Source organism: Pristis pectinata, chromosome 8 (genome assembly GCF_009764475.1).
Source record: "Pristis pectinata isolate sPriPec2 chromosome 8, sPriPec2.1.pri, whole genome shotgun sequence".
NCBI classification, from domain to species: domain Eukaryota; kingdom Metazoa; phylum Chordata; class Chondrichthyes; order Rhinopristiformes; family Pristidae; genus Pristis; species Pristis pectinata.
The window spans coordinates 28,978,285-29,122,463 of NC_067412.1; the positions used below are offsets into that span (position 1 = coordinate 28,978,285).

Genomic DNA, 144,179 nt, shown 5'->3' on the forward strand with positions numbered 1-144,179 from the left:
TGGCGGAGCAGACTCGATGGGCCGAATGGCCTAATTCTGCTCCCATGTCTTATGGTCTTATTTGTCTATCAGTTTACCTCACTGAGAAAAGCTGGTAAGTGCCAGCAATAACTAATGTAATGAAACTGCCTACGATGTGTTGGATGACACAGCCCTGTATTACTTGTAAACAGCATCAAGAAATTGTCAGGAGATTGTGACTAAGATGAGTGTTCTTTCTAAACACACAATGTGTTTCATTTCCCAGAATTAATTACAATAGAATAGGACTTGTGTGTAAAGAGAACAAATGAGAGCCACTGAACTGTTCGATAATAACAACACTCGTGGTTTTCCCAATGCAATGAATGGTTGCCTACTCCAGGTGAACACATCATTACATCATCTCCCCTCCAGGTGCCTAATTCAGTAAAAACACTTTTTTTAGAAAAAGAAATAAATGTTGTATTTGAATTACAAATATAATTGTAGAGAAAATTGTTTAAACCATCTTTATTACCCCTATGCGTCTCAAGATTTTCTGCAAGTAGTGCTCAGGAAATCAATCTTTAATTCATGTGGTCTTCAGGACAATCCTAGAGGATTGGTAAACATTAATGTTCATTAAATTTATTCATATTGTCTTTGCTGCTTTACAATTTTAAAATCATCTTGTCCCTTTCCCCTGCAAACAGTGGTTCAGTTGCAATGGCAAGGTTATTTTGTAATTAGTTAATTCATTTCCCCTCTTAATTCACAGATGTGCTGCTGATTGCATTGTCCCACTTGTCCACCACTAATTGACCCACTGGTGGCTGCTCACTCTGACCTGCGCTGAGTCAGTTGGCCTTGCAACTGATCTTTCACCTGGATTTGCAGCTCCTACTTCTGGCTGCTTCCTGTCCCGAATGATGCCTGGTTCCTGGGTTGAGTACTCAGTACCTAGCAACAGCCATTATCCAGTTCTTGTTGCACTGTTGCCATTTTGCCCACTTGCTCAATATTCATTGATTCTCCCAATTGCTTTTTGACTGAGTAGGCAATTGGATTGGCACCAATGCTCTAACATCCGGCAGGACATTGATCTGGAAAGTCAGTTGAAACTCGTCTCTCTCTCTCTCCAGATGCCACCATTTTATATTTCAGATTTGCAGAATTCCTAATATTTTACTTTCCTTGCATTGCATTTTCTGCTTGTAGTATACATAATATTGACTATGAAGAATTATTGCTTCAAGGCTTTCATTACCTCAAATGATCGTCACGTGGTTGTCTCCAGGCTGTAACAATGTTGATAGAAAGTTCCAGAACAGCCCATGGAAAGCATTTGAATAAACAACACACTCCTTGTATCTCATTTCTCAGTCTGTGTACTTGTGTTGCAGGTTAAGCCAGTGACCACACGTACACTCACGTATGGTCTCCTGTCTTCATTACTGCACATAATCCAATGTTAATGTATAGTTCATAGATAGAGAAAATTTGGTTCCTAAAATATCAAAGTAATAGTGATGAAGATTTATTGGAGGATTTACTGTTAAATTTGAAACTGGATTACTAAAATATCTTTATCAATTGATGTCTGTTTGAGCACTCTTCTGACTAGTTAGCCATTAGAAAAAAAAACACATTTATAGAGCACCCTCGGCAAAGTAAAACATTCCAAGGCAATACCTGGCAGTACTTGACACTGAACTAGATATTAGCCCAGGTAACAAGTCACGTTGTCATATGCTTTATGGAGTGTTTTGTAAAATGGGTGATAAAATTTAAGGAATAAATTCCAATGCTTTGGAATTTATCAATTGAAAGCACAGCCATCGATGGTGGATCGAGGGGAATCTGGGATACATTAGAGGCTAGAATTGGAGAAATGGAAAACTTTTTAAAAAAGGTAATAAGGCTAGAAAAGGCTACAGACATGGAATAGGGTTAGTCAATGGAGGGCATTGAACAGAGAATGAGACTGTTTTAAATCTGAGGCAATACTTGATTGGGAGACAATGGAGGTCAGCAAGCACAGAGATGATGGGTTAACAGGGTGTCGGTTTGAGAACTGGCAGCAGAGTTTGGGAATGAGTTGAAGTTTTGGAAAAGTGGATAATGGAGAAGTAGTTAGGAGAGAACTGAAATAGTTTAAGTTTCTTATCTCAGTAGATATGAAACAAAGAGGGTTTCAGAGGGCTAAGACAGATGGAGGTAGATGATATTACAGTGGTAGAAGGAGGCAATTTTTTTTGTGATGTTTGCATCATGGAATTTGAATATTCAAGGAGAGTGAAATGTTATGCTGAGGTTGCAACACTTGGTTTGGCCTGAGAAAGTTACCAAAGGTACAAGAATCTGTGAAGTTTATCGCTGGGCCAAAGGCAAAGGTGTAATTTTTAAAATATATATAAAATATACTCTTCTCTACCAACTCAGCGAATAGGAATGTTGGAAAAGCTGTTTGACAAATGTTTGTCAAGAAAGGTGGTGAGGTTGAGTGGATGGTCTTGGCAATCAGACACTAGTTTTAGATGATATTCCGGAAAGGTATTATGTAATGAGAAACAGGACAGGCCTAAGGACAGATCTTTGAAGAACAGCAGAGTTGAAGATGTGGGAGCAGGAGAAGCCAGTGTTAGGTATTTTTGTTGTGGCCACACCAACAGAAATTGCAAATCCCAGTGAGATTTTGCATTCAGAAATATGAGCAATGCTGGCAAGACCATATTCATTATCCATCTATAGTTGACTAGAGAAAATAGGGTCGTCATCTTCCTGATCTGCTGTAACTTGATGCTGCTTCCCTGATGTGATGTTTTAAGCCCAGAGCAAAAAAAATGAGCTGCACGGGTAGGATATGTGATCCTGTTGGGATGGTTTGTGACTGGGAAATGATTGTCAACACATTAGATGAATTCCTGGTGTTCTTATAAAATGCATAGCATAGTTCACTAATAAGATGAAAATTGTTAGCATTTACTATAAAATACTCATGTTTCCTGTTGACTTTTCCTTAAATCCAATGTATCTTTGAATCAGTAATTGGAATATTCTGATTTCATGTAAAGAACATCATTCACATAATGAATAACACAAAGCATTTTATTTACTCAATTTAATTTTTCTTTGTAACTTCACGAAATTAATATTATGGTTCCAAGAAAGCAATCAGAAGCAGAAACAATCAGCAGGTATATTATCAACTGAGAAGCTCTTACTGTAGATTCCACACAAGGATGCTAATCAGAAGGGAACAACAGAATCGTTCTCTTAAACCTGGTTCTGAACAGATCTATGGAATAATTATAAAGTGATGCAGAGAAGTCAACGTGTGCTGGTTTTATTACTGACTGCATGATCTTTGAGGGGGCAAAATCTGGGTTATGAATAAAAATGAGTTCTGGAAGAGCAAACTGTAATAATTACAAGTTTTTTCAGAGAACCATTCAGCCAAGCAGCAGCTAATTTTGGATAAAGTCCTGCTTCAATACATTATTATTTTGTTTACCCTTAGATTCTAAATCGTACCATTTGAAAGGAACTGAAATATTTTTATTCTACCACAAAGGTTTCTTGCATTTTTATCTGCCCCTACAGCCCTTGACTTTATGTAAACAATTTCCCAAATACATTCCATTATACAATTAAAGATTCCAAGAAGGAAGTCAAGACTAAATGTGATCTGTAATATTATCAGAAACTCTTGCATAAGTAAGATGGATACAGTAGAACAGTTCTAGCTTTACAATGAAAGGGAGGAAAGCAAATGTTCACACATCATTTAACTTTGTCACCCTTCCATTTGTTTCTCCCTATAGATGCCATTTAATGGCTTTAGTTCTAATAGTAAGTTTCTTGTAGTTAATTTTAGTCCTGAATTAATAAGCAAAAATCAACATTATAATATTTAAATTAAAATTTTACTTTTACCATACACTTTTTTACACTCTAATGTAACAGCAGGACAAAGTGCTTTTGTATTTAGGGATTTTTGCACCTACAAAAATTGTAAATAAATAACAGAAGGTTAATGAAATGGCTGCTACAAAGCAGGAATGGAATTGTATTCTCAAAGTGATTGCATGCAGCTTTAGCCAGAATCTGATTTCATTTTTATTTAAACTTGGTGATCTTTACTACCATTATCTTTCTCTAGAAGGACCTGGGAGGCCACAGCCACTTTCATATTAAGCTGCAGGGTTACATTCTTTCTGTCTTTGGCAATAGGATTTCATTGCAAATGTTTGCTATTCATGCCTCGGTACAATAGGACAGATGGGTTTCACTGTGAAATATTTCTGGGACTTCTGGTTGGATATGAAATCACTTAAATTGCTTGGCTTCCAGGAAATGGCTGCAGACAAGTAAATTTACAAGCAGACAAGAATGAAGGGAGAAATGGAGGAAAACAAATCACTGTATGACTAAAGTTAAATATATTGACAATTTTCATTGATCTGAAACACATGACAATTAGATATATTGTACATATTCCAACTGCAAAGCAAATTAAATTTATTTAGAAGATTCACTGCTAAACACACTTTGCTCCTTATTGTAACTCCAGGTGCAGTAGATAATCTATTGAAAGCAGTGCTGTGGCCATATCCTGCAATTAATCCACTGGTACTTTAAAATGATCTTTTTCTTTTCTGATTGCATCCATTGTAGAAATTGCATCTTTCTGTCCAGCATGGTCCTGAACACTCTTTTCCCTGTTTTTTTAAAAAAAGTTACTGTTTACTGCATGTCCCTGTGCTTAAATGTCAATACTAACAATTTCCTTGAATTTTAGCAAGAAGAAAAACATCATGGAAGATGTTGCGTTTTATAGAAGGGGTACTCTTTGTTGGGATGGTGATAGCCTGCAAGAATGGAGAACTGAAGGCAAGTGATGAACACGTGCGATTAGATTGCAAACTATATCAACTCTGTTAACAACTGATCAGTATTATGTTCTGGATACGGAAGACAAAACCTTGTAACTGTGCTCTGTCCAAAAGAGAAACTAGCCACAGATTTTACAGTTATGGTGAAACCCATCAGTGATTCACACTCCTCCACAGGTTGCAGCAGCTAGAACAGGAGGGGAATGCATTTGATCTCCCTTTGGTTGGTACCACAAAGCCTGGGATTCTCATCAGGAAGAGGAGGTGGCAGATTAGCACACAATAGCAGAGTCCAGCCTGGTCTGATAAGCAGGGACCACAGAAACTAGGGGTGACGCAGAGCTGTGCAAACTATGCAAGTCAGGCTGGAGCAAAGGACTGGTGGTAGAGGGGGATGGGGCTCCCTTGCCTGGGGAAAGAGTGAACAGCTGGTGGCAGGAGAGTCAGTGGGGAAGAGTGGGGAAGAAGACAGTGGGAGGAGAGGTAGAGGAGCAAAATGAAACAGCAGACGGGAGAGCAGGGCGGTAGGAAAGAGAAGGAATGCAGCGCGTTGGAGAAGGGGAGGGGGCTGAGAGGAACAGAAGGGAAGACTGAGGGGAAAATGGGAAAGGGTAGGAGGAGGGATCCAAGGGACAGGGTTAGGGGAAGATGTGATGGGCAGAATTGTATTGTAAAATACAATTTCCATTTCATGAATTTTTGCTTCATATTATGCTTTTCTGACACCTCGTTACTTTAATGACAGATTCCACCATTTTGCCTATCACTGATGTCAGGATAATTAGCAAGTTCCCTTTTTTCTCTTTCATTTCTTGAACAATAGAATTAATTTCCAATCTCTGTAGACAGTTCTAAGATTTAGAGAATTTTGGAAGGTCAAATCCAATGCTTTAACTACAGACTAAGTCCTAAAATGTAGGCATGGGGTCCAGACTTTCAGTCATAGTGACTTCTCTTGTACCACTTCTTTACCAATATTAATTTCTTTAAGTTCTTTGAACTCACTATACCCTTGGCTTCCTACTATTTCTAGATGATTACAGATTTAAGTAATGTTCACTGGAGTTCTTTCAGGATCTACTCACTTGAGATGTACCTTCTACTTCAGCTCTCTGTTGATACTTAACTCCATCTACAAGTTTGCAGATGTTACCACCGTTGCAGGCCGTATCTCAAACAGTGATGAGTCAGAGTACAGGAAGGAGACAGAGAACTTAGTGGAATGGTGTCATGAAAACAATCTTTCCCTCAATGTCAACAAAACAAAAGAGCTGGTCATTGAATTCAGGAGAGGGAGCGGTGTACATGCACCTGTCTACATCAATGGTGCTGAGGTCAAGAGGGTTGACAGCTTCAAGTTCCTGGGAGTGAACATCACCAACAGCCTGTCCTGGTCAAGTCACGTAGATGCCACGGCCAAGAAAGCTCACCAGCACCTCTACTTCCTTGGGAGGCTAAAGAAATGTGGTTTGTCCCCTTTGACTCTCACCAACTTTTACCAATGCACCATAGAAAAGCATCCTATCTGGATGTATCACGGCTTGGTACGGCAACTGCTCTGCCCAGGACCACAAGAAACTGCAGAGAGTTGTGGACACAGCCCAGCAATCACGGACACCAGCCTCCCCTCCTTGGACTCTGTCTTTACCTCTCGTTGTCTTGGCGAAGCAGCCAGCATAATCAAAGACCCCACCCACCCGGGACATTCTCTCCTCTCTCCTCTTCCATCGGGTAGAAGATACAGGAGCCTAAGGGCACATAACACCAGATTTAAGGACAGCTTCTACCCCACTGTGATAAGACTATTGAACGGTTCCCTTATACAATGAATGGACTATGACCTCATGATCTACCTTGTTGTAACCTTGCACCTTAATGCACTGCACTTTCTCTGTAGCTGCGAAACTTTATTCTGTACTGTAATTGTTTTTACCTTTACTACCTCAATGCACTCTGTACTAACTCAATGTAAATACACTGTGTAATGAATTGACCTGTACGATCGGTTTGCAAGACAAGTTTTTCACTGTACCTCGGTACAAGTGACAATAATAAACCAATATCAATATCTAACAAAAAGGAATTTGTGTTCACTTATGCCAAGGTCACCCACTCCATTAAAACAAGCTTTTTAATAATTTATTGTGACTAATAAAAAGACTGACTCTTCTTTTCCTAACTTGACGATAATTATATTCTGAGGAAAGTGATGCAAGGGTATTCGAGACTCTTAATGTGGATTTCACCGTACCTGACTCTCATGAAAGGGTTATAACTGAATTCTTCTCCAATGGTGGATGGGATGGTAGGATTTCCAAGATTATAGTGTTCCTAAAATAGATTAGAGAAACTGATCAAAGTTTAAGGTTCAAATTTACCAAACATCGGGTACAAGTTATCTTTGCATTATAACCATTAATACATTACAGAATACACTGATTTTTTGTTTTGAAACATATGGATACAGCTTCAGGAGAAATCTGAAGTCTTGCCTTAACAGAATTGGTTCTGAAGATCCACAGAAGGCAAGGATGAAACAAATGTCCTCCAAACTACTTAAACCAAGCATGTTTGCTTGTCATTTGCTTATGGTCAGATGCAAATTCACCAAGCCTCTGTTTTTAACTATTTTCCCAAAGTATGATTCACACCTGCTGGACTTCACAAATTGGGAGCAGATTTAACAACTCAGGAACTGTACCTGCCTGCACGCTGCACTGTCTGAGGTGCGATCTTTCAGATGAGAAACATGGCCTCGTCTTCTTGTTTAGACGGATTTGACTACTTTAACAGATCATTTCAGAGAGGTAAGTAATTGTCATATCGCCTGGCCTTTTCAGGCCTCAGCCACCTTTTTTTAAAAAAAAAAGCAAGTGATTACGGTGTTTCTATTTATGGGAAGCAGTGTGTACTGAGGGAGGAGGAAACTGTTGTGTTTCTTACTTTGAAAATATTCCAGTGTCTGAAAAGATATGAGACTCCTGAAATTGCAAAAGATGCTAGATGAATGTAAGTCCTTTTAGTTTTGGTGATCATCACAAATTAGGTCATTAAGCACATTCTTTCCTTACTGGCTGACCTGCTGCAATGTCTTGCATTCAATCCGTGATAATGACCTATACTGGTTCACACACCAGATAGGGACTGACATCACCAACTCTACCCAATTTGTCCTTATCAAAATTTTCCTGATTATCTTGCTTTTTTTGATTGCAACAGATGAGACACATTTCCAACTTCTTTCTATCCTGTGGATAGTTGTTAACTACTGTTTTCTCTAGCAATGGATGGCAAGAAAAATAACTGCTGTATTACTAAGGTGTGTATAAAGTTAAATCATTTACATTTTGTGCATATGTTTTCGAATGAAACTTGCTCCTTTCATAACCACACTGTAACCAACACATCAATAAAATGAATATTTTTAGAAAATTGTGCTTTGATCATCACTAATGTAGATTCAAAAAGTAGCTGAGTCACAGGGAGATGTTATTGTGAAACGTTAGGCCTTGTATGCTTCACAGCCCTGTTGTGTTTAATTGACATTGCAGAAAATCCATGCAAATATGTGTAGCATTGAGCTCAATAAATGTCAAGAGTTTGAAACTGTATTTCATTATAATTAAGCCACCAGTGGACTTGGCAAAGTCATAAGATGAAGCAAATAACTCAACTGCTAGAATTGCAGACCTTATTTTAAGTAACAAACCTACCTTAGCCCAGGCTAATTTTCGTTTGATCACTTCATTGTTTGGTTCAACATGCCGTGCAAATTTAAGATTGTTGATTGTATACTCATGCCCACAGAATACCCTCTGAAAATAAAATACACTCACTTCAATACCACAGGCATTAGCAGCTCTTTCCAATACAAAAATCACCAAATTCATTAATGACAACTACAGCAAGCCATGAGGAAGGAATTGGCATGTTATTGCACTTCATTAACTTTTTTTTTTAAAAAATTACATTTTCCCATTTGTGGTGATCAATTAAGGGCACCAATATTACCTCGACATTATTCTTGACAATTCTGTGTCTTTGAATTTGGTAATGTTATAGCATTCGAGTTAGAAGTAAGATACTCAAGCCCAATACCAGAGTTTTGGGCTGACTCTTCGCTGTAGAACTGAGGCAGCTTCCAAGTTCAGATGAGACATTAAAATGAGGGTTGGCTGAATTTCTCAATGGAACAAGGTGATACGGATGATCACATGCTACCATTCAAAAAACAGCAGGTGAGGTCTCACACTGGCCAATATTCCTTCCTCACTCAGCTATTTCCTACAATAAACATTAACTAGGTCATTTCCCATTTGTGAGACCCAACTAAACAGCAATGATTCCATCTGAAAATTAATTGGTTGTGAAATGATCTGGGACATCCCAAAGAAGTGATGAGGTGCTAGATAAATACAATTTTGTTTCTGAAAGCACCATCTGTACCATTTCTCTTTGGCATAGATGTTATAATGTACCACAAAATACATGTTAAAGCAGCGCCACTTCAGGGCTGGTGCCAGATTCTCATGAGGCCTCCTTCTATTCTACATGCAGCACCTTGTGCATTATGTGGTAGAACGGGCCTTGTACACCAATATATGCACAAAGACCTGATGTCCACAATCTCCTGTTATTGTAGAACATGGAGAAAGTCAGCTGGGGAGCAGATTGGGGATGGGAAAGTTGTGTTACTGGGGACAGAGGATTAGGGTGGATTAACCAGGAAGGTGGTGGGGTGCATTCAACTATGGAAATGATTTGAAGGTTGGGGGGGGGGGGGGGTGAGCAAAAAAATCTGTTTGGAGAGATGATCTGAGAAGTTGGAGATGAGTGGGGTTGGTCAGCAATGGTGATCAACCAGGATCACAAATAGTGGAAGTTTTGTTTTGAGGGAGGGAAGGAAGGAAGGAAGGAAGGGGGCAGGTGGGGTGACAGGTGGCCTGAGAACATCAACAACCACATTAGAAGTCGGGGAGGTGGAATGAATGTGATTACTAACAAAGAAAGCACTTGCCTGGAAGGAGGTAGATGCCACCAATCCCTGGGCAACAGCTCAGCTGAAATCTAGCCATTGAGGCAATGCTGAAGTAGGCTTCATCTTTCAGTTGAGACCTACTTCAGTTTGCAAGGCTTTTGCCACTCGAGAGCTTTATGGGCATAGAATAATTTCTTGTAAGTGAAGTCAAAATTAGTGTTGTTTGCATTTAGCCATCTTTTCCTAAAAAAAATCCCTTGCATAGTGCCAAACACATAGCAATCTGCAGGTGAATATCCAGGGCAATATTTCTTAAATCACATGAAACTGTTAAAGGAATGGGTAAAAAGGGTCAATATAAACTGCCTTGTTACTTCTAACAGATGCTTACAACCAAAAAAACCAAGTTTTATTCTACTATTTGGATGTAAAAATTCATAAATTCATTTTGACTCTCTTTATTTCAGTTCATTTCTGTAATTGCATATTTTAATCCTGCAGCTGTAAGGGTAAGTGATTTAATTTTTATGGGCTCTGTTTCAATATTGGAGCTTTATGAAATTTAAAAATTACAGACCCCAACTTCCTTGCATTGTTTTGAAAACAGATCTTCAAACCTTGCAAAACTCTGGAAATCTGCAAGGAATATTTCATTCTCACAAAATTTAAAAAAACATGCTGTGCTTCCTAAGAAAACCTCATTTATTGGAACTCAGAACCAATGGCTAATTTAATGACATATGGCTCACAGTATAGCTTGTGTGACCAGGCAAATATTCCAAGGTCATACATAGTACAGTGTTCCCTACCTGGGGAGAATGTCTCAACTTGCTCAATATTAACACCAACAAGGACATAAAGGGGGAAGGTGGGGAGCACAACTGAAAAGAAATATTTTGGAAATTTTGAAGGAAAGTGAGACAATGTGATTTAGGGAAAGTTGTCCAGATATCCAGTTCAGTTTCTCAAAGTTTAGTTATTGATACTGCATAAGGAACAACAAAGAATAAAACTTAATCTTAGTCAAATACAGACGAGGCAAAACTGTGAAGGATTCCAAAAAAAAAGGAACAAGGCATTGGAAGCTCAGCAGTTCAAGATGCCCAGAGTGCTCAATCTACTGAGCAGGTGGATGGCTGCAGGATGGAGAAGGGGAAAGGAGGAGCTGGGTTGCAGGGTGGCAGTGAATGATCTGAAGGAGGATATTTAAAATCAGTCCTAGTTATGATGGGGGCATGATGAGGGTTTCAGAACCGAAGAGAGAGGGGAATTTTGTACACTGACGTTTTCCAGCTGCAAAATACTAGCCGTGGATACTGCCTATGGGAGCTAACTGTAATGCTGAGTTTACAGAATATCTAACCCAGCCTGAAAGCACAACTGGGGATATTTATGGAAGTAGTGCCAAATGTTCACAGGTGCACAGTATCGATATTGAGCTGGAGAACATCAAATTCCTGGTGTCAGAGACACCAAGGTAGGAGTTCCAATAGGCAGAGGGAATAGACAGGCATGTTGACCAAAGAATACTCCTGCAGACCTAAAGTCCATCTTAACCCTCAAAGTGACCACATGGTGAGTGCCTGAAATGATGGAACTGAATCAAAGTGAGCAGCTAAAGTTTCCCAAAGCAGTTGGGGCAGTGGCTTGAATATATGGGCAGAAAGAACTCAGAACTAAAAAAAATTACATATTAGTGAGAGTATTTTTTGCTTAAATATAACAATAGAAAAAAGAGATGGCACAAAATTATGCAAAAATTGTAAAGTTAGAGTCTAAAACTGACTGCTGAAGGAAAGAAAGTGTCCAAAATAACACCTTAGTATTTCAAATCGTTTTTGAAAATTAAAATACTCACAGTTTCAAGTGGCAGGCTGCCCAGAATGTCGATCAGAGCTCGATACATCTCCTCACCAGATCCTTCAAAGAACTTACCACAACCAGCAACAAAGAGTGTATCACCTGTGGGTAAAACCAAGACCAACCTATGAATGTGCATATTAAACAGCGGGCTTTAAAATAGATTTTATAAACCTAGAGAGTGACTGAAGGAGAAGTAAAACAGGCCTATAAAATCACTCTAAGTTTCAAAAGGACAATACAAGAGAAACCAAGATACTCAATAAGAAAAATCAACAGGGGACATAAAAAAGTCAAAAGATTTAAACAGTGAGCAATGAAGTTTATATCATATAGTTCAACTTGGATTAAAATTTCCATATAACTAGGGTTTAAATTAGTCAAGAATTATTTTAATACTGATTGTGCTTTAACTTGCATTTAAATTAATGAATATTGATAAAGGGAACACTTGCTGCAATCATGGCATAAATCTCCTTGCCAGTGTGTGATTTGCGTTTTAAGTACATTTTCATAGATTACCCTTTCAGTCTCTGTGGAGGCCACCATGTTGCTCAGTGGATTGCAGTTTATAGCTACTCCACTGGCAGATTAAAGGTTCCAGTCATGCGTGTACAGGAGAATAAGGAATACCTGTAGGACTTGAAGCAGTCCCATCTGTAGAATGAAGGCCAAGCCTGGATAAGCAGTGTAGAAACCAATAAGTTGAAGCCAAATATCCTGTAATTTTTTAGAATACTCATTTTTGTTCATTAAAACTAGCAAGCAGCAAGATTTCCTGGATGCAGCAAAATAAAACTGGTCTGTTTCCATCATTTAAGATGTCCTAGCCTGGAAACTCTATCATCAAGTGCAACATTTTTGTGTGTTACTTGACAGAATTTTACTTAAAATCAAATCACTAAATACAAACTGGAACTGTGTGCACATGTAAAACACCTTCCAGCAATTGCAGTTTCCTCCTCTACATTGCCAGTGCTTCCAATCAATCTCCTAATCTGCTGGTACTATCTCCAACCCTTTGAAGATCTCCATTTCCCTCCCCTAACAAAACAGCCTGTCTTCGACCTGTTCTACCCAGACACTTCTAAGACAGCCTGTCTTCAAGATCTGAGATGTCCTCTATTTTTCAGTAAACGGGGTTTCCCTTCCACCACTATCAATGCAGCCCTCACCCGCATCTCCTCCATTTCCTGTACATCTGCCCTCACCCATTCCCCCACCCAGCATAACAAGGATAGGGCTCCCCTCGTCCTCACCTACCACCCCACGAGCCTCTGCATCCAACACATCATTCTCCACAACCTCTGCCATCTCCAATGGGATTCCACCACCAGGCACTTGCCCCCTGCCCCGCTCTCAGTGACTCCCTTGTCCCTCCCCATCGATCACCATCCAGGCACTTCCCCTTGCAAGTGTGCAAAATGTTACCTACACCTCCTCCCTCACCACCATTCAGGGCCATGGACAGTCCTTCCAGGTGAGGCAGCGCTTCACCTGTGAATCCAAGGGTGTCATTAATTGCATCTGGTGCTCCTGGTGTGGCCTCCTCTACATCGGTGAAGCCCAATGCAGATTGGGTGACTGCTTTGTCGACCACCTTCGCTCCATCCACTGTAACAGTCAGGATCTGCTGGTGGCAGCTACTTTAATTCCACTTCCCAGTCCCATACTGACATGTCTATCCATGGCCTCCTCTACTGCCACTTTGAGGGCAGATGCAGGTTGGAGGAGCAACACCTCATATTCCATCTTGGTAGTCTCCAACCTGATGGCATCAACATCGATTTCTTGAACCTCCAGTAACCCCTCCCGTTTTTCCTCTTTACTCCCCCCTTTGTTTTCCCTCATTCCTGCGGCCATCTCACCCCTTCTCTTTCCCCTCCCTATGGTTCCCCACCAGTTGAATGCAACCTACCCCCACCAAAAGCAGCCCCACTAGATCAAACAGAGGTTGCTTTAAATGGCAGGGCACTGCAATAGGAAGGCTGTGCTACAATCACACGTCTGAGCCTATCACACAGTTTGTGAGTGATTACTCACAAAGCACAGGTTCTGCTATTTTAACCAGTATGATGCATTGCATGTTTGATTGACTCTTGATCTCAACAAAATCTGCCATAGGTCCCAAATGCAACATTTATTTAGTTAGTGTTTGACAATGGCTGCTCCCTGGTTTAGGGATAAGCCCATTACAATGCATGCTGAGAGGTAGTTAAAGCTATCAATGCCAGAAGCAGCACCAAGATATGGACATGAAAAGGAGAGTGAAGTTTAATCAACTCACTCGGAGGGGGAGTATATATTTGAGCCTTTCCAGTTTTAAACTGGTTGCGAGGCTCTATGACAAAGAGGGAGTTAGAGTATGTCAGGCAGGAGAGTTGACAGCATGATCAGAGTCTTAACTTCATTGGCTAAAGCTCCAAGCTTGTTCAAATAATATTGTGCGAGGATACAAGTCTTATGCACAAGGCTTGAATCAACAGTCAAAAGCTCACAATTCTTTTTTTCCACAAATATCCACAATATCTTGGTTCCCAAAGAAAAATCAGTAAAGTTGCACGATCTTCACAGAGAAAGTCTATATTTGCAGACAAATACTCAGCCACTTTCTATAAATAAAGCCATAACTATAGGGCAATGGTGGGATCATCTCTGGACTATTCTGTACGGTGTTGGCCTTCTGATTTAAGGAAGTATGTTAATGCTTTGGTAGCAGTTCACAGAAGGCTTACAAGATCCACATGAAATGGGTGGATTTTTTGTGAGGAATGGTTAGAGAGGCTAGGCTTTAGCTACTGGAATTTAGATCAGTGAGAGGGGACTTGATGGAAACATACAAGATCCTGAGGGGTTCTGACAGGGTGGATATGGAGAGGCTATTTCCTCTTGTAGAAGAATCTGGAACGAAGGGGCTTTGAAATTCTCTTCCACAAAAGGTGGTGGAAAAAGTTATTGAATATTTTTAAGGCAAAAGGTAGATAAATACTTGACTAAGCAGGGCTGAAAGGTTACCTCACATTGAGGGAAATGTGGAGATGAGGCCATCTTCAAACCTTATTAAATGGCAGATCAGGCTTGACGGGCTATTCCTGCTTCTAATTTGCATGTGTGCCACCAAAATTAAAAAGATTATCTGACTTTTAATCACAGTTAATGTAGGAGCTTGCTGTGCATTTAATAGCTGTTATGTTTCCTGTGGTACAACAGTGTATACTGGCTGTAAGTGCCAATCTTTCTTTTACCACAAGCACCTTCTGCCTGCAAAGAAAATATTGCTGCTAATGATGGAACACATCATTCACATTTTATACATCTCTGCAGGAGAAGGTGGTATTTAACAGAAGACTACTGATCAAGGACATTGAACTCTACACTTTTCATCTTTTAAATAAGTAATTAAGACTCATGATAAATATCCCCAAAATCCCTGATACCCTCCAATTCTTGTATTAAGTGCTTGCTTATAAAATGCTGAAAGGACATAACTAAACCATGGAAATTTTGTCATGCAGTGCCAAGAATCAGATACTGAATAACATCCCGAGTCTCTAATGTGCTGAGTAAGATGTGCTTGCTCAATAGGTCAAATATGTGCTGCTAGCTGTATTGGTAAAGCATTAGTGTGCAATGGCTATGTCTATGCAGAGATAGGTAACACTTTTTCCACCTGCCGCCTTTCCCCCTCAAGCCTGGCAAGTGTTGAGGCACACAATTTACCTTGTCGTAGCCCTTGCACTTTATCTACATGAGGCACTGCCTCAAGAAGGCAACATCTAACATCAAAGATCCCCACCATCTGGGCCATGCCACCTTCTTGCAGCTACCATCGGGCAGGAGGTACAGAAGCCTTAAGTCCCACACCACTGGGTTCAAGAACAGCTCCTTCCCTTCAACTATTCTGTTCTTGAACCAACCGGCACAACCCTAATCACTACAGTATAGCAACACTATGGCCACTTTGCACTAAAATGGACTTTTTTTTGTTCTAATTGTTTTCTTCCTTGTAAAAATTGTATATAATTTACATTTTTCTTGTGAATGCTGCTTATCTGATGCTATGTGCTTGTGATGCTGCTGCGAGTAAGTTTTTCATTGCATCTGTGTATACATATACTTGTGCATATGACAATAACTTCGACTTTGTCTACCTGCATTGCACTCTCTGTAACTGCGTCATTATATTCTGCATTCTGTTTTCTTTCTATTACTGTATTACTACCATTGAGGAGGTGGTACAGGAGCCTGAAGACCCACACCTACTGTTTTAGGAACAACTTCTTCCCTCTGCCATCAGAGTTCTGAATAGTCCATGAACACTACCTTGTTATTCCTCTTTTGCATTATATATTTATTTTTGTAACTTATAGTAATTTTTATCTCTTGCACTGTACTGCCGCTGCAAAACAACAAATTTCACCATATATGTCAGTAATAAACCTGCTTCTGATCTCGACGTGCTTATGTATGGCACAATTTTTCTGCCTGGCACCCAAAACAAAAAGCTTTTCACTGTATCTCGGTACATGTGACAATAATAAACCAATATCAATACCAAATGGGCTGCACCCAGGACAACCTGTTCTAGATGTGGCAAAACCAGTGGTCTGCTGTAGCCAGAATATCCGAATCGGGACCGGGAGGAAGCAGCCAGCTGACAGCCATTGTGTTCAATCTCGTCAACTGTCATCAACACTGCCCACCTCCGCCCACACAACTAATGACATTTCTCAATTCACTGCTGCTATTTGCAATTGCTACTTCTGACCACAACCTCTCCATGCTGAATAGTGACACAAATTCTTACTCACCTTGAGCGCTGTTCCTAATCCCTTTTGCTGATCAATACCACCAGTTCCTCATCGATCCCAATCCTTGCCATTTAACTACCCACCAACCTCCAGCCACCTTTATCTCCCCATCTCAAATGCAAATTCCCATTTCTACTTGTCCCTCTTTCACATTTACCCAACCTGATACTGGGGAGGTCTTGATTTCCATTTCACCACTTTGTTATACATTGCTCCCACCAGCTCTATATAAATGAGGCCCCAGACGCAATAGGCAGGGCGTCCCTGAACTTACTAACCAGGGACTGAATTTATTCCCAGTGCCGCATCATGTCCAAAAACCAGTGCATCAACACTTCCATGTCTATGTGTCTACCTTTTGAAAATTCAAATGCTCAATTAATCTAGATTAGCAGTTTATAATTTCTCTGCACCTTTTAAGACACAACAGGAAAACAATTAAACTGAAAAACATTTTCACTCAGATCTAATCTAGTACATAAAAAAATAAAGATTTTAAAGAAAATTCTTAGGTCTGATGGCAAAAACACTGATTTAGATGTCAGCTGTTGCTGGGTTGGTAGTTCTCACTGCCGAGTTAGAGACCCAAGGTCAAAAGCTACCTTCCAGTGTAGGACAGAGTGAGTGCTGCACTGCTTGGCAATGGATAGGATGCTAAATCTCAGGCAGGCTTAAAAGATCCCATGGCCCTCTTCTAAAGAAGAGCAGGGGAGTTATTTCCTATTTGATGATGAATGGTGAACACCATGTGAATGGTGCCAGATAATTAAATAGTTAACTCAAGGAGGCATTTCCAAGAACATTTACATCCTCAATGATTAGATATCTTTATTAGTCACATGTACATCAAAACACACAGTGAAAAGCACCTTTGTGTAGTGTTCTGGGGGCAGCCCACAAGCGTTGCCACGCTTCTGGTGCCAACATAGCATGCCCACAACTTCCTAACCCGTACGTCTTTGGAACGTGGGAGGAAACCAGAGCACCCGGAGGAAATCCACGCAGACATGGGGAGAACGTACAAACACCTTACAGACAGTGGCTGGAATTGACCTGGGCTCCAGCAGGTGAATGTCAAAGACAGAGCAGGAGCATCTGCAACCATCTTCTGCAAAGAGTGTTAAGTGGATGATCCATCTTGCTTCCTCCTGGGGAATGCACTAATCGAAAACAAAAAGTCTTCAGCTAATTCACTTCCCTCAAAGAAAAAGCTGGAAACACTGGATATGATAAAAGGTAATATAACTAGACATCGGATACAGTACTGAAAATAACTAGCTGTTTTTTTAGCCAAACTGTTACAGTACTAGCATCTACCTGAAGATGTGGAAAACTGACAGCATGTCTGGCCCACAAAAGGTGAAACAAACCCAATCCAGCTAATTACCTCCCAGTCTACTCTCAATTAACAAAGCAATGGATTTAACAGTGCTTTATGGGGCACTTACACTCCAATAACCTGCACACAATGCTCAGTCTGGATTTCACCTGGACTGCTTGGCTCCAGATCTCACTACAGCCTTAGTCCACAGAGCTGATGATGAGAGAGTGACTGTTTGCCCTTGATGTCAAGATAGTATTTGACAGTGCTGTGTCAAGGTGCACTGGTAAAACTGAAACCAAAGAATATCGAGGAAAAATCCAAAGACGCAGTCATACTTTGCACGAAGGAAGTTGGTGGTGATTGCTGAAGATCAATCATCCCAGTCCCGGGATACAACGATCGGAATTCCTTATGGCCAACCATCTTCAGCTGCTTCATAGATGATCTCCCTTCCATCATAGGGTGGTAGTGACGTAGCTAGTAGACCTGCTATCCCACAGCTCCAGCAACCCAGATTTAATCCTGACTCCAGTGCTGACTGTGTGGAATCTTTATATTCTTCCTGTGACTCTGTGGGTTTCCTCCCACATTCCAAAGACATGCAGGCTTGTAGTTTAATTACCCCCTAATATGTAGGTGGCTGGTGGAATCTCAGGGGAGGAGTTGGGGAGGGAAGGAACTGATGGAAATGTGAGAACAACATGAAATTTGCCTAAATGGGTGCTTGATGGTCTGCACAGACTCGTCCACTGAAGGGCCTGTTTTGGTGTTGTATGACCAAGTGTGGATGGTCACAGATGATTGCAGTGTTCAATTTCATTCATAACTCCTCAGCAAATGAAGCAGACCAAGCCTACATGCAGAATGACCCACACAACATTCAGTCATGGGCTGATAAATGGCAGGTAATATTTGAGACACGCAAGTGCTACATAGCGACTAGCTCCAACAAGACAGAATCTAACCACCTACTCTTCATAGTCAGTGGCATTACTATCGCTGAGTTCCCATCAATATCCTGGGGACACCACTGGGGAGAACCTCAACAGACTAGCCACATGAACACTGACTGGCGACTGACATTCTGCCTCAGCAGCTTTTCCACCACTTAAGAGTCAGGAGTGTCATTGAGTACTCTCCATTTGCCTGGAGGAGTGAAGATTCAACAATGCTCTAGAAGCTCAACACCTTCCAGGACAAAGCAACCTGCTTGATTGTAACCCCAGCTGCCACCCTAAACATTCACTCCCTTCACCAGCAACACACTGTAGCTACAGAGTGTCTCATCTATAATATGTACCTCAGTTACTCATACAGACCACTCCAACAACAGCTTTCAAATCCGTGCTCTAACATTTAGAATAGCAAGTACATAGGGATGCCATCACTTGCAGGTTCACCTCCAAGACACATACCATCCTTGGAAATACATCACCATTCCTTCATCACCACCATATATAAAACCTAGAACTCCTTCCTCAGCAAAACAGTGGGACCACCTTCACCAGAATGACTGCAGCAGTACAAGAAGGTTTCTCACAATGTTGAGGGCTGGTAGTCACAGATAATAAATGTTGGCATTGCCTACATTTCCTAAATGTATAAATTAAATCTGGCCAATACTTACCTCTTAATCAACGTCACTAAAAGCAATTATCTGATCATCATCACATTGCACTTCCAATGGAAGCTTGGTGTGAGCTAACTGGCTGTTGTATTTCCTACATTATGGCAGTATCATGACTAAACTATTTTCATCAGCTGTAAAATGCTTTTGGATTTTGTGAAGATTCTATATGAATGTAAGTCTTTATTTTCTTAAACTTAGCACTGGCAAATGTAGATCATTTTTACATTAGAATCAAAGCATTTCCATTGAGCATTCAGTTCAGATCAGAACTATCTATACATTGAAGGATAACTTAATTACACTGGCAAGGGAGGTTACAGCTACACTCACCAGTGAATACAGCTGGTGCTTCAGTACTATTTTCTTTTGTCACAAAGTAGCAGATATGTCCTGATGTATGACAAGGTGTAAACAGGCATTCCACATTCAAAGAACCAACCTGAATGGTTAAGCACATCAAGTCTTGAGTTAATTTAAACTTTAAACATGTTGTTAATCAGTCTTAGAATCATTGTATTGATTATTAGAAAAAATGCTGGTATCCCCTTTCAAAACAAAGTTTTTTTAATCATTTGATAATCAAACTATGCATCAGCTTTATATATAGGTTTAACACCGAAAGAAAAACCTAACATTACACAAACAAAATTGTTATTGAAGGCACCAGTAAGGGAGGATAGGATGCAAAAAAAAAGACACATTGGATGGTACATTTTTAAGGCCTATGGGCACCTGTCACTCACCCACCAGATTTGAAGAGTTTTTGGCAAGGCTGCTGGATGTACCAACACATGGACAGGGGAGGGAGGGGAGAGGGAAAGATGACGCAACTGACTGCAATCACATCTCCAGGTAACCAGATTGTCATGAAGCAGTCTACAGGCCAGACCCGGTAAAGCTTGGAATTGTGGCTATTTATCAGCAGCCCCTCCAGGAAAATGAAAGATAATGAAAATTTTTTTTTTTTTGAGGAAAGAAACAACTTTTTCCACAAAATGCAAGAAAATGGATAGTGCAATTTCAAAATTATTTGAGTCTTCTTCATAACTGCTACTGAAACTAATTCACATAAAACAAACAAGTTCAGGATATTCTTTCAATGACATTGCGGTTTTGGCTGGAGAAGAAAGTAATGGGAGTAATCATTATGGGTGCAGGTGAATCTTCCAGCACACCTTCATAGATTTTGTTGACTACCTGGAACTTTTTCTTATGCGTGACTTTGCACGTGAGAGCTCCAATGCGGTCATCACCACCAAAGACACGGAGGCCAGGTACCTTCTTTGCCAGATCCTCATTCCCTCCAGCATGGTCCCTGAAAACAAAATACAGGACATCAGCAAAACCAGACATAAATAATATAGGAAAATAAGCTTAGCTATCTGTGCAAAGTATGGGGGAAATGGGTTACGGCATCAGACTGATGTAAAGATGAGACAGTACTGGGCAAATGTAAAGAAGACATCTCACAAGATTATTCCAACACTGCGCCATCCTGGTATTAGGTTTCATTTATGCTCTATTGCTGTAAGAAATTCAAATGCTTAAATGGGAGCCCATTGTGGATTTAAAATAACTGGATATACAACAATTCTCTCTTGATTTCTTAGCAATTTTTGTTTAAAACAAATTTCAGTTCACTTCATGTGATATCAAGAATCGGCCAAGAGTCTTCACACTGAGGACACCCTCCATCGCTTTACGTGGCACTACAATTGTGTTAAATGGCATAGATTCAGAACAGATCTTTCAACTCAAAACTGGGCACCCCTGAGTCACTATGAACCATTAGTAGTGGTAGAAATATAGTCCACCACTATCTGTAACCTATTGGATCAGGATATCCCTCACTCTACCACTACAACAAGTCAGAGAATCAATCCTGCTTCAACAAGGAATTAAGAAGGGCAGGGCAGAGGCAACACCAGGCACACCTGAAAACAAGGTGCCAACTTAGTGAAGTTGGAGCGAAGTGGCACAGCATTAGTGCTGCTGCTGCACAGCTTCAGTGGCCCAGGTTCAACCTTGAGCTTGGCCGCTATCTGTGCAGAGCTTGCATGTTTGTATTTGACAATGTGGGTTTCTCCAGGTACTGTCATTTTCTCCCATATTTCAAAACATGGGCTGGCAGGTTAATTGGCCAGTGTAAATGATCATAGTGCGGGTGGGTAGGGAATTGATGGGCATGCGAAAGAATAACTTACAGGGAAATAAGTGGGGGGGGGGAATGGAACTGATTGGAATGCTCTGAGAGCTGGCATAGACTCAGTGGGCCAAATGGCCTCTTCTATGTCGTAAGGAAATCTCAGAAATGGACAGAGATAAGTGATACCACAGCTAACTGCTCAGATCAAAGCTCTGCAGATTTCACACATTTAATCATGAATGGTGCTGGGTAATCAAATTGCCAATGAGAAGAACATTTCAAGAACAACCACGTCCCCAGTGATGGCAAGGCCCAGCATGCGAGTGCTAAAGATAAGGCCTAATCATTTGCAATCACGTTCAGTTAGAAGTGTTAGTCCATCTGAGATCACCACTATCAAAGAAGCCAGTCTTTAGTCAATACAATTTACTTCAACTGATAAACAAACTTATGACAGCATTGGATACAGCAAAGGATATGGGACCAGACAAAATCCTGCATATTGTACCGAAGACTTGCTTTCTAGAAATAATCATGCCCCTAGTCAAGTTATTCCAGTACAGATATGACACTGGCATCTACCTGATAATGTGTAAAGTTCTCTAGGTATGTATGGCTCTGAAAAAGCAGTACAAATCCACTCCAGCTAATTACTGCCTCAGTAGTCTATTCCCATTCTCCAATAAAGTGACAGAAGGTGTTACCGACAGCACTCTCAAGCAATTCTCACTCTCTAGTAACCTACTCACTGATGCCCAGTTTCAGTTTCAAGAGAACCATTTAGCTCTAGATCTCATTTCAGGCTGGTTCTAAACATAGACCAAAGAGATGAATGGATAAAAGAGGTGGGAGGGTCTGTAACTCCATGGTACTATGGAGCTCTGGCAAAAGTGAGGGCTTGAAGAGACTGGGACTGTAGGGCCTCAGTTATGAGAAGAGACTAGATAGACTAGGACTGTTTTCCCTGAAGCAAAGGAGGCTGAGGGGTGATCTTATAGAGGTTTATTAAATCATGAGGGGCAAAATATAGGGCAGATAGTCACAGCCTTTTTCCCAGGGTAGAGGACTCTAAAACTAGAGGACATAGGTTTGTAAGAGGGGAAAGATTTAAAGGGGACCTGAAAGGCAAGTTTTTCCACACAGAGGGTGCTGAGTACATGGAACAAGCTGCCTGAGAAAGTGGTAGAGACGGCAAGTTTACAATATTTAAAATACATTTGGACAGGTAGGTGGATAGGAATGGTTTAGAGGGATATGGGCCAAGTGCAGGCAAGTGGGACTAGCTTGGGTAGGCATCTTGGTCGGCATGGATGAGTTGGGCTGAAGGGCCTGTTTTGATGGCTGTAGAACTCTATGACTCTATGAGGGTCATATCTCACACAAAGGAAGCTGGTTGTGGTCGTCAGAGGTCAACATCCCAGTCCCAGGACATCACTGCAGGAGTTCCTCAGGGTAAAATCCAAGGCCCAACCATCTTCATACTGTGACCAAAACACGTTACTTCCACCTCAGCAACATTACTTTCCGTTACTCTTTCTGCACTTCCAGTGCTTATTCTGCTCTAATATTTCTCATGTTGGGATGGGGGAATAATAGAGCAGAATAAGTGCAAAAGTTTGTTTCAAAGAACATGCTTACCAGTGGTGGTGTGTGGTAAGGACAGTGGTCAGCTTTACTCCATGTTTTTTAACTGCCTCAACTACCTAAAAGAAGAAAACAAGATAATTTGTGAGAGACTGAACTTCATTTGTAATTTTTGCAGCATTTGTTCTCAAAAATAAACTTCAGCAATATTGTATGATTTACAGAGGAAACCGAAACTTTAATCGTTAGTGATGTCAGGCAGAAATTAAGAGAATTAGCGGTACTTAAACAGGACTTTAAAAATTAACTAGAATATTCATTTTTCTTCAAATTCTTTTATTAGTTTCCTTGTATTTGTAGATGTGTTTTGGTCAGCATGTTGTGTAAGCTGTCTATGCATGATGTACAGTAGGCAGCTTACCATTTCCTCAAAGGAATACACTCCAGTGACTTTGGAAATGGTTGCCTCTGTCAAAGCTTAATCACAATCGACACTGAAAGAGTTTAAGCAGTTTGAAACTGATAATTAGTCGATCTTCAATAGTGTCCTGTAGGAACACTCACATTGCTGTATTGCCTTTCACTTCTTCTCATATCTCAATGCTCTTTATAGTTGAAATACTTTTGAACTGCTGTTGCATTGAAGGAATTATAGCAGCCAATTTGTGCAGAGCAAGTTCCCATAAATAATAATATGAAAAATGTCCACATTATCTGCTTTAGTTTATTGATTAATCTCTACATGAAGTTGTGTGGTTACAGGAACACTACCTGAAACTAGGGCAGCTGAACATTTGTTCATCATTTACCATGTAGTTTACCATTTACAGATCAGAGCAGAAATGCGCGAAACCTGTAGCCAGCACTTCAGTCCACATAACACACTAGAACACATAGACCACTCTGTATGTGTGCAATGACATCAAACAGAGTACAAATGCCTAAAAACAAATGCTGTGCAGATGAAAGTAGGTTTAACCTGGAGGAAAGCAAAATGCACCTATTTCCATCTCCATGAATATTCAGCAAGAAGTTCAATCCCTGACTTTTGCTCCACACACGTAGTACCCAGGGTCAGGATCAAACCCCTGGGGCTATGCAGCAACAGCACTAACTGATAGGCCACCCATTAATTTCCCCAAAATGGAATCAACAATAGTGCAGCACCTAATTTTTGACTCCAGGTGAATTTCAACCTTAGTGGTCTGAAAGACAACAGTTCACGTTAATTCATAGAACAAACAGCTTATACTGATTTTTTCCCCCCGGAAACACTACTTAAAGGGCCAAGCTCATTCTTTGCCGTCTACACCCTCCTCACACTACAGGCTGAGCCTTTCTTGCATCTTCCACAATTCTTCTCCAATCAAACCCGACTTCCACTGGGTTTTTGTCTACAGCTAACATTCCTCTCGTTAGACAGCATGGAGATGAACTGGAGGTGTGGGACAATGCAGAAAAAGGCAGAGATAAGGATGACTGCCCAAGACCTTACCTATTCAGGTTTACAAGTACACATGGTCATATCTAGACTTCTTTGAACAGCAATGTCTATGCCAGCTACATTTCACCAAAGCAACCCTTATATAACCTCCCGTAATCTCATATATGCACAAACTGTTCTCAGAGTCAAAGTCAAGCTTCCTAGTCCCTGAATCATTCCAGGCCACTGCTGCTGGCCTTCACCACATCTCAGAGTTTGCAGCTAACTGCTGCGTTATGGAGGTCACCCAATTTTAGTGACACCCATACTCAAGGGGAGAGGATTTAATCAACTTCCAATCCAGCCATAGGATCAGCCAGAGAAATCTCAGGGATTTACATTACAGACTTCCCCATGGTGCAGGAATTCATAAGCAACTCCTTATAAAGCCTTCCCTGGCAATCTGCTGCTAATAGCTCCGAATGGGTGGGGTGTGGCGTGTGTGAGCATGGAGAACACTTAAGCCTGCCTAGGTCTTCTCCACCACCATCACTTAGCCTGCCAATGGATTTGGAGCATTTCACAGACAGTGTTTCAATGTGCCTAGTGTCAGATAGTTCATATCTCTGTAGAGTACAGGCAGAAAGGAGCAAAAACCACTGACTGGTACTAGGTTTGATCTTTGAACACTCTTTTCCTCAGCTGGCCAAAGGCCCTTGGTGCAGCTTGATGCTAGTTGCCCCTTTGTGTAGGTTAATGTCAATTCACCATTGCCTCTGGGGCTAATCAGGGTCTCATTGTAGACCTTTATTGTCAGGGGATGGTGATGTGCCATGGGAACAAGTTAGTAAGAGACTTTTTTTTAAAAAAAGAAAGGATGTTTCATATAAGATTCACTTTCTTGTACATTTCAGTGAAAGCGTTAATGCTTATTTGAGCTTAGCCTCTGAGTGTGCACATAAGAAAGCATGATCTATATACTGCAGTCCAACGATTGAGATTGGAATGATCTTGGTTCTGGATGGGTGGTGACAGGGGGGTGAACAATGTCCCACTTTTCATGTAGATTTACTTCACTACAGGGGAAATCTTGCTGGAGTGACGGTTCAGTACTTCAACAGCATTATAATCAAATAAAGAAAGGATGCCAACAACAAACTGGTGGTTCTTAACCCATTTGCTTTCTGGGCCATGATAGCAGTTCCCACACAACTTACTTTCTGGGGTAGCCATTTTATATGCTTTGTATCAATTGACAGACATGCAATACAAATCCATTGCAACTCTCACTTCTATATTGTCAGATGTTTACTAATCACATTTTAAATGAGCACAGTATATTAATTGTTAAAATAAGTTTGGGTTGAAACTCACAGCAGTGGGATATCTGGAAATCCCATCTGTTCATAGGGATCCTGCTCTACAGCTAACAAACTGCAGGCAGCAATCTTCCATTCTTTTATAAAACTGAATGTCACATAGACCATTGCCGAGTGCTGATTGAGCTGTTGGTTGAGAATTACTGACCTAACTGGTTAAAATATTTTTTTTCCTACTTACCTTCTGTGGCTCCACTGGATCAACTATTGCTGCTTCTCTGGTTTCATTATCAATGAGGAGATACATATAGTTATCTGCCAGTGCTGGCAACAGCTCAACCTTCATCTTGGCCTTGATGACAGCCTCAGATTTTCTAATGGTGCCTCCAGAGTAAAAACAAAATGAACCTGCATATGGATAAGGTAATAAACAAAGATGAAACTGTACACATCACTCCTGAATATTATGCATTAACATTGACGATTTCTAACAATTGTCAATGTATTTTGTTTTGTGTTGGCCTCTAATTGTAAGCTGAGAGCAAATTGAATTGAATTGAATCAGAAATAATGATATTTTCTCAGGTGTTTAATTCCTAGGCATCATTTTCCATTGTCCCCTTCTGAATGCTTAATTTTGCCAGGGCAATTTTCACTGGTGCCAGTAGCCCACTCATCTCACATCTCAGTGCTGTCCTTTTTCAGTATTCACAAAATGAACAGAACTTTCTGTAGGGACATAGAATTTAATGTCAGATCAGAAAATGACTATGCCCAGTGACCTCAGTCAGATGCAATCAAATAAAGAACCACTGACATTTTTAATTTGCACTGGGCATTTTTTTTTAAAAGAAGGAGTTACAAATGTCAACGAATAAACTATGAAATAATAGGTTGGAGATTTAATAGACCATGTTGTACATTACAACACAAAAACCTTATTTATTTACAAACAACACTTTAATGTTTAATAGTGGAGTGCTTTGTGGTATTGTTCACATAAACCAGATTGTGCTCTTTTATGATGTAGAGGAGATAGTGATTCAAGCAGTAATACTAGAGAAACAAAGGACTGCAGGTGCTGGAATCTAGATGAAAAATACTGTGATGTCAGAGGAACTCAGCAGGCCAGGCAGCATCTGTGGAGAAAAGCAGGCGGTCAACGTTTTGGGTCAGGACTTGCTGTTTTTCTCCATGGATGCTGCCTGGCCTGCTGATTTCCTCCAGCATCATAGTGTTTTTCATCATAGTGATTCAAGCAGGTTTCCAGAAACTGGAAATTGTCAAACACTAGAACATTGTGTTATACCATTTATGGACATCATTTTTGTTAAACCAGAAATATCATCTTGTTAAGAACATTTTCATTGCTCCATAATTTTCCAAAACTTCTCCTCTTTGTTTACACATTATTCATTCACAACCAAGTAATAAATAAACGTCTCACTGCTGCCACCAGGGTTTTCCTAAGAGCTGTCCCTCCAGTCTACCCCGTCTCCGATTCTAAAGCATATATTTCCCCGTAGGCAGCTGAATTAAGAACAAGAGCTTTAATTTGAACATATTTTCAGGAAATATTGTTAATTTAAAAAAAATACTATCGTTTGAATACGACCCAGTGCACGAAACTCAACTGGGCCTGAAATACTGTACTTATCCGCAGTCATTACTTGTAAACATTCAATACAGATAATAAATTCCCACAAACTCTGACGTCGCTACTTTAACTGACAGGCCCACAACAAATATATTTGCCACTGAGGAGATGACAACTACCAAAATATGCATTTGTTTTTTTAAATCAAATTCAAACTGCTAAAACGGCATCCACATGGATTAAGAAAAGTTTAAAAGCACTTCATGGAGTATATTAAAAAGATACCAATGTATCAAACTACGCTACAGATAAAAATGCGAGCTATAATATTGTTTGTCACAGATCTTTTGGAATATGGTGACAAAATCTGAGGTAATGGAAATACGAACGTTTGCATGAGAACACCTGAAGGTTGCAGCTGTTACAGAGTTAAACACCACTCGGCATCCACAGTAGTTGCAAGGACAAATGCATGCTGATAATGCAGTGTGATTCACGTGGAAGGCTGTAGCACATCCACACCGTGGACAAGGCGAATGAACTGAGGTCCTACCGAGTTTCCAGGCAGCAGCTCCCAGCACAGTGACGCTACAGATTCGGTGCAGTAAAACAACCATAATCAGAGTTACATAACTGAAGGACTGGGAAGGGAGAGTGCATCAACATCTGAGCAGAGCAGCCTTTAACCTCCAACCCTGAGCTGCTCCCCGATTGGGTATTCGTAACCAATTGCAATCTTTCCCTGTTAACTCTAGCTGCTGTATGTCGGAAATGTTAAGATATAAATATTTTTGTAATAAAATAAAGTAAGTGCAATGTGTTTACAAACAGATGAGGATTTTGGGAAAATGCATACGACTGCAAAGAAGTTCAGTGTGCCAGCAGGAAATTAACCCCTTCGTGAACGGGGCCCAGGCTTCACTGCCGGCTTCCGCCATTCCTGAGCGACGGCGGGATGGCTTTCAGGAACTTGAACCGCTTCTGGGAATGGGGGAGAAAGATCATCTGTGTGGGGAGGAATTACGCCGACCACGCCAAGGAGCTGAATAACCCGGTGCCCAGCGGCGAGCCACTGCTCTTCCTCAAGCCGCCCAGCGCCTATGTGAGGGAGGGCTCGCCACTACGCCTTCCCTACTATTGCCGTAACCTCCACCACGAAGTGGAGCTGGGGGTGGTGCTGGCCAAGGGGGGCAGTGACATCCAGCAAGCAGATGCCATGGACTATGTGGGAGGCTACGCTCTGTGCCTGGACATGACGGCCAGGGACGTCCAGGACGAGTGTAAGAGGAAGGGCAACCCCTGGACACTGGCCAAAGCCTTCGACTGTTCCTGTCCCGTCAGCGATTTCATCCCCAAGGACAAAGTCCCCGAGCCACACCGCCTGACACTCTGGCTAAAGGTTAATGGCCAGCTGAGGCAGCAAGGGGACACTTCACAGATGATTTTCCCCATCCCCTTTCTTATTCACTACATCAGCGGGATTATTAGCTTGGAAAGGGGCGATCTGATTCTCACCGGCACACCTGCAGGAGTCTCTGCCGTGCAAGAACACGATGAGCTGCAAGCTGGGATTGACGACCTCGTCACCATGAAGTTCAAAGTGGAAAGGCGTTAATTTTACATCAGATCCAGTTAGGCGAACGTGACATGAGCGGGCTAAAACACTTTCTGCTGACTAATTGCTTCTGTACAATATTACAGCATGCAAAGGCGTCTGCCACTTGCTGAATAAAGTACATTTGGGCACAATGACGTCTCTCGATTCAATGGCAGCTACCTGACCCCACACTGAGCGCAAACTTTCCACTCTAACCAACGGCATCAGATAGAACCGAAGAGCAACTAGTGACTGAACCAAACAATCCTACTATTTGAAATTTTCAAAAATTAAAATAAATGGTCCAGTGTCAGTATCTTAATACTAACCTGGCACAAGTTCACGTCTACCAAACTCGTTAATCATTTACTAATTTTGGCCTAGAAATTCTATGCACTAGGTAGTCCAATGTCTATTTTGGGCGCTGCAGCAAAGATTTTGCACAATGTGCTGCCCAGGCTAAGTGTGGGGCCTATAGGGGCAAGAGAACTGGCAGCTATGGACTGAGGAGTGGGGTCAGTTTTACAGTAAGGTGTCTTGGGGAGATGACATGGAGGATCTACAACCAAGATCGTGCCCGAGACAGGGTTTGCTGATGTTTACCATCAGATAAATTGCCAGGGGACAGTGGTATGTGCAGAGGTCAGAATGTCCAATATCAGTCTTGGCTGATTAGAGAGTTGAAAGGAAGACTAGAGGATCAAAAATGATATTGGAGATGGTGTAGTGGGCTGATGGGAAGCATCACCTGGAAGATCAAAAATGTGGGATTGCCCTAGTTGGGTCTCAATCCAGACAACATTGTAAAGACCAATTGTCCTGGTAGTGTTCAACTGTGGTTACTTCAAGGACAATGATCTAATTACCCCCCACAATGCTCCACAAGCAGTGTTGGACAGGGAGTGACAGCACACTGTGCACAAATGATACAGAAATTGTGTTGGGTGTGTAAGGGAAGTGCCCAGTGAAATTTCTAGAAATATGAGGAAAAAAAATTCAGAAGCATTGTGATGGAGGAAAAGATCAGTACATTGTGTCCGAACCCTTAGGCCACCAAAGGTGATAATTGTAAAGTACTTAATTTGCTGTAGGAGAAGACCAGGTTCACAAAAGGAGTTATATTAAAACAAGTCTTTCTTTTTCATTTTTATAGGATGCGGGTGTTGCTGGCAAGGCCAGTGTTTACTAGGTATGGCTAGTAAACACTGTCCTTTCCAGCAACACCCATTTGACCAAGGGCATATCTAATTGCCCTTGAGAAAATAACTGCTGCAATCCTTCTGGTGAAGGTACTGCCACACTGTTGGATAGGGAGTTCCAGGATTTTGACCAAATGACAATGGAGAAATTCTGCTATATTTTTCAAGTGAAGATGGTGAAGGGAAACATGCAGGTGATGGTGTTCCTGTGCACCTGCTGTATTCATCCTTCTTGATGGTAGAGTTTACAGGTTTGGGAATGTGCTGTCAGATTAATTTAGGCATTTTTTGAATGGTTAACACTTCAACCAAAGTGCAACAGTGGTGAAGGGAGTAAATGTGTGTCAATCAAGTGAGGTAATGTTATTTGTTTGAAAACTAAGTGTGATTTTCAACCTATGTCTTTATCCTGGATGGTATTGAGCCTTCTTAGTCTTGTTGGTGCTAGACTTATCCAGTCAAGTGGAGATTATTCCATCACACTACTGACTTGTGGCTTGCAGATAGTGGAAAGCTTTTGAGAGGAAGTAAGCTACCAGTGCCTCTGTTACAGTTATATCTCTGGTCAATGGTGACTGTGCGCTCCCACCTGTCCCCTCCCCCCCCACCCCCGCTAGGATGTTTATAGTTGGGAATGGTAATAGTAATGGCATTGAAAGACATGGCCACACTATGAAAGACATAGGTTGAAAATCACATTTAGTTTTCAAACAAATGACATTACTGAATGCCAAATTGATACTAAGATGACATGTAATAAACAAGGGTATATTCGTGACAAGAGCAACACAGATGCAATAACAGTGGGATCACATAGTTACATGCACCCATCACCAATGGAAATATACAGAGAAGCAGGATTATGTCAACTTGTGCTCGATAATGATTTAATGCTAATGTCCCCAAATGGTAGTTCTATGCTTTAGTGAATACTCTCTCGAAACCTATAAAATCCTAGGAATGTTAACAAAGTGGATGTCGAGATGAGATGGGAGAATTGTCAATTTAAAAGGTGTTATCATGCTGGGAGATCACAGACGCACACGTCCCTCATGGATGACTCTTGAAATAAGTCCCTCTAACTCCTGAATAAGGTCCACAAAGTATCCTGTAGCATGTAATATACCAAAGTATTAAAAGGCCCTATTCCATTTGAACTGGAAATATATTACATTGTTTGTCAATGGATGACTGACCATAATTCTTTATTATATACACTGGACATACTGTCTGTATACTTGGAAGATTTAGGCTGACGGCATCTGTTATGTCACCCCATGGGAATCAGAATGATAATATCTGGAACAGTAATCACACACTCATTTCTCTGATTTACAACTAACGTCAGATACACCACTGAGACATATTCAATGAATTGTTTGGCAATATCACACACAGAACACAGGAATCCACCATCGTGTAATTTATCAGCATATTATGACTGTTTTAACCACATTGAATAGAATGAATCCCACTTTATTACTAATTAGAGACTAAATCAAAGGCTTGGCTAAATTGGCATTTCAGAATGTTATTTCAGTTGAAATTTCTCCATTTTTTTAGATGAAGAGATAAAAGCAGTTAAATATACAAAGCCTTCACTGTTAAAAGTCTTAATGTTATTCTGCGTGATATTTATAACTGTTTTCATAAATTGAAAATGACCTTTGATGAAAATGTGAAATGGTGTGAGAGACATCAATTTTTCTAACACTGAATAAGGTGGTAACTATTGAGAAGAATAGTCAACATAGTAACAGAATATAAATAAATATAAACCATGGCATTATCCATTAATGAAACTAATACATTTTTCTTCTTTTTAAAATAAATTTAATTCCACCCAAAAAAGAGACAACATTGGCAAAGCAAGATGCATCGCTTTTCCAAGATTACATAAAACATCTATGTAAACAGTACATTACACAAATGTTAAGGAATCAACTTTTGCAAAAACAGTATGTAGTAACTTAAACAGGTATCACAATTTAGAGAATTACCTGTGACCTTGAGATTAACAACCATTCATGAGAATTTGATACTTTGACAATATTAAAATTATGTCTTGAAATTAAACTGCAGTTTTAACCCTTGAATCAACATCTTAATTCACTAATTCTAGTGTATATACTAGTGGCTGATATTAGCCATAATTAACACTTACAAAGCTATGCTCAGAATACTCCCCTAAGCGAAAATTGTATTGCTTATTTCTGATACTTGAATAGATGGTCAAAGAGCCAATAGGTAGGTGAGGAGTTATTATTTTATGCTGCAAATTTATAAAAGCTAACAAGCACTTAAAGGGTGGTAGAAGTATAATGAACAATAAATAAAGAAAATTGAGTAAATACTTGAAAAGTTTGGAGGGCCAGGGGATAGAAGCGTGAGTCTAACTGGCAGACACAGTGGGAAAAAAAAGCATCTCTGTGCTGGTATGATTCAAGTTAATTATCAGTGGGGTTCCATTTCAGCCTTGATACCAATTATAAACTTTCTAGTGGCGTGGCAGGGAGCGAGATTGTAACTAAATCAGAACACACACATTTATTTGCCTTCTTGTTTCAGTTTTAACACTCTGTTGTTATAATTATATTTCATTATGTCCACTTTTATAATGGAAACGCCTATGTATTCTATCACACTGTATTCTCAGGTCAATGGCGTACTGCAAACTTTACCGCTGGGTTTTAGGATGTATTACAATGTGATACTGAAACTGATTCCATTATAAATATAGGAATTTAACATTAAATATCTAGCAGCAAATATGTGTAACAAAAGACTTTTAATATATTTCAGAAGAAATTTGTAATATTGTGTTCCTGAAATTTTTTCAAAGCTATTTGCAAAATAAATGTCTACATTGGAAATAAAATTTACCTTTATCATCATTGTTGACAAACTGTCAAGGATAATGAAAATTTAAAATAAACCATTATATTGGGGTTTATTAGTGTTATTATAATTGAGAGATACAGCCTTAGCTGTTAATACAAATGTGAAATGGAAACTATCAGATACTAACTGCATGCCACACTGTTCAGAGACAAAAGAAGTCTACACTATTCCTTGGAGATTAATGTTTAACAGGAGAGAAGCTGGGAGCTTGGGTTTGAATTCAGCTAGAGATCCATTGCATTATAAAACCCATGCAAAATAACGTAAAACACAACCTCTTTGAAACAATTTTACACCTCTTACCTTCAGAGTTTTGGCTACCAAATTTACAAGTCGACTTCAAAGTTACATTTCTATTTTCTTTTTAAGATGTTTAAGAATGGTTCACATTAATGAAAATAACATGGTAACAAGTGCATTGTTTGAAAATAACAGAATATTCAAATGTTTGAAGCAAGTAACATTACTGAAACATGTCTCAATAAGTGCTCATACCCACACACATGGCACCATTAAAATGGAATAACAGGCAAATTTTGCAACAGAAATTTCACCTACCTTGTATTATACCATCACAGACTGCTTAAATATAAACTGACAAATTCCATGTTGTAAATGTAATTCTTTAAGATGTTAAGCAATTATTGTGACATCACAAGAGTTTAATTATTATGAATGTTTTAAAATAACTGTCATCAATATCTAAACAATAACTTTTAAAAGATGTTCCAATTCTGTGCTATATCTAATGAGAAATTTTGTATTAATAGTGATAAATTACAATAAGTTTTTACAATATATATCTTTAATTATACTGTATGAGCATTAAAAGTGCAGAAAAATTGGATAATTCAAGGAGGACCAACTAGGAGATCTAAGAATTAACTAAAAACTCCATTTAACTCTTACAAAACTCTTACTTTAACTCTCTCTACATTAGAAAGACCAGAGCAAGTGTAGTTTAACAAAATGATGAGAGCCTTGTGGAAAAAAATGAACATAAAGCATGACTGTAGGTTTCAGCATCATATGTAATTCCCTTGCCAGACATGAACAGTAAACCTATTTGACAGACTTCTGTACACATTTTTGAAATTTAAATTTTGATAATTTCCATCAAAATCAAAATAATAATAAGCATTATACCTAAATATTAATATATATAAACTGGCAGCAGAATTTTTACTTAAGGTTTTGGAGACCAGCTTTGCTAGGAGGCAAATATTTGAACTCAATTTCATCTCTATAATAGCCATTTCAGAAAATTGCTATGCTGGACAAAGTCTGACTAGCCTCTTCAGGATCAGCTATTTTGCAGGAAAGCAAACTTGTTCTTATTCCATTTCTTGCATTACCTGATGGAATCAACTGTATAGAATGACAGAAAAGAGTTTGTATTTTTATATTGATACAGAAAACTACTTATAAGGGAAAATATTTAAAGTCTAGTGGTTGTTCAACTCTCAATGCCAGAAAGAATAAAATAAATAACAGAACTGAACTCAGAAGTTAAAGATATAATTAATTTGTAAAATATGCAGTGTACATTGTTTGTCACTATAAAACTTTCATTGTGAACTGCTCCAAACAATTAGAAAGTGTTAAGATAAAATCACAGAAGCTGCATTTTTCAGATGGTGGTTCTATCTAGAACCAAGGTGTTGTGCAGGATCTTTGAGCAGCAAAATGCAACTCCAATCTAAGGCAAGAGGCTTCAAGAAGAAGAGGATCTAGCCTGGACTACAGGGACAGAATGCAGAGGACTAATTCTATTTATGTTAAAAGAAGAGACAACTGAAGTGATATATCCATACACTAACTTCAAAGGTACCCAAACTGTGACCTTTAAGGATTCAGCTCTATATAAAACATTGCTGTGGTCACCTTCATAGCCATAAAAATCTCATGCCTTGGCAAAACTGATTACACAATCTGGTCACAGGGTTCTCTCAAACTGCATACATCATGTTGGAATGATAAACTATCATTTTTTACAGTAATTGAATTTCTTTGCCCAAAACAAAAAAAATTAAATTAAAAAAAATTAGAGGACGAAAATCCTAACTAGTCACAATATGGTTACAGATTCCTACCACTTGCCAAAGTGCTACTGTGGATCAACTTTCCCAGCTCTGTTGCCATGTTTTTTTATTGGTTTATTGGATGATTTTTGTCTTTTTCCATTGCACGTTTTTAAAAGTAGTTGCAAGGGGCCAAATGGGCTAATACTACTTCTGATGTTAAATAAACATCTGAAGTAATAGCAGGAGCAGGCCATTTGGCCACTTGCACCTACTCCACCATTTAATTAAATCCTGGCTGCTCCTTTAGTTCAGTGCCACTCTCCTGTACTAACTCCATATTCCTTGATTCCCTTAATCCAAAAAACTATTAACCTTATTCTTGAATATATTCAAACACTGAACTTCCATAGCCCTCTAAGACAGAAAATTTCAAAGATTTGCTATCCTCTGATTGAAGAAATTTCTTCTTATCTTAGTTTTGAGCTGTTACCAATATTAAAATCCACATTTTTGCTCCTTCATAATCTATTAAATCCACCTGCATTTTATGGATCCATCTACTCTGCTGACAATACTTCTTTCTTTGAGTGATTGGTAAATTTGGATATGCAACTTTCTGGAAGTCTACTTTAATAACATCCTCAGACATTTACTGATATACCACATCAATCAAGTTCACCAGACATAATTTCTCCTTTGCAAATCCATACTGTCTCTCAGATCAGCTGAAAATATTCAAGGTATTTAGTGATTTCATTTTTTATTAAAGACATTAGTAATTTCACTGTGACAGATGCCTGGCTGACCAACTTATTTCATAGTGTAAGAGGTAATATTGGCTTGCCAACAGGGGCAGCATAGAGGCACAGCTTGTAGAGGCGCCATCTCACAGGTGCAGCAACCCAGTTCAATTTTGACCTCTTATGCCATCTGTGTGGAGTTTGCATGTTCTCCCCGTGACACTGTAGGTTTTCTCTTGGTGCTCCAGTTTCCTCCCACATCTCAAGGATGTGTGCGTTGGTAGGTTAATTGGCTGCTGTAAATTGTGCCTAGTGTGCAGGTGAGTGGTAGAATCTGGAGATAGGGAGTTGATGGGAATATAAGAAGAATAAAATGGAATTAGTATAGGATTAGTGTAAATGGATGCTTGATGATATGTGAGGATTTGGGGACCAATGAGCTTGTTTGCTTTTTGTATGACTGTATGAAAGCAGCCATGATGAGGTTTTTTTCTGGTTGCAAAGCAGATGTAATGATGGTGATCAGCACTGAGGCCTCAACTTTTTACAATTAATATAAACGACTTGTATGAAGGCAGCAAAGACATGGCTGCAAAATTTTCTGATGATACAAAGGTGGGAAGCGAAGTAAGTTGTGAAGAGGACATAAGAGGTTACAAAGGAATACAGGTAGATTACATGAGTGGGCAAATGAGTATAAAGAGGGAAATGTGAATTTGCCCATTTTGGCAGGAAAAATAAAGAAAAAGCATATTATCTAAATGTGAGAGATTGCAGAATTCTGATAGGCAGAGGGAATTGAGAGTCCCAGTGCATGATTTGCAAAAGGCTAGTTGATTGCTATGGGAACTGAATACAAAACTATGGAGGTTATGCTTCAGTTAAATTGGACATTGCTGAGACCAAACCTTGAGTACAGTGTACAGCTTTGGTCTCCTTATTTATGGAATGATACTAATACTTTGGAAGCAGCTTAGAGGTTTACTAGATTAATACAGGCAGTCCCCAGGTTACCTAAGTATTCTGTTCCTGAGAATTGTCCGTAAGTCGATTTCTCTCTAAGTCAGAAATGTCCGTTTTCTATAGTAACTCATTTTGTATCACTCTATGTACACTTGCCATAATGTTTTCATTTCATTGAATAATCACTCCAACATTACTCATAATTAAATTAATGTAATATATACTGTATGCAATCATTAATGAATACAATGAAACCTTTTATTATTATTATTACCAGCTTAAAAAGTATTTAAAAATGTATGGGAGAATTTGTGTAAAGTTGGATTTCTGTAAGTCAGGTCACTCATAACCTAGGGAGCTTATGATATGAGGGAGTTGCTTTATGAGCAATGGTTGGACAAGCTAGGCCTGTATTCACTGGAGTTTAGAAGAGAAGGGACTTGATTGAGACAAATAAAATCCTGACAGGGTGGATGTGGAGAGGAGAATCGAGAACTAAAGGACACTATTTAAAAAAACATTTAAAAAAGGTGAGGTGATTTTTTTTCTCCCATAGGATTGTAAGTCTTTTGAAACCTTTTTCTCAACAAGCAATGGAAGTAGAGTCTTTGAATATATTTAGGGCAGAGGTACATAGATACTTAATAAGCAAGGAAGTGAAAGATTACCTTGGAGAGATATGAATGGAGAGTTGAGGTTATAATCAGATCAGCCATGATCTTATTAAATGGCAGAGCAGGCTTGAGGGGTCAAGTGGTCTACTCCTGCTCCTAATCCATATGTTCACACATTTGTTTGTATAATTTCCCCTTGTTTCCTCTTGCATCTTTATGAAACATTGGAGTGACATATATAATTTTCCAATCTAAAGGAATGGATTCTGAACTGAGAGAATTTTAGAAGGTCAGTAATACAGCAACTTCCAATTATCACCTTTTTTAAACACCTGAACTATCTAAAACTAGGGATTTTTCACCTTTTAGTGCCTCTATTTTCTCCGATGCTGCTAATTAAATGCTAGTTTTGGTGAGTCTCTATTCCTAATTCAACACTAAGAGACAGGTTTTCACACAGTTGGTGGTGGTTAAATGGAATGAGCTGCCAGAGTAAATGGTAAATGCAGGCACAATTACAACGGTTAAAAGACATTTGGACAGGTACATGGATAAGAAAAGTTCAGAGGGATATGCACCAAATGCAGGCAAATGGGACTACCTCAGTAAGACACCTTGGTTGGCATGGACGAGTTGGGCTGAAGGGTCTGTTTCCCTGCTGTATAATTCTATGACTCTATGATTTTAACAGTTTTTAATTGTCTCTGATATTCAGGTAAATTAAAAAACCCCCAAAGGTAAATATTAAAAAAGTTAATTAACATTATATAAGCACTTAGAAATAATTAAAAATATTACACAAAGTATAATGATTAAAGAAAAAAAATGTCCCCTTTGCCTCCTAATCTGCAGGTTTAGAATCCCCTTTGAAATCTTTAGGGTCTCAGATCCTGCACGAAGTCTGACTGACACAGAATCTGAGAAGCAATTCTCCAATGTAATTTTCTGGAATCCCAGCAAGACTGGACAAGTGTTGTACTCTACTGATAGTCCAAGACTTCCGTTGGAATGGTTGAACCGAGCAATTCCTTTTGGAATCGTTGGCCATAGCCAACAAGATTTAGCCCAACAGGATGAGAAGTAGATTCAGTAAACTATAAATAGTCTTAAAAGATTAGTTTCAAAAGTACATAATTAGGATACATAAAATTCAAACCTTTAGATAGATTTTACACCTCTCCAAAAGGAAGTTCCATTTTAATGATGTTTTCTGCTCTTCTGTTAAGCTGCAAAACTCATCTGTCTAGGAATCATAGCATAAGATACGTCAGTTTTGAAATCCAAAATTGCCAGGGAATTAATAAATTATTTTTTCTCATATTGGTTTACCAAGTGACAGAATTTGAACAGTGTCTTTATCTCCAGTCATCCCATTTAACATTCACTCTTTGTTATCATTTGTTGCTGCTCCAAACTTAAAAAAAATCTTAAATTCACACAAATTTCTGCTAATTAAACAGGAAAACTTAAATATAGTTAAGTGCAAAGAAAATGTCTCAGCTGGAAATAGAACTAGGAGTCCAGAACAACTGAATGAAGTCCTTTATGTTCATACTATACCTCAAAGGCTTGTTTTCAAACCTTCTTTGGAATGCACCTACAGTTATCATACTCATCTTAACTGTTTCTTCAAGCTACACTTGCGTTTGACAAATTCCAGGCTTTTCTTTTATGGTACTTCTAGTGACATAGCAGAATGAAACTCAAGTGCAAAGACCACATCTTGATTCTTTGCAAATTTAATTAAGATGCTGCCAAAAGAGAGCATGAAGAGTTCCACAAGTAGTATGACAATTTTCCTTTGGCATCTTCTGCACATTTTAACAAATCAGAGTGTTAAGTTCCATGCAATGGGTCTGTAACCTTTTTCTCTTCAGCTTAACATCTGGATCTAGTTAATAACCTGTTCCCTTAATAATCTAAGTTCAGAGAGGAATATTTTCTGCCTCTAAGGATAAAACCATTCTTTTCCTATTAATAAATGGTGCATGATGATATAGCTGTCAAAACTAGCAGTAGGGAGGGGTCTAAAAATGAACCACTTAACTTGCTTTTTAGGCACCATGGGGACGGGGTGAAAGTAAACCAATACAGGCTGGTAGAGTAAAAAATTGGCCAATGCAGTTAATATCAATGACTTAAATCAGAAATGATGGTGATGCCAGTAAGAAATTTAAAGACTGAAAAGCTGATTTGAGTCCAATGATGCCATTCTGAACTTCATTATCCAGCATTCCAACAACCTGTCTTAACCTTGCACAGCTAAACAAGTTAAAAGAATTAAAAAGCACCACCATTCTCCCTCACCATCATTATTTAGAGGGATGATGAACTACTTATAGCTTAGTTGTTATATTATTTCTTCTGGTAGCTGGTCAAACTGTACCTGTTCTTGCAACTTTACTAAGTTTGAGTGAATTTTCAAACTGTTACTTCATGATTATTTCACAGAAGTGTTCGTGACTGAATTATGCCAATGGATGCAGGAAGAACAGCAAACTCAATGAAGAAAATGGACAACAGAGTCTATGGCTATTAAGATGACTGTGGTTCTTAAATGTGAGGCATGTTACTCCTTTAAGGAAACTACCAGAGATAAGGCAACTTCTTGCAGAAAAGGATATCACTGAGGCTTTCTAAGTATGAGAAAATATTTTCATCTTATTCTCCCTTTCCAGAGGCAAGCAAGCTGAGCAAGTATGAGGTCCTCCATGGATCAAAGACTTTCCGATGGTGCAGGATAACACTGGGTTCACACATGTTGCCATGCATACACCTTGTGAGCACAGCCATTTTCATGAACCAGAGGGATTACATTTACTCAAATGCAGCTAGTATATGGAAATTGGCAGTGTATTATGCAGCTAAATGCATGCTTTGATGACTGTAGATGACCTTTTTTGATTTGGAAACCATGGGCACTGACTGGGTGATAATGATAACTTACTCATAATGTAGAACTTGAGCACAGTCCAAAATCCATGGAATGCATCCACAGTAAGTCTACAATGAAAGCCATGTCAGTACAGAGACAATTATAAAACATATCTAGCAAAGCCCCTCAAAGTTCAGTTGAGTTGGTATTAAGGCTTATAATCACATGGCCCTTTTTGCACAACCTGGCACTACCCATCAGACAAGAAACTGAGAAGCATGTGGTGGAAGAGGATAGGAAGGAACTGGAAAGTATGAGTAGCTACAAAGTAGTCAGCTTATTTCTGGAATAAAGGGCATCAGGCTCTGTGCAAACCATTGTTCTGCATTGGTGGTAGGCTCCTCCAGACTAGTTGACATTATGTGTGCTTTCTGAATAGTTTTCCAGTGCATCTAGCATTTAGTTATGTACTTCCATCAGCATTCTTTCACAGCCTGGCCCAATGAAAATCCTCACATTCTTCTGGAGTGTAACTAGGATGTGACTTCACCATTTAGTGAGCTTTCACCTCCCCTTATGCAGGATCTGTCTGTGAGCTGATGGCTGAGAGTGTAAGACCGAGTGATGTTTTCTCATTAGTTGTGGTTATGGGGCTTGCAACAATGCTATATATGATTAAGGGTGAGTAAAGCAGAAGTTCAATTTATCAGAACTCTTCAATTCTGGAGTTGAAGAGTGCTGATAAATTGTCTAAATGTTGTTCAATGCTAGTGGCTACACCACAGCAGATTGTGGAAATGTGAGCTGGAGAGAGGTATGTGAGATTGTGATGATTCCTATCAATAAAGCAATGAAACATATAAACTAAGCCCCATCTAAATTCTTAATTTTTTGTCATCGATTTGATACTTGAGGTAGATAGGTCTGCAGTACTGCAGAGATTCAGTCGTTGCTTGCTTCTCTGTGTTGGAATGGTATAAATGCAAGTATATTTTTGCAGCACATTTATTCTATATTACTGGCATTGAACAGAGAGGAAAGAAGTTGGTCTGAACAGGTCCTTACAATCATTCCCAGCAATGAGGCAGACTTTCAGAGATAGATTAAAACAGGAGCTGTTGTTGACATGTGATATTGACTGCACAAAAGCCACTGCTGAAACAGAATCAGTTCTCAACATAGTCTGGACAATACCCACAGTGAAAAATGGTGATTGTAGAAGAGCAAATGCTCTCAACACATCTCTCTGCTCAATGAGGAGATCAAGCTGTTCCCACATGGTGTATATTGTTCCTCTTGAGCTTCAAGTTGATCCTGTGTGGCAGAAACAAGACCTCTGGCTGGATCATGATGAGACTAAATAAAAGCAGTGGGATTTTGTCTGGTATAGGTCTGTGCCAATGCGTCATGGTCTTCTGACTCTTCCATGCTCCTTTTCATCCCCTGCATTCAGTGAGATATAGCTGACAGCTCACTGTATATAAGCATCTTCCTGTCATGAAAGCATCCAATTATGGTCATGATCTGAATCCTCTAGGACCGACCAATGTGTCAGGTCAAACCTCTACAATCTTGCCACAACAAGTTGCTAACAAGAGGAGGCTGCGCCAAAAACATCCCCATCCTCAACAATAGCTGAGCCCAGCTTCTAAGTACTAAAGACAAGGTTGAAGTTTTTGTGTCTTTCCTCAGTCAGAAGTGCCAAGGAGATGATCCACATGCTATCAAGAAATGGGTGAGAGCACTGGAAACGGTAAAGGCAATGAGACCCAACTACAGCACTGCAGGTCTGTGCTCCAGAACTTGCTGTGCCTCTGATGAAGGTGTCTGAGTACAGTTACAACACTGGCACCAACCCAACAAGGTTGAAAATTGTCATGATCTCAAGAAGGATGGCAAATCCAATCCAGTTAATTACTGCCAAGTCTACACTCAGTCATCTACAAAACTATGATAAAACTCTGATAATCCACTATCCAATTGTTCAGAAATCCTTACGAATAGCATCTGGCTCATTGGGGATCTGTTTCCCAAGTGCCCTTTAAACTCACCAGTGCCTGTTTCTCATGTTCTCTTTAAACAAACTGGAATCCTGTTTCCTGCTACCTATTTCAACTTATTTGGGCCACATTTCCCATTCTCTATTTAAGCTCACTGGAGCCCCATTTCCAGCCCATTTAAACACACCATGGCCTTTCTTCCTGCACTCCTTTGAATTAGAGCCCCACTTTCAGCATCTTCCATCTCCTACATTTAAAAAATGCTGTGTTTCTACTTTCCCACCTATTCACTTACACAGGGAATGGTTGAGGTAAAGAAGAGGTATATTGAGGGGATAACCACATAGAGAGGAAAGGAATGGAAAAATATGGATGAAATGATGAGGGGTGGGTGGATCTTTGGAAGACCAAGGGCTTGTAGAGGTTCAGTTGCTGAGTATATTCAAGACAGAGATCAATAGATGTCTAGATATTCAAGGAATTATGAGAAATGCGATAAGCATAAAAACACTGAAGTTATTTTCCATGATCCTATCGAGTAGCGAGTGTGAGGGGCTGAAAGGCCTGATCCTGCTTCTGTTTCTTATGTTCTTGTATTTCACATTCTTCCCCTCCGCTGGGTGAAGAGGTTTCTCTTAAATTCTCCACTGGATTTTACATCAATCCACCTATTAAGATATGTTGCAGGAGGCAGTTCATTTTTCCACTGGCATCTTAGGAGGCCATTAAGTGGATTGATAGTCTGGACATTTGAGTGTGAACCTTTTCATGTTATATGACAGGAGGAGACTGACGTTAACAAAATGCAAATTAATTTAATGAAGTTTTATATTTAGTTTCAACGTCAGCTGAGACATGAATAAGATTCTCATTCATTGAGAAACATCAATGTCTTGGGGAGGTATTTTTTCATGTACTATATTCCAAACTTGAAGGAATTTGGTCAATATCTTTTTTAAAATTAATGCTTTGAACTATTAAATGAACAAATTTCTGTTTAATTTTAATAATTAAAGAAAATGGCAAAAACCCTATCACTGGTACTTTTTTTTTATTTTCCTTGTCAATGAAAGATTAAATATTTAATGAAATGTCTCCCATTTATGTAAAATAACATATTGTAATACAAAATGTAAAGACAAATGACAGGAAGTGACATTGTAACAAAGCAGCAAATGCTATGACAAAGAAGGAGGACCACTCAAGGGTAATAATGGAATTGAAAACACATAAGCTTTTAACAGTGTGAGCTATACAGTTTCTAAGTAAACAGCAGGTCTACGAGTACCTTAAACCCCACCTAATGCACACAACAGCTATATAAACATTATTTTAAATAGGCCTTTACAATATACTTTCTTTAATCTTATGGAATTCTCTAAAGAATAATAGTTTATAACTACATTTTTGTATGCTCTTTGCTACATTTCTCATAAAAGGGTGGTGTAATCTCCACATATTCTGCAAATGGATGTCTGAGCCGTCAGGATTAGTGATTAATGGCTACAGTTTTCTTTCCTTCTATCATAAAATTTTACTGATAAATAAAATTTACATTTATGAAGTTCACTACTCAAGTTCTGTGACCAGCTGGACAGCTTAGATCACCGGTCTGCCAGTTGTATCTAAACAGTGTAACACTGTGATGCAGGTTATTTTTAATAAATTCTTCATAGGGTGTCAATATTGGCTATGATTGCAGCATAAAATTGTTACCTTATTACAGTAAGCATTTTCCAAACAGAAAATACTGGAAAAGTCAGGCGCCAACTGTGATGAGAGAAATATTTCAAGTAAATAACCCTTCATCAGGACTGGTGAATGCACTCATCTCTCAAAAGCTTTTCTTTTTTGTGGTTCACCAACAGGTAATTTGTGGGTCAGGACTGTGACCTGCAGGTGGATGTCAACTATTGTTGGTGGGAAGGAAGAGGACGTTGGAAGCTTGACTGACAGGAAATGTCATAGATAACAGGTCGTGAAATATCATTAGGAGAGAATTGGATAGAGGAATTGGTGAGAAGGGGACCTGAATGCCACTGCAATTAAGGTGGGTTTCCACCCAGGAACCTTCTCAGACTGTAACTGAATAATTGATGTACTTTGGTTGTTATAAAAAAAAGCTAAATATAACAAGCCCATGTAATATTTTGGAAGGAAAGATAAACATCAAATTCATTTTTTAAGTAAACAATGTATATGTACCATTTAAATTCTCTCTTGCATGTCTAAGAGGGTGATGAAAAAGCAAATTAATTATTTCATCTAATTTCGATGTATGATGTTTTGCAAAGCCTGTATGCTTCCTTAACACATGCTTTCTTTTGCCCAGACTAGCCAATATAGTTAGCTTATCACAAATGTGTGCTGCAGAATAGAACACTTTAGGAAACACTGTAGCTATTACACTGACAGTTCCTACACTGCAACTTTAATCTAAAAATTCCAAGTACTAAATACTTACTGTGTAACCAAGAGTTTTTTCAGCTGTACTTCCTGTTAAGTTACAAGACTGAAGAGTGCCTGTGTGGTCGGACACATCCACCCAGAAATCAAAATTGGTAATGATATTTGAAGAGTTCATTGCGCCAAATGAACAAGAAGGATTTGTGCATAAGTTTGAACCAATATCGATCAAAAATCTGCACCTACCACTTTAATAAACATAGAATTGATATATTTTAAGATTCTCATTGAACGTTTTTGGAATATGACTTCATAATTAGTATGTCTACAGATCCCAAAAAATATATTTCTGTCTCTTTTATCACTATTAACTTCAGCCACATCTAATTTCTCTTTCTTACCATATCTGAATTTTAATAGTATTTAAAAATGAAACTCTGCATCACTAAGAGTCCACCCCTCTTCTTACAGATAAAGGTTAGTTTGTAAAACTTTGAATTACTAGCATAAATACAACTGAACATAGTAGCATACAAAGGAATATATATTTAAATTGAAGAGTAAACAAAGCAGGGAATGTGAGAAAGGACTTTATTATGCAGAGAGCAGTAATGATCTGCAACTCACTACCTGTAAGGGTAGAGGAGACAGAGTCAATCAGAACTTTCAAAATAAAATTGGAAAGGCACTTGAGTAAAGGAACTTACATGGCAATGGGGAAAGTGCAAGGAAATAGGACTGAAATGACTGCCCTTCAGGGAACTAATGTGAACTAGATAGGCCGATTAGTCCCTTTGCATTTCACGTTAATTCTAATTTTTAAAAATATTTGTTGACAGGATACAGATGTCACTGTAAAATTCTGGCATCTATTGTCCAACTTCAACTGCCTCTGAGGCAGTTGCGTGCCAGCTCCTTTGGTGAGTATGTAATCATGTATAAGGATAGCAGATTTCCTTCCCTCAAAGACAATAGTGAATCTGGTGGTCTTTTACCATATGGTGGCCTCAGCCAAATTTAATTTCTTCAGCTTCCATGTTGGGATACAAACTCAGGTCTCTGGATTGATGGTCCAGAACTCTTGCTGCTAGTCCATCATACTAATTACTGTGCAATCATACCTGAAATTCTATGATTTAACAATACAAACCAATTCTGTAAAAGGATAAATCCTGTAACAGATGAAAATGCAAACTGTGCACAAAGCAAGGAAAGGCTCAGAATCAAAGAGCTAGCAAGATTTTCTGAAATGTTTTCTCAAGCTATTTAAAGAAACTATTACTCCCCACTGTATACAAAACATATTATACATTTAGATTATTACAACATCCAAAATAATTGTACTCTAACTCTTATGAATAAATTTAAAATTAAATAAAATAATCATTCTCACCATCTGGATTTTATTATCTTTGAATTGTCAGTATCAATGTTAAGCATTGTAATGTAAGCATACACAATTCCATAAACAGGTTCTGCTTTGCCACCATGGTCTATTGCTTTATTTTTGAACTGCTGCACTGTGAACACATCCACAATGGAATTTACTGCAAAGATAAAATGAAGATATGTAAAGCATGGGTTGAGCAGTTCTAAAAGACAATAAAATATTCCCTGCTATATAACTGAAATCTGAAGAAAGAAAAGTGCCACCTGTCCAGTTAGTTTACTACAAAAGTGAAATAAGTATTGTAAATGTTTCTAGTATGTATAATAAAAATCATCTGATGAAATAGGCAATTAAATGATTTGTGCTCTCAATACAAAATTACTGCACAAATAAATAGTGGATGTGACATGGGTATTTCACATTTAATCTTCAAGTGGGAATATGTACAAATTACCTTCTTTATTTAGCTTTGATAAAGGGATTTTGATAATCTGCTACAACCTCTGTAAACACAGGAGTTCAGTGGAAGGTGTATGGAATTAGGACTGCCTTAAAAAGATAGGTGTTACTTGTATACAAAAGACTTTCCATATATTTACAAGAAGTAAAATATAAAAGCTTTCACTTTGGCTGGCATCAAGATCACAACTGCTCGCAAAGAAACTGAAAATATCTTGCAAAATGTCTTTTCAGTGTGATTTCAATGGCTAGAAATGCAGTTATGTAGCATTACCTTTTTCAGTACTGTGTAAATGAAAATCAATTATTTTCAGAGTAGCATGCAATTACAATACTTTTCATGTTGAATCAGGCCACTCCAGAAATTCAAGGTGGGCACTTTCAGAATCATTTGCAGATGACATAATTTTGATATTAACAACATTTGTATCTGTGTAATGCTCCATTAAAGCAATGCAGACAGAAATTAATCAATGAGGTTCTTAAACACGACTGTAGTTGGGCACTCTGAAACCAACCAGTTTACCACAGCTGAGCAGAGCATATTTCAGCAGGTCACAAATGGCTCCCATAGATTCTCTTACTCACTTCATCTCCTTTGTGGCCCTCCATGGTACTGACTGAAAACACTAGTTCACTGATCTTGCTTCTTTACTCACCGATTACCATAACTTTTGGATAAATCCAAATTTAACTGCACGCTTACCCAACACTGATTGTAACCTTGATTTTCTCCAGTGAAATCATATCCTTCCTCAGAACAACGCAGAGTACACCAGCTATGGCCTAACCAATGTTTTATAAAGTTATACCATGACCTTCCTATTCTTGTTTTATGATTCAGCTAACGAAGGCAAGTATCCTGTTTACCTTCTTCAACACCTTATCTACTTATGCCATCACCTTCAGGTATCCTTGGACTTATAAACTAAGGTTCCTCTGTTCCTCAACACAGCCTGGGGTCTTACCATTCATTAAGTATGTCCTACCCTTAGATGCCCTCCCCAAGTGAAGCACCTCACATTTATCAGGATTAAATTTCATCTGCCATTGCTTTGCCCATTTTATCACCTGATCAATATCATCCTTTCACCTAAGATTACCCTCCTCATTATTGACAACACCAACAATTTTGTGTCATCTGCAAACTTACCAGTTATACCTCCGTATTTTGTTATTGTTTCTCATATTTTCCTACCACATAGGGCCATGAAGTATATTCAACCTCTCTAAGCAATCCCATTCCCCCACTTGTTTCCATGCAAACTATTCTCTTTTATGCGTCTATCAACTCCATCCTGATTCTCCCTCCACTCACCTATGCTCCGGGTAATTTACAATAACCAATTCACCAGCTCACCTTTGGGATGTGGGAAGAAACTGAGCACTGAAGGGAAACCCACATTGTCTCAGGGAGAACATGCAAACTCCACAGACACACAGCACCAGAGGTCAGAATTGAACCCAGGTCACTAGAGCTGTGAGGTGGTTGTGCCACTGTGCTGTCTGATAAAATATTGTATTGTATGATATTAGAGAGCATATAATACTTTGTTTGTTATCCTATGACCCTGATGCTCTTCAAGGAAATGCTGCCATGGAAATAAATGACTAATATCGTAGGGTCAATATTAAAACTTATTTAAGACTGTTCAGAATTGTGAAGCTGATAAAAAGATAGTGCTGTTTAAAACATACAAGTTTTCCAATCTTGGAATCATACTTAATTTTTTTTTAAATCAAGGTTTTATTTTATATGTGGAAGAATTGATAAGCTGTACTTATACAGTTAGGTAAAGCAATTTATGTAATACTTGTCTAATAAAATTTTTACATCACAAATAATGTAAGAGCCAAATTAAACAAAATATACTTCAAGTATAAAACCCAGTGACTTACAGTTTATTAATTCATTAACTTGTTCAGGATCTTCATCATCATTTCTTGCATAATCTTTGGCAAAGTTAAACAACAGATTGGCCTCTTTTGTGTCTTTAGGTTTCCAGAGCATAAAGACAAAACTCTGCATTAATACACTTCATTACCTAATTATTCAAAAGAATTAAAATTAAATAACCTTTTCTAATCCAGAAAGATTTTAATTACACTATAGTTGATAATATTATCCAATCACAACACATAAAAGAAAAAAACATTACCTTCTAATTTCTTGATGAAACAATACATGATACCAGTAGCTGACAAAAATTATATCATTTGTAGACTAACTGGCAACATTTAATTAAACAACTAGAAGAAATTAAAAGGAAACCAGTTAGAAATTTGTTTTCTGTCTACTCGTACATTCAGCGGGTAATGGATATTTTTGTTATGAACAGCTGAGGATTCACATGTTGAACTTCAGGAAGTACACCTTCCACATGCTCATGCTGCCAGCTGTTCTCTACTGAAGGAAAAGCAGATCAACACTGCTCTACTTGAATAGAGTTCTTCTGCTTTGTCACAGAAGGAGTGGTATGCAGCACTTTGGGGAACTATGGCAGATATCTGCTGCAACTACTTGATATAATCCAGAAGCCAAGTAGTACAGGACCAGTGTGACCCTCACCTATTTAGTTAATATGCTTAAGGTGAGTCGGTAGGTTCAGCAAACTTCTGACAAGACCAGCTCCCTCTGCTGCTTTTTTTGATTTGTGAAGAAATCTGAAATGGAAACATAATGCTGGAGATCCTCAGCCGGTCATTTTGGGTTGATGATCTTAAGAAAGATCTTCGACCTAAAACTTTAACTTTTTCTCTTTCCACACGTTTCAACTGCGAAGTGTTTCCAACATTTTCTGTTCTTATTTTGCAGCCCCAACAAATCTTGAATCAACTTGAATCCCTTTAAATAGGCTTCTTCCTCTTGTGCATGATTAGCTGTGTGTGCTAGGTACATTGATGCAGGGTAGAGCAGGAATCGAATGAAGTTGTATGAGGACTGCTTCAATTGTGAAAACCAGATTTCAAATATTCACTAATTTTTGGTTTTGACACTAAAGCTGAAAAACCTTACCAGGATTTGTTGTAATGATAGTTTTAGCAATCACTGTGGCAGTCATGCTGTTGCGAAAATTATCATAGTTGACTCGTACATCAGCTATGAATAGTACTGTAAAAGATAAAAACATCTAACCTATAAAAAGTGTTAAGGCATTCTGCAGAATTAGTAAGTTCAAGATAAGGTAGATATATTTCACTCAAATTAGCATATACTGTACCTGTTTCCCTGGGTACCCATGTCTGTGCAAGCTGTATGGATTCATTATCCCAGCTGTGAGAAGTACAAATATAGCTAGTTAGATGCTAAACAAATAACTGAATGTTTATGTTTGTGAAAGCTATTTTCTCTTTCCTGTTACAGAACTATTAGGCCTGATGTTTTAAATACTGTGAATTGAAATAGTATCCTAAATAATCACAGTAATTATCCTTAAGTTCAATAGGAATTGTGCAACTTTAAATGTTGTATGGCAATGAAGTATCAAAAGTACAGGAAACCCAAAATACTGCAAAACAATCAGGTGCAAATACTCTGCAGTAATATTAAAGTTTGACAGTGTGCTAACCAGGTATCAAATAGATACTGTGTTCAGTTCTGCTTGGAGTGACATAATAAATAATTAGATTCTTCAGGCCTAAGAACTGCAGAGAAGTAACTATGAGGTTCACTGCTAGTATCAGAGGAAACAATTGGATTAAATTGACAGGGTAGGATTTGTCAACCTCAAAGGGATGTTACTTAAGGGAATTCACAGAACAAGATAAGGAGTTAATGAGATAGATAACTTTTATATGACACTACATAGTGGGACAGAAAGACAAAAGCACAAAAAATTATTAAATTTGAAAGCACTTCGTGTAATTGATCAACGCTGAAGTGATTTACAGAGTTGAATACTACTTCTGACAGATACTTTCATGGCAGGATTAATAGTCTGGACGTATAACATCAAATAAACTGTATAGCTCCTTCAAATTAATGTTACAATTCAAGATTAGAAGCTTCCAAACTTATAAATCTTATAAAGATTTAAATATATACTGACCAGTTCATTAAGAATGAAGGTACAGTTTCATCAAATAGTTTTACTTCACATCGTTGTCCTTTTCTTCTGTCAGCTGTGGTAAAATGCTTCTGCTCTCCTACCTTAAAACAAAAAAAAAATTCTAAATGTTAAACTGATATAATGTCATAATTACACCTTCAATATAAATATCAAGAGATTAATATAAATGTGAATCTTTGAAGATTCAGTCTTAATTAAATTGAAGATCTCAACCTTAAACTGAATTTTAATTCAGCATATTTCCCAAGGCTTTACTTAAAACCAAGAATAAGCTATTATATCACAGTAATAAATACATCAATTATTGATATGTAAATTTGCTTAAGGCAAGCTGCTAGGTTCAGCAAACATCTGACAGGATCAGCTCCCTCTGCTGCTTCTTCTGATTTATGAAAAAAAATCCCTAAAGCAGATAGGAACACAAAGAAAGAGTTCCAATTGAATGAAGAACTGTAACTAGACACAACAAAACAAAACAGACATTAGTTAGAACTGGGAGAGATGCACAGATGACTGTGCAGTTTGAACAAAGTAAAGGTGAATAAGTAATTGGAGAGAAGGAACTGGAACTTGAAACTTAATCTGCTGAGGTAATTAAACATGGAGTTATAACCATGAAATGGTAAAACAAAACCAAAATCTCGATAAGTATGGAAGTTAATTGCAAACAGAAATTTGTCCTTGGTTGTCTGCACTAACCATCATACATATATAGTAAGAAACAATCTGGGGGAGGAACTTACTGGGTCGAACAGCTGCTTGATCCACTGAGTTCTTCCAGCAGATTGTTTGTTGCTCCAAATAGCAGCATCTGCTCCAGATAGCAGCATCTCTAGTACCTCCATACATATATAGTAATATGGACTGCTTCAAAATTAGAGTCAAGCAAGGTCCCTGAATACATGATACCGACCATGAGAAATTTCTTGCTATGGTTTTGCATGAGTTGTACAACTTGAGGTTCCCATGGGGATCATGAAACACCACATAAATGCAGCCTATTATTCCTTTAAATTTAGGGAACTATGAAATCCTCACAACCCTTGTTCTCATTCTGTTTGCTGACACTGCAAACTTTTTTACTTAAGAGCATCAGTGACTTTCCTAATGCTACAATGTGCTGCAAAATGGGACATATAGCATGATCAATGACCAACACTTCGAATGATGCGGAGGCTAGCATAGGCAGGGTGATAGTGACCTTGACCTTTACAGGCAGACCAGCTTGGGCATTGGTGCATGCCCATATTGTCTTAGAAAAGCTTAGCCTGCAGATACACTGCTCCTCAGGGAATTTAAAGTAAGAGTATGGCTCCCTGTGACTCGAGACCATCTTTTGCTTCTTCTATATGGTCGATGGATATGTCAGCCCTGTTTCCAGTGCTTCTCCAGTAGTGCAGCACACTCAGCAGGACCATCAAAGAAGCACTCAAAGTAAAGATGTAATCATTTGAAGACAGGGTATGCACCACACACAATGTCAGACACAACTTACAGCCACTTCCTGTGTCCAAACTCTATAGTTGCACACTGCAGAAGCTAGTGTAATAGTGGCTGCGTATCTTTTTAAATGGAATTGCTTCAGCAAGTGGAGGACTACAAAAATCTGGTTCCCATGATGTTTTTAAATCAGAAAAATATTATCTTCTTTCAGCTGTAAATTCTCCAAAAGCTTCCTACATGTATTAATGTGTGCAGCGCATGAAAGCGCTAGATTGAACTTCTGTACTTGTGTCATTAATGCATAAAACACGTATATTTAGATGCATAGTGGTCAAAGACAAGGTGTTATACAAATGAATTTCTAATCTAGGGTGCTATTATTGTAAACGGCATAAATTGTGAGAAGTTTCAAACAGAGATGTAAAAAAAAGTCACCAAGTAATTCATCCCTGATTGATGACTAAACTCTCTATGTAGACCCATCAGCAAATAGTATTATTCCTATGAAATTCACTCCACTGACATCAATGAAGTGGATTTAAGGAGAGTACAATACTGACTTGAGTATACCATGATTTGTACTGCCAACTAGACTAATGAATTTCAATGCAAAGTTTTCTTGTAATAAACTCAAATGGAATGACATGTTAGTGAACTTATTCTGCAGAACATCATGAAAAAAGAAAATAGGTGTTTTGATTCAGTTACAAGAAACCCACCGATCTGACTGATGCCAGAATATTGATAAGGCACCCATTTAGGCTTTGCCCATTATGGACAATATCTCCAAGTGAGTAGTAATCCTGGTGGTCTTTCACAGGCAAATGCAACAAGGAGAGAAGCCTAGTTTCAATCTCCAGATCATGGCATATCTTGACTGTTGAGAAGTTCTCACTGACCAAAAGTTTATAGCAACTAAATAAGAAACAAAACAACATTAATGTCGGTTATTTATCTGCAGTGAAAAAAAACTTCTATAATCTAAGCATTAATTTCAAAAGCATTCTGTTAATAAAATTTCATTGGGAAAAAGTCTATTCTATTTATTATGATTAAGTTACACATTACCACTCTTCTTAATGTCATGAATCTGTAAAACCCCATTGTTGACAAATGATTAAATTTACATTTTGACACTTTAATTGCCATTAAATAAATGTAAGACCATTGTGAAAGTCTATAAATTCAAAAGTACATAAAATAAACTGTAGTCAACTGTGCTGCAATGGTGTTAATGCAGTGAATAGTGAAGCCTGGCTTTGTCATGGCCTCACTATATCAAAATTTGCTTGTGGCTACGGCCCAAGGCCTTGGTTATGAGGCTCAGGAGTCCACTTACAGGACCAATTGGACATTGGAGCTTAACTTAATTCATTGGCAGAGTGGACCCTGGGAAGCAGAGCAGTTGAGTGGAGGAGGCTGGGGAATAAGGATGACATAAAATTGGGTGGTAGCCAAGAGGCAAGGATGGCATAAAGTTCAGGAGGGGGACCAGTCAGGATGATAACCAAGATGAAGAGATGTGAAGAATAAAGGTAATAAAGTGTGGGGGAGAGAGTGAAATCAGGCCAACGCTTCACGTGGCAATGGAATGGAGTATTTGCTGAGGGAAGGAATGAGGAAACATCTTGTACTTCAGTGAGGGGGAATGGCAGATTTGGGGTTGGAGTGCGGGTTCAAGGGGTTGGTACAGAGAAGAAGGTGAATAGGCCAAGGGATTTAGGTCAGTATTTTGTTTACCTGACCTGCAGGGCTCACAGGTTTATACTGTGAGCTTAAGACCACAATATCCTGAGAGTGTTCAATGATGCATTCCCCTAGGTATGAATCATTGCACGGAGATTTTGGAGATGCAACAGTGACTCAAGACACATGACCCTGATCAAATTTCATGATTGTCATTTGACTCGAAATGTTGTCACAAATGCAACTTATTCCAGGTTGAGTCAGTTTTCAGTTGCATACAGCTGAAGAAAGTGATGTGGGATCTAATTTCAGGGGTTTATCTGACTTGTTATTTCCTCTCTCTTCCCTTTAAGTCAGTATCTACCATTGTGTATTTCTTTAGCAACAAACAATCTGCTGGAGGAACTCAGCAGGTCGAGCAGCATCTGTGGGAGGAAAGAAATTGTTGACATTTTGGGTCGAAACCCTGCATCACGATTCCAGCATCTGCAGTCTTTTGTGTCTCCATTGTGCATTTCTTTGACTTCTGTAAGCTTCACATACACAACTATGTCGAAGTTGACTTAGGACCTGCCCTCAGCAATATTCCAAATTTGAGCTACACTGCAGAGGATCAACCCAGGTACAATTTGAATGTAAATTCCTGGTCCAATCATACTGATATTCCATCCCAATTAGATAATAATGATTTGGTAATGCTCTGTAGCAACTTCCACACTCACTTCCTGTAGGTACCCAAGTGGACTACTGTCCTGGCTGATGCTTCAAGGAAAATATTTTTTCTTAACCAACCAAACACATTGCTGAGGAAAAGAGAAAGCCTAGACTGAGAAAGCTAAAATAGACACAGATGTATAAGAAACCATTTTTACTTATGACAACATCAGAAGGGGGCCATTCAGCTAGCGCACAAAAGAGCAATACTGTTAGTCCAATTCCTTCTTCCTTATTTCCCTCCAACCCTGCAACTTATTTTCTTTCACATGCCCATCAACTCCTTCTTGATTTTTTTTTTGCAACCCACCTACACTAATGGGTAATTTATGGTAATTAATTAGCAGTAAACCTTTGGGGTGTGGGAGGAGACCAGAGCACCTGGCAGAAACTCATGCCATCACAGAGAGGATATGCAAACTTCACATGGACAGAACCCAAGGTGAGGATCAAACCCAAGGTCAGGATCACACCCAGGTTGCAGGAGCCCTGAGGCACCAGCACTAACGGCTGCGTAAATCTGCCACTCTATTATTACTTTCTACTTACATTATGTTACTAGTTCTGCAAGATACAGGTTCACTAAATCATTTAAACATTTCAATTTGTTCACAGAATGTGGACAAAACAAATAAGTCCTTTTTTAGTGCCTGTCTTTTTACCTGAGATGCTGGTAGATGGTAGTGGCCTACGGAACTGAACCCTGAGGTTTAAGGTAGGGAATTTCAACAGCCTAACCCAATGGTTTAGGAGGGATGGGGTATTATTTACTGCTTAGAATGGTCCATAACTTAGAGAGGAACTTTAAAAGAGATGCTGCTTCTATGGCATAGCAAATTTTGGCAGAGAAGATATGATACCAGGAGGTGCTGAAATGCATTTGAATTCCTGCGATGCATTCTGTAGATTGTATAACACAGCTACAGCATTTCTGATCAAAATAGATTGCTTTGTTTTGGGGGTTTGCAAGTGTAACTGAAGTTTTATTCACCCAGATAAGTGACGTGAGCCATGTCTATGGTGGAGGCTGTTGGGGCGAGTACATGGCATATGTAAAACAATGTGAAAAAATATGAAGCTATCCACTGGCAAAACAAAATAGATAAGCAGAGTCTTCTTTTAAATGATGAGAATAAAAATTGTTGGTGTTCAGAATCACTAAACGTAGACATACAGGTACAACAAGCAATTAGGAATGAAAATAATATGCTGGTCTTTGCTGCAAAACCACTGCAGTAGAAAATAAAGACATCTTACTGAAACTATATTGAGCCCTGTAACTGGAATATTGTGCATAGGTCTGGTCTCCCAATCTGGGTTTGTACTTCTGATAGAAGGAGTTCAGTGAAAACTCACCAGATTGATTCCTGGGATGGGGGATTATCCAATAAAGAGAGATTAAGGAGAATGGGCCTATATTTTCTAGAAATAAAGATAAAAATACTGGAAATAACAATGAACTTTCATCAAAAATAATTTCTGATGTAAGTTCATTAATCTGAAACCCTGCTTCTCTCCACAGATGGTGGCTGGCTGTTTTGCATTTCCAACATTTTCTGCTATTATTTCAGATTTCCAGCATCTGCTATGCTTTGCTTTTTTTTTGCACTCTCTACAGTATAGAAGATTGTAAAATTCTTGAAGGGCTTAACAGGATAGATGCTAGAATGCTATTTCCCTGGGCTGTGATGTCTGGAACTAGCAGTCACAGTCTCAAAATAAGGAGCTGACCATTCAGAGCAACACACATAATGCTGGAGGAACTCAGCGGGTCAGGCTGAGGGAAATGGACAGTTGACATTTTGGGTCGAGATCCTTCATCAGGACTGGAAAGAAACAGGGCAGAAGCCAGTATAAAAGGGTAAGGGGAGGGAGTGGAGCAAGAGCTGGCAGGTGATAGATAAATCCAGGTGAGGGGAAAGATAGGCAGGTGGGAATGATGTAAGAAACTGGGAGGTGATAGATGGAAGTGACAAAAGGCTGAAGAAGATGGAATCTGATAGGAGAGGAGAGTGGACCATGGAAATGAAGGGAAGGAGGTGAGGAGGGGAACCGAAGGGAAGAATGTGTGGGTGATGGGCAGATCGAGAGGACTGGGAGGGGCAAGAGAAGGGGTGATAAGGCCAGCGGGATAAGAGGGGAACAGAGGGGAGGGGTTACCAGAAGTTAGAGAAATTGATGTTCATGCTGTCAGGGTGGTCATGTAGAGGTGCTGTTCCTCTAATCTGTGTCTAGCCTCAATTTAGCAATAGAGAAGGCTGTGGACAGACTTGTCAGTGTGGGAATGGGAAGTGGAATTAACATGGCTAGCCACTGGGACATCCTGGCTATTATGCCGCATGGAGCAAAGGTGATTGTTGAAGCGATCTACCAATCTGCATCAGGTCTCACCAGTGTAGAGGAACCACACCGGGAGCACTGAATGCAATAAATGACACCGATGGATTCACATGTGAAGGACTGCCTCACTTGGAAGGACTGTTTAGGGCCCTGAATGGTGGTGAGGGAGGAGGCGTAGGAGCAGGTGTAACACTTAGCTGGTCATTCAGAACTGAGATGAGAAGAAATTTCTTCAACAGTAAGTAATGAATCTTTGGAAGTATCAATCCTGGAGGGCATTGAGACTCACTATATTCAAGATAGATCGATAGATTTTTGGATATTAAAGGAATCAAGGAAAATTGGTTGAGTAGAACAGAGGTTTTCAACCTGTGGTCCGCGGTGGGTTGCCAGGGGGTCCGTGAGCAAGCCAAGAAAAAAATGGAAAAGCGACCTGTTACAAAGATGTAGCTTACTTGCTTGCTCCAGTTTTCCACTATTCAGAAAATCAGCCATATCTATTCTATTTGTTATAGGCGACAATCTTAGAGACTTAGACGGAGTTCCCTTCTGGTAAGCTGCCGCTTAATATTCGATTTGTGTAGTCAGAGTAGTCAGTAGTGTTCACTACTCAATACTATTCTGTTGTGCACTGTAGTGTTAGCAAGACTGAGTGACTTTGTTGGTGTGCCTTAATAATATTGCTTACTTACCATGCATTTATGCCACAGTGACATCACCGTTGAACGAAAAGTGCGCAAGCATGTAAATTTTAGATTAGTTTTGATAATTTTGTTTATCAGTAATAGTAATTAAACTGTCCAGCGTGTATTGCTGAGTATGGAGAAATTTCTGAAGTGAAAAGCTGAACAGAAACTGGAAGATTCCGATGACGAAAGGGATAAGGGTGACCGAAAGAGAAAACAACGCAAGCACGATACAGAATACACTTCACATGGCTTCATCGCAGTGGGGACAAATGCGGACCAACCTCTCTGCGTTGTGTGTTTGCAAACACTGTCCAACGATGCAATGAAACCAGCGAAATTGAAGTGCCATTTAACAACAGTGCATCCAGATATTGCCAGTAAGCCGAAGGAATATTTTGAGCGGCAAAAGGAGCTGAACCTCGAGCAGAAAGGCAAAATGACAGCCTGCGCCACTGTAAATGAGAAGGCTCTTCGCACATCATATTTGGTAGCATTACGAAAAGCATGTTCCAGAAAGCCTCACACAATTGGAGAAGAGCTTATACTGCCTGCAGCAGTAGATATGTGCAAAGTTGTACTGGGAAAAGAATCCAGTCAAAAACTAAAAGCCATTCCACTGTCTGATAACACAGTAAGCAGGAGAATTGGAGATATGGCGGAAGGTATACAGAGCCAGCTGATAGCACGTCTTCAGCAAGTCAGATTTGCGATTCAGCTCGATGAAAGTACTGATGTTGCCAGTGCTGTGCAGCTGTTGGTTTATGTTTGATATTGCTGGGAAGGAGAGACTTTGGAAGACTTTGTGTTTTGCAAGGCGCTCCCAGGGCGTACAACCTGTGAGGAACTTTTCTGTGTGCTTGACACTTTTTTTGTACGATTGGCATTGGCGTGGACACAGTGTATTGGAATATGCACGGATGGTGCTGCCGCAATGACAGGATGGAAATCGGGTCTAGTCGCACGAGTGAAAGAAGTAGCTCCATATGTAGCAGCAACCCACTGTTTGATTCACCGTGAGGCTTTGGCTGCAAAGGATATGGATGAAAATCTTGCGGATGTGTTTTCCACATGCATTAAAATCATTAACTTTATCAAAGCCAGGCCACTCAATCATCATTTGTTTGAAAACATATGCCGTGAAATGGAAACCGAGCATAAGCATTTGTTGCTACATACAGAAGTCAGATGGCTGTCACGAGGCCGCGTTGTGCGTGTACGTGAATTGGGAGATGAACTGCTCATTTTTCTAAATGAGCATAACGGATCATTGGCACAGTTCTTGACAGATGAGATATGGGTTGCCAGATTAGCTTATCTTGCAGATATTTTCAACATTTTGAACAGCTTAAATCTATCATTGCAAGGACCTGGCTCAAATGTTCTGAAAACGCATGACAAAATCAATGCCTTCCAGAAAGAACTCCGTATCTGGAAGGGAAGATGCGAGCAAGGTGTCTATGATATGTTTCCGTTGCTGGCTGACTTTCTGACAGTGAACGACACTAAGACAGAGGCCATTGCGAGCACCGTTTTGAACCATATTCAATAGCTGTCACATTACTTCCATGAGTATTTTGGCGACGATGACACGGGCATGTTTGATCGGATTCGAAATCCATTTGAATGCATGCTTACTGATTTAACTGGACGTGAACAAGAAGAATTGGCTGAACTGTCATCTGACAGGACTTTGGGCTTGCAGTTCAACCGAATGTCACTGTTGTCATTCTGGATAGCAAAGCCGTCTGAACTGTCATCTGACAGGACTTTGGGCTTGCAGTTCAACCGAATGTCACTGTTGTCATTCTGGATAGCAAAGCCGTCAATGTTCTGTTACCATTTGCAAACACTTACTTGTGCGAAATAGCATTTTCTGCAGTCACTGCCATGAAAACCAAATATAGATCAAGACTGAGTATTGAGGATGACATACGCATATGTTTGTCGTACATACCACCACACTTGGACAAACTCTGCAGTGCAAAACAGGCACAACCTTCACATTGAACTGAACACTGAAAGACACCGCTGGTAATTATCGGTGATTACTCGGTCACTATTTCAATAGGGCCTATGTGCAGTAATTTAAGTGTTGTATGCATGAATTATCGGTTGTTTGATTTTGTGGGCTTTGGGGGTCCGCCATCTAACAAGGACATGTTCTGGGGGGCCGCAGCATGAAAAAGGTTGAAAACCACTGGAGTAGAGGAAAGCTATACTAAGGTTAAAGATCAGCTATGTTTTACTGAAATTCAGAGTAGGTGTGAGGGGCCAGATGGCCTACTTCTATGTCTAGTGTTCTTATGTTGAGAGTGATACCAAAGAAGCAGCATCTGAGTGTGAGATCAAAATTATGGTTGTTGTAATTTTATGGGGCCTTCTTGCAACCCCACCCTAGTCTACGGTGAAGACAAAACAAATCAAGTATTTTAGCTAGATTTAACCAAGAACTGCATATATTAAATCATTAATAATTTATCAATTTGAATTATAACACATGATTGCCAATGTAAATATCACAATTATACTATTAAGATATGTCTTTAATATACCTTGAAGTAGATGGGCTGAATCTTTCTTCCTTTTCTGTATCTTTAGTCTGTACTAGTGGATTTTCAATTACAACTACAATAAAATATCAGTATTTAAAAAAAACACTGCATATACTGTAAATCTGAAATAAAAACATGAAATCCCAGAAAAACTCAGCAAGTTAGGCAGCACCACTGGGAAAAAAAAGTTAATTTTTCAGGCCCTAGACCATTCATCAGAATCATCATCTGATGAAGGGTCTCAGGCCTAAATTCTTTACTACCTGACTTGCTGAATGTTTGTAGCATTTTCTGGTTTTATATAGAAAGAAAATATGTACTTTATTAGTAAATACATAGTTGCAATATCTTTTGAGAATCAGTGTCACTCTAAGGTCACATATATTTAAGGAGGTCCCAAAGTAATAACTAGAAAAAATCCTGCAGTCAGTCATCCTGGGATGTTTGAATGCATCCATATGGAGGCCTGTGTTTCCTAACATCAAAATCAGAATCAGATTTATGCTGTGGACTTCTTAACTTTGCATTCATGTGTCTTTTATATTTGACAGATTCTGTGGCCAGAAATTAGCCTGAATGATAGACATGGCTTCAAGCACAGTGAAGGATTCCACAGCAGCTCCTGGACAAGTAATCTTATGCACAACTCTGGGGGTCTGTCACAGGAGGGAGGTCTAAGTGGGGATAGACATGTCTAAGAAACACGGACCTAGCAGGGACAAGGGAGAACCAGTCAGAGGAGATCCTCTTAGTCCACGAGTAGTACTATAAAGATATTTCACCTGGGAAACCTGACCAAGCCACCAACCCCTCCCTCCACCTGGTTCCATCTGCCCATCATCTCCTCCCCATCTGATTCCACCTATCACCTACTAGCCTCTATCCCACATCCTTTTGTACTGCTATATACTGGCAAGCTTTCCTGTTCCCTCTCAGTTCTGATGCAGAGTCTTGATCTGAAACATCAACTTGTATCTTTGCCTCCACAGATGCTGCTTGAACTGCTGAGTTCTTTCAGCATTCCTTTTTTTTTGTTACAGATTCCAGCACCTTCAGTCTCGTTTATCTTCAGGTTAAATTAGAGGATGCCCACTTCATTCTAATACTTAATTTGCCAACTCACTATGTGAATTGGCTGCCCATGTCTTATCCTACCTTCTTTAAACCCAGAGTGGGTGGATTGCGTCAGGTTTCAGATTTTTAAAACTTCAAACTTACTACAACCCACCCATTTTGGGGGCTAAAATTAAGCCCAAGGAGTAAGTTAAGACATCTGAAATATCAAAAGAGTAAAAAAAGTTGTTAAAGAACAGTGTAGAGAGCATATTAAAAATCACACAGAATATGCCATCTTCAAAAATTGAATAAATAAAACGTATCCAGTTCCCTTTTTCTCTCCTCCCTCTTTTCTCCTGCCTTCACTTGCCCTCTCTGCTTTCACTCCTTCTGCCTCTCTCTTTCTCTTTTCCTTTTTATTCTGGCATCCATTTGCCTCCCCACTCTCCCCCTCCCTTTATTAACCCACTTCACCGCTTGCCCTCTCTAAGCAACCCACTCCTCCTTTCTGCACCACTTCTTCCTGCATTCTCTACACCCTCTCTCTCTCTAACCCATCCTACTCCTTATGTCTAATCCTCACATTATTCTGCACAATTCAAAAACATTGTTCAAAAACATCACTATCCAAATAAAACTGCAACTCAGAATTCTTCTACAATCATGCAAATAATCTCCATTAAGTTTGCTGATCTCTCAACAGTCCTAATTGTAATATTATAATGATAAAGGTGTAGATAATATCACTGTATTGTATATTGTAATATTATAATACTCATAATGAACATAGCAACTGATAAAATATTTTTTCAGATTTCAGTTAATAAACTCGTGTGAGTTCTGTATGTTTTCTATCATATATTTTACACTATGATTTTGCAATATTGTTAAATTTGTCTTTGATGTTGAATTTATTAAGACTTAAAAGATCCTGTATGTAAGTTGGGTTCAAGAAGGGTTGACAGATTAAGTTAACAAAAAGTTACAGAAGTTGATTATGACAGTAATTTAAGGAAATTATTTATGGATGAGTCAATAGGCATGTGGATTACTGAACAGTATTATGTACATTATTTACAAAATGTTTTAAACTTTTAAGTTTATAAAATAATTCAGTTAATTGAAACATACCACAATCCCCAATTCTGAAACTGTTAGATAGTCCTCTCACATATTCTTCTCTCCCCCAACAAACTACATTGATGAAATAAATTGGACAATCTCGAATAGTGAAAGTAAAAGTATATCTTTCTGTTCCAATGTCTAAAGAAAACAAAACAAAAAGTTATCAAATAGTATATATTTGTACTCTAAGATAAATATATTCAAAATCTACATGTTATCAGTAAAAAAACTAATGCAGCTCTAAGTCACAAAAGCTCAACATCATATCAGGCTTGGAATTCAGTGAAATGAGGATTTAGGGGAATGAAGCTGAGGTCCTGGTTGAGGGGTCATCATTCAGATCAGAGTGGGAAGTTCAGAAGGAATCATTCAAAATATAAAATTATGTTTGAACTCAGTTGTTGAAGTTTGCAACCTTTGATATCTGAATGGCCATTTGAGAAACGTTAAATATCCTGAAGGTATCTATAAACATGTATGAATCTGAAATGTAAAGAATGAAATTTCAGCTGGAGTCACTTGGAATGAGTCAAAGGAGATATTTGTTAAAGAAAAATATATAGTTGTGGGAGTAGGTTTTGGTAAATAGTTGATCAAAAGAAGGGAAATAGGAACTAGAAACTGCTTCTCTGATTACCACTAGTGGAAGCACAAGATTGGTTGAGACGGAACTCCCTTTATGTGCAGCAATATCTACTCTCCTGTTTTAAATGACTCCCTCACTGCATTCTGAATTGGCTCTGATGCTGCCCTGACATGCCCACTGTAGATGTACAAATTCCTAACAAATGTGGGAAAGTTGCTTGCTGAAATTGGAAACTAAAAATGATCAGGTCTTTAATGTTAAAAAAACAAATAAGTATGGCTATCACTTGAAAGAAAAATTATTTAAATTATCTTTTATTTAGATTGGAGAGCTAAGTCTTTTGAATTGTAATTATTTATGCTTTTTTTCTTTTCAGTTCTTATCAATATCAATGGCAGTGTCTAATAAAAGTGCTGAGGTGGAGCAGCACATGAGTCTGCACATCAGAACTGAGCACACTGCAGAAAAACTAAACAGTATCAATGACTGCTAAAAAGGCAGCTCAGCGAACTAAGAAATGAATTGCAGAAAGAAAATTATTATTATAACTGATGTCTTTCAATGTCAATCAATTGACATGCTTACACTTTAAACCAAATGCTTCTAATTCCAAGAGATTTAGTAGAAGTATTCTCGGAAAAAACATGATTAATTTTGAAATTTGAATGTTGCATATACGTAAAATACATTGCACCAGTGGGAAAGCTGTTCTAATAAGTCAGAGAAAAACTGCCCATGAGTTTATATGAGTTTATTCTGATGACATTTCTGAAAATATTTCTTCAGCGTAACACTGAAGTATTTCAAAATGGGTCTCTATTTATGAAAGAACAAGGAAAGCCAGCAGAATAATTTTTCCAAAGCAGTCTACAATTGTAGAACTATAAATTGGGTGTGTATTTTGTCATCCATCATGTTTATAGCTTCTTTCCCGGTACTGACAATCTGATACCAAATTATGGCTGTGTTCTCCTAAGGAATAGATGGAGACTACTGCTACTCATTTCATGTAGCCTATATCAAAGCAATAGCATACAGAAGAGACCTCTCCTAGATTTCAATTCAAATCTCAAGATGAAAGCAGAATGCCTTAACCCATTGTGCATCTATGCCATCAGAAATAATGGCTCAGATCACACTCCTCTTTGGTTGCAACTCCAGAAAAAAACCTGCTGAACTCCAGGGCAAAGCTGAGCTATGCAGTGAAGGGTTAGTTACCCTTCATGTCTGGCTCCTGAGCTTCACATACTTAGTGCAACATCATTATTTTGTAAGGGGTCACTTGAACGGAAAGTGAAGATAAGTGTTTTTCTCTTTTAATTTATATTAATGTTTTAAGATATTATATATCAAGTAGGTGTGTTTTTAAATAGATTATTTTTTAAATTATTTAATCAATTATTCATTTTTTAAAAATGATTTATAAATTATCAGACATTTAGAAACAGACAAAACGGCTAAGACCATCTGGACAGTCTGTGGCTGGGACCTAATTGCTGCCTGTGTACTGCTCTGTTTCATCGAAGAGTGGCAGCAGTGAGGTCTCTAATTCATTCAGACTTGCAGGAAAATGAAAGTTTGGTCTGACTATGGGAATTGTGCAGGAATGAAAGAAAAGCACCATCAGCCCCACTTTCTGAAGAGTGGATGGGCCTGACAGATATAATTTACATTGATTTCTGGGAACAGGGTCAATTTCGGACTTATAATAGATTGGGTTGTTGAATATTGGTAAGCACTACCAAGCCTACGGTAGATTAACAATAATAAAAATCTTAAATGTGTTTATAAATCAAACCAAAGAAATTAACAATGACAAATGTTGTAAAAGAACCTCACTCATTGAAACTATTTCCTTTTCACAGATCTAGACACTTCTACCTACAGTATGCATGTAATAAAATACGCAAGTGCAATAAATACAGTTATATAAACATGGCATCTAAGTTGTACACAGCAAAAGCTTATAAACAGCAATGACATGACTAGTCTGTGGTTTTGCTTGAAGCAGGAATGTTGGCCAAACTTCTTAAAATAACATTTCTCCAATTTTGTTGGGCTAAAACATAGCTATTGTAGGGCTGGTGCCAAATTGGGTCCATCACAAAAGTTGCAAAATTTGCTGCATAGTATGAATAGTGTTTCTGTGATTTCTACTCAAAAGGTTGCAATAGATTGTGACCTTTCATGGGTCCTGATGAAGCACTCTCAAATTATCGTAGCTGTGGCCGTTTTTGTTGCATAGCAATTTGAGAAGGCTGTTTGTTCTTAAAAGCATACCTCCCTGGCAGCAGACAGCAGCATCACATATTATGGGTGCCATAGAAGGGAGAGGGGGCATGGAGAGAAAACCAAAACTTGTTTAAAACAGACAGGGAAGTTCTGCTAAATAGTATACTTATTTAGAAAAGGAACACTTGTACAAGCAGCAATTCCAAAAAAAAGTCATGACATTGACAGATATATCCAATGGCACCATAAATCCTTCTTTTTAATATTCTCTCACTCTCACACAAACACACACACACACACACACACACACACACACAGTGCACCCACTCCAACCACCCCACATACATAGATCCAGCCTGTAAATGCATAATGAAAACATTTTTTGATTCATATCCTCCACTAGGACAGGAATGACCAGGATTAGGAGGGAAGCCTTCCATGTGGGTGGGACCCTCTTAAGTGCAGCACCTCAAATGGAGCATTCCCCAACAGTTAATTTATCCATAAAATACTCTTTACTGATTTGACCAGAGTCTGAACATTCTGGGAGGTAGGCGAGTCTCCAATTTTTGGAGCCGCTTTGTGAAATGTCCTCGTTGAGAACTGAGTGGCCCTTTAAATGATATCCCAATGTAGATCTCAATGACCTGTCCTTCTCATTTTCTTGTGACTTTCAATCAACAATCAGTTACTGGACTTGAGAATTCTAATTTATGATGGGAAAGCTTCAAATGTGTTTATGCACAACAACTAACATTATGAGATTTGCTTCTGAAAAATGTTCAATTCAATTTAATCTAATCTTTTTCATGTACTATATACTTATTAACAACTACTTGAAAGAAATACAAATAGGTGAAATATCTCAACCGATAGACAGGACCTCAAACAATGTAGTGCTCCTTCAGTTCTTTACTGCAATGTCATTCTAGATTATGTGGTGATATATCTTGATCACTGCTGATCCAGTTTATACTTTCCCATTTTAATGAAAAATACACGAGTCCACCAAAAGCCTAGCAAGACTAAAGTTCAGAAGGGGGCAAAGATTAACTGAAAAATTGGGCAACATAATATATACCCTCTCCTTGAAATGTAATTCAAAATTGGAGACTGGGTAAATTTTGGCTTAAGTACGCAAAAGGAACTATTTATTTTCAATTACTTTTTGTGGTTGCTGAAGTCACCAACAATTAGAGCCTAAAATTATGGGATCATTAAACAAAAGCATGACTTAAAAGTAAATAATTCCAAACACAAATAAAATGAGACTACCAATATACTATCTAGCATATGTCACGTGTGAAAGGACATTCCAATTAAATGCCCCACAAACATTCAAAGATGTCTACTTAGACAGCCTGTCAATTTACAGGTCAGAGCTAATATTCATTTTGGGCCTTTATAGTTTACAATAACATCACATGTTACTTACATGGAATGATAAGGAGTTTACCTGATTAACACTGCATCAATATTTTTTCAGTTTCACTAACTGAATCCAGTAGGCTCCTAAACTGATTTTTTTTTGCAGAATTTTGAATGGTGCTTGTGCACACAATACTGAATCATAATTAATCTTGACATCCAAAGTTTGACTGGAAATACCAGAAAATTGTTTTTAACAAAATGAGATTCCATACAAACTATTTCAAAAGGACACAAATAGTAATGTGAATACTCAACTCTTTCGGTCAGGAAATCCTTTAGCATCAATTTTTCCAATTACTATTCCAGCTACACTCTGAAAATACACAAAACAACAGAATGAATCCAGAGTCTGATACCAACATCAACTAAATAACAATAAAAGTAATTAAATAACTATGAGGAGGAATATTAGGTTTATGGGCATCAACATACAATTTGCAGTCTGCGTATATTTGGCCATTTCTATGCCATACCACAAATGGGCAACTGGTCATACCATTTGATTCAGATCTTGCTCTAATTCCTGAATAGACTGAAGCTAACCAGTACAAAGGCCGTTCTCTAGCTCCCCCCTCCCCCAGCCATCCCACTATCCCTTCTTCTCCCCACCACTTGCAACTGCAACCGCCCCCACCCCTCCAGCTTCCTCTCCATCTCTCAGGTCATTTTATATTGGTTAACAGTAACAGTAGGTATGTTATGTCTGAACCACTGGGCATTGCAGTTGTCTAAATTTATTGTTAATTCTCTTTAAAGAAAGAAAAGACAGTATTCCCAGCATTTAGAAATTATCAATAAAGAACCAAAGTTAATGCCAGCAGGCTTAATACAGAGGCATAGTACTTTTTCCTGACTAACCATGCGAGTCACAACCCATAGTATAACTTTAATCAGTCCAGATGAAGAGTCTCGACTCCAAATGGCAAGTCCATTTCTCTCCACAGGTGCTGTCTGACTGCTAAGTTCCTCCAGCATCTTGTGTGTTGCTCCTAGTTCCAGCTTCTACAGTCTCTTGTGTCTCATCTTAACTTTAATCTCATTGGTCATGTATCACATTCTGCAGCTACCTTTCTCAGACTTCATGGTGCATAAATGCAGCATGAACTGCTTTCTTAGGAGCAAAATTGCTTGCATAATCTTAAAAATCTTGTGGATAACTTTCACTTTGGGAGCAGATGGTAAACTACGTATGTGGATCCATCATCCATCCTGTCTAATTTTCTGTTTCAGTGAAGTGAATGTGCTTTCTTGTCCATCAGAAATTCCTGTATCTTTGTTTAGGATGGTATTTTGTTTGTTAATCTGCCCTGGTGTAATTACACTATCCTTCCAGTGGGAGCCATCTTCTACAAAAGTGTAAACAGAGGGCTGCAACATGCAAGCATTTCCATGCCTAATTATCACCTCCCTGCTTTTATTCCTAAAAAGCCACAGATGATAGACTCATGTTTTACTGTACAGCAAAACCGTAACTCATGTTTTTCTACATGGGAAAACTAAAGTATAAATGTTTGCCAATAGATTCCATAGGGATTATGGAAGGTAAGGAAAGTCAAGTGACACTAGAGACGGCAAATGCTGTAAACTGGAGAAAAACAAACTGCTGGAAGAAGTAACTGGGCCAGGCTCATCTGTGCAGGCAGTGGGATGGTCGACATTTCAGGTTGAGACCACACATTGGATGTCCTGATGCAGGATCTCTACCTGAAATGTTGACCATCCCTCTGCCTCCACAGATGCTGCCTGACATGCTAAGGTCCTCCAGCAGTTTGTTTTTAGCTAAAGAAAGGTAGGCAGACACCCTGGAGAAAAATTATAATATATTTCATTTCTTCCAAAGGGAAGATGAGCTGGGATTAGATTGTCGTGAGACAGGTTAGTTTTACCCTACTGACGACGTGTTGTTGCAATAGTAATCCTGCCCAGTACGAGAGGAACCGCAGGTTCAGACATTTAGTGTCTGTACTTGGCTGATGAGCCAATGGGGCGAAGCTACCGTCCATGGGATTATGACTGAATGCCTCTAAATCAGAATTCCGCCTAAATGAAACGATACCCCAGTCCCATGGCTTGCTGGTTGGCCTGGGATAACCGGCCACTGTTGCCAGGCGGTGGCCGGCGTCAAATGCTGTTGCTATTGACCTGGATTGTGGACGGATGGGCGCTGCCTCTAAACCTGTTTAGCACACCTTATGTTTGTGGGGAACCCTGTTCTAAAATATTCACAGATGACCTACTAAATGACCAACCCTAGATATATAATCCATAGATGAAAACCATTTAAAGCAATGAAATTCTACACCTCCCCCAGTACTGGAGGCAGATTTAACAAGGATTACATTTAGGTCAACTTATAAACGGGATAACAAAATCTTAAAATGAAAACCTTTTGCATAATAAACAAACAAACCATTTCAAGCAAATATTGAATATCTGGCTTTATCTAAATACTTTTCTGAACGAAATAGACTTTTTGAAATTGGACAAGACTGTGTACAATTATCACCTACAGGACGTGTTGAATTTGGATGAAGATCAGAGATGGGTACCAAGTTTTGGCCAAAGGAACCAAAAGCCATTGTCTTCTTTGCCTGAAATTTAAAAAGTAAATGAACTCACATTTTATATACTTTTAAAATACTAATTCAAATAATTGTCCTTTCCATAAATTTTCTCCGAAGGACTTGTTTAAAACATATAAGCACATCAGCTCAGAGGATCTTGTCAGCAATGTTCACTGAATATACCTAATTCACATTTTTTTCCTTCTTCCTAAATCATGCAAAATTGCTTTTAGGAGCATGAAAGTAAATTGGATGGTGCAGATTCCTTTCACCTGTTACATTTCCGTCATACAAATAAAAATTTGCTCACCTAAAACAGCCAAAGAAATACATTTGTTTTCCAGCTAACGTATCTAACTGGAAACAGCAAATAAAATCTACTGCATAAAGTCAAGTTCCATGGGAGTCCAGACTGGTCCTTCAATTGGCTCTGGGTAGCAGTCTGAAGCTGGGCCATCTGTCCTAAGAGCTTCCTTGTGTCTTGTGGAGTTTGTAAGAGTGTTTTTGGGGAGTTTGCGTGAAGGAGGCAGTCCAACTGCAACTACGAGGCTGTCAAACAGGATGCGCAAGTTTAGAGACAAATTCCATATTTTTTGTTTATGTTATAAATGATCCTCAATGTTCAAATGTGTTGTCATTTAGAGGACATATCTCTGCACATTTAAAGGATGTTGAGTGTCATTTGTAATGGCAGCTGTTGGCATTGACCTTGCCTGGCAATGCCTCACCTAAAGGTTGGTAATGCCACACTCTTTATATCAATATGTTCATGGAGTAACCCAGCTGTCACTGCACAGTAACTGATATCACTCCATTAAAAACAATTGCCCACAGCAGCAGAGTGCAGTTGTGAAATAATCTGATGCCATAGCCATCATGTTATTTTTTTCAGTGATTGAGTACAACCTCCAATGTGTACTCAACTTGATTTCTATCTCGGGATTCTACTCCCCTGTTTAGTCTGCTCTCAGAATACTTTTCATTACAACTTGTGAGGGAGGGACTCTGAAGAGATGACGAGAAAAATGAGCAAAGTCAGAGGGTGAAATGAAACATCTGCTCTGCTTTGATCATTGTCTGGGATACTCCTTTTATGGGTAGGATTGAAAACAACAAAAATAGGTGAAAGACCATTAGTGAAAAGTGATTGATCACACCCAGTTGTTGTAAGATGATTTAAATGCTGTGCTATGCTGCTGAGATTTCATCAGTTATTCCCCAGTAAGCATATTGATGGTGGCTTAAAATGAACCTCATTTAGAGTTGCATGAGGGATGTCTCATTACTGAATGAGTATGGACTCCACTGCCTTGAAATGTTAGCCATTCACTGTGTTTCCAGATCCACTGTATGTCAACCTGAACAATACACTTTGACGTGCATTATTCTCAGCTGCACTGGTTACAAACAGCCACCATTAATGCTAAACCGTGGAACAAGTGCTCAAGATCTCAACCACTGATTACACCTACAGAGGAAAACAATCAAGGAAAGTAGATTTTCTGCAGAAGTTATAGCTCTTTCAATGAGGTGCCACTCATTAAGATGTTGTAGTAAGCCATTTGACTAACTGGATCAGGATTTATTCATTAATTTCTCACACAGGTGACCCCCCCCCCCGCGTTATTGGAGGAGTGGCGAGGGGGGTTGCATTTCTAGAAAATGGTCCATATCATGATTTTGCATAATGCAAAGTCATGTCATCTGCACTGTGCCAAGAAACGCAAATAGAAAAAAAATGTTGCATTTATTTATTTCTTTTCACATAAATTCTGAAAGAGTGAATTTTATTCCATATCTCAATTTTTTGGGTGGTGATTTGTGATTTCTATAAGGAGGAATTTCCATTACCCAAATGGCCGTAACACGGGGGTCACCTGTAATCAGTGTACCTTGATCTACACAGCAGGATAGGAGAATACTATGTGTTAACTGAACAGTCCTGCCTGATTATTTATGCACTTTGTTGCTGATAACAATCAGCAATTGGAATGTGTAGGAGATCACATGTTTTACACAAGGGGCTATGATTTTGCATCAGCCTTCGGAAAAGTGTTTCTCAAGCAGGGAGTTGCATACACAGTGTGTAGATAATGCTTGCTATCTCGGCTCAGACTGGAGATGAGGCTGTTAATGTTGAGCTGGGACATTTCCTTGCTGGTCTTCAACGTTGCTATTCTCTTCCTGCAGGCTTTGAGTCACGGCCTTCTGGCTTCAGGTCTCCATGCTGCTCCTCCTCTGGCACTGGTTGCACGATTTGCAAAGGTATGCAACATATAAATCTCTGCAATGAGGTCTCCATGGCTGCTTGCTGTTTACTGCAGCATACCATCGGAATGATACAATCAACAGAATCTCATGTTGATGAGACCAATGTCTTTTTCCAGTACCATCCTGGTACTTTAGTGGCTTTCATTGATGATATAGTTGATGTGGTTGGAGTACGAACTGGTGTAAGCAGTGTTGGAAGTAGAAGGCAGTCCGTGCCCTCCAGGACAGATTGCTTCACAATGAAGAAGTCCCGGAAGCTTCCGTAAAACACACCATTTACTATCATAAAATGCTTCTTATGATCCCCAATCAGCTGTATATTTTATGGAGTGGAAACTCACTTTCTTGATGAAAAATCATAAATGGAGTTAATAGTTGCCATTGATAGAAGCCAGCAATATTTGTAAACCTTAGCAGCTGGAATGGCACCCCAGCCTCACTGAAATCAAAAAAAGATTAGATCTTCCTTTGCAAGTAGAGAGCCTTGCTAGCCTCTTTGGTGCTGTGGTGAGCAGCAAATTGAGAAATATGGCATGGATCTGCTGCTATCACCTGGATGTCACCTTGACCTCCTGGGAGAAAACAGTCCAGGCACAATATTGTCTGAAGGTCTTCCATCAGAATTTAATATATCTTTGTGATGACTTTGAAAATCCAAGCGTGTGAATACATTGCTTTTATTACAAATGCTGGTAGGATGCAATGTTCCTGAAGAATCTCTGAGAATAGATGCTTCGCATGGGCATGCCTTTACTTTCTGCCCTGAAGTCCCTGACCTTCAAAATGGTTACCCATGCCTTTTCTATTACAGTCTATTGTGGCATTCTCTGAATAACAGTTTATCAGCTAAAGGCTACTAAAAAAACTTTTAGTTGTGGCATACTTTGTGGACTTTGAAAGGTGTTTGTGCAGTTGCAGTCAGTTCTGAGGTTGCATAGTCTGACATCCCAGTACCAACTGTGTACCAAAGAGGTCAATCTGGGTGTTTCCAAACCAGGAATCATAGATGAACCAGGAGATCCACTTCCTACTGAAGTCCACAACTGCAGCATTCAAATCAGGTAACCATGAACTATACAAGGAATCAAGATACAACCTTCATAAAGCTATCAGGGATGCCAAGAGATAATACCAATCCAAAGTCAAGTCCCAGACCAGCCACGAATTGTGGCAGGGCTTACATGCTATAGCGGGCTACAAAACAACCTCAGGCAGCATTGCCAACAACAGCGCATCCCTTCCTGATGAACTTAATGTATTCTATGGAAAGTCACCATCCGCTCCGACAGCCTCTGATGCACCTGAACCCACAGTCACTGTCAGATCAGTTTTCCAGAGAATGAACCCGTGGAAAGCATCTGGCCCAGATAGTGTCCCCGGTTGTGTCCTTAGATCCTGCACAGATCAGCTGGCAGGGGTACTTGCAGACATTTTTAACCTCTCCCTACTTCAATCTGAGGTTTCCACCTGCTTTAAGAAGACCACTATCATCCTGGTACCTAAGAAAAATAAGGTAACAAGCCTTAATGACTACTGCCCAGTGGCTCTGACATCCACCATCATGAAGAGCTTCGAGAGGCTGGTCATGGTATACATCAACTCCAGCCTCCAAAACAACCTCAACCTACTGCAATTCGCCTACCACTGAAAAAGGTCCATGGTGGATACCATCTCACTGGCCCTACACTCATCTCTGCAGCATGTGGACAATAAAGACACCTATGTTAGATTATCGTTTATTGACTACAGCTCCACCTTCAGTACTATAATTCCAAGCAAACTTATCTCCAAACTTCTAGACCTGGGACTCAACACCTCCCCTTGCAACTGGATCCTTGACTTCCTGACCAACAGACCGCAATCAGTAAGGCTAGGCAGCAACACCTCCACCACAATTATCTTTAACATTGGTGCACCACAAGGCTGCACCCTCAGCCCCCTACTCTACTGCCTATACACTCATGACTGCATGGCCAGATTCTGCTCTAACTCCACCCACAAGTTTGCAGATGATAACATCGTAGCGGGCCAAATCTCAAATAACAATGAGTCGGAGTATGGGAAGGAGATAGAGAGCCTAGTGACATGGTGTCATGACAACAACCTTTCCCTCAATGTCATCAAAACAAAAGAGCTGGTCATTGGCTTTAGGAAGGGGGAGCAGTGCACATGCTCCTACATGCATCAATGATGCTGATGTCGAGAGGGTTGAGAGCTTCAAGTTCCTAGGAGCAAACATCACCAATAGCCTGTCCTGGTCCAACCACGTAGATGCCACTTCCTCAGGAGGCTGAAGAAATTTAGCACTTGGATACATCATGGCTTGGTATGGCAACCGCTCTGCCCGTGACTGCAAGAAACTGCAGAGAGTTGTGGACACAGCTCAGCACATCACAGAAACCAGCCTCCCCTCCATGGACTCTGTCTACACTTTTAGCTGCTTCTGTAAAGCAGTCAACATAATCAAAGACCCCACCCTCCCTGGACATTCTCTCTTCTTGGGCAGAAGATACAAAAGACTGAAAGCATGTACCACCAGGCTCAAGGACAGCTTCTATCCCACTGTTATGACACTATTGAACAGTCCCCGAGTATGATAAGATGGACTCTTGACCTCACAATCTACCTCATTATGGCCGTGCACTGTATTGTCTGCCTGTACTGCATTTTCTCTGTAACTGTAACACTTTATTCTGCATTCTGTTATTGTTTTACCTTGCACTACTTCAATGCACTGTTGTAATGATCTGCATGGATGGCATGCAAAACCAAGTTTTTCACTGTACCTCAGTACATGTGAGAATAATAAACCAATTTACCAACAGAATGAGCCTTTAAATAGTGAGAAAAGACTGAGAGGAGGATAATGTGCTTCTAGTTCCACAATGGTCATTGCGTGGGGTTCTGCAGTCCAATTTATGTCAGTAAAGACAAAAACGTGTTGTGATATCATTTAGAGCTTGTCTGCTCCAATAAAATCATGTGCATCAAAGAGGATGATAGCAAACAGAAACCACTGGTCCAATTTCCCAATCAACGCAGCACATTTTTTAAGCACTATGGGAACCAAAATTTATTTTACCCAGAAATGGTCACTAATAAAATCTACTCCACATAAAACTAACTTTGGATATTGCAATACCTAAAAAAGATATGCTACTTGATCCAATTTTTAGTTTAATGAGGCCATGAGCTGGGAAAGTCAACAAATATGTGAAGAGAGACATAGTAGAGGAGAATATTTTGCCAGCCAACAAACAATGCCACTTATCACAGTCATTCAAGCTGTTCTAAAACCAAATGATTGATTGTAGTTATCCTTGACTGTTAAGGAATTCCATTGAAGGTTGATTAAATCTAGTGGGTCACTGTTATAATACTGGAATTTGGGGCTGTGCGTAAACAAGACTGAATATTCGTCTTCCATGCTTTGTAGATCCCTCTGCCACATTTGTAGTGACAAAATATATACCTTTAATAACTGCATTTACCACTCAGTCATTATTACAATCAGAACTACGATTAAATATTTCGGAAGTATTACTGACAGGGGGTGTTATATAGTCGGGGAATTAAGTGTTCGGCGGTTAATGTGATTCACATTTCGATGGGGAGGGGGGCATATCTACATCAACAGAACGTCATGAGGATTAAATGTTTTATTTCATTGCCTTTTTTTAATTTGTTTCCGAGATATAAACCGGGGATGAGACCCCTCTGTCCTCCACAATATTTTTCAACTGCCGGCATGCAAATGTTTGGGCAGCATTTCCCTCCAAGTCTTGGGGTTCTTTCGATTGCATGGGGAAGGCATTTTGCACCCGCCCTTCGGCGAGATAACCGCAAATTATCGGACACAAAGGAAGGACTTTGCTGCTGGTCTTTGCTCCCCAAGGCGGAGGCAGAGGCGCGGGTGAGAAGCGGAGCTCGGGCGCCGGGAGAAGCTTCGCCAGCAGCGCGCGCGTCAACCGCCGAGGTCGGCGCGTGCCGTGCCCGCCAATTCCAACCGCACGACGCTTCACTGGTTGTAAGGGGTTGCTCTTCGCCCGGCACCCCAGGAGTTGTCGGGTACGAGGCACCGATTATACATCTTTGGAAGTTACTTTTTATTGTAGTATTGACATAAACTTTACCTTGACGCCGCACAGTAACGGGGACACCTGACGTCGTGCGAGAATCGGTCGGTTGTCGGTCAATGACGTCAGTGGAGGTCGGGAGTACGTGGCTCTGATTGGTCAGCGCGGGTCAGGCTATGGGGTGGACTTGGCTGTGGAGGACCTAGACATGGACTGAAATCATTCCATCTATCCTGGTATTGGTAAGACATTCAAGCTGTCTTATTGTTTCCCCACAGCCATACAAGCCTCCTGTCCTCTGTCAAATTATGCGCCCAACATGCTTTTAAAATCTAAATAGTACAGTCAAAATAGTAAGAGTATAGATCACAGTCCTTGCTCCATGCCTTGGTTGCACGTTTGCAGGTTCATATATTCGGTTCCCGAGCTGGTACAGAGGAGGGCCACAGACTGAACTCCAGACGTTGGGTTCTGTCTTACTGTGTGGTAAAGTAATAACTTTCTTCCCATCCGTATTCACAACTTAATCTTTCACCCCTTCGACATTGCTAAATTCTGTGTGTTCACAGAATTAAATTAATGATTGGGGGCATCACAACAGAACATCTATTTATTTAATTTTCCTAACTGTAGATATGTGGAGTTATTGGGCATATTGCAAGCAAAACACTTACATTTAAATAACTTCCCTTGGTGCTATATTTGATACGTTCAAATAAGAAGGTGCTAGATAGAAGAGGAATATATAGCCAAATGAATGGCCAGATTTGTACCAGGCAAACTCTGACGTTTATAAGAATATTACAGATACTTAAAAATTACTGTAGTAGTCCTCCACATCTAACCAACAATATGAAAAATTGCCAGTTATGTCCTGTTCACAAATCCAATCTAGCTAAAATACTTCCAATCATCAGCTAAGCCATAGAAGCTGCTGTCAAGAGTACTTTAAATAACCAACTTAACAATGGCCAGTTTAGGTTTCTCCAGGACAGCTTAGCTACAGGCATCATATTGGTCTTGGAATAAACATATATTAAAAGTTCTGAATTCAACAGGTAGGTGAGAATGACTGCCCTTGACATCAAGGAAGCATTTAGCTGAATTTAGTATCAAGGAAGCCCAATAAAACTGAAGTCAATGGGCATCAAAGGGAAAACACTTAAGTGGTTGGAGTCATATGTTGCATGAAAAAAAATGGTTCTAATTTTCAGAGGTTTCTTATAGATAGGGGAATCAAGGCATATGGGGACAAGGCAGGAACAGGATATTGATTGTTGAGGATCAGCCATGATCTCAAAATGGTGGTGCAGACTCGAAGGGCCGAATGGTCTACTTCTGCTCCTATTGTCTATTGTAAATCATCCCAGCCCTAGGACATCACTGCAAGGTCCAGCCATCTTCAGCTGCTTCATCAATGACCATCTGTTCATTATGTGGTCAGAAGTGGGGGCATTCAATGATGACTGCACAATGTTCAATTCTATTCACTCAGCAAATGAAGCAGCAAGACCCAAACAACATTCTGGCATGGGTTGATATGTAGGAAGGAACATCCACACCACTATATACCAGACCATGATAATCACTAACAAGAGAGAGTATTATCACCTACCCTGGACATGCAGTGAAGCTATTATCATAGCGTCCGGGGGGTGGGGGGGGGGGTGGTGGTTCACAATTGACCAAAAGGTCAATGGGCTATCCACATATATACCGTGGTTGTACAAGGACAGGTCAAAGACTTGATATCATGTGGCAAATAATTCACCCCCTCCATTGAATCTACTTTCAATCATCAGCTAAGCCATAGAGGCTGCAGTCAAGAGTGCTTTCAATAACCAACTCAACCATGGCCAGTTTAGGTTTCTTCAGGACAACTCTGCTACAGGCATCATCACAGCCTTGGAATAAACATATATTAAAAATCTGAATTCAACAGGTAGCTGAGAATGACTGTCCTTGACATCAAGGAAGCATTTGACTGAGTTTAGTATCAAGGAAGCCCAATAAAACTGAAGTCAATTGAACATTTCGTGACATGGTGTCATGACAACAAACTTTCCCTCAATGCCAGCAAAAGAGCTGGTTGTTGACTTCAGTAAGGGGGGCAGTACACATACACCTGTCTCCATCAACGGTGATGAGGTTGAGAGTGTTGAGAGCTTCAGGTTCCTAGGAGTGAACATCACCAATAGCCTATTCTGGTCCAAACACGTGGACGCCATGGCCAAGAAAGCTCACCAGCATCTCTACTTCCTCAGGAGGCTGAAAAATATTTGGCTTGTCCTCTTTAACACTTACCAACTTTTATCAAAGCACCATAGAAAGCATCCTATCTGGATACATCACAGCTTTTTATGGCAACTGGTCTGCCTGTGACTGCAAGAAACTGCAGAGAGTTGTGGACACAGTTCAGCACATCATGGAATCCAGCATCCCCTCAACAGACTCTGTGTCTACTTTTCACTGCCTTGGGAAAGCAGTCAACATAATCAAAGACCCCACCCACCAGGGACATTCTCTATTCTCCCCTCTCCCATCAGGCAGAAGATACAAAAGCCCGAAAGCACGTACCACCAGGCTCAAGGACAGCTTCTATCCAGCCATTATAAGACTATTGAATGGCTCCCTAGTACGATAAGATGGACTCTGGCCTCACAAACTACCTCGTTATGACCTTGCACCTTATTGTCTACCTGCACTGCACTTTCTCTGTAGCTGTGACACTTTCCTCTGCATTCTGTATTTTACATTGTACTATCTCAGTGCACTGTGTAATGAATTGATCTGTATGAACGGTATGTAAGACAAGTTTTTCATTGTACCTCGGTACGAGTGACAATAATAAACCAATTCCAATTCTAAGGCCTTTCCAATAGTCTACAAGGTCCATGTGAGAGGATGATGGAATACTCTCTACCTGCCTCAATGAGTGCAGCTTCAACATCTCTCAAGAGGCACAACATCATCCAGGACAAAGCAACATGCTTACTTGACACTCCATCCACCACCTTAAACATTCCTTTTCCCCATCACCAGCGCACAATAGTTGCAGTGTGTACCATCTACAAAGTACACTGCAGTTACTTATGCAGGCTACTCCAATAGCAACTCACGAACCACTAAGAAGGGCAAGGGCTATTTGCCTGCAGGTTTTTCTCCCAATTGCAAACCATCCTAATTTGGAACTATATCACTTGCCCTTCACTGTCACTGGGTCCAACTCCTGGAATTCCCCTCCAGTGGCATAGTGAGAATCACTTCACCAGAAGGACTGCAGCAATTCAATATAGTTACTCACTACCTCCTTCTCAAGGGCAATTAGGATGGTCAGTAAATATAGGTCATTGCAATGACACCCAGATCCTAAAAATGTATTTCAGAAAATGAAATGCTATGGGGTCAGTAGGTGCATTCTGGATTCTTATCTATGTCAGTGACTAGGTGGATGCAAGGTAAATTTGTTAAATGTTTCAGGCAATGCTAACTTCAGTAGTATCTTCAATAGTGATTTTTACAGGCCTTGACAGGCTGGATGCAAGGAGAGTATTTCCCTTGGATGAGAAGTGTAGAATTGGAGGTTACAGTCTCAGAATAGGGGTGGACTGTTTAGGACTGAGATGAGGAGAAATTCCTCACTTAGATGGTGGTAAATCTTTGGAATTCTCAAACTTGAAAGGCAGTGGAGATTCAGTCATTGAGCTCATTCAAAGCAGAGATCAATAGCTGGATAATTAGTAAGGAAACCAAGGGTATGGGGATAGCGAAGGAAAAGGGTTTGAGGTAGAAAACCTTGATGAATGGTAGAGGAAGAGGCTCAAAATGCAGAATGGCCTACACCTGCTCCCATTTCTTATGTTTTTATGTTCTGGTTGCTTTTGAAAAGTACAAAATACTGTAAGGTATTACATATAATAATGAGACAATGATAAAGTAGTCTGTATTTCATGTCTCAGGGATATATCTTGATGAAAACAAAGGGAAGACTGCATCAAATAATGTCATAGAATCCTTTATATCCACTTGAGAATGCAAGTAGGTGCTCAGTTTAACATTCCATCTAAAATATAGTACATACAATGGTGCAACACTCTACCAGTACTCTAAAGGAATGGTTACCTTGATTTTGTGTTCAAAACTCTGAAGTAGTCCCTAAATCCACAGTTTTTTGCCCTGTATGAGAGTTCTATTTATTGGGCCATGAGTGTTTATCCAATGCTTTTTAATTAATTGTTCTGAATGCTTGTCAGTCAGATATAATGAATTACATCCAACAATTCAACAGAAGATTGTATAGCTCAATTGTTTCCTGCACCTACAGAAATGTCATAAAATATTTCTTAATAATTCAGTTTTGAGCTAATTTTCTGAACTGATCTTTTGCAGTTTGATCCTTTCCCATTTGAGCAAAGCATATTAGATACTTGGTCACCTGGAATATAATTTTTCATCCATTAACTTAAAAGAATGTGCCTCAATTTTTGGGCAAGGGTCATTAGCTAGCATTGAAAATTTACCTCTATTGGCTATCCTTCGATTTGGATGTATAAGCAATTTGTGGCCAAGTGAAATGATTAGTAATTGCATTTGTGACATGGAGTAGCAAATTAATGGGAGAAATAATCACATTTTGTCACTTGTTATGAGGTAACAGCTAACTGGCCAGAGGAGTAGTGAAAATGGATTGCAAAAATTAGAGAATTCTTCTTCAATGGTCTTTAACACTTATGCATAATATCAAATCACAGATATTCATCATATATTGTTTATGTGAATAAGTAGCCAAAGATGTTAAGATTTTAAATTAATTTATTACTTTTAAATAGATAGATAGGTACATTGATTTAATCATAATCAAATTTGAAGTAAAAAAAGCTTAACTGTATATTATCTTATGTATTAGTGGTTACTCAAATAAAAACAGACAGTGCTGAAAATATTCAGCAGGTTAGGCAACATCTATGGAAAAAGAAACAGAGTTAACACTTCAAGTGAATTTCTGTCAGAGTTGGGAGAAGTTACAGAGAAGAAGGAGAGCTGGACAGAACAAAGCCAATGTCTGTAATAGGGCTGGCACTGAGAGAAATTGAAAATCACAAATGGCATTGGTGCACAGTGTAAGAAGGTATTGAAGGCTTGTTAGTTGCAGCTGGAGGAGGCATAAGTGGAAGGAAATGAATGATAACAGAGGAGAATCAGAAAAAAGTGCTGAAACTGATAGAGAATATAGGATTTGCTAGAAATCCTATGAAAGATAAGATTTCACATTTTAAGACACATACTGGTTTGTAAGAGGTTTACTAAAACTATTCCAGGGATGAGAGGCTTCAGCTATTTGGATTGACTGGAGAAACTGGGGTTGTTCTTATGGAATGGTGGGAATTGTAAGGGATTTTATAGAGGTATTTAAAATCAGATATTGTGTGGACAGTATAGACAGAGAGGAACTATTCCCATTGGCAGGAAGGGTCAATATCCAGAGGGCATAGTATGAAGATGATTGGCAAAAGTACCAAAAGAGACATGAAGAAATATCTTTATGCAGCACAATTTTAAAGTCTGGAATGCACAGTCAGAGGTGGTATTGGTGGCAGAACAGTTATAGTCCTCTAAAGTGAACTGGATAAGCATCTGAAAGAAATAAATTTGATGAAGGTAGTTAGAGAGAGGGTAGGGACATTAATTAAGGAATTAAGCTATAAGCTGAGGGCAGTTAGAAGGTGAGAACACAATAAAAGGAATTAACTGTTGCAAAAATGCAGAGCTGTAGGAAATACTTAGCAGGTCAAGCTGTGTAGTGGAGAGAGAAAAATTGACTAATATTGCAGATGAATGACCAACAGCAGAACTGGCTACTTCTGATACATACAGATAAAGTAATTTCCTGAACTGTAGAATTCAATATTGATTCCAGAAATCTGCAATCTGTCCATATAGATGATGAGGAGGTACTCATCATCTTCTGTCTGAGCAAAAGAGGCCACAGACAAATAAATCAGATTGGGAGTCAGGGGGTGGGGTGGTGTAGAATGAAAATGGCAAGCAACGGGAAGCTTACCACTTTGCAATTTCCGTTGTAATTTCCACTACCTTCAACAAGCTTCTACTGCTAGATACATCTTCCTTTTCCCTCCCCTTTCATCATTGTGAAGTGTCTGTTCCCTTTGTGATGCCCAGTTCATTCTTCCATCTCCACCAACCATTCCCTTTCCCATAGCACTTTCCCATGCAACTGCAAAAGGTGAAACACCAACCCATTTTGTTCCCACTCAAACAACCCTTCCAGATGAAGCAGTGATTCACTTGCATTTCTTCTAATCTAGTACATTGTATTTAGTTCTCACGATATGGCACCCAGTACATTGGAGAAACCAAACGCAGGTCGGATGACTACTTTGTGGAGCACTTGCATTCAGTCCCCAGGGAGGACCCAGAGCACATTGCGGCCTTTCAGACTCAGCATCAAATTCTACAACTTCAGATAACTCACTTCCTCTGTTTGTATCAGAACTGGCCGGTTCTGTTGTAGTTCATCCATTTATAATCTTCACTCAATTTTGCAGAATTTGAACGGTATTGATCTTCTGAAATATTGCTTGATTTAAGTTTTGCCAATCACACATTACTTATTTTTGTTCTTACTTTACAAATCCATCTACATATCTTTACCTTCTATAAGTTAATCCTTTGTTTAAATAGTAATAAGTAATGCACAATTGATTTGCTTATTGCCATAGTCATTTAAAATGAGTATTGTACTATTTTACTGCAGTATAGCATCCTCATTCATCTTCATTGCATCAAGGGTTTAAATCAATAATAATTAAACCATAGCAGAAATAAAAAGATTTTTTTGATACTGCTTTGGAGAAAGTTATAGCTCTAAGGTTATTGGTGTGGCAAATGTTTATATTGACTAATATTTTCTTTCAAGTAACCTCATGTTGCAACATCTTTCATTACAGCAGTTATTACAATGAAAATTAATATCATTATTTCTGCTATATTTATTATGTCAAATGTCTGTTATGACTCATACCATGTAAATGACTTTTGGCAGAACTTTGAGCTCCTAAGTTGACAATGATTAGTATTTATGAGGTTCACTGATGACAAATTCAGATTGGCACTAAAGAATTTCCTTTCAAGTAATTGAGGCTAGAAGACATTAAAACAGCATTATCTATATAAATTGCAATGTTGAATTATAAAGAATGTTAAGGTATATGACATATTTATGATTGATTATATTTTTTGTTGCTAATGATGTACCAAGCTGTAGACAGATTTACAAAAGAATAATCTTACATTTCTTCAGGTACTACTATATTCTTCCATGAAAACTGAATCTAAATACTTATTAACAATTCCATCATTCCTCTGATTTCAAGTAAAAGTTGTGCTTCCATCCCTTCAACAACTGGCCTTTTGCTTTGTTAGTGTTTTAAAAATCCCAAGCTATGTCCAATCAAATTGGAGTCTTTTTTTCTTTTTATTCCTTAGTTCTTTTGTCAGACGAGAATTAAATTTTAAAAAGCTCCCTAACTTATGTATCTTTAACCCTAATATTTTCACCCATTTATTATGGTACACTTAGACTTTTTTATTTGGTATTAATATATCTTATATTTCTTCACTGTTTTTGTTCTACCATTTTTGCAATTAGTTCTCTGGGTTCTCTTTCATATAACTGAAATGAGGTAACACTTCCATCTTCATCTCTTTTTAGTATCTAATTTCAAATGGCCATGTTTCTAAAGTGTTGTATAACCTAAAGATCACTTACTTCTCCCTCATCATTAAGTAGAACCAAATTTAGTATTGTGCCTTCCTTGTCAGAGACGGAACTCTGAATGCATTTTGATAGTTCCTGTTGATTTAGGTAGCAGTATTACCTTGGGTTCAATTTCCACTCCAGAGGTTTGAATTGATAACTCAATGAATAACCAAGGAAGTGACATCATCAGGAGTTAAACAATACCCTATATGTCCCTTCAACTTGAAAAGAGTGCAGGAGTTTTCTCAGTGTCCGGTCGATGTCCCACAAACAATATTGCTAAGATACACAAAAAATTAATATTGTCCCTTGTATATCTAGAGAAAGTAGCCAACAGGTATCTACCCTCGCTGCTCATGTTCAAGCTTTGCTATTTTTTCCTTTGTCGTCTAGTTGAAAAGGAACATTTGTCACAATTGTGATGCACATTGAGCAAGTCATTTATTTCCTGTGTTGGATAAGTATTTGATACCAGCGTTCCTGTAAACAATTTACTGCATAGGTTTTTAACATTACAGTGGCTGACATATTTGACTTCAATATGGCTCATAACAATTATCGATGATTTGAACAGGCAAAATGCTTATTACATTCCTTTCACTATTTTAATAGAATCACTGAACTGTTCAAAAAGTCCTTTAAGTGTAAAAAGAACTGTATGTTTGGAATTGGTCCAAACATCTGTTACATAAAGATTGATGTTAGCTGCGTGCTTCCAATGCATTAAACCCCTTGTGTGTGCTTACACATACTGTGCACCAGAGTGCTTGGTTCAATTTAATAGACTGAATTCACTATTTCACTACATTTTCCGTGACTTGCAATAAAAACAGTAAAATTCATCTGCACAGCATGCAAAACTATTGTGTTATGGAAATGCATTTCTAACTCCCCGCCCCCGCTTCACTATTTCTAAGAAATCTGTAATTTTGTTTCTTATGTTCAAGAGACTGTGAGTGTAATGAGAATTTTTTAAATCAATTTATAGGTTTCCAGTTTTACTCCTAGGAAGTGTTCCATTGAAGTGTAACAAACACATGCACTTTTTTGCACAGTATTGTTTGCTCAAATGGAAACAATTCACAAATTTGCTGAAAAGGTATGGTGAAAAGCTGCACTGAACCATTTGGTATATAAAGTTATATAAGCACCAGCACAGATGAGTTGGGACAAACAGTCTGTTTCTTTGATGTGCTTCTTATGTCATTCTGGTCATGTATTTCATTGTTGTTTATGGATATTGCTGTATACAAATTAATTTATTACACAAATAAATAAACATTAGAACAGTGCTTAATTGGTTGTTAGAAAATACAACACCTGAATTCAGAAAGGTACTATATAAATGCAAGACTTTTTCTTCTACATTATCTGAATGGCAATGGATTGGATTGTCCTGGATTTGGATTATTGCCCCAATTCATTGCTCAGGATGCCTCTCCACCTGCACTAACCTCTGGATATGAGAGGTCTGGAAAGCTGACTCACTATATCTGAGAGTCATTCTGTGAAGTGGTGTGCACTGCTAGTGGCATCTGGCCACAGGCAATGGATCCAAAGGTCTTATACCCAAATGACCTGACGGCCTTTACCAACTTGCCATTGTCAAAGGACTTTGAGCTGTTTTTATATGTGTCTGACTATCAGACATTTAAAAACTGTTCAAATTCACTTGAATAATTTTTTAAAATGTTACTTTAGAAAATTCAAAGACAAATTTAAAAGACTCTAAAAGTTAGAAATTGATTAAAAAATACACGAAATAAACCACTTACCTACACCAAGCTCTTTACTTGGGTTGGTGGCTCTAATCAAACAACTGGGTTCATGTTTCTTACGTAAACCATCTCTTCTGTAAAACTGAGGAGCCAAATATGAAGTGTAACCAGCCATTCTCTTCATTATGTCTGTGCTCCACAGCTGGAGTCAATGGCATAACAAGTGGCAGAGAGGCAGGTCAAATGCGTTGCTATTTGACCCCACCTCATCTCTAGCTTATGCATTTTAGAGTGCAGGTACAGAGATCAGAGACAAGTTGAATAGCAAGCAGACGCTAACTGCTGATTTGTTATAGAATCAGCAGCTAAAGTACAATCAGGTCCATTATGTAAAGTAGCAAGGAGGATCCCTCTCCCTTTTGCTCCTTAAGATGCATGGGATCCATGATGAATTGGCAATTTGGATTCAGAAATGGCATGCCCATAGAAGACAAAAGGGTAGTGGGTCGATGGGACTTATTCTGGCTGGAGGTCTGTGACTAGTAGTGTTCTGCAGGGATACATACTAGGACCTCTGCTGTTTGTGATATATATATATAAATGACCTGAATGAAAACGTAGATGGGTGGGTTAGTAAGTTTGTGGATGATACAAAGATCGGTGGTGTTGTGGATAGTGTAGACGACTGCCAAAGGATGCAGCAGGATATAGATCAGTTGCAGATATGGTTGGAGAAATGGCAGATGGAGTTTAACCTGGCCAAATGTGAAGTGTTGCACTTTGGGAGATCAAATGCAAAGGAACAGTACAATATTAATGGCGATGCTCTTAACAGTGATGATGTGCAAAGGGATCTTGGGGTTCAAGTCCATAGCTCCCTGAAAGTGGCTACACAGGTTGATAGGCTGGTTTTGAAGATAGGCTGGTAAAGAAGGCATTTGCATCCTTGCCTTTATTAGTCAAGGAACTGAGTTCAAAAGTCGGAAAGTTATGTTGCAGCTTTATTAAACTCTAGTTAGGCCACATGTGGAGTATTGCATTCAATTCTGGTGGCTCCAATACAGGAGGGATGTGGAGGCTTTAGAGAGCGTGCAGAAGAGGTTTACCAGGATGCTGTCTGGATTAGAGGGCATGTGCTATAAGGAGAGGTTCAACAAACTTGGGTTGTGTTCTCTGGAGTGGCGGAGGCTGAGGGGATATCTCATTGAGATTTAAGAGATTATGAGAGGCATAGATAGAGTAGACAGCCAGTATCTTTTTCCCAGGGTTGAAATGACTAATACCACAGGGCATGCATCTAAGGTGAGAAGGGGTAAGTTCAAAGGAGATGTATGGAGCAAGTTTTTTACACAGAGAGTTGTGGGTGCCTGGAATGGTGGTGGAGGCAAATACGATAGAGGTGTTCAAGAGGCTCTTAGATGGGCACATGAATATGCAGGAAATTGAGGGATATGGACATTGTGTAGGCAGAAGGGATTAGTTTAGTTGGGCATTTGATTACTAATTTAATTAGTTTGGCACAACATCGTGGACCGAAGGGCCTGTTTCTGTGCTGTACTGTTCTATGTTTTTGTTCTGTACTTCTCCAAAAATTTTCTATTCAGGAATATTTGGTTCCCAATCCACCCCAGCTGAAACCAGATTGATTGTTTAATTCTTTTATTTTACTAATTAAATTTAAAAGTCATCAAAGTGAAAACACTAATTCTAAGATAATTGCACTCTTGCAGTTTTAATACATAAAATCACACTAGCTGTTAAGATGGTCTGAAATGACACTCTCTAGGCTGACTCTCCCAACTGTAGTTTGATCAATGGACTGGGAGTATACACAAGTATGAATGTTGGACTTGATTGTAATTGAAATTCATAAAATGAATAGTGAGTTCCCTGGGTTCATCCCAAATGAATTGCTTCTCTCACATTTAAGTTCCTTAAGAAGATTTCAGAATGACTTACCATTATAGTTTATACTTCAGTTGGCAGTCACTTGCGCTTGGACCATGCTACTTCTTCCAGTGTGAACCAAAGCACAGTCTTCCTATGGAAGGCCAGATCCTAGTTGACTGTAAGTGTCTGGTTTTTATCCCAAAATGGTCTTGACAGCCCGTGAGGCTCTGCCTCTAGATTCACTGACTGTCAAAGCTTTTGTTTAAATTGAATACTTGTAAATGTCATGAACATTCACAGACATTCAAAAACACTCAAACTATTAAAAATACTACTAGAAAACTTGTTATTAAATTATGATCAAAATAAAATGCTAAAGTCATACACACACTTAAAACTATAAAATGCAGTTCTTTTTCCCCTTCTTTCTTCCTTCTTTCTTCCTTATTTCTTCTTTCTTCCTTTCTTTTTTCTTTCTTCTACTGACTACCTTCTTGTTCTTAACAGCTGGCAGATTTAAGAGAAAGATCCACTTCAGTAACATTGGAGTGTAGAAGAATGAGGGAGGGCTTGATTGAAACATGAAAGATTCTGACGGGTCTTTACAGGGCGAATGTGAAATAGATGTTTCCTCCTATGGGAGAATCTAGAACTAAAGGTCACTGTTTAACTTTAAAGGGTCACCCATTTAAGACAGAGATGAGACTTTTTTTTCTCTCAGAGGTTCATAAGTCTTTAGAACTCTCTTCCTCCTGGGGCAGTGAAAGCAGAGTCTTTGAGTATTTTTAAGGCAAGAAATAGAAAGATACTTGATAGACAAGGTTAGCACCAATAGCAGGAAATTTGGAGTTGAGGTTACAGTCTGATCAGACGTGATCTTATTAAATGGCAGTGCAAGCTTGAAGGACTGTGTGACCTCCTCCTGCTCCTGATTTGTATTTTGGTACTTTACTCAACAGGTAGTCCAGATGCTTAGACATAATTCAGAAATATAAGTTCAAATACCAGCTCACATTTAGTTAAATAAAATTAAAGTTAAAAGCTAGTATCAATAATGGTGACTTTGAATCTATAGGATGGTTGTAAAATCCGATCTGACTCAATCATGTCCTTTTCAGGAAGAAGACCTGGACTGGCCTTCTTCTAGCGTCAAATCTACAGAAATGCGGGCTGATATTTAACTGCCCACTGAAATGGCCAGGCAAAACAGTCAGTTGCATCAAATCATTACAAGAAACAAAATGGATTCAGTGGTTCAAGAAGGCGACTTCTCATGCTTTTCAAAGGCAATTAGGGATAGTAAATACATGCCTTGCCTGCAGTATTCAAATCCTATGAAAGATTTTTTTTTAAACTCAATAAATTCTAGTTGAATGTTTTGAGACTTTCATAAAATACAATCATAAAGTGATAGAAATAACTGTTTATAGTATTATTAGCAAGTACTCAGATATCAGCAATTAGTTCAGTAGCTTTCAATGTATTGTACAGACAAGAATGTCAAAACTTAAAGTTGAGCATTCACTGTGCTGAGCCTCCTGGAACACATCGCAAGAACTGACTTAAAAACATCTGAGGATTGTCAAAATCATTTTATTATATTCAAAGTAGGAGCCAGTATTTCAGTTTTTTTATTTAACTGCCCACTGAACAGATGTGGGTTCCTTTAGTAAGATGTTTGGAAATGGTTTTAGTTAGGACTATAGTCATCAAACAACCTCCTTTGATTTTTTTCTTTATTCATACATGAAAGGTATTATGGGAGGGAAAATTTTGTGTGGTTAAATTTTTCTGTGCATTAGATATTTATGTACTATTTGCTGTGAATAATTTATTTGTTAACAAAGCTTACACATTTTGACCATGCTTTTAAAATTTCTCCTCATTAAACTATTTTACATTTTCTTAGCACGCATCCAATGCAATCTTTAGCATAAATGTCAATGATACATGTGTAAATTTGCTTTGAGTAGGAATTATTTATTGGTATTGGTTTATTATTGTCACTTGTATGGAGGTACAATGAAAAACTTGTCTTGCATACCGACCATACAGGTCAATTCATTACATAGTGCAATTACATTGGGTTAGTACAGAGTGCATTGATGTAGTACAAGTAAAAACAATAACAGTACAGAGTAAAGTGTCACAGCTGCAGATAAAGTGCAGTGCAATAAGGTGCAAGGTCGCAACAAGATAGGTCGTGAGGTCATAGTCCATCTCATCGTGTAAGGGAACCGTTAAATAGTCTTATCACAGTAGGGTGGAAGCTGTCCTTAAGTCTGGTGGTACGTGCCCTCAGGCTCCTGTATCTTCTACCCGATGGAAGAGGAGAGAAGATAGAATGTCCCGGGTGGGTGGAGTCTTTGATTATGCTAGCTGCTTCACCAAGACAGCAAGAGGTAAAGACAGAGTCCAAGGAGGGGAGGCTGGTGTCCGTGATGCACTGGGCTGTGTCCACAACTCTCTGCAGTTTCTTGCGGTCCTGGGCAGAGCAACTGCCATACCAAGCCGTGAAGCATCCAGATAGGATGCTTTCTATAGTGCATTGATAAAAGTTGGTGAGTGTCAAAGGGGACAAACTGAATTTCTATAGCCTCCTGAGGAAGTAGAGGCGCTGGTGAGCTTTCTTGGCCATGGCATCTACCTGATTTGACCAGGACAGGCTGTTGATGATGTTCACTCCCAGGAACTTGAAGTTCTCAACCCTCTCGACCTCACCACCGTTGATGTAGACAGGTGCACGTACATTGCCCCCTTTCCTGAAGTCAATGACCAGCTCTTTTGTTTTGTTGACATTGAGGGAAAGGTTGTTGTCATGACACCATTCCACGAAGCCCTCTATCTCCTTCCTGTACTCCGACTCATCGCTGTTTGAGATACGGCCTACAATGGTGGTATCATCTGCAAACTTGTAGATGGAGTTAGAGCAGAATCTGGCCACACAGTCATGAAGGTATAGGGAGTAGAGTAGAGGGCTGAGGACGCAGCCTTGTGGGGCACTAGTGTTGAGAATAATCGTGCCAGAGGTATTGCTGCCTATCCTCACTGATTGCAGTCTATTACTTTCATCATGACTGCTATAAATCTTACTGAGGTCATATGCTGAGCGTGGAGAAGACATTCAAATGAGCTGTTCAAAACTTATGTTGGTGTATTAGCAATTCACATAACATCTGACAATGAAGAAGAACAGCATAAGGAAATTCTATTGACTTAGAAATTCCAATGCACCTAGATTTACCTTGCTGCATGATGGGGAAAGGAAAGCGCCCATGGTAGTTTTGTGAGAAATTTCCAGATGCATGAGCTCAAGATGAGCAGGTGAATGAACTCACTCAACAGATCTTTGGTCTCCATCTCATACCATTGCATATAGTGAAGATTAAGGGGAAAATGAGTTCAGGAACACTTTGTTGGTGGTAGGAGTTGGTTTGATCACAGGAGGAGAGATGATCAGCTGTGGGAGGGTGTATAAGGGTTTTTTCAGCAGTAGGGTCAATTCACATGGAGGGCTTTCTGGAAGATAAGTGTTCAGAGGTGGGATTTGGTCAGGCAGATGGCCAGTGCTTTTGTTGGGAATAGAATTAGGGGTTGGGTAGGGGAGAAAGGCTTGAGCACATTACCAGTGAGGTGGTGGGTGTGATCGCTAAGAACAAAAAAGTTAAGGAGGAGCTTATTTTCATGAAGATGGATACTGCAACACATGACAGCAGCTAGATAATGTAGCTTTTCTTTAAATAATGCCAAGGAGACCTTGGCCTTCCGGTTAAGGCTGGTGCAGTGTTTATGGCTTCCACAGAGCAGTATTGGAGAAGTGACCTCAAAACAGATATGCTATATGACATAACTGCAATCCCAGTGCCCCTGTGCACAGGTATATTGTAGGCACAGCACCAGCATCTAATTTACAGAAGTACCTAATAACATTTTTTGAGAAAATCCTATCACATAGCCTACAACAATCGTAGAATTTCTAGGTCTAGGGAGGATCATTAGTGGGAACTAGTGCTAATCTTATGGCACCTTTCACAAATGATAGAGGCAGTTTGGCTTCACTGAGAAGGAATATCAGAGAAGTCTAAACCTCCTTAGAACCTCATGAAGACTCGTGCAATATCCTGCAACTGCACTCAGAGCACTGAATGAAATGGTAATGTCACTCAGTTTAACTGGCGTGAACTTGATCCAGAAAAGGATTTGGTAAGATTTGTTTCTCAAAACTATATTGTTCAGATCATGGTAATACTGTTTGTACGTTCTCCCTGTGACTGTGTGGGTTTCCTCCGGGTGCTCCAGTTTCCTCCCACATTTCAAAGATGTGCGGATTAGAAAGTTGTGGGCATACTATGTTGGTGCCGGACGTGTGGTGACACTTGTGGGCTGCCGCCAGAACACTGTATGCAAAAGATGCATTTCACTGTGTGTTTCAATGTACATGTGACTAAGAAAGAAATCTTATCTTACTGCTTGATCAAGCTATGTTCAATTCCAATCCAGGATTAAAGGTATTCTGAAAAAAAAGTCTCTTTCTGTGCACAGAATCATTAACCACATCTACTGGCCATATGTGGAGTAGTGTAACACCCTGTAGTGATTATGAAAAAAAATGCACTGTTGTATCAAGTGTCACAAGTCTGGCCAACCATAGCCAAAATATTTACATATGTAAGCACACCATTTTAAGGATGTAACTATGATACTCGTTACTTAAGGTAATCAAAATACAATAAATGATAGCTGCGTGTGTGTTCTGATTCATCATGGCAAAGTATGTCAAGACTACTTGCCTTTAATTATTTTTGAAATCCAGATTTCATCATTAGGCAGGAAAATAGTACAGTCATTCTGTGCCAGCCAAACCCCACAAGCAAAAATTAGGTTAATGACTGATTAATCTTTGATGGTAATTGGCCAGGTCATAGGGAAAACTCCTAACAATGTGTTGAATTTTTAACCAGGTCATAAATGACCTGAATTTACTTTGAATTCATAGCTAGAGAAACACATTTGACAGATAATGAGTAGCGAGCTAACATTTTTTTGTTTCAGCAGTTAATTTCTACAAAATTCTAATGTGCACAGTGAATCTTGCACTGTGTAGGTTTTCCCTGCTTATTACAGTCAAGTTTGGGGTCTCAGGATGTGTGTTAGTGCAAGGAAGAGAGGCCCTAGAGATGTGAGGATGGCAAGGATCAGTTTCTTGAGATTCGGGTAGGAGGATAAATTGCTTGGTGAAGCACTTAGAACTGCAGTTGGCTGTGGCAGGTGGTGTGAGTTAGGGTCAAAATTGGTGCTGAATGTAGGTGTCATGATTGCAGTTGGATGCTAGTGCAGAGGAAGGGAGTTGGGGTGAGGTGGGATGGGGTGGCGAGGCTGTGTGCTGCTACTAGAAGTGGGGGTTGAGCTAAGGGGTACCTACCAAACCAGTTTCTTGTACTGTACAGGCTGGCATCTTCTCAGGCAAATCCCCTTTCATCTTCTGTGAAACAGGCCTGTTTCTGAAAGTGTGATCCCCACTTTCTGTGGGCCAGGCAAATGGGAATGAAAAATCATGAAGTAAGGTCTTGTCTTGTATTGCACATTGGTATCGGGATGGTATCTGGAATGTGTGGATGCCTTTGTGTGTTGGCCATTGATGACCCTGAGGAAAATCACAGATTTTGAGTCCATGGGATAAATCCCCAACAGAAATTCAAATGTGTGGTTCAAATGTTATACTATGCATTACAATTCCTAATTCCAAATTTCAGTGCTACACTGAAGTATCAGCCTCGATCATTTCTTGATGTCTTGGGGGTCTCCACATTTTAGGATGGCAACAAGTTGGCAGGTTGGCTCCTCAGGGATATGGATTATCCTCAAAACCCCTTTTACCATCAGTAATTCACAATTCAAGAAGCAGAAGCATCAAAAAGGAGACATTTGGTATTTCAAACAACACATTATGAGGTCAATGGTTCCTTTACATTGTATCGAGAGCAGTGGTGAGACTTCCTTTCATGACATGGTGGGTAACTCCTCTTCTACTGGCACCTACATCATGGTGTGCAATTGGGTAACTTTTTGATGCTTAAGCAATATATGGCATATTTGCAAAGGACTCAGTTGTTCAGATTAGATCAAAAATTTTAAACATGCAAGCCTGAACACATGTTTCTCTCCCATCTTTCACTCCTCCCAGCCTGTGACATTCACTCTTGCTGGTTAGATGGGGAACGTAGGATTTGACTTGCTGAATCCCTCTATCTATCTGCATTCTACAACAGCTAATTTAAATTATCTCTCCATTAGGAAAATTAAAATATGCATTGAGTGAGCATGTATGTTATGGCACATTTTTCAGTTCATTATCATACATAGATAATTAAACTGTACTGCATCTTGTCTGAGGAACATTTAAGAGTCAATTGACTGTCTAGACATTATAAGCTGCTCTTGTGAGTAATTATATTCAGGTTGTTTTATTTTCTCAACTGTCACTTTCCAGATCTTTCTGGTTTACTTTACCAGTTCTCAAACGTCTCCATTATATCTCAAAATGTGTAAATGCAGGAGATGATAAGATCAGTTTGGATTAAAGGGAGTAGGACATATGAGAAAATTGTAATTCACTGCTTACTTTAATTTTCCAGTGGGAAACAGATGTAGGGGCCAAATAGAGCACCAAAACTTCTAATCACCTGGTGCATGAGACCTAGGAGATTTTAACCATACTGACTTAGATCCTCCTTCAAGGCCAGTAGGATTTGATATTAGTTTAGATGTCAGGCAGCTGATGGGGATCCATAGACACAGGTCCAGCAAAGTATGTGAAAGCTGAGAATGTGGCATATCTGCCAAAAACTGGGAATGTGATAAGTGTGAAAAAAGGGAAGCTCTGGCTATTCTTGTAATGGCAGGAGAAGCTCTACTGCTGCCCCAGAACAGAAGGAAGAGCTCCCAGTTTTTGCTGCATATTTTAGACTATGCACAGTTATAGAATCATAGAACAGTACAGCACAATCAGGCCCTTCGGCCCACAATGTTGTGCCGACCTTTAAACCTTGCCTAAGACTATCTAACCCCTACCTCCCACATATCCCTCTATTTTAAATTCCTTCATATGCTTATCTAGCAGTCTCTTGAATTTGACCAATGTACCTGCCTCCACCACCACCCCAGGCAGCGCATTCCATGTCCCAACCACTCTCTGGGTAAAAAACCTTCCTCTGATATCTCCCTTGAACTTCCCACCCATTACTTTAAAGCCATGGATGTGACAGTGCCATTTATATTATTCCTTCAATTAAGAGCTTGATCATGTAGAAAACAGAAAATGGTGGAGGTGGAGAGAGAGGGGCTGAAATAGTGGTTAGAATCCCCCTGCTCTGTTCCTTACTCACCATATGCCCAGCTCTACCTCTCTACCACTGCATTGATTCCAAAACACCCACTTTACTGCCTGGCTGCATATCTGAAACTATCATGAATGAGCAAGAGCTTTCTACTACAAGGAAATAACATTTCAGCAAAAAAAGACTGCTGGAAACATTTGGTAGCTCAGGCAGCATCCATTTTTAAATTGAATACCTTCAGCAGAGCTGGGAAAGAGAGAAAACAAGTTAGTTTAAATTTGTTGAGAGTTTGGGGAAGGATGATTAGAACAAAGGGAATATTTCTGATGGGCAGAAGGCCAGGATTGATATAGCTCCCATAATATTATTAAATTCAAAAGTTTGATGAATGTACATACATCCATTCCTACAAATGGCAGAACTAGTTTCCTCTCTATCTCCACTCTTAGAAATTGTTTTTTTTTCTTATCAGTCATGTGTTTGATGCCATTCAGAATCAGGTTCATAATCACTGACATATGTCGTGAAATTTGTTGTTTTGCGGCAGCAGTATATTGCAAGACATAAAAATTACTATAAGTTACCGAAAATAAATAAAATAGTGTAAAAGAGGAATAACGAGGTAGAGTTCATGGGTTCATAGACCGTTCAGAAATCTGATGGCGGGGGGAGGAAGCTGTTCCTGAAACGTTGAGTGTGGGTCTTCAGGCTCCTATACCTCCTCCCTGATGGTAGTAATGAGAAGAGGGCATGTCCCGGATGGTGAGGATCCTTAATGACGGATGCCACCTTCTTGAGGCACCGCTTCTTAAAGATGTCCTCGATGGTGGAGAGGGTTGTGCCTGTGATGGAGCTGGCTGAGTCTACAACCCTCTGCAGCATCTTTCGATCCGGCACATTGGAGCCCCCATACCAGGCAGTAATGCAACCAGACAGAATGCTGTCCACTGTACATCTATAGAAATTTGCAAGAGTCTTTGGTGACATACAAAATCTCCTCATACTCCTAATGAAGTAGAGCTGCTGCCGCGCCTTCTTTGTGATTGCAGCATTGTGCCATGCATTACGGTACTGTGGAGGTATGATTACTACATCGAGTGACCTTGTGGCTTACGGACAAAATTGACTTATGGACATCTGTAAAAATAGGACCCGTTTGTTACCCAGGAACAACCTTCGGAAGTCTCTGTGGATACTAAAAGTAGGTTTGACTGAGTGGCAGCTTCAGAGAGTTTTGCAGCAAACTACAGAAGGTGGAACTGAAACTGTAAGTGGACTCTTAAAAACAATGCTGCAGGCCATGTTCATGTACATGGTCATGCTGAAAGTGAACAGCAAGAATACAGTAGCCAAATTTTGACCAGCAGTGCTTAAAAATAACATTGTACAAGGAATAGTGGGATTATACATGTGTCTGATGCCCAGGCATGACACCCATGTAAGCACAATTCCTGACAGGAAGTGCCAGGTAGAATTTCTGGAGTGATGCATAATATTCCAGAAACAACAATGGTGTATTGCTGACATAAAGAGTGCTCTGCAAGTGAATTTCTAGGCTTTATGTCCAAGTGCCATAAGAACATTCTGAGTTTCTTCAATGTACAGTATGTTTTTCTATGCTAGATTGGCAATTTCCTGCAATAAGAAATTTAAACTTCCTAAGTTAGGGTTCATGTTACAATGGCAAATTTAGATTAATGTTTTTGAAATATTTCAAGAGCATAAAAACACTGCTTACAAAAACATGGAAAAAATTGAAACGTGACAATGTTTTTCTTTGTAAAGGTTTTTTAGTAACTAGCCATCATACATGTACCACATTTACTGTTTAGAGTATTATAAAGTTCCTGCAACTGAAACCTTACTACATCCAATGCCTCTGAAACCCTTTAGCTCTGGTTTCCGATTTCTCTTTATTCATTTTATATTGCCCTAGAAAGGTACTTTTTCTGACCATTAACATAGCTCTTTCCAAGACCACCAACATGAGTAAAAATTGGCAGATAGTTCAACTGAACATTAAAATAAGCTTGCAATGAACAATAATGAAAATGCCATTGAGGGTATCAGTACTACAATTTGTAATTATTTTCCCTTTTTATCCAATATTAAATGCTCCTAGTTGCAGACTAAAACTTATTTTGTCCTAAAATGTGCCTTGAGCCCAAGAACATGTTTAATTCACATTCCAGTCAATATTTGTTAGTTTTCATTGGTTTTGAAGTATTTACAATATCTTGCTTCTGAATACACTTTAAAATTATATATCAAGAAACCAGAAATAAAAACATAGGTATTCAGTATTTCCAATCTCTATGTTTTAGGTGCAATTTTTTGTTAGTTTTTTTGTTATGCAGTAACATTATACAGGCATCTTTATTTCTGAGTTTTTGGTTTGCTGTGGAAAAAGTATTTAATGCAGATTCATCTTGAAAACAACTCACAAACATAGTTGCAGATAAAACATCAAATTGGTATTGAATATGTCTGTATATTATCCGCTATGATCATAAGTGCTTATATACATGCAAGGCTACCAGCCACCAATACACATCTGTATTTCATTTCACTTTCATCCTTCCTTTTATATAATATACAAGACCACTTTACTTTTCAACATTAGATCCCTGTAAAAAAGCACTTTGAGTTAATGTTGTGTTCAAAGTGAAATATTTTTGTTTTAAATTTGTCATTCAATATCAATATTAAATGTTCCCAGCTGTGAGCAAAACTTACTTTGTTCCAACAATGTGCCTTAATTCCTTGACAGTACTAGTTTGGCATTCTTTCACTTTCCATAATCGCTTCCTGCGGCCTTAGAATGAGAATAATGACAATTGGTATCAAATTAGGACCAGATTTGTACTGCTAGAATGCTTAAGACAAATGGTGCAAATCATTCTGAATATGTAACTAGAAGAGAGGTTGAATCAATCCTATGTACTAGAGATAATAAAAACACTTAATGAAGAATAAATTTTGACATGATATTCCTCCGTGATTCCATGTAAAAGCCAAATACGGTAGTAAAGGAAAATTTCAGGAGCGAGTGGTATCCCCAACCAGGTCCGCAGAAGGACTGTCACCAACTACTCCTTTACCATGCTCTGGTGCAACTGAAGAAGTGGATGTCTATGACCTAAACTCTGGGTGGATTTTCCTCTTATCCAAACATGTTACTACTGCATTCTATCAAACATTTTTACTAATTTTTGTACCAGTACAATATCTTTTAGTAATATATACATGTGGTCTCTTGCATCCCCTTACTCTCTCTCAGTTTTAAGTTTCTCACCACGAAGAATATATTCTGATGTGCGTCATTCAGCCTTTCATGCCTGTTATTTAATGAAATCATTGTCTTGACTCTGTCTCTGTTAATGCCCTGAGTTAGAAAAGATTGTATTGTTTTTGAACTTAAAATTTCAAAAGAGCTTTAAGATCTGTTATAATCGTTCTGGACTATTTTCCAAATTGGTCTCCATCCATTTCAATCCATTGTGGTTGAGAGGGAGAATTAAAAATTTCCTTTTTATTTTTGATGATCGATTTCATAACTTCATTACAGTAGATGTTAACCTGATGTGATAGAAAAACCTGATGTCTGAGTTGAAAGATTTCTAAAAGTACTGGATAAGCAAAGTACAAAGGATGCTTGATTAACATCCACAGAATTGTGCAGATGCAGGCTGAGGCCCAATTCATAACAAGCCTGCCGTTTGTAATTTAGCGTGCAGATAGAATACATTGTCAATTTCACATTTCTTCTCTACAAGAGCCAATTTTTTCTCAGGTGACTTACGTTGTTCGTCCTTCTGGCTAAAGTATACCTATAATTTGTTATATGGTTAAATCTCAGGAAGCATCTTACCCTATATTTATATTAAGTTCAGGAAGCCAAAACGATGTCCTGTTCTGAAAATGGCAACCATTGTAAGAAATCTGGACTTCGAAAATAGCTTCTACATTTGTTAATCTGGATGCTTGAATACTCAAAGTGATAACCATCATTGCCTTAAGGTATGCTTACATTTTTAAAAAGTAATAAAATGAAAGAAATCTAAATCTTCTGTCAATAAATCCTTCTTAAGCTGACATGTCAAATTCAAACTTGCCTTATCACTTCTAGGTGATAACTTGGAAAGAAAAAGAACAGGCATCCATGGATGCTGGATCAAAGAAAAGGAAATTTTTAAAATTCCCTATTAAATAAACTTGCTGGGAAGCCACAAAAGAATTAACCCTTTTCTTGACCAAGTGCTCAAATACATTTGTTACTGTATTCAACTTCATCCAAGTCAATATATCTGAACTCTCTACATGATTTGTTCTGAAGGTTTGGAAATAGTTAGAACACAAAATAGGGCCCATGCTTTATTTCACTAAACTGTTATGTAACTAAAAGTAAACAAATTAATCTGGTTGCTTCATTCTGTTAATCAAAACATTTATGATCAAAATTCTCATTGCATTCTCAATATTATGAAATTTCAAATCAGATATTGAACGCCCATTGGAGGTAAAGGTGAAGTTTTTGCCTTTGTTTAGGCTTTAGTCTTCTTCTCTCACTCTTGGTTAATTTTTAACAGTAATATGAATCTCATTTCAATTGGAGCAAGTCATTAACTTGAAGTAAGGAAAAGAATAAATCCACTATTGTGGACTTATTCTTTTGTGGATTTATCAGAGCATTGTTACCATGTTTGATGGTCAGGCTAACCAAGAACTTCAACATCTTTGAAGTTATTTGGTCTGAAATTTACTGTTGTCATTTAAAACATAATTATATTAGATCTGTTGGTTTACATCAAATCAATTTCAGGTCTGGATTGTAGCGTATAATCGGACTAGCATTGCAGAAGCTCTGCAGGTCCTGATGCAGGGTTTCGACCTGAAACATTGACAATTCCTTTCCTCCCACAGATGTTGCTCGACCTGCTGAATTCTTCCACAGATTGTTTGTTGCTCTAAATTCCAGCATCTGCATTCTCTTGTGTCTCCTCCAAATTGGCTGATGACTGGCATCTATGATAGTAGAGATTTTGGGAGGAACTTGAGGTTGGTCATCCACTTCTGGGTAAACATGATTTGGAACGCTTCAATCTTGTTTCTTGTATTCATTTTTTGTGCTATGCTGAAGTTGCAGATGGGAATGTTCATGAACACTTCTCCTGTTCACCAGCATTCATGATATGACATATCTGAAGAGTTTTGAGTGATTTGTTGGTTATGAGATTGCTTAATCTTGTACATGTCATCCTGCTACAACTACTTAGCATGTATATGATTCTGTCCCACAGCTTTACCACCTTGGTCATTTCAAGGATGCTGGGTGCTATGTCTAGCATGCATTTTGCAAGAAAGCTTGCAAACATCTGCTTTAACCAACATTACTTTGCATGTTGTAGTCATGGTCTGTGCAATCTAGTTCTTTTTTCAGCTCCTTCCATGGTATAAAATCATTCAGGCTGTGGCTAAAGTTTTGTGATTGCAAAGGATAACTTTGCTTTAAAATTAACTTTAATCCACTTACTGTGGTGTACCACAACAATGTAGTTTGCATGGGCAATCTGGATTTCTGAAAAATCAATCTTTCTGAAACAAGTTAGTTGAAGATTATGCCAAGTAATGTAGTAAATGAATAACATGTGGCAACAGATTCTCTGTTAAAGCAAGTAAACAATATTTAGAACCTATAAGAACACAAAGTAAGCTTGTAACTTAGAACAATTTAGAAGTCTTCTTTATTTTAAGGTTCAGATGACGGAACAAATCTATAAGCAGCAAGGTGAATAGATGAGTCCTGCTAATTAGAAGATCTTAGCTTTAATCCATGGCCTGTATTGAGTGTATTCATCTCAACCGGACTGGTGTTAGATTCAGTGGCCTAAAATTCAATCAAGTAGCACACCATCTGTGTATAGTAAATTTTTATGAGAACTCTAACCTCAAAATGCCATGTTTTGCCAGTTCACCAAATTGCTTCTGGATATTCCATATGTGTTGTTGCTCGGTGGTAGAGGTGTGTAGACATGCACAGTAGCTTCTAATTACTTGTGTTTGTTTGATAATCTTGTGTTAGGAATCTGCAAAGAGCTTTTCACATTCATGCAGAAGTTGGCTTTCACAACAAGTGTTTGGCCTGCCTCACTGAGACTTGAAGGGTACATTCTTCACCAGGTCTGAAGCCATAGAACGTACAAATTAGGATCAGGAGTAGGTCACTCAGACCTCACACCAGCTCCAACATTTAATATCACAGCTGAATTGATTGTAAGCTCCACTCCCCATTCCCGTCTATCTGCTGTAACCTTCACCCTCGCTCCCCCACCCCTCATCCCTCACCCCTTGTTTATCAGGTATCTAGCTACCTCTGTTTAAAAATACTTAAACACTTTTCTTCCACTGTCTCTTATGTAAAAGTGTGCCAAAGAGTCATATTTCTGGCTAGCTCATATTCTATTTTTGTCTTCCTTTTTAATCTTTCATTCATTGCTGTTTTTTATATTCTGTCCAGTCTTCTGATCTCTCATCCTTCTGTGCAATTATATGATTTTTCTTTAAGTTTGATACTTTTTAGTTAACGGATGGTGGGTCCTCCCTCTGGAATTTTTCTTTCTTATTGAAATGTATCTGTTCTTGAATACTGTGAAAGATTCTCATAAGTGATTGCCATTGCATCTCAACTGACTGATCCCTTAACTTAATTAGTCAGTTCACCTCGGCTAGCTTTGCTTCCTTGCCCTCATAATTGCCCTTATTTATATTAAAAATACACCTCTTGGACCCATTCTTCTCTCCCTTAAACTGAATGTAAAATTCAATAATATTATGATCGCTGCTACCATGAGGTGCCATCAAAATGTCAATAATTAATCCTATCTCATTGCATAATCTAGGTCTACTGCTGTTTGCTTGGCTCCAGAATATGCTGCTATAAAGAAATTATCTGGAAAACTCTATGAAATTCTCATCTAAGCGAACTCTGCTCAGCTGTTTAATTCAGAAGATTAAAATCCCTATGGTTATTGCTGTACCTTTTAATAGGCTTCCATTGTTTCTTCCTATATACTCTGTCCTATCATGTGCATACTGTTAGGGAGCATGTATATCACTGCCACAAGTGACTTCCTTGCTTTCATTATTTATTATTTCCACACAAACTGCTAATGCATCCTGATTTCCTAAATTTAGATCATCCTTGCCAAGATCCTCATTAACTGTCAGAGTTATTCCTCTACCTTTTCTAACTTCCTGTCCTTAAATGTCATGTACCCTTAAATATTTAGGACCCTATCCATGTCACCATGCGGCCATGTCTCTGTAATGGCTATGAGATCGTACTCACTTATTTCCATTTGCTCTCTCAGTTCATCTACAGTATTTTGTCTGGAATTGAAACCATCCACAGGAAGATTCCCTTTAAGTTCCATACATTCCAGTCACTATGGATCTCTGTCAGGTTCCACATTAGGGGACCCTAGCCCACCTGTGACCCTGACCCATTCCACCCCCCCCGTCACTACTGTGAATCCCCAGTACTGGATCATCTGCAAACCAGCCCCTCCCCCAAAAAAATCCTTATCTGACCTGGCCCTTAAGGTTCTAATCTCCACTTCCCTGACTGAAGCTCTGAATCTTCCTCGTCTGTACTCCATAATGGCAATGCAAGTGGAAAAATGACTTTTGTACAAAGTGAGTTTTACATGGGCAATAGCGTTTACAACAGGAGGTGCAGATGCTTGTATTGACACATTTCCAAAATGTGTTTTGACGCACAGGGCATTGCTTGTTTGATGTCTTCTTTTGGCATGGAACAATATCTAGGCCAGTGGCTATCAAGTAGGAAACAGAATATCAAGAGGGATTGGAGGGGGGTGGGTGCAGTATGGTGGCAGAAGGTTCCTGTTCCTAGCTACTTCATCAAACCCAGTAGGCTGTGTTTGTCCCTTGGAGTAGAGGCAGATCTGATTTGACAGTAATATAACACCATTTAACCCACCAATACTCACCTCCTGAGACTTGAACATGAACAGTGATCACTTTGATTAAATATTGCATTGTACACCAGCAAGCAATTAATTAACCCCTTGAGCACAGAAAAAAAAGAATCTATTGAAAAAAATTGTATTTGATAATCCTGGTTTGCTGGTAAACTCTTGGATTTGTGGAGGTAATGTCCTTTCAAAAAAAAGAACAGTCTCTTTTGACCAATTCTATAGCGTTAAGAAATAATGAATTTTTCATAAAGATATCACAAAGATTATTATTACTGTAGTGGCAATGTATTAAAGGAGCTCTGTCTTTCAAAGGTTTAGCTGCTATCACGCATATCATGCTTTATAAATTATTGAGAACTTACTGATAGACATCAGACAATGGCTATCATTGTCTCTAATTGAACATTTTGTCTGCAATACTGCTATAATCATTGAAGATATTCACTGTTTGTTAGGTGTTATCTGACCTATTTGTGAGGTGAATGGAATTGACTGATGCCCTCAATATCTGATGGCAAATATTTAGGTGCTGATTTCATGAAACAGATGCAATATGTATAGTACGATACTTGATCTCACAGACTCCTCTTAAAACCCAGATCAACTATTGTTGATTCAATATTAATAAAATGCCCTTATTTAGAATCCATTCAGAAAGGGACAAATGACTTGATGTTTTTTTAAAGTAGAGAAAACACAAAGAAAGTAATTTTTGGCCCAGGATGGCTTCTACTTAGCTCTAAAACTAGTAAAAAGATAAAAAAACAAATGAAATAGCAAATGACACTAAATATGCTTTAAAGGGCATGTAGGCACTGGATTTTCTGCTACCAATGTAAATTGAGTCCTAAAGTTTAAGCACTGATTCTAATTTTGCCTATTTGGCAATGTGCTAATGGTTCTTGAATTTCACTCTCATATGCATCTCTACTTCCAGATCAGATGATTACAGATAGACCTTTGCCGGGGAAGAACAAACTGAATGAAGCAAAAAGAAGAGATAGAATCAATTTTACAACTTCAGAAATGTATTTTGTAGTTCATTAAGTGTACTAGCTTTTCCTCCTCAACACCAAATGTCATAAAGAAGCACCAATAAGTAGACTTTGATCCCGCCAGTAACTTCAGTTATTGATTGATGTATAGTCATGAAATTCATTCTCTCTGTTCACCTCGTAGTTCCTTAAATGAATAAAGCCCACTTCTACCTAAAGGTGGAACATAAGTATACTTTACGTCAGAACATGCTTGATCTTGACCTCTCTCTCCAGAAGCATTGACTCACTCCATCTCAAAGCTGTCCTGTCCCACAGTTCCATTTCATCCTTTACTGCATTCAGTGCTCAACCACAGATTGTTTTCTTGCTTTCAAGCATCAAGCATTGCAAACTTCAACAACTGTTTAATTCTAGTACTCCATTGATCTCTTCCACCTTCACTTTCTACTAACGTGTCTCTGCCCAAGTCTTAACCCTTGCCATGAAGACTTTCACAACTATCTTGACTACATCTTCTCCCACCCTACTTCCTGATGTCCTCAACATCTGATGGCAAATATTTAGGTGCTGATTTCATGAAACAGATGCAATATGCATAGTACGATACTTGATCTCACAGACTCCTCTTAAAACCTCTTAAATGCAGTGTTCCAGCCTTGGTTTTTGCTCTCACTCATTTGTTCTTAATCATCATCTTCCATTTGCATCTCCTCCAGACAGGTCAGCTGTGATTAACATGAGGATAAAGCCACTTGATCTGGTACAGATGAAAATATCTGTGCCTCTAAGGGTTTGTTTTGTTCTGATATCCTCACCCAATTTCACCAATAGAACTGACTTACTGGTTATTCATCTTGTTTATGTCTCTAAGATTTTACTGTAACATCACTTGTGTGGAGCAGACTTAGGGGACTATTTGGTCAACATTGGCTCCAATTTATGATGATACTACTTTTGTCTTTATAGGCAGTGCATCTCAAATCAAAACAATTGAATGGATTTTTCTGAAATAAAAAAGGACATTATATTTAACTTCATGTCTTTTTTCAACCACTCAGCAAAAGTGAAATTTCTTTTGGCTCCTGATTTCTGACAGTGTGAGACAAGAACTAAGAAGAAAACATGATGTGAATCTGAACTAAATAACATAACAGTTCATTCTAAAATGCTTGTGACAGATAATTACCAATTTGAAGTTATACTTCGCCAAAAAAATTGCATTAAGATTGAAATGGTTTTGATAATTTAAATAATCATATTTATTAGAAAATGCCAAGTTCATACATTATAATTTCATATTATTAAATTTACGATTGGAAATATCTTTGTGGTCGCTTAATGAACAAAGTAATGTGACCATGAGAAAATTGAAGCTGTCTTTGAAAATCAAATGGCTATTTTCCAAATGTAAACTTAATATTTCTCCTATGTAATATTGTAGAATTCCTAGGAGTGCATCATCAACTTTGCTCGTACTTCTTCTACATCACCCTGGATTATAAAGGACTCCTGCTGGTAAACAGCTGTTGATGTCATCCATTTAACCCATGTTTCACGATACAAAGCTTGCATGGTACATGCTTGGTTCAGGTCTGCTGGGCAGTGACCTCAACAAGAAGGATTTGACAAAATTCCATTTTAGATCTCAGCTTCTAATAATAATGATACGGCACATAGGGAGTGGACTCTAGGTAACCTCATCATGGACAAATCCTAGCTTCATATTTCTTAAGCTCTTTTGCCTGCTTACTGGGATCCATAAGGACTCTGATGGGACACTGTGGCTTTCTTGCCATAGTTTTTGTATATTGCCATAGTTTGTTGCTTTTGCTTTTTATTTTTCTGATGCTCATATGAAAGTTTTGAAGAAACATCAATGAAATTCATCTGTTTAATGAACATTATTTAAGAAAACTCAATAATACTGAACATTATGATTTGCACAAAGAGAATTTTATGCACAAATAGAAATGTGGGTCAGTGATCTCATCTCCTTTTTGATGTAATTTGTGTAGAAGATATCAGAATCAGAATCAGGTTTACTATCACTAACATATGTTGTGAAATTTGTTGTTTTGTGGCAGCAGTACAGTGCAAGACATAAAGACATAAAAATTACTATAAGTTACAAAAATAAATAGTGGAAAAGAGGAATACCAAGGTCGTGTTCATGGGTGTACGGACCGTTCAGAAATCTGATGGTGGAGGGGAAGAAGCTGTTCCTGAAACGTTGAGTGTGGGTCTTCATGCTCCTGTGCCTCCTCCCTTATGGTAGTAATGTGAAAGGGGTCTGTCCTGGCTGGTGAGGGTCCGTAATGATGGATGCCGCCTTCTTGAGGCACCACTTCTTGAAGATGCCCTCGATGGACGGAGGGTTGTGCCTGTGATGGAGCTGGCTGAGTCTACAACGCTCTGCAGCCTCTTTCGATCCTGCATGTTGGTGCCTCCATACCAGGTGGTGATGCAACCAGTCAGCATGCTCTCCATCATACATCTGTGGAAATTTGCAAGAGTCTTTGGTGACATACCAAATCTCCTCAAACTTCTAATGAAGTAGAGCCACTGGAGTTATAAAAATAGAGTAATATGCATTGAAATGTGGCCAGGAGAACTTTTGGAAGGGTCCTTCTGATCTTCCACTCAAACTTCAATAGAAAATCGGCAGAAGCCTGCCCACAAGCCCCCCCCACCCCCTAAGAGAAGATTGGCATTGCTGTTTATACAGAGCTGGCTTTTGCTATTGGGCTGCACATCTGTTGCACTTGACAATAGGGACTTTATGATATTTTACTGCCACTCAACCTTCCAAAACATGAAGCACACTTTTCTTAAAGGATTTAGGACCTCTGTTAACAGGTCAAATAACTGCGTATTTTACTTATCAATCACATTGAAGAATTATTTATGAGCAATATAGTCTAAACAAGCTGTGTTAGAATATATAGTTCATGTCAAATCAGGCACAGAAAATGAAATTAAGAAGAAGAAAAGATGAATTTTGAAAGAAAAAGAATTGAACAAAATCTCCAACAGGAATTCAGATTTGAAGGACTGGGATTCCACATTTGTAAAAAGCTAATTTTCACCTCCAGAGAGACTTTTATGCAACAAGCAATGCTTATTGCACCACCAAAATAGTACTTATTGCGGAATGGACTAGTCACAATAATACTATATAGACAAGAGTATTCTATTTAGTCCCTGAAGGTTGTTCTGTTGCTCAGTAGATCATGACTAAATTGTAACTTAACTCCATATATCTACTTTTTTTCTCTATGATTCCATAATATCTTTGCTTCCCAAAATTTTTTTTCCTCTATCTAACCTTAGCTTCACCTTAATACTGTGAAAACTTTTGTTCAAATCATCCTTTAATTATAATTTTCTGAATTCCCAGTCTCAGTTTGTGTCAAAGTTTATTGTCATATGCACAAGTACATGTATACACAGGTGCAATGAAAAACTTACTTGCAGCAGCATCACAGGCACACATAAGCAGCATTCACAAGAAAAACATGAATGAGAGGTAAATTATACACAATTTTTACAATTGTGAGAAAAAACAAAGAACAAAAAATTCAAAGTGCATTTTAGTGCAAAGTGATCTTTCCTTGGAGTCTGGGTATCATTTTGGTAGGTCTTGATTGCACTCTCTCCAATACTATGAGTGAGAGGGAGCAGAGAGGGAGTGAGGGGGAGCAGAGTGGTTTGGGCTTTGGCTCAACGGGCTTCGGCGAGACCGGGTAAGAGGCGAGATTTATAGAGAGGGGGTAAGTTATTAGTTTATTTATTTATCTCAGTGGTATTTAGCAGTATGCATCTGGGGTTGGTCTTATGTTTGGAGTGTCAGATGTGGGGACCCTGGGGGACTACCAGACTCCCCGATAACTACATCTGCACAAAGTGCACCGAGATGCGACTCCTCAAGGAACGGGTTGAGAGTCTGGAGCAGCAGCTCAATGACCTTCGGCTGATTAGGGAGAGCGAGCAGGAAATAGACAGGAGTTATAGAGTTTGTAGAGAGTACCTCTGTGGCGGTCCCCCTCGAAAATCGGTATCTCATTTTAGATTCTGTTGGAGAGGATGACCTGACAGAGGAAGACCACGGCAACCGGGACCTTGGCACCATGCCTGGTACTGTGGTCCAGCGGGGAAAGAGAAATGCAGTGGTTATTGGGGGTTCTATAGTGAGGGGTACGGATAACAGATTCTGCAAAACCTACAATGAATCTCCGATGGTGTGTTGCCTCCCTGGTGCCAGGGTACAGGATGTCACGGACCGGGTCCAGAACATTCTGAGGGGCAAGGGTGAGCAGCCAGAAGTCTTGGTACATGTAGGTACCAATGACATAGGTAGAAAAAGAGAAGAGGTCCTGAAGGAGGAATACAAGGAGTTAGGGAGAAAGTTGAGAAGTAGGACCTCAAGGGTGGTAATTTCAGGATTACTACCTGTGCCTCGTGCCAATGGTAGAAAGAATAGACAGCTCTGGCAGATGAATGTGTGGCTGAGTGACTGGTGCGGGGGCAGGGCTTCAGATTTCTGGATCATTGGGACCTTTTTTGGGGGAGGCATGACCTATTCACTAAGGATGGGTTGCACCTAAACTCCAAAGGGTCCAGTATCCTGGCGGGAATGTTTAATTTAGCTGTTGGGGAGGGTTTAAACTAATCAGGCAGGGGGATGAAAACCAGGATGTTAGGATACAAGATGTTAGGGTAAGGGAGGAAGTTTATAGAAACAAGTCCAAGACAGTGTGCAGTGAGGATGGCAAGAAGGACAAGCAGGTGAAAAGTCAGGATAATTTGCTGAACAATAGAAGTACAACAAATCAGGATGTTAGGATACGGGATGTTAGGATAGAGGATGAGGTATATAGAAACATGTCTAAGATAGTGTGTAGTGAGGATGGTAAGAAGGACAGGCAGGTGAAAAGTCAGGATAATTTGCTGAACAATAGAAGTACAACAAAATCAATAGCAGATACTGGACTAAATGTACTATATTTAAATGCACGTAGCATTAGGAATAAAGTAGATGACCTAGTGGCACAACTACAGGTTAATAAATACGACATTGTGGCAATCACCGAGTCATGGCTTTATGACGGATGTGATTGGGAACTGAATGTCCAGGGGTACACAGTGTATAGGAAGGATAGGCGGGTAGGCAGAGGGGGAGGTGTGGCCATGATGGTTAGTAATGATATAAAATCAATAGAAAGGAAGGACATTGGGTCAGAAGAGGCGGAATCCTTATGGGTGGAGCTAAGAAATAGCAAGGGTAAAAGGACAATAGTAGCAGTTATATATAGGCCCTCTAATAGCAGTCAGGAAGTGGACGATAAGTTGCAGTTTGAAATAGAAAAAGCATGCCAGAGTGACAATGTGAAGATAATTATGGGGGATTTTAACATGAAGGTGGACTGGGAAATCCAGCAAGGCAGTAGATCTCAGGAGAGTGAGTTTCTGGAATGCCTACGGGACAGTTTTTTGGAGCAACTTGTTGATGAGCCCACCAGGGGATCGGCTGTTTTGGATTGGGTGCTGTGTAATGAACTGGAGGTGATTAGGGAACTAAAGGTAAAGGAACCATTGGGAACTAGTGATCACAATATGATTTAGTTCAGTTTCAAATTTGAGAAGGAGAAGCTGATAACTGGTGTATCGATATTTTAGTGGAACAAAGGAAATTACAGTGGTATGAGAGAGGAGTTGGCCCAAATTGTTTGGAAGAGTAAGCTAGCTGGAGGGATGGCGGAGCAGAAATGGAAGGAATTTCTACAAGAAATAAGGAAAATGCAGGATAGGTATATTCCAAGAAAAAAGGTTTTGAATGGAAAAAAGGCACAAATGTGGATAACGAGAGTGGTGAAGGCTGAAATAAAAGCAAAAGGGAGGGCATACAAAGAAGCAAAAATTAGTGGGAAAACAGAAGACTGGGAGACTTTTAAAAACCTGCAGAAAGAAACTAAGAAGGTCGTTAGGAAAGAAAAGATGAATTATGAAAGGAAGTTGGCAGATAACATTCGAAAGGATACTAAGAGTTTTTTTAAATATATAAGGAGTAAAAGACAGACATGGGTTGATATAGGACCAATTGATAACGGTGTGGGAGAGATTATAATGGATGACAAAGAGATGGCAGAAGAACTAAATGAGTATTTTGCATTGGTCTTCACTGTGGAGGACATCAGCAATATACCAGTTAGTCAGGGGTCTCGTGGAATGGAACTGAATTCAGTTAAGATCACTAGAGAGAAGATGCTAGGAAAACTAAATGGGCTAAAGACTGATAAGTCTCCCGGACTGGATGAGGTGCATCCCCGGGTTCTGAAGGAGGTGGCTTAAGAGATAGTGGAGGCATTGGTGATAATTTTCCAGGAATCGATAGACTCCGGCATGGTTCCGGAGGACTGGAGGGTCGCAAATGTAGTTCCACTGTGTAAGAAAGGTGGGAGGCAGCATAAAGGAAATTACAGACCTATTAGTCTGACGTCAGTGGTGGGAAAGTTATTGGAATCGATCTTCAAAGATGGGGTTATGGAATACCCAGAGGTGCAAGGCAAGATAGCCAACATGGTTTTGTGAAGGGAAGATCCTGCCTGACCAACCTATTGGAGTTTTTTGAAGAAATCACAGGTAGGGTGGATAAGGGAGAGGCGGTAGATGTTGTGTATTTAGACTTTCAAAAGGCCTTCGACAAGGTGCCGCATAAGAGACTGATTAATAAGATGAGAGGTCATGGAATTACAGGTAGGATGACAGAATGGGTGGAGCATTGGCTGGTTGGCAGGAAGCAAAGGGTGGGAATAAAAGGATCTTGTTCTGGTTGGCTACCGGTTACTAGTGGTGTTCCGCAGGGGTCGGTGTTGGGGCCACTTCTTTTTACCTTGTACATTAACGATTTGGATGATGGAGTAAATGGTTTTGTGGCTAAGTTTGTGGATGACACTAAGATAGGTGGAGGAGTAGAGAGTATTGAGGAGACAGGAAAGTTGCAGAAAGACCTAGATAGTTTAGGAGAATGGGCAAGGAAATGGCAGATGAGATTCAATGTTGAGAAATGTGCAGTTGTACACTTTGGAAACAGAAATAAACAGGCAGATTATTATCTAGAAGGAGAGAATATTCAAAGTACAGAAGTACAAAGGGACTTGGGGGTACTCGTGCAGGATACCTTAGAGGTTAACCACCAGGTCGGATCGGTGGTAAAGAAAGCGAATGCTATGTTGGCACTTATTTCGAGAGATATAGTGTATAAAAGGAAGGAAGTGTTGATGAGGCTCTACGGGGCACTAGTGAGGCTTCATTTGGAATACTGTGCACAGTTTTGGGCCCCATATCTTAGGAAAGATGTGCTGATGTTGGAGAGGGTTCAGAGGAGATTTACGAGGATGATTCCCGGAATGAAAGGGCTTACGTATGATGAACGTTTGTCAGCTCTTGGACTGTACTCACTGGAGTACAGAAGAATGAGAGGGGACCTCATGGAGACATTTAAAATGTTGAAAGGACTGGACAGAGTAGATGTGGCTAGGCTGTTTCCCTTGGCGGGTGAGTCTAGGACCAGAGGGCACAATCTTAGAATTAGAGGGTACAGGTTTAAAACAGGGATGAGGAGAAATTTCTTTAGCCAGAGGGTGGTGAATTTGTGGAATTCCTTGCCAGGTACAGCAGTGGAGGCCAGATCATTGGAGACGTTTAAGGAAGAGATAGATAGATATCTAAATAGTCGGGGTATCAAGCGATATGGGGATAAGGCCGGAAATTGGGGTTAGAATAGTGTGGTTTTTTTGCCCCCCCCCCCAATTTCTCATTTCTTTTTCTTTTTTCCCTTTTCCTTGGAGCAGATGTGATGGGCCGAATGGCCTCCTTCTGCTCCCTTGTCTTGTGATCTATTATATTCTTTCTAAGATGTAGTGTCCCAAACCACTTATGCTCTCCCCATTATTCTAATTCTGTAGCTAGAAGGATAACATTTAATTTAGCACATGAACACTAGATGTCGCTGTAACTTGTAGTTAAAATTAACTCCTGTGAAAGACATTGAAAACACCTCACAAGAGCAAAGATTTTCATAACTTTGGTATAATTTAGTAAAATAACCAGCTTTTTGAATAACATGCAAACTTATCTCCAATGATATTATTTTTGTGTGTTCCATTTTCACTTCTGGAGCACTTTGAGTGCATTGAAAAGGCCTGACAATTCATGTTAACACATTTATTTCACCTTTATTTTGTTAGGAAGCATTTGATGTGATGACCATGCCAATAATTGTGAAAAACCAGAACAGATACACAATTCATATTAAATGTGCATGCACAAAAAACCTAATATGTAAATTAATTCAGTTAAATGGAATACATGAAGTTTTAACCAATACTATTTGCATTGAAGTTATTTGTTAAGAATTCTACATCCATAATTAGTTGGATCTTTCATATTTCTAAATTTGGTTTTTGGGAATAAGCATTACTGAATCCGCAAGGGTAAGGCTTTTCCTAATTTACATCACGAGAATTCTTCACAATTTTGAATATTTCACTCAGATAACTTGATAACTTGTTTTTCACAGTGAAAAGAGACTATCAATAGAATAGACAGTGGATATATCTCATTAACTATTTTTCATAAGTAAGGCAAAAGTGGATATGGTATTACAACTGTAATGTGATGATAATCTGTGTAGGTTCAGCATTCACTCTTCATTGTCATGTTCTGTCCTATTTTTCAAACCTAGGTACTCCTATTTATCAAACTATATATCAATATGGTTATAATAAACATGATCATCAATCTCTCCTTTAATATTTTATTAAAATATGCTATTTCTCATTCTTCTACATTTAATCTTAATCTACCTTGCCCATACTGCCAAGCTTTCTCTGTCCATCTGTAGCATTCAATCCTCTTAAAACTTAATTATGCTTGCATCATCTACACATTTTTGATAATGTGCTCCCGATATCCATGACTCGATCATAATGAATTTATAACAAAAAGCCTGCAATTCATAGGCACCCTCAAGACATTAGAATTAAACAAAGAGGTTTTCTTGACCCCCACGAGTAAGTATATGTTTGAAGGCTGGCAAACCAAATGAAGTAAGGTGAATGTGGTATTATCTGGAAAAAAAGAGATATTGAGCTAATTACTGTTTTAAAGAGTACTAAAAAATGTTTAAAATATTTCCCCACATGGTCCACGGTCAAGGCTAGGCCCTTTGCTGGTCAGTTTCCAGCTGCATTTGTAGGATCTTCAGCACAGGAGTGACTGCAGATGCATTTCTCTTCATCCTAATACCCACTTCTGGAGATCTCTCTCCTAAACCTTTACTTTCAGCAGTGACAGTAAAGAAGTGCGATGGCAGCTGCGATCCAGGCATTAATACTAGGATTACAACCTTGATGATTTTATCTGATCAGAACTTTTTACTTAATTACTTAAATTGTACTTGATACTGAAAAAAATCATTTTTCTTGTTGTGGTACATGATCTGTTTCACAGCAACAGGTTGAACTCTTAATCACTGGAATCAACAGAAATTCCAGCTCTTAGTGGAAGGATTATTTCCTTTGTATTTGCCAAAGCACTCTAGGCAAATTATTACTGTAGATATGGGGTGATAACTTCTGTAATGCAGCTGTCTTTCATATAATTCAAAACTTTAGGGCTGCATGCTTCCATGGTGAATTTTTTGACAGGGTCTCCTACATAAAACCAGTTTAGTAAATATATTTAATTTGTGTACGTTTCATATGTTATAAAAATTGTTAAATGATCATAAACAGAAATCCAAAATAGCAATTAGGAATACTTTGAAAAAAATAAATTGAACAATATGATTTAATCAGGTTTTAGCATTTGAATTATTGTTTTCTGTATAAACTTGCTATATTCATGCATATGAAGAAGCATTTGGTTTCTTACTTGAACCATTTATAAAAATAATATATTTTATACAGATTGAAAGTGCTGGCTTACCAATTTAATGTGTGGTATGCTACATGCATTGCATTAAATTATAAAGATAATCACTTACAATAATGAGATTGACTAGACAACTCCTGATGATTAAAACTGTAGGGATACCTGATGAGTTCTGATGTATTTGTCTTTTTTAGTTTTACTCAGTAGTGGCACTCCTATCACTGAGCCAGTAGGTTGTGAGTTCATGACCTCCTCCAAAGGCATATTCTCAAATTAGTAAGGATGTGCTATCCCATTTCAGATAGAGCATTTCAAGCAAAAAATTCAACTAAGGCCCACCTTCCCTCTCATGTATATGTAGAAGATTCCATTGTGATCTGACTCAACTAAGAAAATTTGTGGAAGAGTTCTTTGAAGCTGTTTCCAAAGCTGGTTAGGAAACTGCTGGTTAGGAAATTTAAAACTCAATTATATTGGTCAGTCATCAAATACCGCAAAGAACAACCAATTTAAATAGGCATTCACATCAAAAATGGGCAAAACAGCATGATTTCAATATACAAAAAAGATCATATTTCCATTGCCCATGAAGGAGCATGCAAATCAGTAGAAGCCCTCTGCCCTATAAATTGGCTACCATTGTGCCCACTTCACAAGATAAACAATTAGCAATTATCTCCTCTAATTATCAGCAAAACTAATTAATTGTCTTCAAAATTTCATGTTTTGTTAAATATTTTGTTAACATTAATATAAAGTCTCTTAGTCTCCCTCCCTTCTCTATTTTTCTTTGAATCAATCCACTTGGCGAAGTTATAGAACTACAGTCAGTGTAAAATCAAATCAGCTTTCCTTACTCAGTTCTCTTCCTTATATGATCTTTACTTTCTTAAAAATCTCAACTTTTTATTTCATTATAGCTTTTAAAACTTGCTACTTTGCCTTTGAAAATAATTTGAAGAAAGTCTGCTCTGTAGAAAGTGTTATAAGTTTGAAAAATACTCTGATAATAAATGACTGCATAATATGGATGCAAATTGCAAAGTGAGGCGTGGTACACATAATAAGACTGCACAACTCAAATTCAGTTCATTGAATCACAATGCATAAGGAGTCAAAGCCCAGGGTTTTTGGAAAAACTGAGAATTTTAACTTAAAACATGAATGCAGATGCTAAAAGACATAAATGGCAATTCAATGTATACAGTTCAGTGGAAAGCATTTTGTGCTCATGTGAAATATGTTTTGTGGATTTTTTTAGAAGTTTGATCAGACTTTATGATGAAAAAGCTCTTTTAGAGATAAACCATTGATAAAAACATTTTTGGAAAGTGTTTTCAGTTATTTGTGGGAATATGATGGTCAGATTCTAATCACTTTAAAATCAAAGCTACTGTATTTTCAGTCAAATGAACAAGACAGACATTTAATTTGATCGTTGCTCCATATACTGGAGTAATGGAAAATGCTAGTATGCAGGAGTTTTCAATGAAATACACACATTATGTTCTAAATATAGATAAATCTTTCCACTGAATACAACATGCCTCATAATGGCAAAGTATTCAGCAGGAAAGCTATACTGAAACTCAGCTTTATGCAACGTGGAATTTCTCATTTTCTTCCGCAGTGGTTTAAGCACCATAAAAATGCTTTCTTTTCAAAAACAAAGGAAACTTTAAATGTTAAAAACCTTCATATCCAATAGCCATGGAATTGGAAAGCAGAACATTGCAGATGCTGGAAATCTGAATCAAAGACACAAAATGTTGGAAATAGTAAGTCAGGCAGCATCTGTGGAGAGAAAAATATTTCAGGTCAATGACCTCTCATCAGGTATGTTCAAACCTATTTTAAGTGGCAGAGATGGGGTTAAGTGGTAGAGGTAATCAAAGAGAATCTCTATGATAGAAGGAAGACCATGTGAAACTGAATAACCCACCGTGTTAGTCACTGATGTTTCCCCCAGAGAAAATGTCAATAGAAGGTGATGAAAGAGAACAGAAGAAGAGAGAGGACAAAAAAAGAGAAAAAGAAAATTGTTCTGGAATTGTAAGCTACACACTGAAGAAGCAAGGCACTGCAGTTGCTGGAAATCTGCTGAAATAAAAAAACAGAGAATGTTTTAAATACTCAACAGTTCAGGCAGCATCCAAGAGAAGCTGAATTAACATTAACAATTGCTGCACTCCATTTCACCAATTATGGCTGCTTTAAAGACTTTATTTATTGGTAGCAACAATAAGAAGTTTATCTGCCTTAGTAGGAGGATGCTAAATGTTTGTTGCGCCACATGCCATTTTATTCTTGGACCAGTTGCTACAAAATTCAGTAACACTCAAACCCCTCAAACCCCTTCCTTGTTTTGTAAACTTTTCTCTATTAATTATGCTTTCAGGATATGGATGTCACTGGCAAGACCTGCCTTTATTGCTCATTCATAGTTGCCTTTGAGAAGGTGGTGGTGGGCCATCCTTTGAACTGCTGCAGGCCTTTTCTGGTGAAGCTACTCCTACGTTGCCGCTGAATAAAGGGTTCCAAGTATTTGACACAATATGATGAGGGCTGAGATATATTTCCAATTCAAGACAGTGTGCAGCTTGGAAGGGAACATGTAGGTGGTGGAGTTCCATGTGTCTAGGCCTGCTGCCCTTGCTGTTTTTGATGGCAGAGGTTGCAGGTGCTGTTAGACAAACAAGTTAAGTAATTGCAATGCACTTTGTGGTTGGTGCACACTTCAGCCACTGGGCTCTGATGTTAGAAGAAATGAATATTTAGGATAGTGAAGAGGTACCAATCCTCAGAGTATGGAGTTTAACTTACTAGAATACAAAACAAGCCAATTCAGCTCCTTGGATTTGTGTCTGCTTCCAGCAGAGCAATCTCATTCCCTCTCATTTCCCTGTATCACTACATGTACCCTACACTGGGAGGTAATTTACAGTAATTAATTATCCTACTAGTACATCTTTGGGATGCGGGAGGAAACCAGAGCATCTGGCAAAGCCATTGAAATCATGAGGAGAGCATGAATACTCCACACAGACAGCAGCTGAGGGCAGAGTTGAAAGTAGGTCTCTAGAGCTGTGAGGCAATAGTGCTAATTACTGTAGGCAAGTGCCAAATATTCCATCATGTTCCTGACGTTTCCTGTAGGTGGTGGAAAGGTTGAGGTGTCATGAGGTGAATCACTTGCTGTTCTACCCTGTTCCTGTAACCCCAATATTTATATATTTGGTGCAGTTGAGCTTCTGGTCAATGGTGGCCACCAGGATGTTGTTGGTGGGGAATTCAGCATGCCATTCAGTGTCAAGGGTGTGGGACTTTTACTTGTTGGAGATGGTCAGTGCCTGGCAGTTTTGTTGAATGATAGTCAGTTGCCTCTTGTCATTCTTAAATGCTGTCTGAATCTTGTTCCATGCAGGAATGAGCTGCTTCATTTGCTGAGGAATTATGAGTGAAGTTTAATAATGTGCAATCAACAGTGAACATCCCCACTTCTGACTTGTGATGGGAGGAAGGTCATTGATGAAGCAGTTGGAGATGGTTGAGCCTAACTCCTGCAATGATGTCATTGAACTGGGATCACTGAGCTCCAAAATCCGCAACCATCTTCCTCTTTGCGAGGTTTGACTCCATCCATTAATTTCCACCCATCCGTTAATTTCCAGCGATTTCAGTTTTACCAGGGCTTCCTGATGCAACACTCAGCCAACTGTTGTCTTGGTATAAAGGGTAGTAAATCTGACCTCACCTCTGGAATTCAACTGCATGGTCCACATCTGGATACTGAGATGAGGTCCAGAGCTGGGTACTCCTGTCAAAACCCTAGCTTGGCATTGGTCAGCATGGTATGGGTGAGTGAATGCTGCTTGATAGCTCTGTCAATTATACCTTCCATCACTTTGCTGACAATTGACAGAAGACTGGTTGGATGGTAAATAACTGCAGTAGATTGTTCTTGCTCTTTGTGAACAGGACATATATGCGAAATTTTCCACATAGTCAAGTAGATACCATTGTTGTAAGTTTACTGGAACATCTTGGCTAAAGCACAGCTAGTTCTGGAGCACAAGTCTTCAGTCCAGGAGAGTTTTTTGATGCAGTATGTAAACAGACCAACGAGGGAAAGAGCATTACTGGACCCTATCTTGGGGAATGTAGCTGGTCAAGTGGTGGGGGTGTCAGTAGAGGATCATTTTGGAGATAGTGACCATAACTCCATATATTTTACAGTGGATATGGAAAAGGAGAGGCATAAACCAGTAATGAAGGTTGTAAATTAGGGGAAGACCAATTTCATTAACATAATGGAGGACCTGACATAGATAGATTGGGAGCATCTACCTGCTGGTATGTCTACACCTGCACAGTGGGAAGCATTCAAAGAAGAAATAGCAAGAGTTCAAGGCCAATATGTTCCTTTAAGGGTAACAGCCAGGGGTAACAATTTTAGGAAACCCTGGATATTGAGTGATATTGAGGATTGGATAAAGAGAAAAAAAGAAGCATATGATAGGTACAGGGAACTAATGGCAGGGGAGGCCCATCAAGCATATATAAAGTGTAGGGAGGCACAAATTAGGAAGGCTAAGAGGGGTCATGAAAAGTCATTATTAGACAGAATTAAGGTAAATATGAAGGCATTCTATAAGTATTTTAAGGGAAAAAGAATACCCAGGGAAAGGGTAGGGGCCATTAAGGAGAACACGGGCAATTGGTGCATAGAACCAGAAGATATAGATCAGATTCTAAATAAATTCTTTTCATTGGTATTCACAAAGGAAACAGACTTTTTAGTTGGAGAATTCAGTGAAGGGGTAGGGTGAAGTCTAATGAAGGTCTCCATAAATAGAGGGGAAGTACTTGATGCCTTGGCAGGCTTAAAGATGGATAAACCCCCAGGGCCGGTTGGGATCTATCCCAGGCTGATACAGGAGGCAAGGGAATTTTTCCAGTAGCTTTACTACCACTGATGTTAGGCTCATGCGTCTATAATTACCAGGCTTTTCCCTGCTTCCTTTCTTAAAAAGGGGGACCACTTTTGCTGTTCACCAGTCATCTGGTACCTCACTTGTGTCCGGCAAAGATTTAAAAATCTCTGCCAGAGGGCAGTAAATTTGCAGATGACATAAAGATTGGCAGAGTTGATAATATGGAAGATAGTCTTAGTCTGCAGAGAGATATGGTGTTTTGGTAAGATGGTCTGAAAAATGGCAGAAGGAGTTAGTCCAGACAAATGTGAGGTGATACATTTTGTGATGAAACTAGGATTAATGAATGGTAGGGACTCAGGGAGTATTGAAGAACAGAGAGACCTTGGAGTACAAGTCCATAGATCCTTGAAGGTGGCAACACAGGTAGATAATGTGGTTAGGAAGGCATGTAGGATCCTGGTCTTCATTAGTCAGGGCATTGAAGGCAGAAGTGGGGAGGTAATGCTCCAATATTATAAAATCTTAGTCAAACCTCAGCTGGACTAGTTTGTGCAGTTCTGGTCTGCATACTACACGAAGGATGTGATGGCACTGGAGAGGGTGCAGAGGAGATTCACCAGGATGTTGCTTGGGATGGGACAATTCAGTTAATAGGAAAGACTTTTGAAATTAGGTCTGTTCTCCCTGGGGTGGAGGAGATTAAGAAGGGACATGATCGGGCTATATAAAATTATGAGGGGTATAGATAAACTGCAAGAAACTTTTTCCCCATTTCTGAGGTAGATGAAACTGGAGGACATAGATTTAGGGTAATGGGTATCTTCTTCATCCAGCGAGTGGTAAGTACCTGGAATGCACTGCTTGAGGGAGGTTGAATCTAGGTTGCTGACAGTATTAATGTAATGCCTAGATGAGCATCTGAATCGCCTAGACATAACAGGCTACTGACCAAGTAATGGGAGATGTAATGATACAGAAGGGTGCTAACTGGTCACCGTGGTTGAGTTGGACCAAGTGACTTCTTTCCATGGTGTAAAAGTCTATGACCATATGACTCTAGTAGTACAACAGTTATAAATTGTATGGTAGTTTACATTCCTGCTGTGTGGATGGTTCATGGAATCTCATGGATGCCTAGTTTTGACCTTATCTCTTTTATCATGATTGGAGTGCCACATTATAAAATGGATGGTGTTCTTCATAGACAGATCTCTTCCATCTATATAGTGACAATGGGACCAGAGCTGTATCCTGGGGCATGAGGAGGAGAGAGGGCAAGAACTGGGACCCTGGTGGGGACGTGCATGGTGTGGTTGGGTGTGGGGGAGAAGGAGGGGGATGGTAGCCAGATATCAAGGCCTTGGGATGAATGGGGCAGATGAGGGAGAGTGGTTATAAGTTTGTGATTGGAGTCTTTTTGGGGGGGTCATTGGGTGGGTGGGGAGGATCTGTACTGAATAGTCAAGTTCAATCAGTTTAAGAGGACCTGCTTCAGTGTGGTTCCCAGCATTGGACTGGAACAGGACCTAATCCAGGAAGCTAATTTTAAATAACGCTAAAACCAAAGAAGCAGCAACATGAAAGATTGGATATTCTAGGTGTGACCAATGAAAGCTTTCCTTGGAATAATGTAAACTAACTTCACAGGACTACACAGAGAATAATGTCATCCCCCATGCTATCAACATGGAAAGCATGTAATCTAACTTTCTAGACCATTGTGCCTTTAACATAGCAGACCATCCAACAATGTAATCAAACAATTTGGCACTGGGTAGCTTAGAAATATTAGCACAGGTGATTGATTCCTTGGATAGAGAGGTGGGTTTAGGTAAGAGAATTGTAGAAGCGAAGAGGTTTAGGGAGCGAATTCCAATCTTAGGGTCTGGACAGCTGAGTCCATTGAATGAGCATTTTTAAAGCTTTATTTTAATGGACTCAAATTTAATTTATAATGCAACATAATTTCATGTTAATCCAGTGAGAATTGCAGCCCCAACACTTAAAATCTGTTTCTGCTTTGATATTAAGAAGAAAATAGACTAACAAGAAGCAATCTAAATATGATAAAATAGTTTTCATCATTATGCAATTCAAATGCTGGTATATTACATTACTAGTAAAACTTTAAATGTCACTGGGGAGAGAATGTCCAGCGGTGTACTGTTATAATAATGTAGTCGACTGTCACACTTGAGTGAATGTATTGCAAGGTACTTTAAATTCTAAGTATATACTCTATTTAGCATAGCTCATGCTGTGGGATACAGTCTTTGAACAAGGAAATTGCTTGAGCCACAAAAGATGAGATACCCTTCAATTAGGAGAAATGGCACATGTGCCATAAGCAAAAGAATGACCAGACCCAGTCACTTACTGTTCTATGCACAATTGATTGTACCCTTTGGGACTGAAGGACACTTCCAATTTGAAAACTGCTTTGCTTCTGCTTCAATTAAGAATGATGTTCTGTAAAAATAATGTTGAATATTCACTTTATTGGTGAAGATAGTCAAAAGATATCTCCCTTGTCAAATGTAAACTGATATATGTTTATGTATAAACTCACCAGCTATGGACTATTTCTTCCCAAGGTTAATCTTGCTTATTCATGGAATAGAGTGCATTACCTAAGGGCATGGAAATGACCAAAGTCCTAGAATTTGAATCAAAATAGTTAAAATTAAAACATACAAGTATTTACATAAAAAGATACCTATGAATGCATTTTCAAAGTACAGATAATGGTGCTATTTCAGCTGTAATATCAGCTGATCTCATCAACTGGACAATTTCTTTAACGGGAATCTATTGTTATGCATTCAAGAAACATGGTTTTATCTTATTTCTCATCATATCATAAAATAAATTGATTTAGAGTAACAAAGCTTATAATTTATGGAAGTTTGAGTGTCAACTTTGTGGCAAAACATGCACATGCACACATTGGATGTGACGGCATTTCGAGTTCCCCAGATCAGTACATGCTAATCAGTACATGCTTAGAGATGTTGGCCTTGAATTTCGTTAGTATTGTGTAGCACTTTTGAGTGCAGTGCAAATGAATTTCAATGTTTTTGTGAATTATGGAAACATGGTCAATCTTCACAATACAGTCAAACAGTGCAGTTGGCATATAGGATGTGTAAGGAATGGTGATACTAATCATGGAGTGATCATTTAGAGCAATTGTGGCTGAAACTGGATCATACTTTTATGCTTTGGAAACACTGGCACTTAGATGAAATCAGATTTTCACAGCACTCCATTCACAAAGTTTTGCACTATTTAGGGCTGCTCAGCTACTTTCACCTACATTCTGCAATATTGGACTTTGGAGGCTGAGTGGGGATTTAGGAGGCTGCTTTGAACTGTCACTGACACACTGCATTTTTTTCATTCATTCTTGGATGTGGACATAGCTTCTGTGGTCAGTATTTATTGGCTTCCCCAATTACCCTTGGAACCAGGCTACTTGTTAGGGCATCTCAGAAGGAAGTTGAGAGACCACATCAATGAATCAGAAGTCAAGTATAGGCCAGAATGGGATAGAATGATAGATCATTAATGAACCAACTGAATTTTTACAACAGTCTAATAGTTTCATGGCTAACATTACAGGTATCAGCTTTTATTCCAATCATGTTTATTTAACTGAATTTAAATTCCTTTGCTTCTGAGTGTAATTCATACTTGTGTATCCAGATCTGCAGTTCAGACCAATAACTCAACCACTATGCTACAGGAAGCCATGAGAAGGGTTGTTTCTTGGGAAACTTTGAACATCCCTTACTTCCTTTGCTCTTGCCTGTTGTCCAGGCTTTAGCTAGTGCAACAGAATCCTCTAAACCTTCTTCGGCAGCTCCTCAGGATCAAGGATGATTTGCTTCTGCTCAGGATACTACCCAATACCTGTCTTCTGTCCTTTCTGTCAACTGGTGGTTGTGACTAGCCTTTCGACACAGTACTTCTGGACCTCTAGACTCTGACCAGGTCATAGATGCCAGCAAAAGTTTCCAAAACCTCTCAATGAAATGCTTATGTTTACTGTACATTGAAAATATTTAGATTAATGGATTATTGAAGCTTGCAACTCTACTAGTAAATAAATATGATTGCCCATAGACCTGAAAGAAATTCACTCTATCAGTCTATTCTGTACCAACATAATTGACTGCTGTTCTCAGCAAGGTTAAAGAAATAGCCAGTTGGTTAATATTTCAGTTCATTGAATAGGAACTGAAAACAGATCCATACCATTCAGTTTATTGCTGGAACACATTTAGCTGCATAATAAATTCTCAGTTGTCTATCAAAAGAACAAAAATTGAGTAATTTCACCTTACATCATTCTTCCTGAGCCTACGTTTGTCAGAAGTTCAATTACTGACAATAACAAATCATTCCTTTAGGGCTGATAGTGAATAAAACTGATGAGTTAAAAATTATATATAAAATAATCTTCATAAATTCAGCTACTTTTCTCTAAGGTTGAAAGCTGGTAGTAAAGAATAAATCGAATGATAGTTTGCTTCCTTCTATGTCATTTGCAAAATGGAAGTATTTACATGTATTGGAAATTTCTGTCCAGTGAGAGAAAAGAGGTTAGCAGCTAATTTCACCAGATAATCAATGTGGGGCAAGACTGAAGTGATTAAAAGGAGTCAGTAACTCAAAGCTATGTGGAACAGAAAGGATTGAATCACTTGAGCCTTTTTGTTTTCAATTCATGTCATCTACTCAATATTTTTAATATGAATTGATCTGGTTGAAGTGTGGTGACGCATTTTCTCCTATTACAGTTCAGATTTAGTCTCAAATAATGAAATCATTGTGACCTTTCTCTTCCACCCCATAACAAATTCAACAAAATATTCTGCATAATTTAACCTGCTATTAAGTTTCTGTTTATGCAGACAGTAAACTTCTTTTAAAAACTATGATTACTGTATTAGAATTTAATATAAGCTAACATTAGTATTCATTGTTCTTGAACATATACATAGCAATTATATGAAGAATTTCTTCCTACATTTGCATTTTTTGAAAACTAAAACATTATTTTACTTATATAACTTTGTGGTGCCAAATACTTGCACACTGAGTGACAAATCTTGTGTTTCCCATCCAGCATGAGTATACAAAATAGACGGTAGGGAAAGATTGACTGGATTATTAAGTCTTTCCCATTCAATGATAACCAAAGCAACATAACACACTTCTTCTCTTCCTCATCCCACCTCCATAGTGATGTAATCTCCTTGAAGACTTAGTAGACTAATAAGGAAATAAATACAATGAAAAATCCTACTTTTACCCCCCCACCCCCTTCTCCCCCAGCTCAGTTAATCAAAAGCAATCCAGATGATTAAATGGACCAGGGGAGCAAGTATTATCTGCAAAGACAAATGTTTTCTTTTTGCAATCACTTCCTCAAAGAAAAAAATAATCCCAGTCTTGTCAATGTACCCAGAAAGTCAATACCAACCATATCAATCGGCAATGAACTCCAGAAGGCTCATTGCTCTCTGTGAGAAGAATTAATTAATGCCATCTCCTACAAAGTACAAACATGTCCCCTGGTACTCACCAAACCTAGTAATCTATAGGAATACTATTCTTTATTAATTTATGCTTCTCTACAGGCTTCGGGGTAAGTCCACCATCATCTTAAGTAAACAAATCTGTTATTTGAGCCTAACTGAATTTAAAGAATCTCAGTTATGCATCAAACTTGTATCTGTTCTGGACCTTTTCCAAAGCCTCCACTATCCACAATGAGATTGGGATAATAGACAGAGTCCAAAACTCAGCATAGTGTTCCAAAAGAGATCTGTCCTGTCTCATGTCAGTAGGATGATCTTTGATTATTGTGAATGGTTCTAATAATACAGTCAATGGTCCCCTAGTTTAAGCTGCTGTTTTACTAAATTAGTCATGATCTTAAGTGATCCGTGTACAATAATATCTGGGTTGGCCTTACTATGACCCTTCCAAGATACTATATTTATTTCAATTAAACAACATTTGTCACTGTGTGATCCACTCCACAAGTCCATGTAAATCTCTTTGGATTTGATTATCTCCTTCCCCACATTAGTTATTGTATCGGTGTTGTTCTCATCTGCAAACTTACATCCCCAATTGCCTTTGGAACTCCCTTTCCCCATCACTTACATTAGTGTTTTTCCCTAGGATCACAGCAGCCTGCTGCTTTAAATCCTCTTTCCTGCCTTCTAGCATCTTTTTCTCCTGGGAGAGAGTTTAAGTGCTACATGGTAATGAGGCTAGGCTCACTCATGTCACATTCTGAATTCATATTCTGCAGTTAAAAAAGGCCCTAAAATAACTCTTAGTGAACAACAAGGCTACTTTAGACAAGGACACTTGACAATGCAACATATGGCAAACATAAAAAGCTTTACAGTTTTATAGATTTCAACTGTTTACTCTCTGTTAAACTAATGTTATATAGCAGTCATACTCCAACTATAATTTTAACATTGGTTTGTTTACTGCCTTTTTACATTGTTCTGAACTTTATTGGAATACACTAGTTGCTTATTTTTTTATTCCTTCATTGTAAATGGGCATTACTGGCAAGGCTAGCATTAATTGGCCATCCCAAATGGTCCTTAAACTGAATAGTTTATTTGGCCATTCAGAGGAGAGTTAAGACTCAGCCTCATTGTAATGGCTCCAGAGTCAAATATAAGACAGCAGATTGCAAAATCTTCCCTAAAGGATATCAGTGAACAATGGAGAGTCCAAGCTGCTACATGATAATGAGGCCAGACAATCTGTTAAGGCAATCCATTATTTTTTTGATCACTCACCATTCTTGAAACCAACTTTCTATTCAAAATAATTTAATTAGTTGAATATAAATTTCACAGAAGCCATGGTGGGATTCAAACTGATGGCTCCAGACTATTTCCTGTCACTTTTCTGGATAAGTAGTCCAGTGACATAACCACGGTGCTACTGTTCTTGACTATGTTGTGTTCTTATACTTGAGCATACAAAAGTGGATATTTCAATTAATGTAGCACAACAAGCAGATTTTTGCCGCCAACTGTTCAAAGGTATGATGCTGAATGACATCCTATTACACCAATTTGTTTGAACAAATTGTAACTTACTGAACGTTGCTGTATATGTAACACATAAAAATATTGTTGTAATCAATGTAGTACTGCTTTCTTAGTAACCATTAAGGACACTTCTATCAGGGTTAAAATTGATTATCCTTTAGTTTTTCATGTCTAAACTGTGAGTCATCCAAAGCTTGAACATCAAAAACCAAGTTGGAACTTGCAACCCTAATTCTGTCTCCACCCACGAAAAAACTTTTCTGGAACAGTCATTCATTGTTCATTACTACTACAGTGCCAATCTGACCAATATCCAGGATAGGGGATTGGGTGGATCTAAATTAGAACAATAGTCCCTCACACACTCATATGATTAGTGAACTATTATGTAGAGCATTCTTTCAGATTTCTTTACTTAATTGCTTAACTCTGAGGACACTTTGCAATTTTTTGAAATATTCCCTTTATTACGTTTTTGAAGTAAACTAAAACCTAGGCATAGACATCGTGACATGTAAAAAAGCAATAAAGCTGGGTTTGAATATAAATGTTCTGGAGATTTATTCCATGACTATTGCATGTGTTGCTATTGAGGTTAATGAGCACACAAACTGAAACATGAAAAGCAATACATTTTGTTTATTAACATATTCTGAATATGTGCAAACTATATATTCACTTTATTTCAAAAATGTTCTGCAACTCTAAGGGTTAATTGAGTCATTTTAAGCCATGTACTTGCTGATGAACACATCTTTCCAGCACAGCTGGATCATTTTTCTTAAATTATATTTTTGATCTCATTAAAATGATGGATGAGAGTGGTAAAGAATAGAATCATTTTGTTTTCGCTTTGTGTCCACTATCAGCATTAAACATTATTCTGAGAGGAATGGTGCAGGTTAGTGATAATGCAGTATGCCTGCCTATATTTTTTCCAAAATATATCTCAATTGTTGCCTCTTAAAGTACCTATAATAAATATTCTATCTTACAATGGACATTCTGTAAGCAGGACTCATATAAGGATTTTAATTCATATACTTTAGTTCTAGTAAACTTTTTTGAGTAGGTAAAATTTTGTAGAAAATCTTTAAAGCAACCCTTGTCAGTATGCATTATATTAGGTAAAGGAAAACTAACAAAAATGTATGGATACAAAATATACATAATTTTCCTGTAGCGCAAAAATATAAGTACAGAAATATCCTATTCTAAGAGCATCCTGGACGGGCTTCTTTTCTTCATTAACAACTGTCTCTTTAAAGTTCTCTTCCTGTCACTTCCACTTTCATCTTGAACACCAAATGTGAACTCGTTTATCATCTCTGCTGTTCATCCATTCAGGTTTCTCTGCTGCTTCCATCCCTAGACATTTCCAAATCAGCCAAGCTTCTCTTCCAGCTTTTAATGCCTAGCTGTGAAGTCTGTAGTTTTCTCTTTTCTATCTCTCCTCATGCATTCTCTAAGCTCATTTCAATCATGAGAACCTTTACCTTCTCTTTTGAACCTATTCTCACATAAGTGAAAAAAATTCTAACATTAGAGAAAAAATAAATTTTGAGATACAGGGAGGAAGGGCTCACCATATCCTCTCCATTCCAAAGACCATCCAGTTCTACCTTTGCAACACTGCCAGCTTTTCCCTATGTTAGTTCATCTGATGCTGGATCTTTCATCTGCTCCTTTGTTATCTTAATATTTAAATGTTCCTATGCTTTCCTGCTCGATTCTCAATCTTCATGTTCTGTAAACTTCAATTAATTCAGATCAGTCCTAGACCCCATTCCAGATTTCATTGATGTATTCAGCTTGTTCCCATAATACTTTCTATCTAAGTTGTTTAAATCCTTCATTGGCATGCTCTTCCTAACTCACTTCCTCTGTAACTGGAAGTGATTCCATATTCTGAACTATAAATGCTTCTGACAGACATGTTCTTCACATCCCAACCATATCCCAGATCTGTCCTTATCTAAGACAGCTTGCCCTCAGTCTTTGCCCCCAGCCCCACTTTGGAAATATCCCTAAATCCCATCTCGTCCATATGTCCTATTGCAACCTTCTTCAACTCAGTGACAATTTTAATGTGATTACTTCATGTGTGAAGTACCTTGACACTTCTTTTCTGCATCAAAGTATATAAGCATAAGTAGCTGCAAGATACTTAATTATAAGCGCAAGTAGCTGCAAGTATCTATGTTGTACAATTTGTTTCCCTTTTGTACATGAGTGCTATATTTTGCCTTGCAAAATGTCCTTGCAAAGTGTTTTCAATTCTCAGTGCAACAAACAAGCAAAGTCTGGATTTCATGTAAAGCTCACTTGGTTGCAGGTAAGCATTTAGATATTTCAGTCATTACTAATAGTTCAAATGTAAAAGAAAGAGGCAGAAGCGAAGATCTGACATAGAAATCTATTGTCACTCACTGTTCAAATCCAGTTACTTACAACTTACACAGAATTCTGCTCATTATTTTCTCTTCATTTAATGATCTAGTTGTTGTAAAGCAAAGGAATTCCGATATAATTCAGATCAGAAAATCTAGTTGTGGTGAAGAAAATTGTGTTTTCAAATAAACTAAAGCAAATTAACAGCTTCTAAAAGAGAGTACAACTTTATAAAAAAGGAAGCCTTGACCTTTATTTGAGCAACTTATCATGCATTTGAAATACTTCAGTGTTTCAGACAATTAGCTGTTTTTAATGAAAATCAAAATATTGCAGGTGCTGGAGAAATGAAATATAAACAGAAAATATTGGAAACACTCAGCAGGTCAGGCAATATCTCTGGAAGGAGAACCAGAGTTAATGTTTCAGGTCAAAGTCCATATAAGAGGAATGGTCTTTGACCTGATTCTGTTGCCTTTTCCAATGATGCACCTTAACCTGATGAGTGTTTCCAGCATTTTCTGTAGAATGTCTTTTGAATGCCAGTTGATTTGAATGTCTTTCATTTCTTTTGAATGTCAGTTGATGAATGGGAAAAAAAAACAGATAAACATAGAGATAAGTTTTGCAGTTCAGGGACATGAAAGTCTTTTGTTCTGGGAAAATGTTTACCCACAGCTTGCAAAGAATCAAGGCAATAGCACTTTGGAGAAGCTAGACTACTGACCTTCATAATTGTACCAGCTCCCTGTTACAGCTCTGTGCTGCCTTGTATCCAGTAGCCATTTGTAACCTTGGAAACCATTAAAGTTTGGTAATAGTGGGATAGGATTGTGGAGTTCCCACTTAACATCTGTTGATGGAGATAATCCTGCCAATTGATAAAGGGACTTACTTGTGATGTTTACTTGCTGAAGCTAAAAAAAATTGTATTATGAAGCCTGCAGAGCAGAATGGAGACTGGGCCAGGAATAGGGAGAGACATCAGTGAGAAACTGTACACATGGTTCAATTGCTGCTCCAGGTTGGCCATGCCCACAGGCAATTGGGAGAATAAGGCTGCAACCAGAAGACTTTCAGTACATACATGAATAATTAGAGATCTTTTTTTGCTGCAAACAACAAAAACAGGCAGTATTGGAAAAAGGAAAGCCAACCTTTTTGACTGGACCAGGACTTGTGATTATAATGTTCCTAAGAATTTGCTCAACCCACCAAAGGACATAGAAGACAGTTGGAACAGCACTGCAGTCCTGAACCATTGTGGATTGCTGAACATTATCATTTTGGGACAAGGACTGAAATCCAAAATAAAGACATTAGCAAGTTTGTTCTAACGCTCACAATATTGTCGATACAATTCCATTTGTGTAAATAACTAGAGACGTGCATTGTGTGACCATTTTGTACAAGGGCTAAATAATGAATGCATTAACAGTAAACTGTTGATAGTTTATAATTTCACTTATGGTTTGGCTTGTCAAACAACATTATCCATAGACTTGGCTGATGGAATTTCATGTGAGTATCATGCCAAACTATTCAATAGACATCTGCATAAGTACATAAGCTGCAGGCAAAAAAGGGACCCAGCTCCCAGGCTGCATCTAGTGAAATGATTTCAGAGAAATGGAGATGATCACGGTGGGCATATTGGTAACGCTGGAAGTGGAAGAGCCAAATAAAAGTCCTGTTATAAGGCTCTGGTCAATAATTGGCATAGAATAGTTCATTCTTGAAAGCAGAATAGTACAGTTGCAAGAATATAGCTCATCTTGCTGAGGCATGATGTAAGAAGGACAGTGGAGGAAGTAGAAGGAGGAATCTCTGGTTGCTGCACGTGATGAAAGAACAATAGCATATGGAGGATTTGCTTGAGATTCACATCATTAGGAACATACTGATGTCAAATAGCAATTCACAAAGCATCATTATCTACATTTCATTTGGAAGAACTTTAGTAATCATGAAATTGAGAGCAGTGTATTAATTAATGTCATCTCACAACTGCTTTACTTTGAAAAGCTGAGTAATCACCAGGTGGAGCAGCTGAGGGTAGGGCAGAGAATAATTCTGCATTTGGATAAACCAGCCTTGGTAGGAAGGCATTGGTTAGGCTTTTTGAAGCTAGATGAGACATTTCATTTTGAAGTGAAGTGCACAAGACAAGACAATACATTAAAGGAATATCAAAGGAATTCAATGGAACTCCAATTTGAGGTGTCAAAGCTAGTGTGAACTTTGAGTGGAATGTAAGACCTGTTCATTGTGAAATATGCCCAGTACCCTATGCTCGAATGGGAAAAGTGCATGAACTGAAAAAACTTGAATCTGAGAACAGTAGTTCCAAGGTGAACAAAGTAACCCCTATAGTTGCAGTTCAAATTTCAGTGGTAGTGAATGACAGTGTTGTGATTTAAAATGTAATTGTTAATTAGGTCTGTGGAGATAATCTATCTGATACTTTGTCAAATATGGAAGATTTATTTACAATCTTGACAAGAGGTCTGATCTCTTCAAAGTTAGGTTTGACAAACGCTTACCTTCAACTTCAGTTAGATGAAGAGTCCAGGCTATATTTAACTATGAATATACACCTTGGTCTTTTTGAACTTGATAGACTGCCAACGGTGTTTGTTTCACCTCAGTAATCTTTCAGATCATAATGAAGTGAATTTTTGGGTGATGTGCTCATCTCAGTTCCAAACAGGCAAATCCACAGTGACAATCTGAAAAAGAGTCCTCCAATATTTGGGAAAGCTTGGAATATGTTTTGACATATAAGATGTTTCAAAAGTCATAGTGTAGACAAGGCTGGTATACATCCAACTAAGTTAAAGGCTGACAGAATCAAAAACGCATGTACTCTCAGGAACATTGCAGGGTTCAGATCCTCTTTAGGTTTAGAGAATTATAATATAAATTCAGACCAAATTTGGCAATGTTGTTTCATCCATTGAATAAACTAGTGAAGATGTTCAATGAAATTGAATGAATAATTGTGACAAATCATTAAAGTTTTGTAGGGGTCAGCTTGTAGCAAGTACTATGTTTATGTACAGCAATGTGTCAAAAGAGATAAAAACTAGCATTCAATTCATCAGCATACTTTAATGGAACAGTGGTCTTTGATGTGCTGGGTAGTGGGGAAGAGAGATTTATTGCATCTTCATCTCTTATCCTTGGTGTCAATGAACAAAACTAGACTGAACTAGAACAAAAAATGTTGTCCTTGATATTTTCAGTTAAGAAGTTTGATAAGTTCCTGTGCAGCTAAATGTTTACTATTATATCTGATCATTAGCATCTGACAGCTTTTCTGAATCTAAAGTTAGTAGTTCTCATGTTAACTGCAGAATTTAAGCATTAACCTTAGCTATGATTTTCAGTACAGAAAATCAACAATTCACAGTAACGTTGATGCTGTTTTGAGGTTACTAACCTTAGTACAAGTTTGTCTAAATAGGGAAGAAGTATTTTCCTTCTCATATTTGTCACTACAGATGATATTGCCAGGGCAACCAAAAGAGACCGTGTTATTGTGAATGTATATGACAACATTGTCTATGGTTGACTTGCTGACATTCCATATTTAGATAGATATATTAGTTCATATTATGTTTGCAACAGTACATTGCCAATTGACAAATGATGGATCATGAGAAAAGTCAAAGCATGACTTCACAAGAAATACAGGTCTTACTTGTTATAGGATTTGTCTGATCAGCACCAAGGGATGTTATTGAAAAAGTCTGGTATGGAGTAATCTGTGATCACCCAGGTAATACTCCTCAGGAGGCTAAAGAAATTTGGTTTGTCCCCTTTGACTCTCACCAACTTTTACAGATGTACCATAGAAAGCATCCTATCTGGATGTATCACGGCTTGGTACGGCAACTGCTCTGCCCAGGACCGCAAGAAACTGCAGAGAGTTGTAGACACAGCCCAGTGCATTACGGACACCAGCCTCCCCTCCTTGGATTCTTGTCTTTATCTCTCACTGTCTTGGTGAAACAGCAGCATAATCAAAGACCCCACCCACCTGGGACATTCCCTCTTCTCTGCTCTTCCATCGGGTGGAAGATACAGGAGTCTGAAGGCGCGTACCACCAGACTTAAGGACAGCTTCTACCCCACTGTGATAAGACTATTGAACAGTTCCCTTTTTCAATGAGATGGACTATGACCTCACGATCTATCTTGTTGTGACCTTGCACCTTATTGCACTGCACTTCCTCTTTAGCTGTGACACTTTACTCTGTACTGTTATTGTTTTTACCTGTACTACATCAATGCACTCTGTACTGACTCAATGTAACTGCACTATGTAATGAATTGACCTGTACGATCGGTTTGCAAGATAAGCTTTTCACTGTACCTCGGTACAAGTGACAATAATAAACCAATACCAATACATTAGGTTAACAGTGTATAGGTGTACATCATGCCAATTAGTAAGCAGAATGTCAACATCGGTTTCATATTTTTAACCCATTGATTCTGTGCTGGTTCCTAGATTAATCCCAAAAATTCCATTCCTTTACTTATTTCCCTGTAACCTATTCTCTTTCACATGTCCATCAACTCCTTTCAATTCTCCTATTACCCACCTCCACTAGGAGCAATTCATAGTAGTTAATTAACCTAACAACCTGTGCATCTTTAAGACATGGGTGGAATCTGGGGGACTCAGGGGAAATACATTTGGTCATAGGGATAATATGCAAGTTAGAAGAGATCACAAACCCAGATCACTGGAGCTGTGAGGGAGCAGCACCACCTGCTGCCACACCCTGGCTCAGTATCACTTGCACCTGTGGAGATAGCCACTAAATTATAGCATTAGCTACACATAAATTCTGCAAAGTTAGAAGGGGAAGATTGTTCATCATGATAAACATCATATTCAAAGTGTTTCTGATGAATCAAGCAACCACATTCAAAACACTGCATATTTTGAAATGTTTGTCTGCCCCACATGGGCTTCCAGAAAAAAAAAATGTCAGATAATGGACCTTGATTTTGTTCAAAAGAATTTACACAATTCATGGGTAGAAACAGTTTAAAACATGCTAGAGTTTCATTGAATCACCCTGCTTCTAATGGAGCAGCTGGCTGTACAGTACAAATTATCAGATGTATGCCATTATCAAGAAAATACTAGATCCAAATTCAATGAAATGTCAGCTATCATTGGATCACAAATTGGCAAACATTCTGATAACATTGAAATAAGGCATGTTGTTTTTCAAAAGACAGGCATGACCAAGGTTCTCATCGTTGAAGCCAAATTAAGTATGGCTGGTAGGAAATAAACAAATAATTCAGAAAGAGAGCTATAGAAGTGGAGGTAGAAGTCTGAAATTGACCCAGAAAATTACAGTGAAAGCTACAAGTAGCTACGAGGAAGAGTTGCAAAAAAGACATTTGGTAGTAGTATTAGGTTTCTGCATATTGATAACAAAGTACCTATTAAAATCAAAGAAGATGAAAGTTGGAATGGAGCAGATTAATTTGATAATCATCTAGAATAGTTGCAGTGGAGTACATGAGTTAAAACAATTTGTACCCAAAACAAAGCCAAGAAAATGTCAAAATTCATATACATTTATGTAGAAATTCATCCAAGGTCATCAAGTGCTAAATGGGCTATATAGCTGCAACAGCACTTTCTACTTTCCCTCCAAACTTCATTTTCATCGAAGTTAGTGGTCATTAGATTGAGCATGACCTTTCTCTTTCAATACAAAGCCTGTTCTCAGTGCCTTCTGAGCACAAACAACTGGCAAACAGTAACTCACCATGTGAAAAGTGGTGGGCATGATTCCAAGATGTTGTGCAAATTACAATCCTTTGATGTCTCCTAAAATCAGAATCAGGTTTATTATCACTGACATATGTTGTGAAATTTGTTGTTTAGTGGCAGCAGTACAGTGCAAGACATAAAACATAAAAATTACTATAAGTTACAAAAATAAATGAAAAGTGCAAAAGAGGAATGACGAGGTAGTGTTCATGGGTTCATGGACCGCTCAGAAATCTGATGGCAGAGGGGAAGAGGCTATGCCTGAAGCATTGAATGTGGGACTTCAGGCTCCTGTACCTCCTCCCCAATGGTAGTAACGTGAAGAGGGCACGTCCCAGGTGGTGAGCGTCCTTAATGATGGATGCCCCCTTCTTGAGGCACTGCCTCTTGAAGATGTCCTCAATGGTGGGGAAGGTTGTGTCTGTGATAGAGCTGGCTGAGTCTACAACCCTCTCCAGTCTCTTTAATCCTGCATATTTGGGCCTCCATACCAGGTGGTGATGCAACCAGTCAGAATGCTCTCCACTGTACATCTGTAGAAATTTGCAAGAGTCTTTGGTGACGTACCAAATATCCTCAAATTTCTACTTCAAGCTGCTGGTGCGCCTTCTTCGTGATTGCATCAATGTATTTGGCCAAAGATAGATCCTCTGAGATGTTGACACCCAGGAACTTGAAGCTGCTCACCCTTTCCACTGCTGACCCCTCAATGAAGACTGGTGTGTGTTCTCCTGACTTGCCCTTCTGGAAGTCCACAATCAATTCCTTGGTCTTGCTAACATTGAGTGCGAGGTTGTTGTTGTGACACCACTCATCCAGCTGATCTATCTCACTTCTGTATGCCTCCTCATCACCATCTGAGATTCTGCCAACCACAGTGGTGTCATTGGTGAATTTATAGATGGTGTTTGAGCTGTGCCTAGCCACGTAGTTATGAGTATAAGTATGGTAAGTATAAAAATTTAAGTATGGTTGTTCCTAAACTGTACTTACTTAAGATTGTGCCAGAAAGCTTTTCGGAAAAGAGTTCTTGTCCAACTTATATATATAGTATACTGTATATATCTATAATCTTCGACTCATGCCCATCACTACCCACATAGTAAGTTACTATTTGCTAGTTGTGACATGTTTTGAAGGCAGTGAAAAAAAGGCTTCATACTAACAGCAGAAGAAAGGCTATTGCTCATTGACTGGTTGTTTCATATCATCACTCAGGGGTCTTTTGAACTGATTGCTTCCTTAGCCAGTTATAGAGAGGATATAGCATGAAAATGACAGAAAATAAGATGAAATATTATCAAACAACTCCATTAATTTTCTCTCTTGCAGTACCTTTTCAGAAGCACACGTAGGAGTCTTCATGCCTGTCTGAAAGGTAATGGATGATTCTGGTTTAAAATATAACATCCTGAGATCTACTTAGTTTTAAAGTAAAATTATAAGATCTGATTTTATTTGTATACAATTCCAAAGCAAGGCAGTGAAGATCCATAAGGTGGGTAAGTGATTGAAACTTATCTCTTTCTTCTAGTTATATATGTTCTATGAGTCTAATCTGACATTTCAATTCGCACAACCTAAAAATGAGCCATTGTATATTGGCCTAAAGCAGAAAACTTCTTATTTTGTTCAGGAATAATTCAGACTAGATGTGTAGTTTCACAAAGAGATCCTACAGAATGACATAAAAAGGTCACAGTGGTCCAAATGGAAGAGGCCTTCCAGAATTGGGGTTAAGACACACTAGTTGTGCAGGGTAAAATGTTTTATCTAATCTAGCAGTGTTAGATGCGGATCTAGAATGCTCATAGAGAAATCAAACAATTCTCCTACACTAATATTTCTCCCTGTGAACTCCATATAGAACAAGTTTTTTTTTGTCTGTAACAGAAACAAAAGTTTCTGTGGCAATGTTAACCGTGGTTGCAATGTTATATAGAATGGCTCTATGCTATATAGTAGTAATGTTTGGTTTAGATTATTATTGAAACAGAATGAAAATTTCAATAAGGTGTTGCCTCAAGATGAAATCCAGCTTAATATAAAAGGTATTATATCTGAAACCAAGGAGACTAAAGAGATTTATCGTTCTTCTGTACTTATCTGTTTAGAATGTTCTTTTTATGAAAAAATATTTCTTTAGTTTCCCAAGGGTGTAAGGATGAGTGAGGCAGAGACCTTGATTTGTGCAACCCAACCACATTTTCAGCCATTAAATCCATAAGCCCTCAAATAATTTTAAAAAAACATGCAAAAAACTAGCCAGCCAATCAAGTAACCAAACAAAAACAACTGCTCAATAATAGGATACTGACTTGTGTGCTAAAATACTTACGGCTCCACAATTTTAAAAATGGAGGTAAGAGCCAATTATTTCCATGACAGAAACATGCTTTGATGTCTTCAATCTTTAATCTTACTGATGTGAACAATTTGTTGAATAATTGAAATGCAGTTTGAAGCTGCTAAGTAAGACCTGAATTATAGAGAGGACTGAATCAATACTTGCAGTCGGATCTGAATATGGACTCTTTGAGTGATACAGCTGGTAGATGGCACAGTGGCTCAGCTATTGGTGCTGCTGCCTCACAGCTCCAGTGATGTGAGTTCAATCCTGACTTCCATTGCTGTCAGTGTGGAGTTTGCACATTCTTCCTGTGATCAAATGGGTTTCCCCAGGTGGTCTGGTTCTTCCACATCCTGAAGACATGCAGATTGGTAGATTAATTGGCTACTATAAATTGCGCCTGCCTAATGGTAGATTAAATTCCTTCTAGGAGGAGGTGGGGTGGACAGAAGCTCATGGGAATGTGGCTAGAAAAAACTGGTTTGAGAGTATGATTAATGTCGATGATGGTTTGTGCAGATTCAGTGGGCTGAAGGGCCTGCTTCTGTGTTCTGTAACTCTATGACTCCACGAATAACCAATCCTAGAGATGTAAACATCCAATTTTCTTTAACCTTTTTCATTTTTAAATGTGCACATATTTTCTTTTCCATTACATACAAAGCTGTTTGCATGCACACAAAATACTTCATGAGCAGAAGCAATTCAAACTTTTATATGCTTACTGTCAATACCAATGTCAACCGTCCCTCTCTAGCAAGAAAGAACGTGTCATTATACTTAGCAACTGGGAAGGATCAGGGAAAACACATCATTGTTAGAATTGACAGGTTAATAGAAGGCATCTGAGGAATTTAATTCCATGATATTTGGACCAAAGAAGGAAAAGGGAGAACCTGCAGTTACACTATCTGCTACATCTTGGCATGTGTTTTAACACAGTGCAAGTCTCAAGATATTAATTACGGCACATAGGGGAAACATCCAATACTTTAAATTCAAAGTTGCAGGGACCTTCCATCTGTTTAGCCAATTTTTGAAAGTTATTCCCTGAGAAAGTACAAAGGTGATTATGTGAAGTATAAATCTTCCAAAAGTAATTTTGTGTAATTCTCTTTAAGTTGTAAAATATGTTTAAATGGATTTGGATGATTTAATTTCTATATCCTCCTCTTATCTGTAGCTAGTGTGGTTAACTCCATTTGAAAAATTATAAATGAAAAAATACCCGCAAACAGATATAAAGAGAATTCTTGGTAACTGCCAAAAAGATTGTTTTCTGTTATTGTTATTGCTATTCATCCTTGGGGTGGGGATGTAGTCAAGCACTCATTGCTCATCGTTGTATTCCAAAGAAGGTGATACAGCTGAAAGGCTCAATAACCCATTTCAGGGGATGTTCAAAAGCCAGCCACTTCAGTGTGAAACTGAAAGTACATATGAATCAGAATGCATAAGGATAGTAAGTTTCTTTGCCTAAAGGACTTTAATGAACCTTGTACTCCCTGCTTTTGAGGCTTTCAAACTCTCTTCAGTTACAAATATTCAGCTTCTCAGCTTAATTATATTTAATTTGGAACAAATAATGGACAAAGTGCTTTGAAAAGCCGATTGAAATGTGGAAGGTCCAATAAATAAATAAAGAGAAGGTGAGAAACTGAAGCACATGGCAGTCACTGAGAATTTAATATAACAGAATGCCTGGAAGAGTATAGAAAGTGTAGGACTGAAATTACAAGGGAAAGCAATCAGAGGATATGAAAAAATATGATTAAATAAAATCAAAGAAAATCCAAGCATGTTTTAGAAGTAGAAAAAGTAAACTGTGGGTGGAGATGGGGGATATTTGGCTGCTGTCTTCACAACAGAGGGAGATGACATCACTGTTCTGATGAAGGGTCCTTGACCTGAAGCATTAATTCTGTTTCTCTTTCCTAAGTGCTGCCTGACTTGCTGGGTGTATCCAGCATTTCCTGTTTTTGTTTCAGATTTCCAGCATCTGCAGTTTTTTTTCTATTTTAATTTACAATCAGCATGGAGATGTTAAGGGAAGGTTGTGTCTGATTAATCAACTGAATTTTTTCAGGAGGTATCAAAGGGTGTCATTGAGTGATTTTGATGAAGTCGACTTGGGCTTTAGCAAGGCTTTTGACAAGGTCCCATATGGCAGCTCAGTCAGAAAGGTAAAAGCCCATGGGATCCAAGGGAGAGGGACAATTTGGATCCAAAATTGACTCAATGGCAGGAAGGAAAGGATAATAGTTGACAGGTGCTTTTGTGACTGGAAGGCTGTTACCACTAGGGTTCTACAGAGCTCAATGCTAAGTTTTTTGTTGTTTGTAATATTACTGGTTTAGATCTTAATGCTGGGGGCATATTAAAGAAGTTTGCAGATGTTAAAAACATTAGCCATGATGTTGACATTGAGGAAGAAAGCTTTAGATTCAGCATGGTATAGATGGTCTGGTTAGATGGACAGAAAAACGGAATTTAATCCAAAGAAGTGCAAGGTAATGCACTTGAGGAGATCCAACTAAGCAAGGGAATGTACAAAAGATGGGAGGATACTGGGTGGTGTGAAGAATGATGGGATGCTGGAGTATATGTCCACATAATCCTGTAAGATAGTAGGACAGATCAATGAGGCCATAAGCAATCTGCCCACAGAATGGTATACATTTCCTTATCAAATGAGGCATAGGAAACATGAAGAGTACCAAAAAGCAATTACAAAGGACCTAGTTGTCTTAGCAGTGGAGTCAAAAGCTAGGGATCATAGATTTAAAGTAATTGGTAGAAGGATTAGAGGGGAGGTGAAAAAAATGGTTTCACTTAGAGGATGGTAAGGGTCTAGAATTCACTGCCTGAATGGGTGATAGAGGCAGAAACCCTCATCACACTTGAAATATTCCCGAAGTCATACATAAAGATCTGTGATCTGCAGGGCTACGGACCAAGTGCTGGAATGTGTGATTAAATTGGATAGCTCTTTATCAACTGGCACAAGCATGATAGACTAAATGGCCTCTTTCAGCATCATAAATTTTTCAATGATTTATGACTCTATCATCGCTATCCTCCTGCTATTGCTTCACTGACTACTGGGTTGTACTAAACATAACTACAAAAAGAAAGACACAAGGGTAAATTTGTGAAGCTGTGGGTGGGGGTAAGGGAAGGGTTTGGGAAGGAATACAAGAGGTGCATGCTCTCACCATCTGCATCTACTATGTCAAAATAGAATGGCTTAGAAATTCTTTGGTGTCAATAGGAACACACCAATTCATTGCTATGAGGCTAATCAATGACTGATTTGCTTGAAAATTCAGGGCTGCCTGAGGCCCAAGGCATCAGGTGCTACTGAATTAAACTTACACAAAATTAAGGACTTCCCTTTGTACATTGGCTCAGTGCAGATCATACCAAGGAAAACATGAAAGTCTGAAGTCAAGGACAGATCCAGGAGATTAGAAGAAGGTCGTCTGCTACAATCACCAGTTGGTGGTCATGGAGAGTTAGGGGTGCGGGCATGAGTCTGGTGGCCATTTGGAGATGGGTGGGAGTACTTGAATCTAGGCTCACTTTTGGTGAGTCTAGGGATGGATTGGCCCTGATTTGTGGGGTGTGGGTGGTGGCTCTGTGACCAATGAATCTATCTGTGAGATTTTGGGGCTGAGGAGATTAGACGCCTGGGCGGTGAAGGAGAGGAGGTAGAAAGGAAAACCAACTGTAACTGGCTTCCCAGCAGCAGGCTGGGACCCACTCATAGGATAAAACCTGGTTGGGATGAAAATGTTCCATACTGATGAGCTTGAGAGTCAGAATGACAAATTATCCTGACACCTCCCTGAAAGAGCATGGCACAGGTAAAGAAATCATACTGTGCATATCTGATATGAAAATGCATCATCTCCATGGGTGTGATTCATGACCTTAAAGCCCCTTGTCAAATTTCCAGACTGCTGTGGTTTGACTTGGAAATAAATGAAATCATGTTCCATTCCAAGGAAAAATAGAGTTCCCTTCATGTACTGTTGAAAAAGATAGAGCCACATGACTTAATATCTTTCTGACTCAATGCCAACTTTTGAACTGCAACAGCAATCCCAATAATAACTTTTTATCATCCATGGGGGTTAGGACATGCAGGCACACCTCTCTGGTTAGCTTGGCTGCACCATTTTGTCCTCCAAAAGGGAGGGAAGTGTGTCAATGAGTAGTGTTTAATACCTTTGCATGATGAGGCAGTTATAGTTGAATAATTTGGGAGATTTGGACACAATTTTGAGATATGCATATGAGCTATATCACATACTTCAACCAAGTGTATGATGATGTGGTAAAGTATGTGATGTTTGGTTCTTATTGATAGGTATGCGAAATGTGGTGAATTGAGCAGTGTCTGTGGCTAGTCATATAGTTTTTTTACATATGATATTTGACTTTGGTTGCTATTATGATATCATTGATCCTGTTATGGCATTGCATCAAAGTGGCAATATCCTCCATGGTTACCTGCTCCCACTGCCTGCTGAAGATGGGCCTCCTGGTCCCTGTGGATATATGACATCTGTCCCACTTTCCACCTCCTCTACCAAGGCTTCCAGTGCCATAGCTAAAAACCTTTCTCCATTTTGTGCTGTTCTTCAATATTTCCCAAATCAAAGTGACTTGTGGAATGACTACCAGACCTGCAGCATCTACAATATATTTATGTTTTAAGAAATGCAGGCTAGCTTCAATCAGCACAGACTTGTTTTGACCAGAGGTTGTCACTCATGATACTGGCCCCCTGATGATCCATCCATCAATAAACATCTCAGTTTGATGCTGAATCATTTAAATAAGCAGTCACCATGATATAGCATGCTGTGGCTATCAAATTTAGTTACCCACTGCAGCCCCTAACCCCCAGCTTCCTCTCATATCTGCCTGTAGAAACATTTTAACTATGTGGTGGTATTTCATTTTAAACAAATGAAATAAAATGAGCTTTTACTTCAGAGAAGCCAACCAAACAAACAAATATTCATTGGCATCTTCATGCTTAATCCTGCTGGATCATCACACTCGCTCCCTGTGGCCGCACTAAACCTTTGGGACCTCACAGTTTAAATCTAGGTTCAAGCATTGTTCCTGTGGCTATCCAATGAAACATAATGGTCCGCAGGCACAACTAGGCTCTGGTTGCAGATCAAGAAGCCTTATCCCGAGTCTACTATAATGACCTTATGAGGGTTCACTGCTGTCAAAGGCCATTGACCTGTTTTTAGCTGTCTTTGATGATCAAAGACATTTAAATACAGTTTGAAAGAATTAAAAATAATAAACATAAAAACACATTTAGCGTATAAAATAGCTAGTTTAAAACTGAGGGGCCATGACAGAAAAACATACAGCCCCTCAGCTCAAGATAACTGAGTTGTGCCTCAGAATTCAGTGCTGTGTCCATTGTGAAGTTGGAAATCAGAGACATTGTTATCTAACCTACAATATATGCCTGACTTCCTCATCTCAATGCGTAATGTACTTATGTAATGCTATAAGCCAAAAGTTCTCTCTGGAACCTCTGTCTGCAGTTCAGTCCAACCTGGGCCATTATTGTAGGCTGATTCACATTGACTTTTCTGCAGTACTTCAGCTTAATAATAACAGAATTATCACGCTGCTTCAGGATTCCATTATATGCAGCCATTCTCACGGCAATTGTTTGGAATTCTTGGAAGCTTTTGAAATAAAACCATGGGATCTATCAATGAAGTTCCCAGGATAAAGTAATGACTTTTGGGTAATATAAGTTTCTAATAATGCTTTTGTACTACACATGATTCAGCATCCCTCATCTAAGTATTGGTTTCCATATCAGACAATGAAATCTATCACTACTCAGCTAAAAAAGTGAGATATTGAGAGAAGGTCCAATGATTAACAAGTAGACACAAACTGCAGTTCAGTCCTGTGTATGGAGTCTTGCAGTCTCAGCCGAAATTTTATATCCTGCTATTATCTTAGTACATCATCACCAGGCACGTCAAAAGGAATCTGGAGGCCTGGTGTATTATCTTTGTTGGTAGCAAACTCCTTATACTGAGATTGTTTGCCAGTGAGTTCAGTTTCAAAACCTGCTGTAGAATCAAATAATTGGAATTTAGGATACTAATATTAATAGTTTTTATTAATTAATATAATAAGATATCCAACTTCATTTAACATGGAAAAATATAAGGGTAGCCTGCATAGTGAGTAAAAATATAAAATGTTCTGTGCTATATTATAGCTGTGTAATTATGGGATAAGTTAAATAAAACATACATAATTACAATTACATAAAACATGTTACATAAAAAATGTACAACAATAATTTTTGTAAATTTTCCTGATTGCCACAAATTTTAACTGATATATTTTCTATTCAAAATTAGAGCAATATTTTTAATGTAAAAAAAGTCCTTGATTGGTGCTAGAATGTTACAACGCTTCTGCAATATCACACTAGGCTTCACTTATTAGCCTTAACCAATCATTTTAGAATATATTGCATCTTTGTTCTATATTGAATTGTGTCCTTTGCTGATAGATGCAATGTATTCTGGATGCTGCACCCTCCAAATAAGTAAATCAAACAGCTTTCAGATTATGTAGACACAATTTTTAAAAACTGTGAGCAAGAAATAGGACAAAACCTTTAAAATAATTTGAATGGAATCCAATTCTTTGCAACAGGTAATCCTCAGAGAAGTCAGAGAGTTTGAAAACAGAAACTGATGAAGCATCTTCCACATCTCATTCACTTGTTAATAGCAAAACAGGGCCAATTTGAATTGGAATTTGAAGAAAATACTGAAAAAGATTGCTCTCATAATTTGCTCAGATGAAGCCCAAGAAGGGAAAAGGAATAAAAAGGGAAAAGATGAACCTTATTTTTATTGAGAAGTGAGCAACTAGGAAATAAACTTCCATCCACTAAAGGTAATCATAGGTAGCAGTCCACAAAGAAACAGCCTTCCTTTTTTTCAATGGAAAGAAATTGGACATCTCTAGAGAGCTATGATTCAGTATATTGTCTATTGCAATTCTGTTGAATTTGCTCACATTTAGCATAATTGTTCAATCAAAGATTAAAAAATAAAATGTACTGTGGCCTCTTCTGTCCACTCTTTAGCTTCCAGCCAGGATTATCCAGGTTTTCCTCAATGCAGTGCCATGGCTAATGTAAATCCTGCAATCAATTGCACTAAAGTAGATTATCTGGTCATGTTCATGTTGCTGTTTATGGGATCCTGCTACGTGCAACTTCTCTCTGCTTTTCTTATGTTGCAGCAGCAATGACAGTTCAATAAACTACTTAATTGACTGTAATACTTGCATCTTGAAGTCAAGGAAGATGTTATATGAATTAAAATCTTTTAGAGGCTTGGAGGAGCAGAAATGAGTTGAGCCTAATTTCCTGTCTGTCACCTTGTTAACTTAAAATTGTTTTAACTACCAAGTTACATTGATGGGGAGGAGGAGTGATGTGGCTTCAGAATATTTCAGAAATTAGAAGAGAACATAATTATATTTTCTTTTTTTGGAGTCTTCAGAATTCATCCACACCAGATTGTTTATGTAAAAGGTAGAAAATGGACATACAAGCAGACAAAACATGATATGTAGCAAGGTAGCAATAGGTAGCCCCTCACGATGGGGAAAACAAAATAAATCTGTCACTGGCAGTGGTGAATTGCAAACTGTGTTAACATTAGTCAAATGGACTCTAGCAATGAGGAAGTCATGAGTCATACAGTTTTCCAGTCCTTAGGGCAACCTGATACATATTAACTTGAAGACTTGCTTCAGGCATAATTTTTCAATCAAAATCAATTCTATACTTTGAAGAAAAGAGAAAGAGTGAGATAGATAATATCTGACCTGCAGAAAATCATCAGGTGCATTCTGCTGGCAGCCCTTGTCAAAACTTGTCCCCAAAAACACAAACTAAATGGCTGTATTTCTTTTAAGGAAAGCCTGATATTAATCATCCAACAATGATATGGAAAATCCTTTAACTACAGTCTAAGTATTAAAAGATTTACAAAACTAACTCTGCGATGTATGATTACATCAGTAGTCAACCAGATGGAGACTGTTACTTTAATCAGTCTCCCTGATCACTCATTGTAAACAAAAGCAATCTCTTATAGAAAAGTGCTCTGGGTGTGCCCTTCTCCTCCTTGAAAACCAGTGGCCCGTGGGTCAAAAAGGAAGAGCTCTGTGTGAGAAGAGCAGAGAGTCAGTTTTGTCTCTTATTTGAAGAGCCCTTCTTTCTTTTAGTTTTGATCTCTAAAATCCCATAATTGAGCAGACATTATCTGCGGTGTTTTGTCTGGAACTTCTTTAGGCACCACTCAGAGAAGGAAATGAACTCATTGTTC

The 144,179-nt window shown here is 38.8% G+C and overlaps 3 protein-coding genes across 5 annotated transcripts; 1 reads left to right on the forward strand and 2 right to left on the reverse strand.

Moving 5' to 3' along the window:
- Nucleotides 1–3,050: 3,050 nt before the first annotated feature.
- On the reverse strand, nt 3,051–29,171 carry hagh (hydroxyacylglutathione hydrolase). 3 transcript variants are annotated; one of them, XM_052022168.1, is made up of 9 exons: nt 28,082–28,278; nt 26,173–26,339; nt 23,244–23,308; nt 20,657–20,774; nt 19,790–19,898; nt 11,693–11,796; nt 8,570–8,671; nt 7,108–7,187; nt 3,051–4,682 (listed from the first exon to the last, which is right to left on the reverse strand). In XM_052022168.1, exons 1-9 carry the CDS (start codon nt 28,143–28,145, stop codon nt 4,583–4,585), a joined length of 909 nt encoding a protein of 302 aa, XP_051878128.1. In that variant the 5' UTR covers nt 28,146–28,278; the 3' UTR covers nt 3,051–4,582. The 3 variants fall into 3 exon arrangements, with proteins under 3 accessions (XP_051878128.1, XP_051878130.1, XP_051878129.1); XM_052022170.1 differs by lacking the exon at nt 28,082–28,278 and adding an exon at nt 29,044–29,171 and having other exon boundaries at nt 3,077–4,682; XM_052022169.1 differs by lacking the exon at nt 28,082–28,278 and adding an exon at nt 27,918–28,069 and having other exon boundaries at nt 3,077–4,682.
- fahd1 (fumarylacetoacetate hydrolase domain containing 1) lies at nt 28,368–29,143 on the forward strand. The gene has a single exon (XM_052022171.1). The coding sequence runs from the start codon at nt 28,484–28,486 to the stop codon at nt 29,141–29,143; it is 660 nt and encodes a 219-aa protein (XP_051878131.1). The 5' UTR covers nt 28,368–28,483.
- Nucleotides 29,172–34,482: 5,311 nt separating the features above from the next.
- On the reverse strand, nt 34,483–69,199 carry meiob (meiosis specific with OB-fold). The gene is made up of 13 exons (XM_052021330.1): nt 69,131–69,199; nt 66,876–66,933; nt 62,378–62,509; nt 60,191–60,263; nt 52,929–53,124; nt 50,746–50,846; nt 49,918–49,970; nt 49,713–49,808; nt 48,596–48,688; nt 46,241–46,394; nt 44,906–45,095; nt 38,723–38,809; nt 34,483–34,593 (listed from the first exon to the last, which is right to left on the reverse strand). The coding sequence occupies exons 1-13, from the start codon at nt 69,197–69,199 to the stop codon at nt 34,483–34,485; spliced, it is 1,413 nt and encodes a 470-aa protein (XP_051877290.1).
- Between the last annotated feature and the right edge of the window lie 74,980 nt (nt 69,200–144,179).

What these genes read in the sequence shown, in the direction of transcription:
- hagh (XM_052022168.1), bottom strand. Translation starts at nt 28,145, where the DNA reads ATGGTTGTTTTACTGCACCGAATCTGTAGCGTCACTGTGCTGGGAGCT. An exon ending in GCAGCCTGCCACTTGAAACT is followed by an intron (nt 8,672 to 11,692) that starts GTGAGTATTTTA and finishes TTTTATTTTCAG; the next exon opens with AGGGTATTCTGTGGGCATGA. An exon ending in GAAAATTAGCCTGGGCTAAG is followed by an intron (nt 7,188 to 8,569) that starts GTAGGTTTGTTA and finishes AATCTATTTTAG; the next exon opens with GAACACTATAATCTTGGAAA.
- fahd1 (XM_052022171.1), top strand. Translation starts at nt 28,484, where the DNA reads ATGGCTTTCAGGAACTTGAACCGCTTCTGGGAATGGGGGAGAAAGATC.
- meiob (XM_052021330.1), bottom strand. Translation starts at nt 69,199, where the DNA reads ATGGCTTTTGGTTCCTTTGGCCAAAACTTGGTACCCATCTCTGATCTT. An exon ending in AAGATAATAAAATCCAGATG is followed by an intron (nt 45,096 to 46,240) that starts GTGAGAATGATT and finishes TGTTTATTAAAG; the next exon opens with TGGTAGGTGCAGATTTTTGA. An exon ending in AAAAAACTCTTGGTTACACA is followed by an intron (nt 38,810 to 44,905) that starts GTAAGTATTTAG and finishes TATGATTCCTAG; the next exon opens with ACAGATGAGTTTTGCAGCTT.